At 52.5% G+C, this 141,982-nt stretch overlaps 2 protein-coding genes and 4 long non-coding RNA genes across 12 annotated transcripts; 1 reads left to right on the forward strand and 5 right to left on the reverse strand.

Annotated features, from left to right (window-relative positions):
* Positions 1-9,803: 9,803 nt before the first annotated feature.
* Positions 9,804-10,391, reverse strand: LOC135577848 (olfactory receptor 14J1-like). The gene has a single exon (XM_065047966.1). It carries the CDS (start codon positions 10,389-10,391, stop codon positions 9,804-9,806), a length of 588 nt encoding a protein of 195 aa, XP_064904038.1.
* Positions 10,392-22,241: 11,850 nt separating this feature from the next.
* On the forward strand, positions 22,242-23,183 carry LOC135577849 (olfactory receptor 14A16-like). The gene has a single exon (XM_065047967.1). The coding sequence runs from the start codon at positions 22,242-22,244 to the stop codon at positions 23,181-23,183; it is 942 nt and encodes a 313-aa protein (XP_064904039.1).
* A 45,966-nt stretch (positions 23,184-69,149) lies between these two features.
* On the reverse strand, positions 69,150-79,042 carry LOC135577852 (uncharacterized). The gene is made up of 4 exons (XR_010469378.1): positions 78,566-79,042; positions 73,683-73,815; positions 69,556-69,677; positions 69,150-69,286 (listed from the first exon to the last, which is right to left on the reverse strand). It is a non-coding gene; the product is annotated as an uncharacterized LOC135577852 (long non-coding RNA).
* A 2,943-nt stretch (positions 79,043-81,985) lies between these two features.
* Positions 81,986-87,965, reverse strand: LOC135577835 (uncharacterized). 7 transcript variants are annotated; one of them, XR_010469377.1, is made up of 3 exons: positions 87,810-87,965; positions 84,230-84,302; positions 81,986-83,465 (listed from the first exon to the last, which is right to left on the reverse strand). It is a non-coding gene; the product is annotated as an uncharacterized LOC135577835 (long non-coding RNA). The 7 variants fall into 7 exon arrangements; XR_010469372.1 differs by having other exon boundaries at positions 84,230-85,686; positions 87,810-87,952; XR_010469375.1 differs by lacking the exon at positions 87,810-87,965 and adding an exon at positions 84,966-87,803 and having other exon boundaries at positions 84,230-84,493.
* A 2,026-nt stretch (positions 87,966-89,991) lies between these two features.
* LOC135577855 (uncharacterized) lies at positions 89,992-91,315 on the reverse strand. The gene is made up of 3 exons (XR_010469380.1): positions 91,064-91,315; positions 90,746-90,808; positions 89,992-90,658 (listed from the first exon to the last, which is right to left on the reverse strand). It is a non-coding gene; the product is annotated as an uncharacterized LOC135577855 (long non-coding RNA).
* A 10,920-nt stretch (positions 91,316-102,235) lies between these two features.
* Positions 102,236-104,697, reverse strand: LOC135577834 (uncharacterized). The gene is made up of 3 exons (XR_010469370.1): positions 104,564-104,697; positions 102,737-104,101; positions 102,236-102,565 (listed from the first exon to the last, which is right to left on the reverse strand). It is a non-coding gene; the product is annotated as an uncharacterized LOC135577834 (long non-coding RNA).
* Positions 104,698-141,982: the final 37,285 nt, after the last annotated feature.

The raw sequence follows: 141,982 nt of genomic DNA on the forward strand, positions 1-141,982 counted from the left end.
AGTGCTGGGTGCATGGGCAGTGGGTGGGGTGGGACACTGGGGGCCCATGTCACCTCCATGTCACAATGCGACCACGGGGCAATGCTGATGTCACAATGCCCCGGGGCAGTATAAAAGGGAGCAGCATCCCGTGTCTGCTGCCAGAGCTGGCCTGGAGGCAGCCTGAAGACATCGGAGAGGAAGTCCTTGAGGAGCCGGTGGAATCCCTTGACAGGGGCTGAAGGAGGAAGACCTGGACAAGGCAGCTGGAGTTTCTCCGCTGCAAGGCCATCTCCCAGCAGGGCAACCTTCCAGGTTCATCAGATGGATGATCATCCTTTTCAGCTGGATAGCAGTAGCCAAATGAAGGGAATGCCTTCTTGAGGAGCACTGCAGAGCTCACCGTCCTGATGGAGTGGGGAGCTAGGGTCAGCAGCTGTAGGAAGTGGAATGCAGAGTGGTTTGAATGGGGCCCGATGCCCTCCCGGCCACCAGAAGGTACATGCGTCGGTGGCACAAGGTGATGGAGAGAATGGGTAAGCAGGGCAAGGTTATTAGTGTTTGTCAGCAATTTCTTTAGCATGTACTGCTAGTGAAAGGAGGGAGAAGGAAAAGAAGGAGAGAGAAGAGGGAGAGGGAAGAGGTGAAGAAAGGAGGAGAGGAGAGGAGAGGAGAGGAGAGGAGAGGAGAGGAGAGGAGAGGAGAGGAGAGGAGAGGAGAGGAGAGGAGAGGAGAGGAGAGGAGAGGAGAGGAGAGGAGAGGAGAGGAGAGGAGAGGAGAGGAGAGGAGAGGAGAGGAGAGGAGAGGAGAGGAGAGGAGAGGAGAGGGGAAGGCGAAGGGGAAGGTAAGTGAAGGGGAGGGGAGGGGAGGGGAGGGGAGGGGAGGGGAGGGGAGGGGAGGGAAGGGAAGGGAAGGGAAGGGAAGGGAAGGGAAGGGAAGGGAAGGGAAGGGAAGGGAAGGGAAGGGAAGGGAAGGGAAGGGAAGGGAAGGGAAGGGGAGGGGAGGGGAGGGGAGGGGAGGGGAGGGGAGGGGAGGGAAGGGAAGGGAAGGGAAGGGAAGGGAAGGGAAGGGAAGGGAAGGGAAGGGAAGGGAAGGGAAGGGAAGGGAAGGGAAGGGGAAGGGGAAGGGGAAGGGGAAGGGGATGGGGAGGGAAAAGGAAGGGGAAGGGAGGGAAAAGGAAGGGGAAGGGAGGGAAGGGGAAGGGGAAGGGGAAGGGGAAGGGGAAGGGGAAGGGGAAGGGGAAGGGAGGGAAGGGGAAAGGAAGGGGAAGGGGAAGGGGAAGGGGAAGGGGAAGGGGAAGGGGAAGGGGAAGGGGAAGGGGAAGGGGAAGGGGAAGGGAAGGGAAGGGAAGGGAAGGGAAGGGAAGGGAAGGGAAGGGAAGGGAAGGGAAGGGAAGGGAAGGGAAGGGAAGGGAAGGGAAGGGAAGGGAAGGGAAGGGAAGGGAAGGGAAGGGAAGGGAAGGGAAGGGAAGGGAAGGGAAGGGAAGGGAAGGGAAGGGAAGGGAAGGGAAGGGAAGGGAAGGGAAGGGGAAGGGGAAGGGGATGTGAAGGGGAAGGGAAGGGAAGGGAAGGGAAGGGAAGGGAAGGGAAGGGAAGGGAAGGGAAGGGAAGGGAAGGGAAGGGGGAAGACATCATCATCCTATCATTCTATTATTCTGTGGTCTTCTGGGAGGCATGACCAGCCTGTGGGCCGAGGAGCCAGGTCTTGCTCAAATGCTCAGGGAACAGCCGATCGCCAGTGTTGGGGTCAGGAAGGAATTTTCCCCCGTGCAGACTGGCCCTGGTCCCCGGGGTTTTTTTTGCCTTCCTCTGCAGCATTGAGCATGACCACCTGTCAGAGCTCCTCTGGGCCCTTTTGGCTCGGTTCATGCCCACTGCTCTTGCCCTCCAAGGCACCACTCGTGCCCTGGCTTTCTCGGGTTCTTTCTCCCAGGGCAAGTTTGCAGCAGGAGCCAGCTCTCCTCCTTCTCCTTCTTCTATTAAAATTTGTAATATTAATAAAATAAATATAAATGTAAATTAAAAAATAAAATAAAATTCTGTTTCCAGTTGTATCCTTTGTGTATGTGTCCCTGAAATATTATTTGGATCTAAAACCTCTCTGGTATTTCAGTCACTGGTGGCTTCCATGAAGAATTTTTTCCTCATATACAATCTAAACCTCTCCATGTGCAACTTGAGGCCATTTCCTCTTGTCCTATCACTTGCTACTTGGGACAAGAGACCAACACCCACCATGATAAAACCTCCTTTCAGGCAGCTATAGAGAGTAATAAGGTCTCTCCTCAGCCTCCTGTTCTCAAGGCTGAACAGCCCCAGCTCCCTCAACCGCTCCTCGTCAGACTGGTGCTCCAGACCCTTCACCAGCCTTGTCACCCTCCTCTGAACTGTCTCCAGCACCTCAATGTCTTCCTTGCCATGAGGGGCCTAAAACTGACCCCAGGATTCAAGGTGCAGCCTCACCAGTGCCCAGTACAAAGGGATGATCACTTCTCTAGTCCTGCTAAAGCTCTGATTGAATCAAGGCTTGAACACCTTGGTGTGACCCAGTTGGTGACAGGTTGGACTGCAGACTCCTGAGGCCCCTTCAACCTCAGTTCTCTCATGATCCCATTGTGATGTTGGGCTCTGTTTCAGACTGGAGCAGAGCAGGCGATGGTGGGGCAGGATCCACCTGTGCTGTAGGTGACCATCTAAACCAACATCTCAGCCAGGGAACCAGCCAACCCCTCAGTGTGACTCGCTCTGGGCAACGTGTGAGGAGTCCTGGGCAGGGAAGGTTCAGAGGGCATGGGGCACTGTGCAAGACACAACATGATCTTGGCTTCATGCCTGCAGGCCCATCAGATGTCAGTTAATGTCAATGGATATTAAAATAAGAAGAATTGAAGACAAAGATCCAAAGCAAAGGAAGGTGTCTTTCTTTCTTCCTTTCTTTCTTTCTTTCTTTCTTTTTATTTCTTTCTTTCTTTCTATTTATTCATGTATGTATTTATGTATTTATGTATTTATTTACTTATTTACTTACTTATTGACATACTTATTAACATACTTATTTATTTACTTATTTATTTATTTACTTATTTACTTATTTATTTACTGATTTACTTATTTACTTATTTATTTATTTATGTACATATTTATTTATGTATTTATATATTTGCTTATTTATTTATTTATCTATCTATCTATCTATTTATTTATTTATTCATTTTAACGTCTTTGTAGGGGAGTTTCTTTTCTTTGGAAAGGAAAGAGTTCTCCAGAACTGGGCATGGGTTTAAGACACAAATGTCTTCAGCTCCAGGGACACAAACACCTGGTGCCAGTGTAGATGCCCCGGGAACCCCTGCCCAGGCTCCACCTGCACTGCAAGGTGCTCTGGTCTCCCCAGGTCCTGTGTGATAGATGCCAATCCCAGGCCAGCACCTCAGGTACACTGGGCCCCTAAAATGGCCCTGGCTGTTTATGGTGAGACAGCTGATGACTGATGTCTGCCTGGAAATGTGCACTTTTTTGCTGTTGCTTTTTTGTTTGGGGATTTTTGTTTGTTTGGTTCATTGGTTGGTTTGGGTTTTGGTTGTTGTTCTTGGCTGGTTGGTTTGATTTTTATTTTGCTTTGGTTTTGTGGGTGGTTTTGTTTATTTTGTTTGGTTTGTTATTTTCTTTGTTTGGAGATTTTTGTTTAGTTGTTTTTTTAACATATTAAAATTTAAAAGAAAAAAGACAAAAAGTGAATTATGGGGAAGTTTAATAAGGGAAGGAGAAGAAATATTGGTCTTCCCCTGTACTTCTATTACCAACACTTCCCAGACCAGCGCCTCAGGTACACTGGGCCCCTAAAATAGCCCTGGCTGTTTATGGTGAGACAGCTGATGACTGATGTCTGTCTGGAAGTGTACTAAGGATTGGAGAAGAAATATTGGTCTTCCCCTGTACTTCTATTACCAACACTCTATTATTTCCTCTCCCTCGTCATTCCGGAGTTCCCACCTCTCCTGATTAAATGTCCCTGTCCAAGGACAACTTTCCAGCACTGTCTGGACGTTTGCCCTTCCCAGTGCTCTCAGGTTTCTCCTCCACTTGCTCTTTGGTCGTTCAGTGGCCTCTCAGCTGTCTGGTTTCTGCTTTGAGCTGAGCTTCAGGGAGTTACAAATTTGCCCCATTCTTCAGAGCTCTAATTAACATGGCAGTCAACACGTTCATTGTGTTTATTTCTATCCTCTCCTGTCTCTCTGTCTAAACCAGTTCTTGTGTGGGTGTCCCTTGTGGATGCTGGACCTCACCAGATCCAGCTTACACACACAGCTGAGGAAAGTGTTTTGCTGTTTATTAAACTGATGTAGGAAAAGTGATGCAATCTCTGGTGGCCAATGAGGGAACCGGCAGACTGGGGGTGGGGGTGAGGAGCCAGGTTGTCCATACAGTGTCCAGCCTCAAGGGACTGTTCTCCTGCCTGTCCAGATGTCTTCAGGAGACCCTCGGGATCAATGTCCAGTCTAGAATGCTGCTGTCACTTCTTGTATACACTGGAAAATGACAGAAAACACCCTGGAAAGAAAAAAGCCTCCTTTATGAAATCTTCTTTGAAATCTTCATCAGCAAGTGTCCCATTGAAACCTTTCCAATTAGTTCTACAAGTCTGGAAGATTTGAATAATATTACGGAAACAAACATCGCTCGTTAGGGCTTTCTGTGTTTTAATGAGCCCCGTGGCGTATTTGGTGCTGAGTCCATGAACCTCAGATACCAAGGACAGACTGAAGAATCTGCTCAAGAAGTCCAAGTCAGAACAAACTCCAAAGTACCTTGAAGCATTAATGGCCCCACTGAGGGCTGTTACTGACAAAGCCTCCCCAGGGACTCGTTAGAGCAGATAATTGGAGGCAGTGATTGCATCAGGCAAAGGCAAAGTGCAGCAGCTCTGATGCTGAGAAAGCCCTTGGTTTGTCTGATGAAGGACAACGGCCAAGCCTTGAGCCCCTGCCCCTGGGAAGGGAGATCCTGTCCCTCACAGGTGGCTCAGGTTCTTCCTGGGAATGTGGGGAGTGTGATGCCAAGTGAAGGACAATGGTGTCATACCTCCCTGTCTCCCTGGGGGGGTGCAAGGAGGCAAAGAAGCCCCATTGCCATGACGACTGTGCCTTTTCTTAGGCCTCATTGGCAGAGGCATCAGCCATAGCCAAGGGGACAAAGACCTTGGCTCTTTCAGGGACATCCAGCCTCACCCTTGGTCATGTCCACCACAGTCCATCCTACACTGTCCCAGGCCTGTCGTTGTTTCCCCACCTTGTTCTCAGCCCAGTGTGTCCCCACCTGTGCTGCTGTCTCTCCATCCTCACCAGCTGTTCCTGGAAACACAAAGCCATGGCTGATCCAGAGTCCTTCTGAATGACCACAGCACTGCGCTCAGAATGACATTTCTTGATCCTGAGCTCCACTCTGGACCTCCAGAGCTGCAGTTTCTGATGGTTTTCCTTTCTCATGCTGTTTCCCACTACCCAAAAAAAAAAAAAAAAAAAAAGAAAAAAAAAAAAGTGCCATGCTCTTGGAAAGTGATTTTCAAGATTTCTGAAGCTACTACTGCCCTTTCTTGTCATGGTTTTACCATAACCACCAACTAAGACCTTGAGACTTACTCACATCCTGCTCCCAGTCCCCGAGTGCGATGAGGGAGAGAATTGAAAGGGAAGGGGAAACTTGTGGGTTTTTAGAAAAAAATAATAAGACAATAAATATAATAAAAATAATATACTACTACTACTAATATGCTTATACTAAAATACACAAATATATGATAAAATATATGATACTCAGTGCAATGTCACATATAACTCCAGTTGTGCTGAACAGACAGCCCAAAAGAAGAGATCACCCTGGTCCTGAACAGCTGCTCCCAGCAAGAGAAAGTACAAGTGCCAAAGGCAGAGAGACCCAAAGGCCAACTGAAAAACAGCAAAACATCGTAAAACTGAACTAACACTGAACTCCCGATACAATGGAACTTCTGAACAGAGCTAACCAGTGTAGCCGGAAAACCAAAACTAACTGGCTGGAAAAGGCATCTCCAGCTTTATACTGAGCATGACACTAATGGTAGGGAATAGCTCATTGATTGACCTGCATGTCAATCAAGGTGCTGTCCTGTCTGTGCCCTCTCCTGCCAATTTGCACCTGCAGCTGGACTCCAAAGAAGTCCTTGGTTTCACTGACAATAGTCAAGGTTAATTAAATATCAACAGATAAATTAAATTAAGAAAATATACTCAGTGCAATGCCCCATGTAACTCCAGTCACACGGAGCAGCCAGTCCTGCAGAAGGAAGCACCTTGGTCCTGAACAGCTCATCCCAGCAAGAGAGAGCAAAAGGGCAACAGGCAGAAAGGCCCAAAGGCCAACGGCAAAATGGCAGAACGGCAAAAGGCCGAACTGACATCGAACTCCTGACAGAACGAAACTTCTGAATGGAACTGACCAAACCAGCTGGAAAACCCAAAGTAAAGAATGTAACAAACCTTAAAAGCCAGCTCCAGCTTTAGACTGAGCATGGCGCTAATCATAGGGAATATTTCATTGATCAGCATGCATGTCAATCCAGGTGCTGTCCTGTCTGTGTCTGCTCCTGCCAATCTGCATCTGCAGCTGGATGGCCAAAAAAAGTCCTTGGTTTCCCTGACAACAGCCAAGATCTCAGTGAGTTCTGACATTCCTTTCATAGCAAATGGCAAACACTATAAGCTGCTAAAAGACAAAATGAACTCTGTCCCAGGGAAGAAACAGCATTATCTTCTTATTCTCATAGTAAATCTAAACAAAAGACTGTACTGGCTGTGAAGGAGAGAGGTTCAAAATGTATGAAGAAAATTAACTCAATTTCGTTAAAAACAGCAAGTTTCCTCAGGCTCCACTTCACCAGGCTGCACACTGGGTGTAGTACACCAGTAGTACACAGTACTACTGCTACTCCACACATGACCCAGACTTTCTCTGGCCACATGGCAGTTCCTCCCGTTCCTCCAGAATGGGGAACCTCTCACTGGGCCACACGGCTCCAGATGTGACCACACCAGTGCCGAGCCACGATGGGCAATAACTGCCCTTGTCTGGGTGGCCACGCTCCTCCCAGTGCAGCCCAATGTGCTCATGGCCATGTTCCTGTTTAGCACCACTGAGAACTGACTGAACATCCAGGCTCAGAGAGGGTTGTGACCAGTTGCACAAAGCCCAGCAGGAGGTACCATGAGGAGCACTGAAGGACACCATATCCCCACCCAACATCTCTTCCCATTTTGTGTCCCCTGGAACCACCTCAGTGACAAGGGGAAGAGCACTGCCTGTATGGGTGGAGGAGATGGGGTCTGGAATGAGGGTCCATGGGCAGTTTCTCCTCGTTGTTCATGCAGCAGCAAGCTGGGTTGGATATTTGGAGAGAGGAACTCTTCCTAAGGGCCTCCAATGGGCATGGGGATGGTCTATAGTTTCCTGCTCGCTGCCTTTTCTGGTGGAGATCACAGAGGCTGCCAGCCCTTTAGAGGACCCAGGACAGCCCTTGTCCTTCCTGTAGTCACAGCTGGACCCCAGTTCTCCAGCTCAGCCCCAGCTCAGGAACCTTGTCTAGGGGTGACTTTTGGGGTAAGGTTTACAAGAGGAGTGCATAAGTTTGTCTTAAGGACATGTGATGAGCACCAGGACTGAAGTACCAGAGCAAAATGGTGTGGCTTCTGGGTGAATACTTTCTGCAGTGCAGGTCCGGACACAGGGTTCCAGACTTGCTTTCCATTACACCCTTTAGGAGGTAAAATGCACTAAGAGATGGCAAGTGGAGGACACCAATCCTTCTCCAGCTACTTCCCAGGCCTGGTGAAGCACCAGGACAGCAAGGACTTCTGGCCCTGCACCGTTAACTCTGGGTGTTATCTTGGGGCAGCTGAACAACAGCATTTTTCTCTCCAAGGCAATTTCCAGCCCAGGTCAGCTCCTGTCTCATCTCCCCCATCCCTCCTCTGATCTACTCTGGTGCTCCTGGCCCCATCCTGTGCTCCCCACAGGGCCCCAACCTGGCACTGATGCTCTGCAGAGCAGGTTGGCTGCAGGACCATGGGGTGACTGCACACTGGTTGTGCTGCTCAGTGAGGGACACAGATGCAACTGGCTGGGCTGCACTGTCACTGAGCTCTTTCCTGGGGGTCTAAAGCTCTGGAATGGGTTCAGAGCATTTCTTGTGACTCAATGGGCTTTCCACTCATTTGGGTTCAGCAATCCCTTCCTTGTCCTTCAGGTTCCCGGAAACTGGTGCAGGAAGACGCTGCCTATCCCCTTCCCAGGGACAGAGGTAGGCTGACCAGCCCTTAATTCTTCAAATCCTCCTTCAGGCCCTACTTGAAGATGGGCTTGACATCTTCCTTTCCCAAGGACCTCAGAACTTCTCTGATTTTGCTGTCACTTTTGAAAGCACAATCCAGAATCATGGGCAAGGGTGATGTAGCAGACTGGAGTACTTGCAATGAGCCGTCCCAGCAGCTGAGATGAATCTCACTGGGCCACTGGGGATTGTTCCTGGAGTCACACAGAGAAATGCCAGGGTTCCAACAAAGCTGGCCTCATGGACCTCTTTATGTACCCAGGGATGTTCAGAGACAGAGTCTGTCCCTTTTACTCACAGAGACAGGAATCACATTGTACCTCTGGCCTCCTGTTGCTACCCCAAAGGGATTGGAGGCACCTCAGCCCCACATCATGAGGAATGGCACGGGGACCTCAGTTCAAGGAAGAAGATCCCAGTGGGTGGTTTCCCGTGGGCTGTTACTCCCAATGTGAAGTGACCTCGAGACACTGTCTGTCCCACAGGCCTTCAGGGAACTCCCAGGAGTAGCTGATGGTGTTTCTGCTCACTCAGGTTCATGCCATCTCATGCACATGATGTGCATGCTCACATCTCATATGTACAATGCAAACATGGACTGCTGACCTGCTCATTCCGTGTCCCTCCATGGAGGGAAGAACAACCTCGGAGAGCTGGGGAGAGAGGTCAGTGCTGGAAATGGTGGTTGTGAGGGGCCAGTCCATGGTGATTGACCTGGGGCTCCTTCCATGGGGTGTCCAGTGCACAGGGGCACAGTCCAGCCCCTGCTCTGCTGCTCCTGCAGGTCTCTGGCAGGAGCCTGGCTGTGAGAGGACACTGCTGTGTGCCAGCCCTGCACACACACACTGTTCAGCTGTACCCTGGTGTCTGAATCTGTGGGACACTTTTGTACTCATATGCTTGAAGATATAAACCATCATGTACTGCCCATAGGAGATCACCTTTGTATCTGGAAAGGCTGTTGTGAGGCCAGCTGTGTCACAGCAGTGCCCATTGCCTGTCCCTGCCTGCGCCCACAGCACTGACACACAGCAGGACGGTGACCAAGCTGCCAGAGCACTCAGGCCTTGCACCAACACCAGGGATGAGAAGGAGAGTGTGGGAGTGGAACCAGAACAGCTCTGGAAGAACAAGCGCTGCTGCTCCCTGGCAGGGCTGCCAGGATGGACTCTTTTCCCTTCCACCCATCACGGGAACTGTCCCTGCAGCTCCAGAAAGGCCTTGGAGTTACGATGTCAGTAGAAAAAAAAAATGGTGGAAGGTCCCTTTATTTTACTTAAACACAGAGAGCACGAATTCGTCACTGACACAGCCACTCAGAGAGAAAAGAAAAGCAGGCAGTGAATTACAAAGGGAATTAAAATATTTTCATAATAAGCAAACACAAGGAGAAACAAAAAATACTGCATACAGGATGAACCTGCAATGAGTTGGACTCTTATGTAGAAGAAATTAGAGACAGTTTATAGCTTCAGAAGAAATCCAGTCATCTGTTTCCTCAGGGCATCCTTGAGCTCCTGGTTCCTCATGCTGTAGATGAGGGGGTTCACTGCTGGAGGCACCACTGAGTACAGAACAGACACCACCAGGTCCAGGGATGGGGAGGAGATGGAGGGAGGCTTCAAGTAGGCAAACATGGCAGTGCTGACAAACAGGGAGACCACGGCCAGGTGAGGGAGGCAGGTGGAAAAGGCTTTGTGCCGTCCCTGCTCAGAGGGGATCCTCAGCACAGCCCTCAAGATCTGCACGTAGGACACCACGATGAACACAAAACAGCCAAAAGCGAAAGAAAAGCCAACTAGAAGAAACCCAGCTTCCCTGAGGTAGGAGTGTGAGCAGGAGAGCTTGAGGATCTGGGGGATTTCACAGAAGAACTGGCCCAGGGCATTGCCCTTGCACAGGGGCAGTGAAAATGTATTGGCCGTGTGCAGCAGAGCATTGAGAAACCCAGTGGCCCAGGCAGCTGCTGCCATGTGGACACAAGCTCTGCTGCCCAGGAGGGTCCCGTAGTGCAGGGGTTTGCAGATGGCAACGTAGCGGTCATAGGACATGATGGTGAGGAGCCAATACTCTGCTGAAGCTAAAAAGACAACCAGAAACACTTGGGCAGCACATCCTGTGTAGGAGATGGCCCTGGTGTTCCAGAGGGAATTGCCCATGGACTTGGGGACAATGGTGGAGATGGAGCCCAGGTCGAGGAGGGCGAGGTTGAGCAGGAAGAAGTACATGGGGGTGTGGAGGTGCTGGTCCCAGGCTATGGTGGTGATGATGAGGCCGTTGCCCAGGAGGGCAGCCAGGTAGATGCCCAGGAAGAGCCAGAAGTGCAAGAGCTGCAGCTCCCGTGTGTCTGTGAACGGCAGGAGGAGGAACTGGGTGATGGAGCTGCTGTTGAACATTTGCTACCTCCAAGCATAGGGCACTGTTACAGAAGGAAAAGACAGTGAGACGTTAGGGGAGGCTTCTCTGAGCAGAGTCGAAATAATTTCTCATACACCCGCCCACTGTTCCACAGCCCCTTGTCCTTTTCCAGACCTTCCCTCAGCTCGGTGTCTGAGCCCTGTGTGGTGCTGGCTGGAGGTGCCGTGAGGAGCAGGGCCTGTGCCCGCTGATGCTGAGGAGTCAGCCCTGCTCTGCAGCAGTGGGGTCATGGGAACAGGGGGCGGGGGCCAGTCCTGGGGTTCAGCTTTGTCACATGAAGCTGCTCCTGGTCCAGAAACACCTGTGAGCATCTGCACTCCCAGGGATAAGGAAATGAGATGGCAGAAGGCAGCTTGAGAGGTTTGGGGTTTTTTACAGCTCCTTCTGCCCTCCCACCCTGGAGAATGTTCTTGGATGTCAGATACCATCAGCATTTCTGCTGCACTCAGGGGGAACAGAGCGAGTCCTGCGAGACCAGAGGGTGCCTGTGGGTCAGTGCAGAGTGAGGGCAGCTGCTCTGTCCCTCTGTCTTGCTCCAGCTGCCCTGGGCTGGCACCTTTCTGAGATGGAGCCTGATCACACTCCCATGTTACCCTGAAAAGCCACCAGGCACTGCTGAGAGCAGAGGGATCCACCTCAGACCATGACAGGTCTCACCCTTCCCTAAGGTCTCAGCACCCAACGTTTAGCCCAGGACACACACAGCTCATTCCCCAGCCCCACAGACTGCATTGCCCACAGCCCACAGGTCAGAGCAAAGCTGGGACACGTGTTGCCATGGACACACCTGCAGGAAAGGACCCACAAGATCAGGCTGTGACTCTGCAGCTGAAACTGCCATCCCCAGAGAGCCTGACAGCAAGAACAAGATCCCAACAGCAGTGACCCAGAGCAGGGGAGCAAGAAGGAGAATGCGGTGAGGGTGGGTGTGAGAGAGGCCAGGGCAGAGGCAGCCGGGCACTCAGACAGCGTCACCCTTCCCCAGCTGTGCAGCACCTCCCAGACACCAACACTGCTGGGCAGCTGCTCTCAGCCCCTGTGCTCTGCAGAGGAACTGGAGCTCTGGCTGCACAGGAGCTGCTTCATGCCTTGGAGCCCCCGGCCCTGAGGGCAGAGGCTTTGCTGGGTGGGAGAGGAGGCCAGGGGGCTGCTCACAGGAGGGATCTGCACTGCAGGGGATCACAGGGACTTTTCTCTCTTCTCCCTCCCATAACCATTCCGGGTTTGGTTTCCTCTCATTTCTGATCATTTCCCTGCTGCCTGGAGATTCTCCCCTGGGAGGTGTTTCCCTGTCCATGGCTCTTCCCTGTCAGTGCTCACAGACCATCCCACCCTCTGTGCCCTCCCCCTGGCCCTACAGATCCTGCCTGTTCACAGGGCACTGCCTGGGGGCATCTTCCTGTTTGCAGGCTGGAAAACAGGACAGGTCAGACTAAGGCTGATGGGTCCAGCCAAGGTGATGCAGGTGCAGTGCACAGGCAGAGGGGAGGTGAAGGGATGTCATGAGCCTTCTGGCAGATGGACTGATCACTCAGAGTTGCAGTTCAGGAGTCTCGGTGACTTGTTTAAGCATGAGAGCTCATTTTCATTTTATCCTTTCCTGCACCCCCCAGCCCTTGGGAGAGGAAACTGAAAAGACAGGCTCAGGAAAGCTCCTTATCTGTCTGGCAATCCTTGCATTGATCTTCTCCTTGAGGCATCCCCTTGGAAAAATACTGGGGATGATCTGGATGTGTGAGCAATCCTGACCCACACAGCACCCTCTCCACAGCAGAGGCCCCTTTCTTGCCCAATAGGGTTTGCTCCTCCACCACAGCTTCTCCCCTCAGTGTTGTTGGGATCTCCCAGGCAGGCTGAGTGCTGACCCTGGCAGACGGCAGAGTCCCTGCCTGGCACAGCCCTGGGGTGCAGGGACCCTGCTCTGCAGGACAGCCCTGGGCACCCCTGCCTGCACATTTACATTTACACCCCACAGCCACCCTGGGGAGAACGCAGCATTCACGTCTTGTCACTCTGACAGCGCAGAAGGCAATCCCTCCTCTGCAGCACATCCTCTCCTCTGATCAGAGAATCTCTGAGACCTGTACTTACGTCTCTCGCAGGCTCTGCAATGTGACAGCTTTCTGAGATCCTACCAAGATTTGCAGATGCAATGCCCTGTAGCCACAGGCTTCATATCTGAGAGGATTTCATTTCCAGTGAACTCTCAGCATCCTCCCACCCCAGACTGTGTTTCCCTCTCTGTGCCTGGCTCCTGTGCCCTCGGTGCTGCAGGCAGAGCCCTCAGCCCTGCTGCGTGTGCAGAGGAGCTGCTCCTGGGCAGAGCTGTCTCTCTGCAGCGCTGCCGCTGCCATGAGCTCCCTGTGTCCCAGGAGTCCAGCCCAGCTCAGCAGCACAGGAGCAGCCCATGATGTCCCTTTCTCTGTCCCCTCTGGGCTCCTTCCAGGTGTCCCTGGGGCTCCAATGGCACAGCTTTGAAGTTGAAGTAATCAGTGATGCTGGTTCTCTCTCCTCTTCAGAGACACTTCTTTCCAGCATTGTACTTTTCATTTTAAAAAATAAATCGGTTTGAGAATCGTATTTTCTTCTCCCATCATTAGACAGGACACCGGGAATATTACAGCAAAGGATCTAATTTCTGCAAACTGGGGAAGGAATATCCTCAGTTAAAGGAATTTAGGCATTTTATTCTGCTTTTACACTCCTAGGTCTAGAGAGACATTCATCATTCTCTGGCCATGTCATGTCTGTGCTCTGATTGAAAGCCTTTGCACACATGGGCTCTTGGACACTTGGTACCAGGTTTCTTGTGGCAGGTCAGAGCTGGGCTGGTGCCACATCTGGGGTGGCTCTGCCCAGATGTGAGGCAATGTCCTCAGCCAGGGACCTGACTGGGGAGCTGGAGCTGTCAGTGCTGCAGACAGAGCTGTGACACGGATGGAATGAACTGCCAGGCAGGGTGGCAGGAGTGAGTTCATCTGGTCTCAAGGACAGCAGCCTCCAAGCACAGCAACAGTCCAGATCAAAGCTCAGTCCAGACCTGTAAGGCAATTGAAGGGCCCCATAATGAGCTGTTCCTACTGCAGGAACAGTTAAAGGATAAACAAAGACACTGTGTGGACACTGATGAATATAATAAGGGGTGAGAATCCCTGTGTCCTCTCGTTCTCCCTCTTCACCAGCAAGGTCTCTGAGATCTCTGTGGCTGGAGTCAGAACATACAGCAGTGCATGGGGATCAAGTCAGGGGTCACTGGAACTAACACAATCCTCTCCAGTCTATGGGACAGCAGGGGCAGCATCCCAGGAGCTGGGACAGCAGGACGACGTCACAGTGAGGCCACTCTCCACCATCTGTGAAAGCTCATGGAGACTGGGGGGACTCCCTGACCACTGGCAGCTCTCACACAGCGTGTGCACTTTTCAAAATGGCCAATGGGTGAGCAGGGGAACTAAGGGCTGTGCCCCAGAGCATGTCCGCTGGGACCCCATTTCTGGGTGTCTGGAAGAGAAGGTGACGGGCTTTACCCAGGGCAGGTTGTGTCTGTCCATCCTCTTTGCTTTCTGTGAGGAAAGGACAGGGTGGTGGACGTGGGGTAACAACAATGGTCTGATACGTGAATGTCAGCAAGGCATTCAGTGTCATCTCCTGTAGTATTCTTGTGTCCAAGGTAGGATATTATGGTCTGTGTTAGTGTGTAAGTAGATGGGTAAAAAGCCAAGTGACCAAGATGTGTCTGGATCAAGCCTGAGCAATCTGGTCTGAACCTGCTGTGAGCAGGAGCTTGGTCAAGACACCTCCCGAGGTCCCTTTGAGCCTGAATGATGCTGTCCATTCATCCCCTTCATGTTTTCAAATTAGGGAGAACTCTCAAGTTCTCCCAGACCACAGAAGTCATTCACATGAGGTGCAGGGCTGCTTTACAGGTGCCCTCAAAGAGTCCTGACCACATCTTTTCCATCCTTTTTCTTTTGCCCTGAGCCAAGATCTTATTTTTTGTTGTCCTAATGCCTCTCCAGAAAGAACAGCCTCTGTTGTTAACCCTTTCAGAGCAGGTTGTTCAAGAGGTGTCAGCATCCATGTACAGAGTCTGCACATCAGCCAGACACAAATCCATCATTATAGAAATGGAGATGAAGCACTTGACCAGCTCCTTGCAGCGAGCAATTGGCACAACTTGTCTGCTGAGATTCCAGGGAACACCGGAACTTTAAGAACTGAGAAGTTTTAGTCCTCGCTGAGCATCCTGGTTCATCTCCTGACCCATGTGGTTCTTCAGGCTGTGAAGAGAATCAAAACCAGCCATTGGACTGGGCTAGTTCCATTTTACACATGTCACACAGGGCAGATGAAAGGAGCTCAGAACTCCAGACTCTACTGCACGGTTGGGACTGCAGAGACTGGAAATGCAGGTGACAGTGTGTGTCAGTGCACACACATAAAGATTTGGGCTTCCTTTGATCCTTTTCACTGACCTGGGATCTGTTCCTTGCCTTTCTTTGTCTCAAAAATAAATTATTCTCCTATGCAACCTCCACATCACACCACATAAGAAATAATTAAAAGGTAGAAAAATAACAAAAGAAGCACAATTTGGGGGTAATTCTGTCCGAGAGGTGTACTCTTTAAATGATTAAATAAAAAAACAAGTGAGAGAAAAAGCATTGTTCTAAAAACTTATTCCAAGACACAACTGCTGAGGTGTAGTAGATGCTTGGAAAAGCAAGAATGTCTGTTAGGACTGAAATTAAAGAGATTTAAATCATCATCATCATCAGTGAGAATAAGGAGTTCCCTGTTACTGATACTAGTGACAGCACCACTGTTCACAAACATCCTTCAGAGCATTTCCATTTTCCTGAGCTCCAAAGCTCATCCTGCTCAGAGTTTGACAGGATTGCTGCAAACCCCTGTGACCCAAATCTCTACAACTGTCTCTGCTCAACAGCCTTTTACCCCAGGAAGGGGAAAACTGCCAATGCAGACACCAACCCAGTGCCCAACCTGCCTGGAGAGCCAGGACAGTTGTGCCACACAACAGCAGCCTCTGAGGGAAGCTGGAGGTGATGGGATTGAAATGGTTTCAACCCAAATCAGAGATTCATAGGATCATTTAGGCTGGAAAAGACCCTTAAGAACAAGGAGGCCAACCGTAAATCAAACATTGCCAAGTCCACCACTAAACCACATCCCTATTCGCCACACCTCCACGTCTTTTAAACACCTCCCGCGATAGAAGCTCCAATCCTGAGCTGGCAGGACACCACTGGCTGCAGTTGGACATAAGATACTGGTCATGGCTGTGAGTTCAGCCCTCGCTGGCAGAATGTCTCACACCCTCACTGAGGAGGGCTGGGGCTGGGAGATGGGAGCACGTTTCAGTTTCCAGATCCCAGCACAGAGCCCAAACCATCCTGCCCTTGGACTCTGGATCCCATTTCCTGAGATGTAAAGCTGGTGGCCTTCTGGGGATAATCATGTTAAAAGGCATGAATAATTCTTCAGGTGTTTGTGTAACATGTCTAGGAATGTCAGTCGTATATGCTTACATTTACATATCTGTAAAATAGTACTCTGCATCTGTGGTCGCCCCTCTGGCAATGACAATTAAATAGGTATTTGCACTATAAGGCTCCATACCTCATCCACAAGCACACATCTAAGTGGTTCAGATGAAGGGTGGTTGGCAAACGTCACCCTTTGTGTCCCCAGGTGATGGACACTGCTCATGTGCCTCTGCAGAGAGTGGCAGGAGCTGGATCCCCTTCTCGGGACAGACTCCTTCCAGGACAGACACAGACACGGGGGAACTCATCAGGGCTTTACGGCATTTCACTCGGCATCAGTTTGACATATTGGGTGCTGTCCTGTGACTGCCCTTTCTGCACAAATGATCATACAAACACAACCATTTAGTGAGACATGGTCATAAAGGGGCTGTTATGGACAAGAAAGCTCACCATGAACTCTGGAGAGAGCGAGGAAGTTCATAATAAGCACCAGGAAGAACCAAGAAGCTCGAGGCCTCTTCTGAAGAGCGGGAGGCCTGAGCAGCCGTGATTGGCCATTGTAGGTGTGGGAGAGGGTCAGGGCATGTCAGGGAGAAGCAATGAGATGGCTGATGGCTTCAGTGAACCCTTCCAGCCATGTCTGAGCCCAGAAATGGAAAGCAGTTGATGTCTGCAGGTGGAGGAGGAACAGGAGGAAGATTTTCCTGGGAATATGGAAGGAAGAAAGGCCTCTCTTGGGCTAATCCTGTATGGCAGTGCCATTTGCATGCTGTGGGCATGGCTGTGCCTGGGAGATGGGGAACGGCTGCTGCTGGGGTGGCTGTGCTCAGTCATGGCCCGTGAGCTGACCCTGCTCTGCTCCTCTCTTACACTGCCCACACTTGGATGGTCCTCAGGAATCATCCATGAACCTGGTGGATCCATGAACTTCCTGGAGTGATGGGTAAGGATCCAAATGGAGGATTCAAGCAAGTGTGAGATAGGCACATTGTGGTGACTGATGACCATTGCCAGGTGTATGAAAGAAGCTGGATGAGTTGTAAGGAGCTCACAGGCATTTCCAACTCAACAGAAAACCAGAACCTTGCAGTTAAAGCAACAGCACTTGACATAAAACCCACCCCAAAACACAAAACACTCACACTGACCACAGGAAAAGCCTTGAAAAACATTTGAGAAAAATCTACCAGGTCCCAGGGGTCAGGGCTCAGCCATTCTGGTGATGAACAAGCATCAAGGACTGACATGGCACCAGAGCCACCTCCACATGGCCCTCACCACCTGGAACCAGTGTCTCCAAGTCTTTCCTTCAGCAGCCTCCAGGGACAGGGACCTGCACTGGTTGTTTCCTTCACAGCTGTGTCAGTGATGGCCCTTCATGGGGTCCCAAACACCCTCAGAAACTTGGGGTTTGCTTCTGCTTTTCACTTCATCAGAGGTTTGTTCATTCTTTCAGTATCTGCAGTTCAGGATCATGGCACCAGAGGGCTCACTAACATCTAAAATGCTCTCACAAGCCAAGGCCTTGTGCAGCATTTTCCTAGAGGCTTCAAGTCTGGTGTGGATGATTAGGGAGATTTCAGGAACAGCCAAACAGAGAGCATTTCCATCATAAATAGCAATAAAGCCAAATTTCTTCTATTCCCTTCCCTGCTCGCCCTTCCCTCCATTTCCAGAACAGGTGGTAACAGCAGATTCCAGTTCATATCCGTATGGAGCGTCTCCTGATAAAGACTGAATATGCCAGAAAAGTGGGTGCCTAAATCACCATGTGAATCAGGAGATAGTCCAGGACACCTTAAGAGGAGTCAGACACCTCTGGACCAATAGGTGGGTGTTCCTGGCAGTCTCAGGTGCCACAGCACAGACATACTTGTGTTCAGGGAGCTGGTAAAGTGACCCATCTCCTGTTCTGTAATGCTACCTCTCTGAGAAGACAACAGGAGATTGACTGATGTCAGAGCCGATTTCAGCTACTCCAAGATGGACCCAGTCCTTGCCAAATCTGAGCCACTCGGTAATACTGGCAGCACCTCTGGGATACTGTATTTGAGAAAGGGTAAAAAACGCTGCACAACAGCAGGTGGGAGAGACGAGGGAGGAGATGGGAGAGAAAAGCACTGCAGACACCAAGGTCATATCCCATAGGACCCAAGCAGGTCCCTCAGCAGGCCAAATCCTGCTCTCCTGAAATCCTGCTCTTGGCCTTGTTCTCGCCTCCCAGGAGCCTCAGCTCCACTTTCCATCCCTGACTGTTCCATCCTGACCAACTCTTTCTGGTTTGTAAGTGTGAAGTCCCACAGGGCACCTCACCCCACTGACTCCTCAGTCACCTGTGTCAGGAAGATGTTGTCAATGAGCTCCAAACCCTCCTGGATGGCCGGTACCTTGCAGATATTGGGATATCTCAGGTCTGCCATAAGGACACGGCCCTGGAAACATGAGGCTTCTTTCATGTGTCTGGAGGAGGCCTCATCTCATTCCTCTTCCTCATCAGTGAGTCAGTAGCTGGTGTCCAGTCACCACAACGTTGCCCATGTTGTTCTGCCCTCTCATGCTGACTCCTCAACCTTCAGCTGACATTGTCTGTCCCCAGACAGAGCTCCACGCATTCCTGCTGCTCTCCCACATGAAAGGAATCAACCCCTGTGACTCCAGAGCTCTGACATTATGAGTATCAGACACCCAAGACCCCGAATTTCCTCCAGGAGGTGGTATTTGTAGTGTCCTGTAACTCCTCACGCTGTTCTCTTGGGAGACACACCCTCATCAGGATAAACCATCTGCATGCAAACATTAACAGCTGAGCAAATTGAGCTTCAGCCAGGGGAGAGTCCAGACCTTCTGAATATCTGGTATTCGCCCATCAGGAAGCTCTGAAGTTTGACAAGTTGAAGTCTCCAGTTCTGTATCAGGGCAGGACAATAACCTCATCCATCAGGACAGAGCAGGACCTGACATGCTGAGCAGTGGCCCTGAGGAGAAGGGCCTTGGCACTACAAGGGCTGCCACATGAGCCCCTGGAGAGGCAGATCCTTTGCCTCACTCATTGCTCGGGGCCCTTGCTGGTGCACGGTGATGTGGGGTGTGTGATGCTGCGTGAAGGACAATGGTGTGACAGTTCCCACCCTTACTGGGGGTGTGCAAGGAGGCCTTGAGCTGCCCCCGGTGTCTGAGGACAACATGTTTCTCACAGGCCTTGTTGGCAGAGATGATCACCATAGCCAAGGAGACAAAGACTTGGGTTCTCTTGGCAACATCAAGGACCACCACACCAGCCGGTGGTGCACGCTCACCGTGAACAAGGCAGCTGCACACGGGGCTGCATGAGGAGGAGCGTGGGGACCCAGACACCTGCAGTTCTCATCCCATTCGGTTCAGCACTGGTGTGACCCACACACACGCGTGTGTGCCAGTGTGCGGCTTCCCAGTTTGGAGCAGCAGGGAGGAACTGGAGAGTGCAGGGCTGTGCCAAGGCAGGTTCAGCACCTTGTGCACATGGTGTGGGGTGCTGAGGGACCTGGGCTGCTTTGGCCCAGCAGCGCTGGGGAGGCTGCAGCAGTGCAGGAGTAGCCTGAGAGTGCTTGAAGGGTGGTTTTAGAGATGGTGGAGGTTTCTTCATGGTGGGAAAGAGCATGAGAAAGAAAGAATGGCCCAAAGTGCAGCTGGGGAGGTCCAGGCTGGACATGAGCAGAAAGGAATGTGATGGAAGGGCAGTGATGTGTGGGAGCAGGTCAGCAGAGGGAGTCTGCATCAGCCCAAGGCTTTGTGCTTCAAGGACCAGCTGGGGAGGATGGAGAGACCTCAGCAAAGGAAGGAAGATGCTCAGACAAGAGCAAGGTGGGGCAGCAGGGGGGATGTCTCCAGCCTGCAGGGACAGAGGTGCAGGGGATGCCACAGCACAGGACAGGCTGTCGTGGAGATGATCACGGGATGTAAAGAGGCTGAAAGCCCCACCAGACATGAGCTCCTTCTGCCCTTGGCTATGGCTGTTGTCTGCACCTCTGATGCCTGTGAGGAGACACCTTGTCCTTCCAGCACAGGAGCCTCATGGCTCCTTGTCCCCAGGCAGGAACCTGGGAGGTGTGGGACCATAGTCCTGCCCTTGGCCTTGCACAGCCCCACATCACACTGTCCCAGGAAGGGCCCTGGGCAACGTGGGAGGGACAGGATCTGACTTCCCAGGACTGGGGGTCAAGGCCTGGCCCTTTGTCTAATGAAACACATCCAGGTTTACTGATCATGAGAGAGACCTTTACTTTGCTTTTCATGACCTGTCATCTCTTCCTCCAGTTTTCTTCTCTGACCAGACCCCTGGGAAGGTTTCTCAGTTGTGTCCCTCAGTGGGACCCATTAACATTACAAGAAACTTTGGACTTGAATCTAACTTTGACTTCTTGAGAGGTTTGTTTAACTTCCTCCAGGGTCTGAGGTCCATGGACTCAGCACCAAAGCCACCAGAGGGGTCATTAGAGCACCTTGGGCTGCTCCTGTGCTGCTGAGCTGGGCTGGGCTCCTGGGACACAGGGAGCTCATGGCAGCGGCAGCGCTGCAGAGAGACAGCTCTGCCCGGGAGCAGCTCCTCTGCACACGCAGCAGGGCTGAGGGCTCTGCCTGGGGATCTCAGGAGATGAGCAAGGCAGAGAGAGATTAAAGGTGGTCAGGACTGGGAGGATGACTGAGAGCTCACTGGAGGAGAAACCTTTGCAGCCCTTGCCATGGTAAGTCTCCGGGTGCAGGGCAGTGCAGCTGTAGCTCCTGGAGACATCTCCTGAAACTGGCACAGGCACAGCTTGTGGGGTATGTAAGGACAGGGCTCTTGTCAGGCCATGTTGAACAGCTGTGAAGCCGGGTGAGCACCCAGGTGTGCCCAGGGCTGTCCTGCAGAGCAGGGTCCCTGCACCCCAGGGCTGTGCCGGGCAGGGACTCTGCCGCCTGCCAGGGTCAGCGCTCAGCCTGCCCGGGAGATCCCATGGCAGCAGCTGTGGGTGGAAGGAGCGACCCCCGGCAGGGCAGGCAGGGAGCTTGTGGGGTTGAAGGGGGCTGTGTGGGTCAGGGCTGCTCAGAGCTCCAGATATAGCAGAGGGTCCTTCTGAACAACGACTTCAATACAGGAACAGCTGCAAGGGAAGGAGTCTGTGCTGTCAGTTTTCCACTCTTGGTTGGCTGGGTGTGCAGTGGGAGGTGGGGATTTATTTCTCTCTTTGGAGCAGACACTGAGAGGGAGAGGGAGAGGGAGAGGGAGAGGGAGAGGGAGAGGGAGAGGGAGAGGGAGAGGGAGAGGGAGAGGGAGAGGGAGAGGGAGAGGGAGAGGGAGCTCCTACCAGATATGCCAGGGATGGGATTTAGGAACCCCCCTGCAATCCCCTGCAGCGCAGACACATTTCCCAGTGCAACCCCTGGTCTCCTCTCCTCCCCAGCAGACCCTCTGCCCCAAAGCCATGGGGTCCAGGTCACGAGTCTCCACCTCAGCAGCTGGACCTCCAGGTGAAGGGTTCCTGGAACGTGGTACACAAATAAGGTGCTAAAAGTACTTGCTCTCCAGTGTCATTATGTGAGTGGCAGCAGCACAGCCGGGTCAGGAGAAGGTTCCACAGCATGCCCGTCTGCCTTTCTGTCCTTGCTTCATTTTCTGGCAGCACTGCAGTGTCCTTCCCTGTTTCTCCACCTGTCCCTGGTGCTCTTGCTCTCTGGGGTTGGGGTGCAAGTGTCAGTCTCTTCTTGTTCTGGCATCAACTCAGGGGGTTTTGCCCCAGAGGTGTGTTCATGAAAACCAGATGCCCAAGCTGCATTTTAAACTGTGGTGAACTGTTTTTTCTCAGCTGGTAGAAAGAGAGAATGAGCGGAAACATCCCTCCATCAGGGAGGGCATTTTCCATGAGAAACAGCATGTTTATTTTCCTCAGAGAAGTCTCCCCTAACTTGTCACTGCCGTTTTCTCCTCGCACAGGTCCTCATGCCCACAGGTAGCAAATGTCCAACAGCAGCTCCATCACCCAGTTCCTCCTCCTGCCGTTCACAGACACACGGGAGCTGCAGCTCTTGCACTTCTGGCTCTTCCTGGGCATCTACCTGGCTGCCCTCCTGGGCAACGGCCTCATCATCACCACCATAGCCTGGGACCAGCACCTCCACACCCCCATGTACTTCTTCCTGATCAACCTCGCCCTCCTCGACCTGGGCTGCATCTCCACCATTCTCCCCAAGTCCATGGCCAATTCCCTCTGGGATTCCAGGGCCATCTCATACTTGGGATGTGCGACACAGCTCTTTTTGTTTCTCTTCTTGATCACAGCAGAGTATTGTCTTCTCATCGTCATGTCCTACGACCGCTACGTTGCCATCTGCAAACCCCTGCACTACGGGACCCTCCTGGGCAGCAGAGCTTGTGTCCACATGGCAGCAGCTGCCTGGGCCACTGGGTTTCTCACTGCTCTGCTGCACACGGCCAATACATTTTCACTGCCCCTGTGCAAGGGCAATGCCCTGGGCCAGTTCTTCTGTGAAATCCCCCAGATCCTCAAGCTCTCCTGCTCACACTCCTACCTCAGGGAACTTGGGCTTATTGTGGTCAGTGTCTGCTTAGGATTTGGGTGTTTTGTGTTCATTGTGGTGTCCTATGTGCAGATCTTCAGGTCCGTGCTGAGGATCCCCTCTGAGCAGGGACGGCACAAAGCCTTTTCCACCTGCCTCCCTCACCTGGCCGTGGTCTCCCTGTTTGTCAGCACTGTCCTGTTTGCCTACCTGAAGCCCCCCTCCATCTCCTCCCCATCCCTGGACCTGGTGGTGTCTGTTCTGTACTCGGTGGTGCCTCCAGCAGTGAACCCCCTCATCTACAGCATGAGGAACCAGGAGCTCAAGAATGCCATAAGGAAACCGATGACTGTTTGCTTTCCAAAAGCAGTCATGAGCTGAACTCTTTCTTCTGCATGTTACTTGTAATATAACTCATAAACAGCTCAGCCTGAGTTCTGTAGGGTTTTTTGTTTTCTTTGGTTTTAGCTTTTCATGGTTTTATTAATGCTCTCCACAAGCAAAATCATTTATCATCTTATGTCTATGTATATATCTACCTGTCTCATGTGACCCATAATCTTTGTGTAAATGCAGAGCTGTACTCTCTGTGTGTTTAAATGAAATGAAGGACCCTGCACAGCCTTGTTTGCCCAGAATCCTCTCTCTAACATCTCTGGGGCTGCAGGAGCCATGTCTGTGTGCTGTGGGGGAGTGGGCAGGAGCCGCCCTGAGCTGGGTCTTCCTTCCATCCTGACCAATGTGAATCTGTGGACTCACCCCATGGCCCTGGGCACCACAGCCCACTTGCTCTGCAGAGCAGCACCGCCAGGTCGGAGCTGTATGGAGCATGGGAGGGGGGGCAGGAACAGCTGGCCAGGTCTGCACAGATCAGCTCTCTTGAGAAAGGGCTCTGTGGGGAGATGGGATGCTCCAGGAGAAGAGCGGGGCCAAATGTCTCATGCTGTCCTGGGGAGCCAGTCTGGACCTGGGTCTGGAGCTGCCTGTGCTGGAGACCCACTCAGCTTGCTGGCTGGATGAACATTCTCACTGTCCCTCATTCTCACTGGTCCCCACTGCTGTGGGACCAGTTCCAGTTCCAGTGTGGCTGCTCTGCCGGCTCGGCTGGGGAGAGGGCAGGGGGGTGGCACAATTCAGGAGGGGGTGGGAGGGCTGAACTGGCAAACGCCCCAGAGAAGAAAATACCAGTGAACAGCTGAAGTGTGTGAGTGTGCAGGGCTGGCACACAGCAGTGTCCTCTCCTAGCCAGGCCTCCTGGGAGAGCCCTGAAACACCAGCAGAGCAGGGGCTGGTGTGTGCCCATGTTCATGGGACAACCTGGGGAAACTGGCCCAGGACACTCACCACAGACCAGCCCCTCATAACCACCTTTTCCTGTACTGCCCCTTCACCCCAGCTGAGGGATATTGTTCATCCCTCAACACAATGACACTGAATGAGTAAGTCAGAAGCCAATGTTTCCACCGCATGGATGAGATATGAGCATGCATTCCATGTACATAAGAAGAACCTGACTCAGTACAACTGAGTACAACATCAACTATTCCTGCATGTTCCATGAAGGCCTGAATGCAGCACTAGGATGTGCTGCCTTGAACTGAGGTCCCCATGTCCATTCCTCATGACGTGGGACATGAGGATGGCCATGCCTAAGGATCTGGACATGCTGGATCATGGGGCTGAGGCCTATTGTCTGAGGCTTAACAAAGCCAAGTGCTGGGTCCTGCACTTGGGTCACAACAACCCCAGGCAGCGCTAGAGGCTCAGGGAGGAGTGGCTGTAAAGCTGCCTGGTGGAAAGGGATGTGCGGGTGTTGAGCAATAGCTGGCTGAATATGAGCCAGAATGTTTCCAGGTGGCCAAAAAGGCCACCAGCATCCTGGCTTGTATCAAGAATAGTGTGGCCAGCAGGACTAGAGAAGTGATTGTGCCACTGCTCTCGGCACTGGTGAGGCCGCACCTTGAATCCTGTGTTCAGGTTTGGGCTCCTCATCTCAAGAAGGACATTGAGGTACTAGAGAGAGTGCAGAGGAGGCGACAAAGCTGCTGAGTTGCTGGAGCACAAGTGTGATGAGGAGCGGCTGAGGGAACTGGTGGGTTCAGCCTGGAGAACAGGAGGCTGATGGGAGACCTTCTCACTGTCCACAACTGCCTGACTGGAGGTTGCAATATGGCGAGTCTTGGCCTCTTCTCATAAGTAGCAAGTGATAGGACAGGAGGAATTGGCCGCAATTTGCACCAGGGGAGGTTTAGCTTGGTTATCAGGAAAAAAGTATTTCCCGGAAAGGGTTGTCAGGCATTGGAACAGGCTGCCCAGGGCAGTGGGGGAGTCACCACCCCTGGAGGGGTTTAAAGGTGTTTAGACGAGGTTCTCAGGGACATGGTTTGATGCGAGAGCTGGGCTATGGTTGGACTCAATGATCCCAAGGCTCTCTTCCTATCAGAGTATTCTGTGATTCTATGATTCTGCCTCAGATGAGAGTCCACAAAGCCAACTCAGTTATGGACACCTGGCACAACCCTGACATTTCTGTGTGTGACTCTGGGAACAAACCCCACTGACCCAGTGAGATTCACCTCAGTTGCCCTGTGATTCTGGATTGTGTTTTCAAAATGACAGTGCAATCCAGGAGGTCCTGGCATCCGTCAAACCCATCTTCAAGAAAGGCAGGAAGGAGAATGGGGAGAATCACAGGCTGGTCAGCCTGTCTCTGTCCCTGGGAAGGTGATGGGACAAGTCCTCCTGCAGCCATCTGCAGACACTTGAAGGACAAGAAAGAGACTTGTGAACCAAAATGGGCAGGGGAAAGACAGGCACGCTGTGTGTATGCAATTGTGCCAGGCCTTGGACATGGTCTCCTGTGGTGTCCTTATATCCCGATTGATGGTGTTTGGGCTGAAGAAGTGGGAAGTTCACTTGGTGGGAAGTTCACTGAAACATCAAGCCCAAATATCATCTGCGACGCAGTGTCCTCTGTGCAGTTAGTGTGTCATCCCCCAGTGACCAGCATTTGGGCCAAAACTGCTGAAGGTCTTTATTCTCCCTTCTGTGCTGTGATGGAGATGATGCAAAGCTGAGCGAAGACCTTGAAGAACCTCACCTGGTCACCCTGCTTTGGGAAGGATAGCGAAGCAAAAAGATGTTCAGGTTCACGAATATCTGCAGAGAAGAAAAAAAAAAAAAAAGAGGCAGAAGAGGGGATAGAAATGATGTCAACATAAAAACAACAGTTACTGCAAATAAAGTTTCTCCACTCAAACATTTAGAGGAAAATACATTTGTTTAATTTGATACAACAAGCATACTATTATGTGGTCAGGCACTGGGCTATGGGTGGGGGGATGGATGGGTTTGGTATTATGAGGTTAGCTGAGTCTCAGACACTCATAATCCAGGCGGAATCATGTGGCTGTGAAGGGGACAGTGGGGTCAGTTCTTTCTCTGGAGGTGACAGCCCAGCAGCAGGGACATGGCTGGGAAAGGGAAAGAACCTCTGCCCAAGTGCCCACAGGTCTTACCCAGAAAGAGAGACGGGTTGTCACGTCCATCCCACCTGAGAACATGACGGGACATCGGCAGGGACATGGTCGTGTCTGTCAGAGATGCTGAAAGGCCAGCAGCACTCATGGGATTTAGAAGATCATGGCGAGGTGACTTCTCTCTGGTCAGGTAAAAGACCACAAGAAGCCTAACGGGTTGGGTTCCCTGCATGAAGGGCAGTTTATGAGATGGTTGAGCTTGTCTGGATAGTGGGAAGGAGCAGGAAAGAGAAAAAAGAAGTCTACTTGGAAGGTGAGGAATGGATATGAGGAGGAAGAAATGTGACTGGAAGGGCAGTGCTGTGGGGCAAGAGGTGACCCAGAGGGAGCTGGATCAGCCCATGGTTTGTGTTCCAAAGAGCAGCCAGGGAGGGTGCAGACACAGCAGTGAAGGTGCAGAAATGCTGGGCTGAGAGCAGGTGGGGAAGCGAGATTGATGTTTGCAGCCTGCAGGGAAAGAGGCTGGAGGTCATGGCTTCTCTTTTCTGCTTCAGAAAGCAAACCAAGGCGTTTCTAACCATCAGAGCTGAAGAAAAGACTCAAAGGAGACCTCATGGTGGCTACAGCTTCCTCACAAGGGGAGAAGGAAGGGTAGGTACTGATCTCTTCTCTGTGGTGACTAGTGAAGGAGCCCAATGTAATGGCAGGAATATGTGTCAGGGGAGGTTTAGGTTGGACATGAGGAAAAGGTTCTTCACCCAGAGGTGCTGGACACTGAACAGGCTCCCCAGGGAGGTGTCACAGCCCCAAACTGACAGTGTTCAATAAGAGACTGGACAATGTCCTCAGACACACGGGGTGACCTGTGGGGTGTCCTGTGCAGGGATAGGAGTTGGACTCCGTGATCCTTTGGGTCCTTCCAACTCAGGACATTCCAATATTCTATGAAATACTAGGTGAAAAGTCCTTGTTTTCATGGTACAAATGGGTTGCAAACATACACATCATGTGCATATCCAGTGTGTGCATGTGGTGAGATGAACCCAAGGGAGCACAAATGCCATCAGCTACTCCTTGGCGTGCCATAAAGGTCAGTGGGACAGAGATGGTGTTCAGGGGTCTCTTCCAACCTGTGTTATTGTAGGATTCCATGAATCTTTTCCTTGGAGAGCTCTTTCAAGTCAGAATAGACAGAGGAAGAAGAAAAAAGGCAGAAGCAGAGATATAAAATGTCCCAGAGTAAATACAGCAGCTCCTCTGAGGAACGTTTCTCCACTCAAACCCTTGATAGGAAATCTATTGGATAAATTTGATGAAAGCAGCTTAGTTTGATCTGCTCACACACTGGACCACAAGGAGGGTGATGGTGGGTACGATGCCATGTGGTCGCTTGTGTCTCAGGAACTCATAGTCCAGTAGGAACCAATGGCTGTGGAGGGGACTGTGAGGTCACTTCTGCCTCTGCAGGGGATTGGCCAACAGCAGGAACATGGCTGGGAAAGGACTGTGAGGTCACACAGACAAGACGAGCAATCGGGCCCAATCAGCATGGCTGGATGAAAGGCAGGTCCTGCTTGACCACCCTGATCTCCTTCTATGACAAGGTGACCGGCTGAGCAGATGAGGGAAAGTCTGTCGTGGGGAGTGAATCCGCCACACGGGCTGTGGGTGTTGTGTCCTTAGACTGCAGTAAAGCCTTTGACACCGTGTCCCACAGCATCTCCTGGAGAAGCTGCAGCTCGTGGCCTGGATGGGTGTATGTGCGATGGAGGGCTGGACGAAAAGAACAGTGGTGAACAGAGCCAAATCCAGTTGGCGTCCGGTCACAAGTGGTGTCCCCACGGCTCAGTATTTGACTCAGTTCTATTTAACCTCAGGCTCAGGGAAGAGTGGTTGGAAAATTGCCTGGTGGAAAGGGATCAGGGGGTGTTGATCGACAGCAGCTGAACATGAGCCTGTGTGTAGCCAGATGGCCAAAAAGACCACCAGCATCCTGGCTTGTATCAGGAATGGTGTAGCCAGCAGGACTAGCATGATTGTGCCACTGTTCTCAGTGCTGATGAGGTCGCATCTTGAATCCTGTGTTCAGGTTTGGGCCCTTCATGATAAGAAGGACATTGAGGCACTAGAGAGAGTGCAGAGGAGGCGACAAAGCTGCTGAGGGGCTGGAGCACAAGTGTGATGAGGAGCGGCTGAGGGAACTGGTGGGTTCAGCTGGAGGAGGCTGAGGGGAGACCTTCTCGCTGTCCACAACTGCCTGAAAGGAGGTTGAACATGGAGGGGGTTGGTCTCTTCTCCCAAGTAGCAAGTGATAGGACAAGAGGAAATGGCCTCAAATTGTGCCAGGGAAGGTTCAGAATGGATATTAGGAAAAAATTCTTCCTGGAAAGGGTTGTCAGGCATTGGAACAGGCTGCCCAGGGCAGTGGGGGAGTCACCATTCCTGCAGGGGTTTATAAGATGTTTAGACGAGGTTCTTAGGGACACGGTTTTGTTCTAGATTTAGGTGGTGGTTGGACTCAATGCTCCTGATGGTCTCTTCCAACTGAAATAATTCTATGATTCTCTTTTATCAACTGGAATATTCTTCTATCACATCTTCTAAGTGCTCTTCACATATCTGCCTCTTCACCTACAGTCCTGAAACTTATCTAATTAGATGCACAAGTGTTGAATATTAATTGTAAATGAGGAAAGCACCATCGCTCTATCAGTCTGGTCTGATACCCGCCAGTCCCAGGCAAACATCTCAGGTACACGGGGCCTCTCGAGGTTTGCACTGGGTGCTTATAGTGAGACCATGGAGCTCAGCCCAAAATCCTGAGAATTCCCCTCAAAACTTAAAAACCAAACCAACAACAACAAAAAGAACAAAAAAACCCACTACTCTTTTTTTCATCAGATGAAATAATTCAAAATTTCCAATAAAATATCTGTGGAATTTCTATCCTGCCAAAATATGAATTTTCAGAATGTGTATGGACTGTGGGAGATGAAACGTTGGCCTTTCCCTGTGCTTGCAGTGCCAGAACTCTGTCTATCATTACGTGTATTTAATCCCCTGCACATCCAGGAGTTTCCACCTGTCCTTACCCAGCTCCCCGTGTCTGAACTCATCTCTTCAGAAGCCTGTCTGGACATTTGCACTTTCCATCGCTCCCCAGAGGTTCTTCACCTCTCACTCTTGGCTCATTCAGAGCCTCTCAGCTCTCACTCTGCTTTGAGCTTCAGGCAGGTCAAGTCTTTCAGCAGTTGCTCTCCTACTCCCTACAGGCAACTCTTCAATTATGGCAATGGACCTCGCTGGAAACTGCTTAATTTAACCACAGAACTGAGAAGCATCATTAAGTTCTATTGTGTTTTCTTTTTTCTTTTTCCTTTTTGTTTCCTCTAATTAAAATTTTCCCGGTGCCTGTTTACATCCAGTTCTCTAAGGAAACATGAAGCAATCCTGCGAAGAAGCTGTAACAATCAGTGCAAACTTCAGTGCAGAATCTGATGTAAAGAAATGTGCTGTAAATCCCAGGGGCCAATGAGCAGAACAGGGAGTTTGGGGAGCTGGTTATAGATTTCCTGCTAACAGTTTGAGCAGAGAAACATTCTTCACAGAACTGCTCTGTTTATTTGACACCTTTGAGGTCTCCTCCTCTGCCTGTATTTTTATTTTCTTGTTCCTCCACCTCTTCCTTCTTCCAAAACGTTTCCAAGGGAAAGATTCCTGGAATCACAGAGCAACTCAGGTGTGAACATCATCTTGTCTCACTGTCCTGCTCAGGGCAGGGTGACCCAGGTGAGGTTGTCCAAGGCCTCTGCCCAGTTTTGCACCATCCACTAAGGAGCTGAAGGTTCACTGCGTCACATCATACAGGGGGAGAATAGAGACATTCAACAGTGTTGGCCCAAGTGCTGGTCCCTGAGGGATCCCACTGGTAACTGGCTATGTGGGCAATTTGTACCACTGGTGACATTTGGGCTCTACGGGGGACTATAGATGCTATATAAAGTGCTATAGAAAAAGATGTGCTCATATTTTTGTGACACCAGTGTATTGAAAAATTAAAATGTCATGAGTTTGCCCGTTTAAAAGTTGGGGTATTCAGCTGGAGATGAGAGGCTCCTGGGAGACCTTATTGCAGCCTTTCTGGACCGAAAAGGGGCCGATAAGAACAATGGGGACAGACTTTAGAGCAGGGGCTGTTGCGACAGGACAAGGGTGATGGTTTAAACTAGAAGAGGGGAGAGTCAAGGAATGAAATGAGGAAGAGATTTTCTACACTGAGTGTGGTAAAACACTGGGACAGGCTTCCCAGAGAGGGGGTGGATGAACCATCCTGGAGACATCCCAGGCCAGGCTGGACGGGGCTCTGAGCAACCTGAGCTGCTGAAGATGTCCCTGATGGCCGAGAGGAGTTGGACCAGATGGGCTGTGAATGTCACTTCCAACTCCAACTACTTTGTGATTCTAGGAGTCAGTGACAGGAAAGACTGGATGCATCGATGCTGATAACCAGCAAAGGTCTTGTCTGGCTCGTGCGAGCCAGGCCGGCAGATTCACCCAGCAGCTCTCCCCACCCGAGTGGAGAGCTGTCCCACTTGTGTACAACCGACCCTGCCCCTGCCCCACAGTGCCCAGAGGATGCTGCCCAGGGCCCCAGGATGGACATTTGTGGGGGAGTATTGGGAGCACTGGGAGGTTTACTGGGAGCACTGGGGGTTTACTGGGACTTCTTGGAGGTTTCCTGGGAACAATGGGGGTTGCTGGGATCACTGGACAGGATAGTGGGGGTTACTACGTACTCATGCTGGGAGTACTACGTACTCATGCACTGGGAGTTAACTGGGAGTTCTTGGAGGATTACTGGGAACAATGGGGGCTGCTGGGAGCACTGGAAAGGTTAGTTGGGGGCTACTGGGAGTACTGGGAATACTGGGAGGGTTACTGGGAGCATGTGGGGTTGCCTGAGTGTTACTGGGAATACTAGGTGGTTACTGGGAGCACTGGGAGGGCTACTGGGAACACTGGGGGTTTACTGGGAGTCCTTGCAGGATTACTGGGAACAATGGGGGTTGCTGTGAGCACTGGAGGGGTTAGTGGGGGCCACTGGGTGCTCTGGGGAGGTGTCTGGGAACACTGGGGGTTGCTGGGGAGTTACTGGGAGCACTAGGTGGTTACTGGGAGCACTGGGAAGGTTACTGGGAACAGTAGGTTTATTAGTGGGGGGTTTCTGGGAACACTGGGAGGGTTCCTGGGAACACTGGGAGGGTTCCTGGGAGTTCTTGCAGGTTTACTGGGAACATTGGAGGTTGCTGGGGCTTTACTGGGAGGGTTATTGGGACTGTAACTGGGCACATTAGAAGGATTAGTGCGGGGTTATTGGGAGCATTGTGGGGGTTACTGGGAACATTCCAGTTGGTGGGGGTTTACTGGGAGCACGAGGTGGTTGCTGGGAGCACTGGGAGGGTTATTGGGAGCACTGAGGGTTTATGGGGAATTTTTGGAGGATTACTGGGAACAACGGGGGTTGCTGGGAGCACTGGAGGGGTTAGTGGGGGTTACTGGGAGCACTGGAGGGGTTACTGGGAGCACTGGAGGGGTTAGTGGGAGGGTTACTGGGAGCACTGGAGGGGTTAGTGGGGGTTACTGGGAGCACTGGAGGGGTTACTGGGAGCACTGGAGGGGTTAGTGGGAGGGTTACTGGGAGCACTGGAGTGGTTAGTGGGGGTTAGTGGGAGCACTGGAGGGGTTAGTGGGAGGGTTATTGGGAGCACTGGCGGGTTAGTGGGGGTTACTGGGAGCACTGGAGGGTTACTGGGAGCACTGGAGGAGTTAGTGGGGGTTACTGGGAGCACTGGAGGGGTCAGTGGGAGAATTACTGGGAGCACTGGAGGGGTTAGTGGGAGGGTTACTGGGAGCACTGGGAGCGGTCAGTGGAAGGGTCAGTGGGAGGTTTACTGAGAGCACTGGAAGTGTCAGTGGGAGGTTTACTGGGAGCACTGGAAGTGTCAGTGGGAGGGTTACTGGGAGCACTGGAGGGGTTAGTGGGGGTTAGTGGGAGCACTGGAGGTGTTAGTGGGAGCACTGGAGGGGTCAGTGGGAGGATTACTGGGAGCACTGGGAGCATTAGGGTGACACTGCTGTGGGTGTCCATCACAACCCACCAGCTCAGGGCGAGGACGTTGCCGAGGCCTCTCCAGCACCTGAGAGCGGCCTCAGTCACAGGCCCTGCCTGTCGTGGGGGTTTGAACTCCCCTGATGTTTCTGGAAGGACAACTCAGCCAGACACAGCCCAGGAGGTTCAGCAAGTGCATCCATGGGAACTTCCTGATGCAAAGGGTGGAGGAGCCGACCAGGAGAGGAGCTGCTGGACCTCATCCTCACTAACAAGGAGGGGCTGGTTGAGGCGGTAAAGGTTGAGGGCTGCCTTGGTTGCAGTGACCATGAGATGGTGGAGTTCAGGATCTGGTGTGGCAGGAGCAGGATAGCAAGCAGAATTGCAATCCTGGATTTCAGCAAGGCAAACTTTGGCCTGTTCAGGCAATTGCTGGGGGAAATCCCGTGGGCAAGGCTGCTTGAAGGAAAATCCATAAATCCACGGGTCCGGATGGGATGCACCCGCGGGTGCTGAGGGAGCTGGCTGAGGTCATTGCTGGGCCGCTCTCCATCATCTTTGCTAAGTTGTGGCAAATGGGAGAAGTGCCTGAGGACTGGAGGGAAGCAAATGTCACTGCAGTCTTCAAAAAGGGCAAGAAGGAGGACCCGGGGAACTCTAGACCGGTCAGCCTCACCTCCATCCCTGGGAAACTGATGGAATGACTTCGCCTTGGTGCCGTCTCAAGGTATATCAGGGATAAGGGAGTCATTAGGGGCAGTCAGCATGGCTTCATCAAGGGGAAGTCGTGCTTGACCAACCTCATTGACCATTATGAAGGCATAACGAGGTGGATACATGATGACACAACAGTGGATGTGGTCTACCTTGACTTCAGTAAAGCCTTTGACACAGTCTCCCACAGCATCCTTGCTGCTAAAATCAGGAAGTGTGGGCTGGATGAGCGGGTAGTGAGGTGGACTGTGAACTGGCTGAAGGGAAGAAGCCAGAGGGTCGTGGTCAATGGGGCAGAGTCCAGTTGAGGCCTGGATCCAGTGCAGTGCCTCAGGGGGCAGTGCTGGGGCCGGTACTATTCAATAAATTCATCAGTGACTTGGATGAGGAAATACAGTGACTGTCAGCAAGTTTGCTGGTGACACCAAGCTGGGAGGAGTGGGTGACACTGGAAGCTGTGCTGCCATCAGAGACCTGGACAGGCTGGAGAGTTGGGCAGGGAAAATGTAATGAAATAGAACAAGGGCAAGTGTAGAGTCTTACATCTGGGCAAGAAGAACCCCAGGTTCCAGTATAAATTGGGAAAGGATCTGTTGGAGAGCAGTGTAGGGGAAAGGGACCTGGGGGTCCTGGGGACAGCAGGGTGACCATGAGCCAGCCAGTTCTGTACTCAGTGGTGCCTCCAGCAATGAACCCCCTCATCTACAGCATGAGGAACAGGGAACTCAAGGAGTCTATAAGGAAAGTGATGAGTGTTTGCTTTTCAAAAGCAGTAATGAACTGACCTCCTGCTTCTGCATGTCACTTGTAATATAACTCATACCAGTTCAACCTGAGTTTTGTACGTTTTGTTTTTTTTTTCTTTGGTTTTAGGTATTCTTTCTTGTATTAATGCTACCCACAACCAAAATTATTTTTCATCTTATATCTATGTCCATATCTACCTGTCTGGTGTGTCCCATAGTCTTTGTATAAATAAGGAGCTGTACTCTCTGTGTGTATAAATGAAATAAAGGACCCCGCAGTGACTTTTTTGCCCAGAATCCTCTCTCTGGGATCTCTGGGGCTGCAGGAGCCATGTCTGTGTGCTATGGGGGAGTGAGCAGGACCCACCCTGAGCTGGGTCTTCTTCCCACCCTGACCAATGTGAATCTGCGGACTCACCCCATGGCCCTGGGCACCACAGTCCACTTGCTCTGCAGAGCAGCACCGCCAGGTCGGAGCTGTATGGAGCGTGGGAAGGGGGGCAGGAACAGCTGGCCAGGTCAGCATAGCTCAGGTCTCTTGGGAAAGGGCTCTGTGGGGAGACGGGATGTTCCAAGAGAAGAGTGGGGCACTGTATGTGTGCAGGAAAGACATGGAAAGAGAAACCCTTTGCTGCAGGTGGCAGCTTGGGGCAGGCGGCCCTGGCACTGTGGCAGAAGCTTCTCATGTTTAGTGTTTGTTTTTTTTTTTTTTGAGGGATGTTTTGTGTTCATTGTGGTGTCCTATGTGCAGATCTTGAGGGCCGTGCTGAGGATCCCCTCTGAGCAGGGACGGCACAAAGCCTTTTCCACCTGCCTCCCTCACCTGGCCGTGGTCTCCCTGTTTGTCAGCACTGCCTTGTTTGCCTACATGAAGCCCCCCTCCATGTCCTCCCCATCCCTGGATCTGGTGGTGTCAGTTCTGTACTCGGTGGTGCCTCCAGCAGTGAACCCCCTCATCTACAGCATGAGGAACCAGGAGCTGAAAGTGGCCCTGAAGAAGCTGATTCAGTCATTTTTCTGTCGGCAACAATAAGTTACCCGTGTCTCTTCAGAAGTGATTTCCAGTTCATCTCAGGAACCTCCTGTGCATTGCGCATTTTATCTGTGATAACCATGTTTGTCACGGAATTTCTTCACCCACGGCACTTCTCCAGAGCAGTGACTCAGAGGCCTCTCTACCTGTTTCTGGGACCCTGGTACAGCTGATGTCCTGTGTCACTTCTCTGTAATACAGGTGTGGACCCATTTTGAAATCACTGTATTTTTGAAATTGGGGCCATCTTTTTGAAACAGCCCACAAAAGGGGATTTCCTCAGTCTCAGTATTTGGAGCTTGGGCTCTTCTTCCAAAGCTGTGGTCAGCCTGAATAAATTTCCCCCACAAGGCCATGCTGCCGTACTTGTGTTTTTCATGGCTCAGGGGAGGACATGGGGCACCATGTTATGTCATGGTGCTGGTTTGAGTGTCCATCTGTGGGTGCCCAGTGCCACCAGTGCTCACCAGTGCCAAGAACAGAGGCACGATCACTTGCCTGGTCCTGCTGGCCACACTATTCCTGATGCATGCTGGGATGCTCGTAGCCTTCTTGGCCACCTGGGCACACGCTGGCTCATGTTCAGTCACTGTCCATCAACACCCCCAGGGCCTTTTCCATCGGGCAGATATCCAGCCACTCTTCCATGAGCCTGTAGTGCTGCCTGGGGTTGTTGTGACCCAAGGGCAGGACCCAGCACTTGGCATGAAATTGAACAAGTCCAAGTGTTGGATTGTTCAGCTGGGATGGAGTAACACTGAGTGCAAGTGTAGATTGGGAGAGAGCGGCTGGAGAGCAGCCCTGCAGAAAGGGATCTGGCGTGATGGTTGGCCACAGGGTCAATAGGAGCCAACATTGTCCCCCAGCAGTCAAGATGGTAAACGGCATCCTGGGTGCATCAAACACAGCACGGCCATGTGATCAAAAGAGGTGACTGCTGCTGTATTCAGCATTGGTGCAGCCTCACCTTGAGTTCTGTGTGCAGTTCTGGGCCCCACATATTTTTACAACAAGGACGTAAAGGACCCTGAATGCATCTAGACCATCCCCAAGCCCATTGGAGGCCCTTAGAAAGAGTTCCTCTCTCCAAATATCCAGCCCAGCTTGTTGCTGCATGAACAACCAGGAGAAACTGCCCCAGGACCCTCATTCCAGACCCCATCTCCTCCACCCCATACAGGCAGTGCTCTCCCCCTTGTCACTGAGGTGGTTCCAAGGGCCCAAGAGACACCTCTAGGAGATGATGTTGGGTGGGGATATGGTGTCCTTCAGTGTTCCTCATGGTACCTCCTGCTGGGCTTTGTGCAACTGGTCACAACCCTCTGAGCCTGGATGTTCAGTCAGTTCTCAGTGGTGCTAAACAGGAACATGCCCATGAGCACATTGGGCTGCACTGGGAGGAGCGTGGCCACCCAGACAAGGGCAGTTATTGTCCACCATGACTCAGCACGGGTGTGGTCACATCTGGAGCCGTGTGTCCCAGTGTGAGGTTCCCCATTCTGGAGGAACGGGAGGAGCTGTCGTATGGCCAGAGAAAGTCTGGGTCATGTGTGGAGATGTTGAGAGACCCAAACTTCTTTAGTCTGGTGAAGGGGAGCCTGAGGAAACGTGCTGTTTTTACTGAAATTGAGTTAATTTTCTTCATGCATTTTGAACGTCTCTCCTTCACAGCCAGTACAGTCTTTTGTTTAGATTTACAATGAGAATAATGAGATAACGCTGCTTCTTCCCTGGGATAGAGTTCATTTTGTCTTTTAGCAGCTTTACAGTGTTTGCCATTTGCTATGAAAGGAATGTCAGAACTCACTGATATCTTGGCTGTTGTCAGGGGAACCAAGGACTTTTTTTGGCCATCCAGCTGCAGATGCAGATTGGCAGGAGAAGACACAGACAGGACAGCACCTGGATTGACATGCAGGCTGATCAATGAAATATTCCCTATGATTAGCGTCATGCTCAGTCTAAAGCTGGAGCCGGCTTTTAGGGCTTGTTACATCCGTTACTTTGGGTTTTCCAGCTGGTTTGGTCAGTTCCATTCAGAAGTTTCATTCTGTCAGGAGTTCGATGTCCGTTTGGCCTTTTGCCGTTCTGCCATTTTGCCGTTGGCCTTTGGGCCTTTCTGCCTGTTGCCCTTTTGCTCTCTCTTGCGTGCATGGGCTGTTCAGGACCAAGGTGCTCCCTTCTGCAGGACTGGCTGCTCCGTGTGACTGGAGTTACATGGGGATTGCACTGAGTATATTTTCTTAATTTAATTTATCTATTGATATTTAATTAACCTGGACTATTGTCAGTGAAACCAAAGACTTCTTTGGAGTCCAGCTGCAGGATCAAATTGTCAGGAGAGGGCACAGACAGGACAGCACCTTGATTGACATGCAGGTCAATCAATGAGCTATTCCCTACCATTAGTGTCATGCTCAGTGTAAAGCTGGAGATGCCTTTTCCAGCCAGTTAGTTTTGGTTTTCCGGCTACACTGGTTAGCTCTGTTCAGAAGTTCCATTGTATCGGGAGTTCAGTGTTAGTTCAGTTTTACGATGTTTTGCTGTTTTTCAGTTGGCCTTTGGGTCTCCCTTTAGGTCTGCCTTTTGCACTTGTACTTTCTCTTGCTGGGATCAGCTGTTCAGGACCAGGGTTCTCTCTTCTTTTGGGCTGTCTGTTCAGCACAACTGGAGTTCTGTGGGATACGGCACTGAGTGTCATATATTTTACTTTATGTATATCTTAGTATAAGTATATTAGTAGTAGTAGTGTATTATTTTTATTGTCTTTTTAATTTTTTGTGTAAACCCACAAGTTTCTCCCCTCCTATTCACTTCTCTCCCTTATCCCACCTGGGGACTGGGATCAGGATGTGAGCAGCTCTCATGGTCTTGGTTGGTGGCTGTGGTAAAACCATGACAAGAAAGGGCAGTTGTAGCTTCAGAAATCTTGAAAATCACTTTCCAAGATGACACCTTTTATTTTATTTTATTCTACTATTTTTGGTAGAGGTAACAGCATGAGAAAGGAAAATGATCAGAAACTGCAGGTCTGGAGGTCCAGAGTGGAGCTCAGGATAAAGAATTGTCATTCTGAGCGCAGTGCTGTGGTCATTCAGAGGGACTCTGGATCAGCTATGGCTTTGTGTTTCCAGGAAGAGCTGGTGCGGATGGAGAGACAGCAGCACAGGTGGGGACACACTGGGCTGAGAACAAGGTGGGGAAGTGCATGGGGTGTCTGCAGCCTGTGGGGAAACAGCCACAGGCATGGGACAGTGTAGGATGGACTGTGGTGGAGATGGCCAAGGGTGACACTGGATGTCCCTGCAAGAGCCAAGGTCTTTGTCCCCTTGGCATGGCTGATGTCCCTGCCACCGAGGCCTAAGAAGAGACACATCATTGTCATGGCCATGGCTCCCCATTGCCTCCTTGCACCCCCATACAGGCCAGGAGGTGTCACACCATTGTCCTGCACTGGGCATCGCACTCCCCACAGCCCCAGGAAGAGCCCTGAGCCACCTGTGAGGGACAGGATCTCCCTTCCCAGGGGCAGGGGCTCAAGGTTTGGCCATTGTCCTTCATCAGACAAACCAAGGGCTTTCTCAGCATCAGAGCTGCTGCACTTTGCCTTTGCCTGATGCAATCACTGCCTCCAATTATCTGCTCTAACAAGTCCCTGGGGAGGCTTTGTCAGTAACAGCCCTCAGTGGGGCCATTAATGCTTCAAGGTACTTTGGAGTTTGTTCTGACTTGGACTTCTTGAGCAGATTCTTCAGTCTGTCTTTGGTATCTGAGGTTCATGGACTCAGCACCAAATACGCCACGGGGCTCATTAAAACACTGAGAGCCATAATGAGCGATGTTTCTTTCCCTAATTTCCTTCAAATCTTCAAGACTTGTAGAACTATCTGGAGAGGTTTCAATGGGACACTTGCTGATGAAGGTTTCAAAGAAGATTTCATAAAGGAGGGTTTTTTCTTTCCAGGGTGTTTTCTGTCATTTTTCAGTGTATACAAGAAGTGACAGCAGCATTCTAGACTGGACATTGATCCCGAGGGTCTCCTGAAGACATCTGGACAGGCAGGAGAACAGTCCTTGAGGCTGGACACTGTATGGACAACCTGGCTCCTCACCCCCACCCCCAGTCTGCCGGTTCCCTCATTGGCCACCAGAGATTGCATCACTTTTCCTCCATCAGTTTAATAAACAGCAAAACACTTTCCTCAGCTGTGTGTGTAAGCTGGATCTGATGAGGTCCAGCATCCACAAGGGACACCCACACAAGAACTGGTTTAGACAGAGAGACAGGAGAGGATAGAAATAAACACAATGAACGTGTTGACTGCCATGTTAATTAGAGCTCTGAAGAATGGGGCAAGTTTGTAACTCCCTGAAGCTCAAAGCAGAAACCAGACAGCTGAGAGGCCACTGAATGACCAAAGAGCAAGTGGAGGAGAAACCTGAGAGCACTGGGAAGGGCAAACGTCCAGACAGTGCTGGAAAGTTGTCCTTGGACAGGGACATTTAATCAGGAGAGGTGGGAACTCCTGATTGACGAGGGGGATGAAATAATAGAGTGTTGGTAATAGAAGTACAGGGGAAGACGAACGTGTCTTCTCCTTCCCTTATTAAACTTCCCCATAATTCCCTTTTTGGATTTTTTCTTTTAAATTTTAATATGTTAAAAAAACAACTAAACAAAAATCTCCAATCAAAGAAAATAACAAACCAAACAAAATAAACAAAACCACCCACAAAACCAAAGCAAAACAAAAACCAAACCAACCAACCAAGAACAACAACCAAAAACAAACCCCAAACCCCAAACCAACCAATGAAACAAACAAACAAAAATCCCAAAACAAAAAAGCAACAGCAAAAAAGTGGACGTTTCCAGGCAGACATCAGTCATCAGCTGTCTCACCATAAACAGCCAGGGCCATTTTAGGGCCCCAGTGTACCTGAGGTGCTGGCCTGGGATTGGCATCTATCACACAGGACCTGGGGAGACCAGAGCACCTTGCAGTGCAGGTGGAGCCTGGGCAGGGGTTCCCGGGGCATCTACACTGGCACCAGGTGTTTGTGTCCCTGGAGCTGAAGACATTTGTGTGCTAAATCCATGCCCAGTTCTGGAGAACTCTTTCCTTTTCAAAGAAAAGAAACTCCCCTAAAAGGATCTTAAAATAAATAGAAAAATAAATAAATAAATAAATAAATAGAAATATGTTGACACCATCCTCTGCTTTGGATCTTTGTCTTCAGTTCCTCTTATTTTAATTTTCATTGACATCAACTGACATCTGATGGGCCTGCAGGCATGAAGCCAAGATCATGTTGTGTCTTGCACAGCGCCCCATGCCCTCTGAACCTTCCCTGCCCAGGACTCCACACACGTTGCCCAGAGCGAGTCACACTGAGGTGTTGGCTGGTTCACGGGCTGAGATGTTGGTTTAGATGGTCACCTACAGCACAGGTGCATCCTGCCCCATCATCGCCTGCTCTGCTCCAGTCTGAAACAGAGCCAAACATCACAATGGGATCATGAGAGAACTGAGGTTGAAGGGACCTCAGGAGTCTGCAGTCCAACCTGTCACCAACTGGGTCACACCAAGGTGTTCAAGCCTTGATTCAGTCAGAGCTTTAGCAGGACTAGAGAAGTGATCACCCCTTTTTACTGGGCACTGGTGAGGCTGCACCTTGAATCCTGGGGTCAGTTTTAGGCCCCTCATGGCAAGGAAGACATTGAGGTGCTGGAGAGAGTTCAGAGGAGGGTGACAAGGCTGGTGAAGGGTCTGGAGCACCAGTCAGACGAGGAGCGGTTGAGGGAGCTGGGGCTGTTCAGCCTCGAGAACAGGAGGCTGAGGACAGACCTTATTACTCTCTATAGCTGCCTGAAAGGAAGTTTTATCATGGAGGGTGTTGGTCTCTTGTCCCAAGTAGCAAGTGATAGGACAAGAGGAAATGGCCTCAAGTTGCACACGGAGAGGTTTAGATTGTATATGAGGAAAAAATTCTTCATGGAAGCCACCAGTGACTGAAATGCCAGAGAGGTTTTAGATCCAAATAATATTTCAGGGACACATACAGAAAGGATACAACTGGAAACAGAATTTTATTTTATTTTTTTTATTTACATTTATATTTATTTTATTAATATTACAAATGTTAATAGAAGAAGGAGAAGGAGGAGAGCTGGCTCCTGCTGCAAACTTGCCCTGGGAGAAAGAACCCGAGAAGACCAGGGCACGAGTGGTGCCTTGGAGGGCAAGAGCAGTGGGCATGAACCGAGCCAAAAGGGCCCAGAGGAGCTCTGACAGGTGGTCATGCTCAATGCTGCAGAGGAAGGCAAAAAAACCCCGGGGACCAGGGCCAGTCTGCCCCAGGGGAAAATTCCTTCCTGACCCCAACACTGGCGATCGGCTGTTCCCTGAGCATTTGAGCGAGACCTGGCTCCTCGGCCCACAGGCTGGTCACGCCTCCCAGAAGACCACAGAATAATAGAAGGATAGAATGATAGGATGATGATGTCTTCCCCCTTCCCTTCCCTTCCCTTCCCTTCCCTTCCCTTCCCTTCCCTTCCCTTCCCTTCCCTTCCCTTCCCTTCCCTTCCCTTCCCTTCCCTTCCCTTCCCTTCCCTTCCCTTCCCTTCCCTTCCCTTCTCCTTCCTCTTCTCCCTCCTCTTCTCCCTCCTCTTCTCCCTCCTCTTCTCCTTCCTCTTCCTCTTCCTCTTCTCCTTCCTCTTCCTCTTCCTCTTCCTCTTCCTCTTCCTCTTCCTCTTCCTCTTCCTCTTCCTCTTCTCCTTCCTCTTCCTCTTCCTCTTCCTCTTCCTCCTCCTCCTCCTCCTGTTCCTGTTCCTGTTCCTGTTCCTGTTCCTGTTCCTGTTCCTGTTCCTGTTCCTCCTCCTGTTCCTCCTCCTGTTCCTGTTCCTCCTCCTCCTCCTCCTCCTCCTCCTCCTCCTGTTCCTCCTCCTGTTCCTCCTCCTGTTCCTCCTGTTCCTCCTGTTCCTCCTCCTCCTGTTCCTCCTCCTCCTGTTCCTCCTCCTGTTCCTCCTCCTGTTCCTCCTCCTGTTCCTGTTCCTGTTCCTGTTCCTGTTCCTGTTCCTGTTCCTGTTCCTCCTCCTCCTCCTGTTCCTCCTCTTCCTCTCTTCTGTCTTCTCCTCTTGCTTCACCTCTTCCCTCTCTCTCTCTCTCCCTCTCCCTCTTCTTCTTCTCTCTCCCTCTTTTCCTTCCCCCTCCTTTCACTACCAGTACATGCTGGGAAAATCCCTGACAAACACTTGGAACCTTGCCCAGCTTAGCCATTCGCTCCAACCCCTTGTGCCAAAGACGCATCTACCTTCTGGTGGCCGGGAGAGCACCGGGCCCCCTTCAAACCACTCTGCATTCCACTTCCTACAGCTGCTGACCCTAGCTCCCCACTCCATCAGGACGGTGAGCTCTGCAGTGCTCCTCAAGAAGGCATTCCCTTCATTTGGCTACTGCTATCCAGCTGAAAAGGATGATCATCCATCAGATGAACCTGGAAGGTTGCCCTGCTGGGAGATGGCCTTGCAGCGGAGAAACTCCAGCTGCCTCGTCCAGGTCTTCCTCCTTCAGCCCCTGCCAAGGGATTCCACCGGCTCCTCAAGGACTTCCTCTCCGATGTCTTCAGGCTGCCTCCAGGCCAGCTCTGGCAGCAGACATGGGAGCCTGCTCCCTTTTATACTGTCCCGGGGCATTGTGACATCAGCATTGCCCCATGGTCGCATTGTGACATGGAGGTGACATGGGCCCCCAGTGTCCCACCCCACCCACTGCCCATGCACCCAGCACTCCTTGGAGGAAGGACTTCGGGGTGCTGCTGGCCCTGAGGCTGTCCTTGTGCCCAGGAGGCCCAGGGGGCTGTCCCTGCTCTTGGTGGTCACGCACTGGGCATGGCTGAAACCACCTGGGAATGGCGGTGGCATGAAATTACTGAGGAGGTTATTCACATACAAAGGAACTTCTTCTCTTTGCCTTTAAAGTTACTAAAAGAAACTATGAAAAACAATCCTCTACTACATGATGGTAATGAATTGCTCTGTGAAAGTGCTGCCATGGGTGCAGGAACCTGCCAGCCTACGTCTATTCCATTAAAGAATCTCAACCTTTTGGTGCCGGCTCCATGTGTTTGGCATGTGGCCTCTCTCACCTCCTAGATGTCCAGGTAGGAAAACAGGTGGGGGAGCAGGTCTCAGCTAAACCCCAGGGCACCTGCTATGGAAAGCATAGGTGTGAAAGCATAGGCATAGCCTCTGGGCTCAGGCACCAGGTTCTGTGGGCTGGCAAATGGCTGCCTGACAGCACAGATATGGTAATTATCCCTAATTCAAGCACTCGGGGTAATGCAAGGTGGTACCATGTTGGAAGCGCTTCATTAACTGCAGAAGAGTAAAGACATGCCCACGGGCAGATCCTCTGCTGCAAAGGGTCTTCACATCCTTTGGTCTCACCGTGAACCCGTGCCCTCACGTTCTGGATTTAAGTGACTCTAATTAGACTTAGCTTAATTCTCCCTAGAAACAAAGTAAGAACCTACCCAGTCTACTCAGTCAGTTCCACTGTCCTAAAAGTCCCCAGGTAGATGAATCTCCAAATCCAGAACATAGGCGGCTGCTCATCCTGTTGGTTATTTTTCTATCACATGCCATTTATTGAGTGTTATTGACAACAAGGACATTTTTGCCCCCAGCAGTGGGAACAGAAGCAGGAGAACAGTGTGAACCTTACAAATCCTCTTCCCAAATTCCTGCCAAACTGATTCCCAATTTACATTCTCACTTAGTTATGTCCAGAGTTGCCTAATTCTTAAAGAAAATTGAGATGGTGTGGTCAGTTCTTGCAATGCTATCATGCATCGTGACATAACTTGTGATTTCCCTCCGGTTCGTATCGTTACAAAACCAAGCATCTCTGTTTTCCTTACAAATGTGTTGCTTCCATGCTCACTGAGAGAACTTGCAAGTGTAACACTTTAATTTTTTTAAGTGAGTGGGAAAATGAAAACCAACTGCGTTTCTTATATGTCTTATTTTTAACTTCAGGGGCATGATTTTTTAAGCTCCTCCTTTAGTGCATTCACTAATGACAGATATGGACTCACCTTGATGTGCTGATCAGGTGCTGGAAAAATTTTCAGCAATAGCACAAAACTTGGGGTTACACCCTCTGCTGTGTCTGCCTGCAAAGTGTCCTTTTTTTCCAATGAAAACTGCCCTGTGCTTGCACTAGATCTGACTTTTAATAGACCTATTTTCCCCTCCCCAGGCCAAAGGAGGACATTAACCCACTTCCCCCTGAGCAGGCTGGTTTAGAGCGTCAACAGCCCCTCAGCTGGTCTGTTTAGGAGACGCCCCAGCCGCGATTCACCACCCTCTATGAGGAGGAGATTTGCACTTGCTGAGATAAGTGCCTCTCACAAGCAAGCAAATCACTTTCTCTAGGAACTTTCTATAGATCAAAACACTTGAGGTGAGTCCTGAGAACATAAGACACAAAGCAAGACAAAGCACCTGGGCTAATCCTGACGAGCAAGAGTTGCTCTCCACTGAGTAGTCTCTTCTGTCTTCGAGCAAAGAAAAACCCTACATAATATCAGCCTCATCCTAGACACTGGCAAACACTTTGCCAATCGAAAGCATGCTTCTGTAGATCCTTTCAGCATTTCTTCTTCCACCAACTATGCAACTTCCGTCAGGTAACTTGCTTATGCAGACTGTGCACAGGGTTGCCTGGGGCTTTCCATACTGAGCAAACAAAAGGACATTCCTATTTCCATTTCCAGCAGCTGTACAGACAATGATCAAAATGTTCACAAGTTAAATTGTCCATTTTGAGATGTGAAAGACCTGCCTGCTTTAGATTTTTGTGGAGTTTTTGAGGGCGTATCGTATTTTCATAAAACCCCCCCTGCCCCAACTGACCCAGTTGCGGGTGGAAATGGATCTGTGAATCTGATCCTAGGTGTAACACACTGGATCTCCAGAAAACAAGGCACTGGCAACCAGAAATCACAGGGAGGACTGAGTCCCTCCCTGCTGTCAAGGTCACCACGGCAGACACGAGGTTGGATGCTCCTGTGGGGAGCCGGGCTGCCTTGGTTGCAAAGCCCTGTCTGTCTGTCTGTCTCTCTGTCTGACTTGGTATTTTGAGAAAGACATATTTGACCTTTTTAATGATGCTGATATCTGCGGATTACTAAACACTTATTTTAGATGGACTAGATCTTCCTTTGGGGGTAGAATGTGGTTTTCTAGATGGGATGCACTGTCATTTTCTCGAATTCTGAAAGAAGTACTTAGCCATGTACTTCATGGACTTGAAAGAATGTATTTAGACTTCTCCATTTTAAACTGTATCAGACCATCCTAGATAAACATATACTTTAATAACTTTATTTATCAAAATGTTTGGCAGGGCCAAACCTGATTTCTAGGAAGCAGGATTATGTGTTTCATTCAGCAAATTAAGTTGGTACGCATGATATGATCAGTGCTTTTGCAGAAGAGATGGGTATTGTGGTAATGGTAAATGACACTTGTGACAGCAGAAACTGTGATTTCACACGGGTAGCCAGCAGCAACCAGCAACTCAGCTGAGTCAGTTTAAAGGATCACAGATGTGTCGTTAGTGAAATGTTCTCTAATTTAACTGTATCTGCTAAAAATCTCTTCTTACTTTGAAATCTTTAGCAATCGCATTAGAAAAAAAACCATGTAGATTGTCTCTGTGCCTCACTGTGTTAAACTGAAGTCAGGAGGAGTGGGAAGAAAGTACACCACAAATATACTAATGTGCATTCTTTTCTCAGAATTCTTGTTGAATATTTCCCTCTTAAGTGTTTTGACTTTTCAGCAAGTTTATAAGGTTTGGAATTTCAGCTGCCTAGTGCATGAAGGGAAGGCAGTAGATGTAGTTTGTCTGGATTTTAGTAAAGCCTTTGATACTGTCCCTCCCAGCACACTTCTGGACAAGTTGTCCAGCTGTGAGATGAGCAGATACGCAGTGTGCTGGGTGGAGAGCTGGGTGAATGGCAGGGCTCAAACTGTTGCAGTGGTTGGTGCTACATCTGGCTAGAGACAAGTGACCAGGGATGTTCCTCAGGACTCAGTCCTAGGGCCAGGTCTGTCCAATATTTTTATCAATAATCTGGATGCAGGAATTTAATGCACCAGTAGCAAATTTTCTGATAATGCCATCCTCAGAGGTGCTGATGACTATCCTGAGGGATAAGGAGCCTTGCAGAACGATCTAGATAGATTGGAGCATTAGGCAATGATCAACGGCTCTCCCTGCCCTTGGTAGCCACGTGCTGGGCACAGCTGCTGGCTGTCCCTGATGCCTTCTCTGCCGTTTGGCTCTCCAGGACAAAGCTCCTGCTCTTCTCTCCAGTCATGGCAGAAACCAGCCCTGCAACCAAGAGAAGAGCCCTGGTAGCTGTCCCCTCTCTGCACCAGAGCTGATGTCCATGAGACCCCACAGCGAGGAGGACCAGGGTCACAAAGCCTTTTCTGAGGGGATAACAGGATGGTTTCAACCACTGCAGCGTGGAGAAAATCCCAAGTGTGACCAGAGCCATAGGCTGCGCTGGACAGTGCCAACAGACCGCCATGGAAATAAGACTCGCTTTGAATCCATTCCCAAAGCACAGCCAGGCAAATGATGACTCTTCCCAAATGAGCAAAAAGAGTCCATTGCTGCTACTGCAGTCATGTTTCCTTTTCTACCCAAACCAAGATCCACAGTTGGCCATCTGTACAGGGGATGCAAAATGCACTTCAGCCGCAGGGTAAACCTTCCACACCTCCTGTGTGACTTGCACCTTTCTCGGAGTTATTTGCCTACCTTGATTGGTGGGAAGAGGTTCAGAACTTATGGAAAGCCTTTAAGAGATACTCTTTTGAGTACTGAAAGAGTAAGGAAGCTACTGCCATTTTGGACATTTGCGTCAAAACTCATACACACATGGGATAGTGTGTGGTGTGTGACATGGATTTCTTTTTCTCCTTGTTCTCGTTTTTATTAATGCCGAGATCTTCACGTTGGAAAAAACATACCTAAACAAAAGAATCTGAGAACAAAAGTCCTGATCAGAGAGAAGGTCCATCTGGGCCAAGACTCAGTCTCCAAAGCTGCCAGCCATCCGTGTCTACAGGGTCTTGGGGTGCTCAAAGGCCTCAGTGGCTGGGACCGGCCTCCCTGGGGACCATCTCCTGCAGGGGCCCAGGGGCCGTGTCTCAGCTCAGCCTGGGACCTCTGGTGCCTGCCTGAGCCATGTTGTAGGTGTGTGCCTGTCTCTGCCCCATCTCCTGGACGGGCCTGGGCCCTGCCCTGCAGAGAGCGGCTCTCCTGGATGGAGTCCTCAGGCCTGGCTCAGAGCTCATCGTGCTCCAGGCACAGCTACTGAGCACAACCATGCTGTGCTGTGCTGTGCTGCTCTATTCTGTATGCTCACAAGGAGTCCAATAAAGATGTGACTGTTCGACTGAAATGCCAGAGAGGTTTTAGATCCAAAAACAGTTTCAGGGACACATACACAAAGGATACAACTGGAAACAGAATTTTTTTTTTTTTTTAATATTTATTTTATTAAAATTACAAATTTTAATAGAAGAAGGAGAAGGAGGAGAGCTGGCTCCTGCTGCAAGCTTGCCCTTGGAGAAATATCCCGATAAAGCCAGGGCACGAGTGGTGCCTTGGAGGGCAAGAGCAGTGGGCATGAACCGAGCCAAAAGGGCCCAGAGGAGCTCTGACAGGTGGTCATGCTCAATGCTGCAGAGGAAGGCAAAAAAACCCCGTGGACCAGGGCCAGTCTGCCCCGGGGGAAAATTCCTTCCTGACCCCAACACTGGCGATCGGCTGTTCCCTGAGCATTTGAGCAAGACCTGGCTCCTCGGCCCACAGGCTGGTCATGCCTCCCAGAAGACCACAGAATAATAGAAGGATAGAATGATAGGATGATGATGATGTCTTCTCTTCTCTTCTCTTCTCTTCTCTTCTCTTCTCTTCTCTTCTCTTCTCTTCTCTTCTCTTCTCTTCTCTTCTCTTCTCTTCTCTTTTCTCTTCCCTTCCCTTCCCTTCCCTTCCCTTCCCTTCCCTTCCCTTCCCTTCCCTTCCCTTCCCTTCCCTTCCCTTCCCTTCCCTTCCCTTCCCTTCCCTTCCCTTCCCTTCCCTTCCCTTCCCTTCCCTTCCCTTCCCTTCCCTTCCCTTCTCTTCTCCTATCTCCTCTTCTCTTCTCCTATCTCCTCTCCTCTCCTCTCCTCTCCTCTCCTCTCCTCTCCTCCTTTCTTCACCTCTTCCCTCTCCCTCTTCTCTCTCCTTCTTCTCCTTCTCCCTCCTTTCACTACCAGTACATGCTGAGGAAATTGCTGACAAACACTTGTAACCTTGCCCAGATTAGCCAATCGCTCCATCACCTTGTGCAAAGGACGCATGTACCTTCTGGTGCCCGGGAGAGCACCGTGCCCCCTTAAACCACTCTGCATTCCACTTCCTACAGCTGCTGACCCTAGCTCCCCACTCCATCAGAACGGTGAGCTCTGCAGTGCTCCTCAAGAAGTTATTCCCTTCATTTTGCTGCTGCTATTCAGCTGAAAAGGATGTTCCTCTTCCTCCTCCTCTTCCTCTTCCTCTTCCTCTTCCTCTTCCTCTTCCTCTTCCTCTTCCTCTTCCTCTTCCTCCTCCTCCTCCTCCTCCTCTTCATCTTCCTCCTCTTCCTCTCTTCTCTCTTCTCTCTTCTCTCTTCTCTCTCTTCTCCTCTTGCTTCACCTCTTCCCTCTCTCTCTCCCTCTCCCTCTTCTTCTCTCTCCCTCTTTTCCTTCCCCCTCCTTTCACTACCAGTGCATGCTGGGGAAATCCCTGACAAACACTTGGAACCTTGCCCAGCTTACCCATTCGCTCCATCACCTTATGCCAACCACGCATCTACCTTCTGGTGGCCGGGAGAGCACCGCACGCCCTTCAAACCACTCTGCATTCCACTTCCTACAGCTGCTGACCCTAGCTCCCCACTCCATCAGGACGGTGAGCTCTGCAGTGCTCCTCAAGAAGGCATTCCCTTCATTTGGCTACTGCTATCCAGCTGAAAAGGATGATCATCCATCAGATGAACCTGGAAGGTTGCCCTGCTGGGAGATGGCCTTGCAGCGGAGAAACTCCACCTGCCTCGTCCAGCTCTTCCTCCTTCAGCCCCTGTCAAGGGATTCCACCGGCTCCTCAAAGACTTCCTCTCCGATGTCTTCAGGCTGCCTCCAGGCCAGCTCTGGCAGCAGACACGGGACGCTGCTCCCTTTTATACTGCCCCGGGGCATTGTGACATCAGCATTGCCCCGTGGTCGCATTGTGACATGGAGGTGACATGGGCCCCCAGTGTCCCACCCCACCCACTGCCCATGCACCCAGCACTCCTTGGAGGAAGGACTTCGGGGTGCTGCTGGCCCTGAGGCTGTCCTTGTGCCCAGGAGGCCCAGGGCGCTGTCCCTGCTCTTGGTGGTCACGCACTGGGCATGGCTGAAACCACCTGGGAATGACGGTGGCATGAAATTACTGAGGAGGTTATTCAGATAAAAAGGAACTTCTTCTCTTTGCCTTTAAAGTTACTAAAAGGAACTATGAAAAACAATCCTCTAGTACGTGATGGTAATGAATTGCTCTGCGAAAGTGCTGCCATGGGTGCAGGAACCTGCCAGCCTACGTCTATTCCATTAAAGAATCTCAACCTTTTGGTGCCGGCTCCATGTGTTTGGCATGTGGCCTCTCTCACCTCCTAGATGTCCAGGTAGGAAAACAGGCGGGGGAGCAGGTCTCAGCTAAACCCCAGGGCACCTGCTATGGAAAGCATAGGTGTGAAAGCATAGGCATAGCCTCTGGGCTCAGGCACCAGGTTCTGTGGGCTGGCAAATGGCTGCCTGACAGCTCAGACATGGTAATTATCCCTAATTCAAGCACTTGGGGTAATGCAAGGTGGTGCCGTGTTGGAAGCGCTTCATTAACTGCAGAAGAGTAAAGACAGGCCCACGGGCAGATCCTCTGCTGCAAAGGGGCATTGTTCCTGTTGTAGCAAAAACAAGCCCAGCCATAATCTTTAGCCCATATCGGCATCAGTAGCTGGTTGTAAGAAGCGGCTAAGAAGAGTAATCGGGCTGCAGATGATGGCAAGGGGCCGCATTCATCCCCAGGGGCATCATCAGGGGAGGAAGTGACTGTTACCCGGTCTTTTTCTCCAAGTGATCTGAGAGAGTTGCGAAAAGACTATACTCGTAAAGATGGTGAGAATGTGTTAACCTGGATGCTCCGATGCTGGGATAACGGGGCTGACACAAGAGAACTGGAGGGCGGAGAAGCCAAGCAGTTGGGATCTCTGTCAAGGGATTCCACCCTTGATGGGGCAATTGCCAGTGAGCCCAACCCCACGGCCCTCTGGACCCGACTCTTGACAGCCATGAAAACAAGATTTCGTAACAAGGATGACTGTCAATGCACATCAAGGAAATGGAATGCTATGGAGCGAGGTATCCAGTTCCTGAGAGAGTTAGCTGTGCGAGAGATTATCTATTTTGGGCCAGATAGCCAGGAGGGGATGAATCCAGATAGAGTTGAGTGTACACGGTCTATGTGGCGCAGATTCTCACAGAGTGCACCAGCTCCATATGCTAAGATATTGGCAGGAACGTTCGTGTCAACTGGCGGTAGACAAAGTGTTAATGACATGACTGAGCGGCTCCGGGAATTTGAGGAAAACCTTTCTGATCCCCTAGGGGCTTATGTCTCTAGGGTGGAGAAACTGAGTGAAAGGACTGTTGACTGTTTTGAAAAGCTGTTGAGAGAAATGAAAGCACTCAGGAACACACACATGGCTCTCGATTTGTACGAACCAATGCTTCAGCTATTAGGAGAAAGCATTTCCAATATCCAGAGAGAGAGAGAAAGCGTTTCCAGTCCCCAGAGAGAGATAGAAGGCGTTCCCAATCTCCAGAGAGAGAACACAGGCAGGCCACCAGCAGAGGTTTGCTGTGGTCCTTCCTACGTGAGCAGGGAGAAGATGTGAGTAAGTGGCACAGTAAACCTACTGGGGAACTTCAAGAACGAGTGCATGAGTTAACAGGGCAGGCTTCTAGGAAAAGGGCTGCCCCGGTTTACAAAAGAGATTCTGGTGCTCGTGAAGGAACCTCTAATTCACACCGAGTGATGGTGGAAGACCGAGATTAGAGGTGCCCTGCCTCCAGCCAGGCGGAGGAAAGGGATAACAGAGTTTACTGGACGGTACAGATAGGATGGCCTGGTACAACACACCCCCAGGAGTACAAGGCTTTGGTGGACACTGCTGCTCAGTGCACAATAATTCCTTCAGACTGTAAGGGGACACAACTCACCAGTATTTTTGGAGTGACTTGGGGGATCCCAAGAGCTGACTGTTGTAGAGGCTGAAATGAGCCTAACTGGAAAAACCTGGCAAAAGCATCCCATTGTGACTGGCCCAGATGCTCCGTGCATCCTTGGCATAGACTACCTCAGGAGAGGGTATTTTAAGGACCCAAAAGGTTATAGGTGGGCATTTGGTACAGCATCTGTGGACACTGAGAGAATTGAACAGCTGTCTGATTTGCCTGGTCTTTCAGATGAGCCTTCTGTTCGTAGGACTGCTGATGGTTGATGATCAGCAGGTGCCAGTTGCTACCACAACGGTGCATCATCGACAGTATCGCACCAATCGGGACTCTTGGATTCCTATTCAGAAATTGATTCGTCAACTGGAAAGCCAGGGTGTGATCAGTAAGACTCGCTCACCTTTCAATAGCCCAATTTGGCCAGTGCGTAAGTCTAGCGATGAGTGGAGATTAACTGTAGACTACTGTGGCCTGAAGGGGGAAGGGGTAAAAGGGTGAAGGGAAACCTTTTCCCATGGTTTTGATTGTCTCCCCACGATCAAACCACAACAAAAACAAAGAATCAGTGTGGTGAGGCTGTCGAATGGCCCTTGGTTTGTCCTGCAAACAACCTCTGAATGTGGATTCCTGCAGGTGCAGCGGAGCAGGCAGCAGCATCTGAGTGAAGCTCTGGGGGACAGGGTCCTGTGTGCTGGGGACAGCTTCCCTCGCCATTCTCTGCTCCCTCCTCCTCCAAGCAGGGGCTGCCCCACGCCGCGCACAGCCAGTCCCAGCCGGGCCCGGAGGTGGGTGTCTCCGTGACGACCGCCCGGGCTCTGTGACGTCATAACCAGAGGCCATTGTGACATGGGGTCGACATCACCAGAGGCCATTGTGACACGGGGGTCCCCGCCCTGACCGTGGAGGTATTTAAGGAGCGAGAGCCCTGGGGTGCTCACTCCCAGGAGAGCAGCTTCTCAGGAGCAGCAGCTTCTCAGGAGCAGCAGCTTCTCAGGAGGCAGCATCTCACCTGGGTGCCCGTTGCGGCTCTTTGATAGAGGAGACCCAAGATGCCAACTGACAAGGAGGTGTCCTGCTCCTCCTCCTGCCCGCAGATCGGCCACAGCCTGGGCCAGCACACCCTCCAGAGCACCTGGGTCACCCCCTCGGTCCAGGAGCGCTTGCAGGACCACCATAAAGGTCCCCAGGAGGGGTCTGGCTGGCCTCGCAGCACCAACAGCGAGGCAGCAGCAGAGGCAGAGTGCCCGGCACCTGCCCCACAGGGCGCCACAGCCGACGACGCAGCTCTGTGGGACACAGCCCAGCGCATCGTCAGTGAGGCCGTGCGCAGGGCTGTGGCTCAGATCGTGGCAGCTGGCCAGGAACCAGAGGAACAGCAGGACCTGGCCCAGCACATGGACTTGCAAGATGAGAACAGCAAAGAGGGGTGCCAGGGCGGAGACACCATCCACAGCACCTGGATCAACCCCTCGGTCCAGGAGGACCTGCAGGATGCCCCTGCAGGTCCCCAGGAGGGGTCTGGCTTGGCCAGCACAGACACGGAGGCGGCAGCAGAGGCAGAGCGCCCGGCACCTGCCCAGGACAGCCCCACAGAGGACGATGTGGACCTGTCAGACATTGTGGAGTACATCATCAGTGAGGCGGTGCGCAGGGCTGAGGCTGAGATCCAGGGACCTGGCCAGCAACCGGTAGAACAGCAGGACCTGGCCCAATGCACGGATGTTCCAGTGGCAGCACCAGCACCTGCAGGACTTGAAGCCATTGAGGCTGATTTGGCAGGAGAGGATGAGGGACAGGCCAGCACAGCCCCTCTCGTCCCAGCTGCAAAGGAGGAAGAAGAGAACACGGTTTCTCCAGTGTCTGCAGAGCATGGGGGAGAGACCAGCGCAGACATCGCCTGCCCAGCGCAGGGCCCAGCTCCACGGCGACGGCCTTCCCGGTTCAGGAGGGCGCTCCGGGCTCTGCGCAGGGCTTTCCGCTGCAGCTGCACCGCGGCACAGCAAGAGGAGTAGAGCCGCGACCGCGGCGTTCACCTGTCCTGAGGACATGGTGCTGCCAGCCTCTGCTCGGCCTTGGATTGTTTTCAAAATCAATAAAGCCAAAAAAAAAAAATGACAAGTTTTCCCTCTGTGCTTCTCTGTTCCTGCTCCACCTCGGGACAAAGAAGGGTGCAGGAAATCTCTGTCCTCGGGGTGTCCCGGCCTTGGTTGCCGGAAGCCCTGGGCTGGTGCTGCCGCAAGCCGGCAGTCTGGCTGGATCCCCCTCAAGCTCCCTTCCCACCCGCCTGTCTCCAGTTCCAGTCCAGGACTTGGAACATTTGAGATCTATTGCCGACTTGGCCTGGTTGACCTGCACCGTACGGCATCCCCTTCGTCTCACAAGGAACCTGCCCATTGCGGGGGTGTTTCGGAGCACCTGCATGAGCTGATACAGGCGAGACCCTCCAAACCCGCATGTGGTCCCTCTCCTCCACCGAGGGTCTTCCAAGTCAGGAAGAGCCGGCTGCTCGCTCCCTTGCTGGAAATCTGAGCCATGACCCATCTCTGCACAAGGCTCTGATGCACAAGGCTGCCAGCGTCACGAGAGCACGTTCAGGCCTGAGACACCGGGGAGAAGCGCCGCAAACAGTGCTGGTCTTGACAAGAAATCCACCTGCTCAGAGCTTCGTCTCAGATGCGAGTTACTCTGCCCTGGGTTTCTGGGGCCCAGAAATGGAGGGGGGCTCAGGTATAAACCCAGTCAGCCAAGAGCCGCAGCAGCTGCTGATCCCTGTGTGGCGCATTGCAAACCAGCCATGGCTGTCTGTGGCTGCTGCATGCCCCGGGCTGCAGCCTTCGCAGCATCCTCCTCTTCCCCAGCACCCCCATGCACTGCACAGAACCAGAGCTGATTGCAATGGCTGGGGCAGCACCGGGCAGCAGCAGCATCTCTCTCCCCAGCCTCCAGCTGCCCAGTTGCCCTGCAGGGAATTTCTGCCGGGGAAGGGCAGAGTTGTATTGCGATCGGCCGGGGGCTCAGGACAAAGCACAGCACCGCCACGTCCCCGGAGCAGAGCCCTTCTTTTCCTGGCTTGGACTGGTGTATTCCTCCTGCTCACAGCGCGGTCCTTCTCTGGGATAAGGTGACGCCAGCACTTTCAGGGAAATTGGAACGTCATGATGGAGTGGACGTGAAACAGCCTCACTTCCCGAAAAGCCAAAGGAGTAAAACTGACATGGAACAAAGCAAGTAACTTGCCACAGCTGTCCAACCTGCGCTCCTCAGGCGGGAGGTGACCGGCGACATGTTCTGGTGCTGCGGGGCTGTGCCGCAACGAGTCAGTTGGGGCCATGGCCAGAAAGGTAGTGATGTACATCTAGAGATACCCACATCGTTCTGTGGGAAGCATCTGTTTCCTTGGCACGATTTGGAACACTTTTGACACACGGGACTTGCTGGGCCCTAAATCACAGCTGCATTGACTCCTCTAAGCCTCCCAGTTCCAATTCAGCAGGTGCCCAGTTCAAGGTGTTGACTCAGCAATGTGTACTTCACTTTAATCTGTATTATGTATTATGTATTATGTATTATGTATTATGTATCATGTATCATGTATCATGTATCATGTATTATGTATTATGTATTACCAACAGTAATTTGCCAACAGGAGGAGTTCTTGCTAAATTAACAGCAAAAGCCATGCTGAAAAATGCAAGGGAGCAATGAGGGAGGGCTGGAGTCGTGCTCGGGAGCTGTGTCTGTGCGGGAAGGTTCATGTGTCTCTCTGGGTAGTGCCCAGAGAGTTGGTCTGATCGCACCGCAGAGCTCCCGGAGACATCAATCTGTTTGCTTCTTTCCTACACCAAGCTTTAAAGGCTGGTTTGGATAGTCAAATGGGATTCAAACGTAACGTTCCTCCAAGAAGGCCTTGGGTGAGTCATTTCCCAAAATTCCAACCTCTTTTCCCAGGGAGGCTGAATTTCCTCCATAGCAATCAAATGATCAGGTTTTGCACAGAAGAGTTGCTGTGGTTCTAAGCGTCTTTATTTTGTCTATGCTGCCTTAAAGAAGCAGCTGATCTGCCTTTTGCTTTTGGTGATGGAAGTCGGGAATGGCCAGCGCTGTGCTTCATGTCAGGATGGTTTCATTCTCGAATTATTGAATCGTTTGCTGGATGCAACTAAAAGAACAACACCTCCATCTCTTCCAGGGCCCTGCTCTTTAGTCCGCTCTCAACATCACCAGCAAAGAGCTGCTGCTTCTCTTCTGCACGGGATGTTTGGACATCTCTTTGCTAGAGGGACAAGGTCCCTTTGATCAAGAGACTGAAGCAGAAGCATCAGAAATTGACATTCCTCCAAGTTTTCCCCCAGTGCCTCAAGTTCCAAAGCAAAGAGAAGGGCACTCACCCTTTATATATTTATAAACATTAATGAGGTCCCCCCTTAGTCTCCTCTTCTCCAAACTAAAGAGCCCCAGCTCCCTCAGCCTTTCTTTATAAGGGAGGTGCTCCACTCCCTTAATCATCTTCGTTGCCCTACGCTGGACCCTCTCCAGCAGTTCCCTGTCCTTCTGGAACTGAGGGGCCAGAACTGGACACAGTATTCCAGATGTGGTCTCACCAGGGTGGAGTACAGGGGAAGGAGGACCTCTCTCGATCTACTAGCCACCCCCCTTGTAATACACCCCAGGATGCCATTGGCCTTCCTGGCCACAAGGGCACAGAGCTGGCTCATGGTCATCCTGTTGTCCACCAGGACCCCCAGGTCCCTTTCCCCTACACTGCTCTCTAATATGTAATTTCCCAACCTATACTGGAACCTGGGCTTGTTCCTGCCCAGGTGCAGGACTCTACACTTGTCCTTGTTAAATTTCATCAGGTTATTCCGCGCCCAACTCTCCAGCCTGTCCAATTCCCGCTGGATGGCAGCACAGCCTTCTGATGTGTCACCACTCCTCCCAGCTTGGTGTCATCAGCAAACTTGCTGGCAGTCACTCAATTCCCTCGTCTAAATCGTTAATGAATATATTGAATAATATTGGCCCCAGTACTGACCCCTGAGGCACTCCACTAGATACTGGCCTCCAGCTAGACTCCGCACCATTGACTACCACTCTCTGGCTTCTCTCCTCAAGCCAGTTTGCAACCCACCTCACTACTCTATTGTCTAGACCACACCTCCTCAACTGAGCTGTGAGGATGCTGTGGGAGACTGTGTCAAAGGCTTTACTGAAGTCAAGGTAGACCACATCCACCGCTCTGCCATCATCCATCCACCTTGTTACATTCTCATAAAAGGCTATGAGGTTGGTCAAGCACGACTTACTCTTGGTAAAGCCATGCTGACTGCCCCTAATAACCCTCTTATCCTTGGTATGCCTTGAGATGGCACCAAGGAGAAGCTGTTCCATTACTTTCCCAGGGACATCAGCCATCAGATGTCATCAGAAAAGCAAGGTTGGTCTCTTCTCTACCCAACAGTTCCAGGCATTGCATGGACAAGCAGCACATCACACAGGGATCTTCACTCAGTCTCTTGATGATACAATCAACAAAAAGACCAAATACTTTCACAATATGCCTGGATACATTTAGTTTTCAAGGACAGCGTCCTCCAGGCACAGCAATGGTTCACATCAAAACACAATTAAAACTACAAAAGGAATTGAAGGTCATCGAGATAAGCTGTTGCTACTTCAGAAACAGCTAAAGGAGAATCCTAAATACTGTGAGACTACTACTGAACTTAGTAAGACAAGGTGTAGGTAGACCTGAGATGTCTCCGTGTCTTTGCATCAGATGTCACCCGCAAAGTCTTCCAGGCCTTTGTGCTTTCAGGCAGGACTCTGGAGGGCAACAACTGTGGTGGATGGGGATCAGTCCAGGGGTTTCATGAGCAAACTGCAGCCTTACCAGCCCTTGGGACCAGAGGGTTTGCATCCAAGGGTGCTGGGAGAGTGTTTTTCCCAGTTGATGCTGGTCTGGTATGAACCCAGAAAGAAATGCACTCAGACTCTGAGGTATTGTTTAAAGTGCTGTTCATTAGGTCTGGCTCTACAAGAGGGCTATCACAGAGGCAATCTGTGTCCCTCTGGATGGTGGAAACCCAGGTGGTGTAGCACTGAACAAGCTTCCGAACATCCACTGCCAGGAGGCACCCCATGTCTTGTCAAAGCACTGTGACATTTTTGGATGATATGAGGAGAGGTGGGACAGCTTGCTGAGCTGTGGTGTTTCAGCTGAAGGATACAGGGACTGCTGGAGAGAGTCTCAGGGAGGGTAGGACAGGGGGATCCCCCTGTGTGAAGGATTAGCTCAGATATATGGAGCTGCCCAATGACATGGGTTGATTTATCTTGTGTGAGGATGACAGAGAAGTTGGTGAGGATGACACTGTTTCGGCAGTGAGCACTTTGAAGATGTGATAGCAGAATTCCCCCATGGATACCGATGCAGAGTGTCTCCTGAGGAGGTGTGGACAGACAGGAAAAGCAGATTCAGCTCCAGCAGATCCCCACCACAGATGAGCTGTGTCCATCAGTGCCAGCCCCTCTCCTCAGACCAGAACAAGAGTCCTGCTCCAGCAACAGAGCAGCCTGACCCAAAGGAGTGTCTGCAGAAAGAGGTTTCTCTTCCTCCTGGATTCCTCCCTGCAGGCACAGAAATGCTCCCTTGCTCTTCTCCAGGGACATCCCTTTCCCCAGGTGAGGGTGTCCAGCCTGGCCCGGCCGGCTGGTCCTGGTTCCCTCCCTGTGCTCCCCACAGGGCCCTGAGCTGGCGATGCTGCTCTGCAGAGCGGGGGGCTGTGGTGCCCTGGGGCCATGGGCTGACTCTGCTCTGGCCACGCTGGTTGGGCTGGGAAACAGAGCCAGCTGGATGAGGATCACTGCTGCTGAGCCCTTGCCATCTTCCCAGCTGGCTCAGGAGCCCAGGACAAGGCTGGGCAGGACCATGGGGTGTCTCTCATGGCACCAAGGGCAGGGGAGGGCTGAACCAAGACGGTGTCCTGAAACATCCTCCAGTCTGACATCTTTTGGCATCCTGGCTCCTCACAGCCTGTCCTGGCATTGAAGGGCCCTTGTTACCCTGTGCCCTCCTCAGGTTCACCTCTTCCTCTGGGACACCTTGCATGATCACTCCTTTTACCAGGACTGTTTTGTTGAACCCAGCAGGCAGCTGAACATCACACACAGCCCTTCTCTTACTCCCTCCAGCCCAGTGGGGTGGGAGAGGGAATCAGGCAAGAAAGAAACATCTTGGGTTAAAATGAAGACAGTTTAATGAGACAGAAAGGCAAAACAATAACAACAGCAACAATAGCTACAATAGCTACAACAGCTACAACAAATATAATATAATAATGATAATAAATAATTATAGTAATAGTAATTATAATAATAACAATATTAGTAGTAATAGTAGTAATTGCAAAAATGGTAATAATAAGAGGAGATATAAACCAAGTCATGCACAATGCAATTGCTCACAACCCATCGAGCGACACCCAGCCAGATCCCAAACAGCGGTCCCCCAGATAACTTTTCTCTAGTTTACACACCAAGCATGACATCATATGGTGTGGAACAGCCCTTTGGCCACTTGGGCCAGCTGTCCTGCCTGTGCCCCTCCCAGCTTCTTGTGCATCTCCAGCCTCCGTGCTGAAAAGTCCTTGGTTTGGGATAAACATGGCTTAGCAACAACCCAAACATCCCTGTGCTAGCAACATTCTTCTCAGATTAAATCCAACACACCGCACTCTACCAGCTACTAGGAAGAAAATGAACTCTCTCCCAGCTGAAACCAGGACAGTGCCCCCCCTTATTCTGTACCATCTGTGTTGTGCCCGGGTCCCACACTCTCCAATACATTCCAGTTAATCAACAGCACTTTCCTATCTCTGGATATACACACAGATCTCACTCCTCAGTCTATAGGCCACACCTCTAAAATGTCCAATGAGTTCATGGGGTCCACGGCTTTGGGCTCCAGGGGTCATAAGAGTCTTTCAGGACAGGAGAGATGGTCTCTGCTGTTGGACTGTTGTGTCCTGTGTCCAGAGCTCGTAGCTGCTGTATCTGTCACAGCCAGGGACAGGGTGTGAGTCTGGGTGGGCAGCGAGTGGCACCTCAGGGAGATCCTCTGACAGTGCCTGGCAGCTCCACTCCTCTCCAGGACGCATCTGCCACTGCTGGTGGGACAGCGCCAGGCAGATCAGGCACAGACGTGTCCCTGTCTTTTGGGATGTGTGCGACCAAGAAGGGAGCTCTTCATCCAGGCCTTGGTACCTCACAAATCCCCCTGGGACCCTGAGCTAAACCCCAACCCCAACCACTTCCACTGACACCACTCCCTAAGACCTAACCCTAACACTTATCCATCCCTTACCCTGACCCTAATCCTAACCCCTGCACTTAAAACTTACCCTACACCTAGCATTCACCTAAAACTAACCATAACATTAACCCAACCACCACCCTAACCCTACCTCTTGCCCAAAATCTAACCTAAACCAAACCCCCCCTAACCCTAAAACTAACCCTAGTATAACCCAAAACCTAATCCTAACCCTAAACCTATACCTTCCCCTTACCTTAAACACTTACACTAAAACTAACCCTAACCCTAGCCTTACCCTAACTCTTACCTGAAATATCACCCTAATGTGACCTAACCCTAAACCATAACCCTAGCCTAACCCTAAAACTAACCCTAACCCATCATATTAACACTAGGCCTAAACCAAACACTAAACAAAACCAAGCCCTAACCCTAAATCCTAACCTGCAACTCTTACGACTGACTCTAACCCTAAACTAACCCTAATTCAAACCCTAACCCGTTATCCTAACCCTAAAGCTATCCCGACCCCTAACCCCTAAACCTAACCCCTTACGCTAATCCTAATGACTTACACTAACACTACCCCCTAACCACTCACCAGAACTGCAACCCGTAATGCCAACCCCAACCTCCATCTCCAATAGAAATCTAAAACCTAACTCTGACCATTCCACTATCACTACTGCCTAACGCTAACCCTAACCCTAATGCTAACCCCATCCCTAACTCTAACTAAATCTAAAGCTAAAACGTAATCCTAACTCTAACCCAAAACATAAAACTAACCTCTAACACTAACTACAACCCTACATTCTAACCTTCTTCTAAACCTAACCTAACTCTAATACTTACCCATAAGCCTAACTCTAACCCTAACCCTAGTCCTACCCTTCAACCCTAATATTAAAACCTAACCCTAACGGCTTACACTAACACTATTCCCTAACTCTGAAACCTAATCCTTAGCCCTAACACTAACTACATCCTAACACTAATCTAATCCTAACTGTAAACCTCATCCAAACCCCTAACCATAAGTCTAACTGGAAACACCATCCCCTAACTCTAATCTAACCCTAACCCTAAATCTAATCTGAAACTTAACCCTAATTCAAACCCTGAAACCTAAAACTAACCCCTTACCTTAACCACTTCCACTGACCCAACACTTACCGAAAACCTAATCCTTATCCTAAACCCTAACCCTGAATCTAATCTGAACCCCAAACCCCTGTCCCGAAACCTAACTCTACCCCCAATCCCAAACCCTAACTGCAACCCTAACCCATCATTCTAACCTTAACCCTATCCCCACCCCTAACCCTAGCCCCTTACAGTAATCCTAACCACTTAGAATAACGCTACTCCCTAACCCCTAACCCTAAATAAACCCCTACCACCAACCCTAACACTAACCTAAAACTAATCTAACTGTAACCCCAAGCGCTTACCCCAATTCTAACCCTAACTCCTAACCCTAAACCTAACCCTAAATGTAAATCTAACACTAACCACTAACCCTAACTCTAACCTGAACACTAACCAAACCCAAATGTAAATCCAAACCCTAACCCTAGTACCTAAACCTACTCCCAACCACTTTCACTACTCCGTATCCCCAACCCGTAACACTAACCCAACACTATTCCCTAACCCCTAACCTTAATCCTTACCTCTAACACTAACCCTAATACTAACCTTTACCACTAACCACATCCCTACCCATAAACTCTAAACCTAATCCTAATTAAACCCTAATAATAACCCTAACACCACCTCTAACACCTATCCCTAAATCTAAACCTCTAATGTTAGTCCAATCACTTACTGTAATCCTAAAGCAAAGGCTAAATCTAAGACCAAACTCTAACCCTAACTCTAAAACTAACTCAATGCCCTAACCCTGATTCTAACCCTAAACCTTAATCTAACCCTACCCCTAAATCTAACCCAAAAACTTAACTCTACCTGTAAGACAGCTCCGGAACCCCTAACACTAACCCTAATCCAACCATTACCCTAAACCAAATCCTAAAACTTAAGCCTAAATTTAAACTTAAATACTAATCCTAAACCTAATCCTAAAATTTAAGACAAAGCCCTAACTCTAACCCTAAGACTAACATCACATAAATAGAAATCCAAACCCTAACCTAACAATACGCCCAACCCATAATCTAATGCTAACATCAAACGCTAACTCTAACCTTTCTCCCTAACTGGTAACGCTACCCAATCACTGACTCTAATCTAACCCTAAAAGGAACTATAACCCTAAACCTAAGTCCTAACCACTTATCCTAGCCATAATTTTATCCTTCAATCTAACCCTAATTCTTCTCCCTAATACCTAAGCCTAAAACCAATCCCCTAAAGCTGACTCTAAAGATCAAACCTAAACCTTAACCCTAACCCTAGCCAGTAACCATCATTCTAAACCTCACCCTTACTCTAGCAACAACCCCTAAACCCTGAAACTAACCTAACTCTAGCCTCACCGCTAAACCTAATCTCCTATGCTAATCTTAACCATTTACAATAACATTACTCCCTAACCATGAACCCAAACCCCTATCTCCAACAGAATTCTAAAACCTAACCCTAACCACCTTTTCTAACACTACTGTCTAACCCCTAAACTTTAAACTAATCTAACCCTTACCCTAATCTTAATTATAATTCCTACCCCTAACTCTAAGCCCAACCCCTAACTCTAACCCCAAACCCCAACCCTTACACCTAATCTTAATTATAATTCCTACCCCTAACTCTAAGCCCAACCCCTAACTCTAACCCCAAACCCCAACCCTTACACCTCAGCTACTCCTAACTATGTCCACTAATGCTACTCCCTCAACCCTAAGCCTAACCCTAAATTCTACCCAATTATCTTCACCCTAATGGAACGCTAATGCAAACCCCCAACCCTAACTCCAACTCTAAACTTTATGCTTAGCCTTCTTACTGTAATCACAAATCTAAGCCTCAACCTAAAACCAAACTCTACCCCAACCCAAACCCAAAAGCCCTAACCTTAATTCTAACCCTAATCCTAATCAAACCCTGACCCTACCCCTAACTCTAACCCTAACCCTGACTCTAAACATAACCCTAACCCTAGCCCTGCCTCCTGAAATTAACCCCTAACCCTAACCACTTCCACTGACATGATTCTAATCTAACCCTAAAAGGAAGTATAACCCTAAACCTAAGTCCTAACCACTTATCCTAAACATAATCTTATCCTTCAATGTAACCCTAATTCTTCTCCCTAATACCTAAGCCTATCATCAACCCCCTAAAGCTAACTCTAACCCTAAACCTGACCCTAAACATAACCCTAACCCTAGCCCTACCTCCTAAAAACCCCTAACCACTTCCACTGACACTACTCTCGAACTCTAACACCAATCAAATCCTACCCCTAATACTTGAACACCTAACCCAAACCCCAATGCAAACACATACCCGAACCTCAAACCCTACCTCTCAGACTAATCCCTAGCTCCTAACTCTAGCACTAACCATAACTCCTCACCCTAAAGCCTAACTCTAACACATACCCCTAATCCTAAACCTCATCTAACTCAAACACAGTAATTCTAACCCTAACTCTGACCAGTTCCCCTACGTTTAACCCTATTTCTAACCCTAAATGTAACCCTTCCCCCTAACCCTAGCTCAAACCCCTAACCCCAAAATCTAACCCAACTCCCTAATTCCTAAGCCTAACCCTAACTGTAACTCCTAACACTTACCTTCACCCTAAATCTAACCCTAGACCTTAACCCTACCACGTAACCCTAACCTAAACCTCATATAACCCAAACACAAACTCCTAACCCTAACCCTTAATGCTATACTCTAACCTCTTGCCCAAAGTTTAATCCCAACTCTAAGACTAACTCTAACCCGAAACCTGACCCATAACCCTCACTCAAAACCCTAACCCCAAACACTAACCCTAACCATGCTCCCTAAGCCTATCCCAAACCCTAACCCTAACTCTAGCCCCTAACCCAAAACCTTATCTAACACTAACCCTCAACCTTATCTAAAACCTAACCCTTATCTAAATGCTAAACCTAAACAAAATTCTAACCCTAACTCTCAATCTAACTCTAACTTAACCCTTAAATTAAGCCCTAATTTTTACCCTAACTCTAACCTTTACTGTAAATCCTAACCCTAAGACTAAACCTGAAACCTAATGCTAACTCTAGCCCTAACCAAAGCCCTAACACCAAACCCGAACAAAAACCCTAATTTAACCCTAAGCCTAACTATAACCATAACCCTAAGTCCTAACTGCTTACTATAACCCTGTCCTTAACTCTACTTCTAACTCTAACCACAAAAACAAAGCCCTAACACTTATTCTAAACCTAACTCCTAAACCTTAACCCCAACCCTAGCCTGCAAGGCTCATTCTAAACCTCATACTTATTTCAACAATAACCCCTACACCTTAACACTAACCCAAATCCTATCCCTAAAACTAAAATTAATTCTTTTCCCTAAGGCTAAGTCTAACCCTACCTCTAATTAGAACTCGAGAACTAACAACTACCCCCAACCACAAACCCTAATCCTAACTATAACCCTAACCCCTAAACCAACCTGTAATCAAAACGTAACCTGAAACCTTACCTAATGCTAACTCTAACTCTACACCCAAACCCCTAACCCGTATCTAAGCCTCACCATACACCTTATCTCAACCTAACACTACTCCTAATCCCTAACTGGTAACTCTAATCCTGACCCTGTGCTTTACCCAAAGCCCTATCCCTACATCTGATGAAACACTAGCCCCCTCTGACGCTAATATAAACCTAAGCCTAACTCTAACCTGTAACACTAATTCTCAGCCTAACATATCCTCTAACCCTAGCCTCTAATCCTAACACTGAAACCTAAGCTTAAACACTAATCCTAACTCTAAACCTAACTAATACACGCTAGCCAAGAAACAATAACCAATAAATGATAACCCTAAGGAAAACTCTGATCCTGGTCCTAACTGCAGCTCTACCCCAAATTCCAACCCTTACTCTAACCATCTCTCTAACACTAACTCTTAACCCTAACCACTATCCCAAAGACTACCAGACCCCTAATCCTAACCCCAAACCCAAAATCTAACCATTTCCCTTATCCCCAAACCCTATCACTAACTACAATGCCAATTCCTCATCCCTAACCGTACCCTAATCCTAACCACTAACACTAACTCTAAACCTAAACTATAAACCTACCTCTAACCAAAACCCAACCTTAACTCTGTCCCTACCCCTAACCCTAACTACTTACCATAATACTCTTCACTAACCCCAAGTCTAACCCTAGCACCTAACAGCAAACTGTAACTCTAATCCTAATCCTAACTTTAACCCTATCACTAACTCAAACCCTAAACACTAAACCCTAAACCCAAGCCTTCATTCTAACCCTTACCCACAATCTGTAACCCTAATGCTAAACCTAATTCTAACCCTGAGCAGCACTCTTCTGTCTCCTCCATCTCTTCCTTTTCTTCCTCTTGAGGGGGCAGATGGGCTCCGTGTCCAGACAGGTCCTGGAGCCTGACACTTGCACCACGGGCCTGATCTTTTGGAGCTGACAGCCGGGTGCCTCCCTGCCACCGCTGGGACCCTTGCCTGCCACCTCCTTCCCCGCAGGGGACACTGAGCCCTCCTGTGAGATTCTTCTTCTTCTTCCCTGGGGTTGGAGACTTGGTCCTTGTCCTTCACAGCCAGAGCACAGGGGCTGCTGTCTGCTCCACGGTGCTGCTTACACTGACACTTTCTGGAGGAACCAGGGGTGACCTGGCTGGGCTACTTCTCGCTGCTGCAGGAGGAAGGTGGTGTGAAGGGTGGGCAGTGGAACAGCTGGTCACGGGGAGGCTGGGAGCCAAAGGGCTGAGCTGAGGATGAAGCTGAAGGTCGGCTTTTCATGATTTGGCCAATGGAGAGCAGATGAGGACAGCCTGCAGAACAGGAAAAGAGGCTGACATGGTCTGAAGGCCAGGTCAGGAGCAGGAGCCCCCTCTTCCTCCACACTCCACGGTGCACAAGCACAGCACCCAACTGCTACCACCTTAGCCAATCCAAGAGAACAGGAGAGGTGGCTGCTGAAATCACTGCCCCGGGCCACCTGCCATGTCAGACAGTTGCCTCGTGGACTACTGGCCTTGCTGCCGTGCAGGAGCCTGGGAGCGACTGGCACCACTTACCTCGACTTGCCAACAGGCCAAGGAGTTGGGGTGGGTGGTGTCCATGGGGTAGGTGTGGTTGGCAAATTGTGAGTGAGGTGGTGTGCAATGGTCACTTCTGCTCGCCTTCCACAGGATGCTGCGCTGCAGTTATTAATATGAAAAAAAACAACAAACTTGGTGATCTAAAGAAAAGAGGTTTCCATGAGCCGAGAGAAGAAAATAAGAAGGCGAGCCCAGAGAAAAAGGAAGGGTAAAGACACAGAAGGGGAGAGGAAAGTGGGGGGTGGTCAACAAATCAGAAGTGTTTTCTCTTAGAAGCAGAAACGAAAAAAGGAAGGAAGGACATTTAAACAGAAACGCCAGCGCACTGTCCTGAGCCCTGGTTGCACAGCGGCGCCCAGAGGGCCGGTCCCAGCCCCTGCCTGGGGAGGAGGAGACTCTGCAGCCTCCAGCTGGGGAGTCACCTGCTCCCATCGCCCCAGGGGACAAGACACTCCGAGAAGATTGGGGAGGCCACCCCGCTCCAGGGACTGGAACAGCTGCCCCTCTGTCCTGAGCAAGAAGACAGGAGGCGTCTCTCCAGCCTTAATCAGGGATGGGAACAACAGCGGGGACCTGGCCCTGTACCCCAAACCAGAGCAACTGCTGCAGCCCTGGGGCTGAGGGGCTCTCCCTGTCTGCCTCCAGCTTAGCAAGACACCCAGCATCCAGTCTACACTCTCCTCAACACAATCTCCAGCTCAGAAGACACAAGGCACCTGTCGAAGACTCCAGGCAGAAGCTCAGACTCACTTTTTGGCAGAAAGCACCAGCCTCATGGCTGGTGGTGGTGACATGGTGATGTTCAGCTCCAGAGCAGCACTGGCCAACAGGGAGGATTTCAATGTTGCCAGTTTGGAGTCTTTGGGTGCAGCCACCTTGGTGCTGGAGCCAGTAGGGAGGTCCATGCCACAGCCTGATTCCTGAGAGGTGCAGAAGCTGCTGGTTCCACCCTGGGCCTTCTGGGACGCTTTGGGCAGATTCCCGCTGTGCCGTGCACTGGGCTGGCAGCACCGCTGCTGCAGGAGTCCCTCTCCAGGGTCTCAGCATTCTCCCCACTGCCCCTGGGCTCCTGGCTGGGGATGGGCTCCAGCAGCAGCTTGGGTGAGGTGGGTGGCTGCTTGCTCTCCCAGGAGCTCTGCCACGACAGCTCTGCTGTGGCCCCACTTGTGTTGCTGGTGTTGCAGGAGCTCTGAACTGTTCTGGGCACAGGAGGCAGCTGCAGGAGGGTGAGCAGCTTTTTGGGCCTCCAGGCTGAATCACTGTGCCAAGGACACAGGGTGATACTGCAATCCCATCCCCTCCAAGCTCACACAGCAACTCTTAACTGAGCAGGATCCTTCCTGCAAGCCATCCTCCCTCACACCTGTCCATTGGGTGCAGTGCCTGCCTCCCTGCCAAGCTGCAGCCCACCTGCCCTCGCAGAGCAGGCAGAGGGGCAGCAGCTCCCTGCAGCTCTGGCCCAGAACAGCCTTCAGGACTCACCTGGCCTGTCACTGGTGAACACACGGGTCTGCTGGTCTCAGCTTTTTTCACCTGATCAGAGACGCTGGCCCCGAGAGATAAAACAGAGCATGAGCACAGGGCCACAGACTGCACCAAAGCCCTGAGCCTGCCCCCAGCCAGGCACTGGCCAGCATGCCATGAGGGACGGCTGGACTGTCCCCAATCCCACGGAGCCTCAATGGAGGAGTCGTGGCTCATGCTCAGGCAACAGGCTCTGCTCTGCCAGACAGAGGCAGCACAACAGAAGCTGCTTCCCTCTTGCCTGCACCCTGCCTGACACTGGCAGTTAAGCAGCCTGGAGAGCAGTAACGGTGCAGCTGCAGGAACATCCCCTGTGAGAGCAGAGCTCCCCCACCCACACCCTGCCCCACTACCTGATCTCCAGCACCAGGCCCAGGAAAGGGTCAGAGGTCTCCCAGATGCTCTTGCACGCTGAGAACTTCACTGCAAAAGCAAGAGCAGTAAGCAGACCCTGGCACAACACCTGCACCCAACACCACCCCAGCACAGCACAGGCAGCTGCCGTGTTCCCCCTCTCCAGCTTTGGGCTCTGGGATGTCGGCACCAGGATTCACAGCGTGCAATTCCACTGTGTGCTGGGACAGCAAGTGCTGGTACATAACTGCCAACATGGGTTCCTCAGGGGGTGGCAAAGAGCTGGGGGCCCCAGCCAACAGCTTTTTCCATCACTACAACACACTCCACAACCCACAGGAACCACAAGACTGACCAGCTGCACCTCTGGGTAAGTTACACACACTCAGCAGTTTTCCCAAAAGATTTTTACTGCAAGGCTCTCAGGGAAACCGCTGCCCTGAGAGTCACAGGCCCAGGACCTGGCAGCCAGCGCTCACCATGGACCACAGGGATCTGCCAAGGACTTGGTGAACCAGCATGGTGGCCTGGGCCTGGTGATCCAGCCTGGAGACAGCAGCACCAGAGCTCACACTGCCCCTCCGCAATGGCCACCCCTGTCACCCACCGCTGTGTCCTCAGCATCCAAATCCATCCCAGCGGCAGCTCCTCTCTCCCTTCCCATCAGGAGCAGCTTGCCAACATTTATCCAGCACTTGCAGTGGCCACTAAGCAGGCCTGGAGCTGTCGGGAGAAAGGACTCCCTGGAGCTCACCCAGCTCTAAACTCAGCCCCAACCTGCCGCTGGCTCGGCAGCCGGCACTGCGAGCAGCGCAGAGATGGAGCAGTTGGCAAAGAGCTTTAATCCTCCCTTTCTATGGTCTCTATGGGGCTCTATGGGTCTCCATGGGGCTCCTTAGGGCTCCTTGGGCCCCTACAGGTCCCTTCGGGTCCCTATAGGGCTCTATGAATCTCTATGGAACCCCCAGGGTCCTAAAACCTTCTCTGGGAACCCCCAGGGTCCTAAAAACCTCCCAGGGAACACCCAGGGTCCTAAAACCCTCCCGGGGAACACCCAGGGTCCTAAAACCCTCCCGGGGAACACCCAGGGTCCTAGAAACCACCCACTCTATGCAGATCCCTTGAATGGGACCTGGCAGCTTCCAAACTACTGTGACCAGGCCACATGCAACACCCCTCAAGGACCAGATGGACAAACATGGGGCTCTCAGGGCCTTCTGACCAGGACACCTCTCACACACACAAAAGAAAACCCACACTAAGGTGGGAGCATGGAGCACCAGGGCAAAACATGATCAGCCAAGTTTCTTCTAGCAAAGAGCCTGCTGGCTACTGCAAGGACAACTATTGCAGGAAAATGTTAACAAATAATAAACCAAATATTAACAAATGCAAAAGGCCAGTGACCAATGAAGACTGAACACTTACCCTGGGATTGCCCCCAGGCTCAGGAACAGGATTACACCAAGAGGCTTGATCACCATGGACTGCAGGAACCAAACAGGGAGTCCAACACGGGTGAGGAGCTTCCTTGGCATGTTGTGATCTCCTTCTTCCTCAGTCACCTGCAGTGACGGGAGGGGGTGAGGTAAAGACACAGGACACATACAAAGGTGTACGTTCCCACAGCTAGAAATGGAACATGGGTGACCTTTGTGCTGAGACCTATCAGGTTTTCAGGCAAATGAATATTCATTACTTGTCTGTGTAACACCACCAAGGCACAAAAAGCTTTTGAAAAGCCTCTGAGATGATCCTGGGTACAATCACACGTGAATAACCTATTAAAACACGAGTGTTTATTCCCTCAAGCAGACAGACAGCGCCAACGTACCTCTGGGACAGCCCAAGGCTCAGAACCAGGATCCAGCTGAGAAGCTCGATCAGCTCTGCCAATGCCATGGCCTGGAGTCAAGCACAGAGCAGAGAGGTTTCCAGGCTCACAGCGCAATACTCCTGCATTTCGGGTGAAAGAGGCCATAAAGAACAGAGAAAAACAAAACAAAACACAGCACAACATAGTTAGGACAACAATGCCCATATATTGCAGAGATATAGCCGTATTTGGGGAAAAAACTGGCAAAATGACAAAATATTCCAAATATTTGGGGGCTAAATTGGCCAATACAGGCAAAAGTATCTGAGTATTTGGGCAAAAAGTGGCCAAAAGAGGCAAAACCATCCACATTTGGGTGCAAAACTGTCAGCAAAGGTGAAAACATCCCATATTTGGGATCACAGCGCCTCCATTAGGGGAAAAAATGGGCAAAAGCACCTGAGTATATCTGGTAAAAAGAGCCAGAAATAATAAAGCACCACTAGATTTGGATCAAAAATGGCCAAATAGGGATATAACATCCCCAGATTTGTGGTGAAATTGGACAAAAAAGTCAAAGTATGCCCAGATTTGGGTAAAAAATGGCCTAAAATGGCCGAAACACCCCCAGATTTGGGTAGAAACTGGAGTGCAAAGCCAAAGAACTCCCAGATCTGGGCAGAAACGACCCCAAAGGGCACAAATGTGCCCAGATTGAACTCAAAACTGGCCCAAAGTGCCAAAGCAATCCCAGCTTGGATTTGAAACAGGCCCAAAGGCTCCAAGCGTGCCCTGGGACGGGGCCGTGTGGCACGAGGCTGGGGGGCAGCGAGGGCCCCACAGGGACTCAGTGCTGGTTTCTGCCCCTGGGCCACCACCCCCACAGAATCACAGAATCACAGAATGGACTGGGTTGGAAAAGCCCTCAGAGATCATCGAGTCCAACCCTTGGTCCAACTTTAGTCCGTTTACTAGATCATGGCACTAAGTGCCATGTCCAATCTCAGTTTAAAAACCTCCAGGGACGGCGAGTCCAGCACCTCCCTGGGCAGCCATTCCAATGCCTGACCACTCTCTCTGCAAAGAATTGCTTTCTAATATCCAGCCTAAATTTCCCCTGGCAGAGTTTAAGCCCATGGCCCCTTGTCCTATTGCTGATGCCTGGGAGAAGAGCCCAGTCCCCACCTGGCTAGAACTGCCCTTCAGGTAGTTCTAGAGAGTGCTGAGCTCAGCTCTAAGCCTCCTCTTCTCCAGACTAAACAAGCCCAGCTCCCTCAGCCTCTCCCCATGGGTCTTGTGTTCAAGTCCCTTCCCCAGTCTTGTTGCTCTTCTCTGGACCCGCTCCAGCACTTCAATCTCTTTCCTGAGCTGAGGGGCCCAGAACTGAACACAATACTCCAGGTGTGGCCTCCCCAATGCAGAGCACAGGGGAAGGGTCACTGCCCTTGTCCTGCTGACCACGCTGGTTTGGATACAGGACAGGATACCGTTGGCCTTCTTGGCCACCGGGGCACACTGTTGGCTCATGTTGAGCTTCCTGTCAATGAGTACCCCCAGGTCCCTTTCTGTCTGACTGCTCTGTCAGACATTCATCTTCAGACGAGGAGGAAAGCCATAAGACCTTATGGATTAGGCCCAAGCAAAAACCCCAGCTACTTGAGACACTTAGACTAAGCCTAAAATACGAAGATCTCTCCATAGGGATTGTTTTTATACTGTACTTCCACAATCTGCTGGCAGTACAAAAAAATAAGCTGCAGATCTACTTAAGCTGAGTCATGGTGGTTTGGTGCAGGGATCATGCATCTCATGGGAATATTTCCCCATTTCTGCTCTGGTTTTCAGTGTATTACACCAAAACACCCACCTGATGACATCCTTTCAAGAGCAAAGGCAGCAATTTGCAGAATTCCGCTTCTTTGGGGAACTGAGAAATTGCTGAGCTGACACCAAGTCCTGCAGTGTCCCTGTCACCTGCAGAGCCACCACATCCTCGCCACGGTAGCGGCATTGTGACAAAGGTTCTATGTCAGCTGGGCGTGGCAGCCGAGCGCCCCCTAGGGGAGGGGGAGCCTGTCAGCCCCGGGCCTGTCACTGCCTGCTGTCCCTCCTGTCACCAGCCAGGCCTCTGAAAACTGGTCAAACCATGGCTAGACTTGGGGCCAAAGTGGAACAAAGTCTCCAAGAGACAAGTCGGGAAGAAAGATATGGGACAGAGGGAGAAAGCGAAGGGAGCAGGAGAAAGGGAAGGAAGAATAAAAAGTAGTGTTGGGCTGCAGGAGTGAGATGGAGCAATTGAAAGAAAAGAGGCAGGAAGCAGGAGAGTGAGAGAAAAGGAAAGAAGAGCGGAAAGAAGAGACATGCAGCCAGACGAGGGGTTAGTGAGAGAGGATGGGACAGAGAACAGGATGAGAAGGAAATAAGGCAAGGCAAGGACAGGCAAGGACAGGCAAGGACAGGCAAGGACAGGCAAGGACAGGCAAGGACAGGCAAGGACAGGCAAGGACAGGCTAGGCTGCAGGACATTTGTTTGGTTCATAGTTTCTAGGACATTCGTCTTCAGACAAAGAGGAAAGCCATAAGACCTTTTGGATTAGGCCCAAGCAAAAACCCCAGCTACTGGAGACACTTAGACTAAGCCTAAAATACAACAATCTCTCCATAAGGATGGGTTTTATATTGTACTTCCACAATCTGGTGGCAGTACCAAAAATATGGTCTCATTTTCTTTAGCACTGAGCACAGAGGTTGGAACATGATCTATGAAGAAATCCATCTACAGTCAGCCTGGTTTCATTCGAGGCCATCAGGACAAGTTGAGTTCACATTCACCAGGAGTCACAGCAGGTCCCACCCGTCCCTGCAGACCCCAACAGCGCTCCTGTGCAGGGTGCCGAGGAGCAGTGAGCACAGAACAAGAAACCTCCCTTCCAAAGAAGCCCCCAGCTGGCTCTTGAACCAAGCTGCACAAGCAGCAGCTGAGAACAACCTCTGCCACAACTGCACCTGGCTCTGCCGTCTGCACAAGGACACCAGCTCCTGAATGATCCCCAGCCCTACAGACACAGATCTTCCCCAGGGCAGGGATGAGGAAACACCAGAGTGCACGGACACCTGGTCATTCAGTTGAAGCTGCTGGGGAGAAGGACAGAGGACTAGAGAGAGACAAATGAGACAAGAGAGAAGACAGAGGAGCCCAGAGAGAAAGAAACACACAGGGAAAAGGATGGAGAGATGGAGAGATCAAGGCAAAAAGGGACAAGGAGCCGTGATGAGACAGGGAGGAAGAAACAGCAGGGCTGAGGAGCAGGACAGAGGGATGGGGAGTGGGGAGGAGGAGAAGCAGGAAGGGGGTAGAGAAAGACAGGGAGGGGGATGGACAGATGGAGAGACAAAAAGAAAGGCAGGGAACAGAACAAAGGGACTGAGAAACAAAGCAAAGTTCAGATCAAAATGAAGAGACTGGAAAGGGCAAACATGCAGCAATGAGCTGGAGGAAGAGGAAAAGAGGGCTGAGGAGCAGGAAAGAGGAAGAGAAGACAAAGAAAAGGCAGAGCCAGCTGGACAGGGGAGATATAGTGAGAAGGGATGGGGCCGGGCACAGGCAAGGAAGACAGAAAGACAAACAGGACAGAAAGACATCAAGAAAGAAAAGGGGCAGTAATCTGGACAGAGATGGAGAAAGAAGCAGCAGGGAAAGGGAAGACAGGCAGAAAGACAGAGAGGGAGCAGGAGAGAGAAAGAACAATAAGGGTTGGGGGTACAACAGAGATTGGGAAAAAATCCTGGGGTGGGCAGCAAGATGGAGAGGGAGTGAAAAAGAAGAGGGGCAGGAATAGGCGCAGGGAGCAGGACAGAGGGATACAGTGAGAAATGATGGGGCACGGAGCAGGACAGAGCAACAGACAAGAATGACGACAAAGAGAAACCAGGGATGGTGAGAACACAGAGGGGTGGAGACGGAGAGGGAGACACGAGAAACCCTGCACAGAGATTCAGAAGGGTGGAGGAATAGGTGAGGAAGCAGCAGAGGGACAGAGGGAGAAGAGATGAAGAGGAAGAAGGGCACAGTGGGAAAGAGGAGGGAGCAGGGAGGGACTGGGACACAAAACAGGGGGAAATGTCCCCAAGGGCCCAGGACTCACCACACTTGCTGCTCTCTGCACTGCCAGGCAAGCTGTGCAGTTCAGGCACTTCTGTCGTGAGAAATGCAGTTGTGATTCGTGCTGAGATGTTTGATGTTTACAGATACAACCAAATGAGGCTCGGGCTCTGAACCTGCAAAAAGGAAAAGGTGGGTAAGTTCTATGTAAAAAGTTCTGAAACTTGTTTATGAGGTTATATTGATAGAGGGAGCTAACAGGGTTAACCAACCACATAATAAGGGCCTACTAACGAACTAACACTTGAAGGCACATAATGAGTATCTAGTTTAGAGCCACATGTAACCAGTTGTGTTAAGAAAAACCAGAACCTCATCAAATGCCGCGATGAGAAGTTTTACAGCACCAGCTGTAACCTTGAGGAGACAAGACAGCCAAGATGGACAGCAAAAGGGGGCCAGTCTGGTTTCAGTTGACTTGGCAACTTGGGACACCCATAGATACCATAGAGACCATAGTGACCCAGAGACACCCACAGGGACCATAGAGACCCATAGAGACCACAGAGACCATAGTGACCCAGAGACACCCACAGAGACCATAGAGACCCATAGAGACCACAGAGACCATAGTGACCCAGAGACACCCACAGAGACCATAGAGACCAGAGAGACCATAGTGACCCAGAGACACCCACAGAGACCATAGAGACCCATAGAGACCACAGAGCCCATAGTGACCCAGAGACACCCACAGAGACCACAGAGACCATAGTGACCCAGAGACACCCACAGAGACCCATAGAGACCACAGAGACCATAGTGACCCAGAGACACCCACAGGGACCATAGAGACCCATAGAGACCACAGAGACCATAGTGACCCAGAGACACCCACAGAGACCCATAGAGACCACAGAGACCATAGTGACCCAGAGACACCCACAGAGACCATAGAGACCCATAGAGACCCTGCGCAGGCGCAACAGGGGAGGGTCAAGGAGGAGACTATGGAAATGGTTCTCTGAGACTCATTTTAATAAGAAGCGGGAAAGGTTATGAATATGTACAGGCGTTCCTGGGGTCATTATGAATATGTAACACCTTACTGTATTTAAGCACACCTCTTATTGTTTCAAGGCGTGCGTGTTGGGCAGAGCGAAGCCCCCGCGCACCCAGCGCTGTTTTGCTTATGCTCTAATGAACACGTGTTACAGGAATACAATTAAGGAATTGGATTAAACGTTGTTTATCCATAGAAAAAGCCTAAGTTATTTATTTCGTTGCTTTACAACAAGTGATCGAATCTGCTATAGAACAGTTCAACCACCTCCTGTATAGCAAAGGATAAAAGAAAGTATGGATTTTTGTTGCATCTGATCCGTAACGCAAGTACCAATTAAAAATACATTAGCAGTGGGTTCCTTCAAATATTCCCTGTGCAGGCAGTTCCTGGCACGATTATATCAGCGTTCTTACTATTTTACAGGAGAAACACAGGGCACGGCTGATTTTGCCCACGTGCAGCGCAATGATCACACGAGTGTGGTGAACTGGGTAACAGGTCCTAGAGAAGGAAAATCAGGCTCCGTGTGCAGAGCCAAAACAGAAACCCTTTTCAAACTGCTTAATTTTAAAAACCTACAACGGCTATAAAGTAGAAAAAAGAGCAGTGAATGTGTATAATGACACAATTAGAGGGTTTTCCAGTTCCATGATGTGCTCTTTTACTACAACGTGTCTGCTGGAGTGGATATCCTGGACACAAACAGGCGGGTTCCTGGTGTTGTGCCCATGGTGACTCATCCACTGTGGCCGTGGGTGTCAGGCCTTGATACCACAGACACAAAACCTTGGGAGGGAGGAGATCACAGGAAAACACTTAAAGATAATGAGCCAGCAGACTTGGTTTAATCTTTAGTTAAAAATACACAGGGCTGCTGCCTTTTCTCCAGTTTAGCTAGGACGGGCTCCAATATCTCTATTAATTCTAATTACAACACCTGACAAAAATTAAGGGGGGAAAGCTTTGTTTTTACAACGGTAAATACAGTCTAAATCGTAATTAGGGAAACATATAAAGGGGTGTAGCAGATGAGGCACAGACTCTCTTTAAGATGCAGAGAGACGTTTAATACAAACTCAGGTTTGTATTTGACACATCAGGTACCTCTGTCCCTGATGTACCAATCCCGTATCAATCCCTCTGTCCCTGATGTACCAATCCCGTATCAATCCCTCTGTCCCTGATGCACCAATCCCGTATCAGTCCCTCTGTCCCTGATGCACCAATCCCGTATCAGTCCCTCTGTCCCTGATGCACCAATCCCGTATCAGTCCCTCTGTCCCTGATGCACCAATCCCGTATCAGTCCCTCTGTCCCTGATGCACCAATCCCATATCAGTCCCTCTGTCCCTGATGCACCAATCCCGTATCAATCCCTCTGTCCCTGATGTACCAATCCCGTATCAATCCCTCTGTCCCTGATGTACCAATCCCGTATCAATCCCTCTGTCCCTGATGGTTCATGTCCCACAGTCCTTGCTGCTTGTGTTATTCCACCAGCGCTTGTTCTCACGCTGTGACTCTTGCAGTTTCTCACAGGCCTGATGTCACAACCCCGCCACATCTCCCCCTTCTTTGTTCAACAATTGCAGCCATAGCAGCGTGTAACTGCACAGCCACTGCACCATTAAAGCTTTTGTCAACCATTCGTTGTGCACAAGAGAAGACACATGGCACACAATCAATAAGTACCAGACTCCACATACAAACATTCTAAGCAGCGGGTTAAAGGGCCGTGTTTTGCAATTTTTGTGGCACCCATAACTGTTACAGAATCGCTACTTAATATTCCCCGCATAGTGTTTAACACAGAATAATGAGCTCCCAGTCAACTATGAATTCTCATTCTCTGTTCTCCAAGTCAGGACCTATATTAACATATTTCTCAGCTGTCGGTTTAAGACGGTGTAAAAACTCAGTGGGAGACGCCTCACGATCCCTGTTTAATCTCAGAAGGTTTTGGCGTATTTACAGCTTTAGGCACAGCGTGTCTAATCCCGTATAAAATGCACTGTCCATAGCAATGCAGCCTGTCCCCCGATATAAGGACATCAGGATCCCACCCTGGACTGACCGGGGGACAATTTTGATCTCATGTTCTCTGTGTATTCTACACCAATAGCTGTTCTTCAACAAACCTTTGACTGGTTTCCATTTCTTTCCCTGATTATCCTTTTTCAAAACAAATGGATCTGAAGGGGATAAATACAATGCATATGTAACATTATGTATTGTGTAATATGCCTTATGTAATAGGCAATATAGGATTTAAAATACATACATTACTATATACTACATGTAGCATATCACTATACTACACATCTCAAAGTATACCCACCTAGACCTGTGCAGCATATTAATATTATTTACAGTGGCCACATTAATTACAATATTCAATCAGATTCTCCCTGGTTGACTCCCTGTTGAACAGCAAACGATCCTTTTCCAGTGTCAGAAAATACAGCCCGGGGGGATTTCTCCCGAATCCTCCTGTCGATTGTCCACTACCTACTTCACAATCACATTAACAGACAATTGGTGAACCGTAAGTACTGGACTATAAAATCACCCAAGGCACAAGTAACAACAACAACAAACCACTAAAGACACAAACAATTCTACAATTGCTAAGGCTCAAACAGCAAAATCACTAAAGGTACCTTCACCAAATTACTGTTCCCTCGTTTTTCTCTTTTCTTTATTGTTTTCTCATTTTTCTCTTTAATTTTCTCTTTCTTTCTTTTTTTAAGTTCCCCAGTTCACCAAAATGCACAGACGCGAATGCGCAGACCCAAGGCGCTGGTGTCGCCCACGTCTCGCGCAGGCAACGTGCCAACCCAACCAGACAATGAAAGTGCCTTATCTCATTGACGGGGTTTTACCTGCGTCCCGAGCTGGTCCCAGGATCTGTGGTCCCTTCCGGGAATTCCCCGGTGCCGGCACAAGGTCCCAGAGATCCTGGGGACCACGGCAGGTCAGGCAGATCATCCCATCCTCGTCGCCAGAAAACGATACCGAAAAGTCGGCAAAGAGACTCTTTAACACTGGCCGTACTTCACTGGCAGTAATCCCTCCTGGATTCACACCCTCTCTGGATGGCACGGGTGCCAACTGTTGGCAATCAGGGCAGGACATAAGAACGCTCCTGGCCTGATCCACTGTCATTTGAAATTGACGTTTTAACGCCTTTGCACTCTGGTGAAAGGATTCATGTGATCATTTAGCTTGCTGCAAGGCTTCAGGCACAGTGAGCAGCACAGCTTGTGCATCGGCCCTCCTATTGCCTTCCGCAAGAGGTCCTGGAAGGGCCGTGCGAGAGCGGGTGTGCATTGCATAAAAACCATGATGTCTGTGATTTATTAGAAACCATAGCATTCTCAATTCAGCCATCAAAAGAGGATTATCCTCTTCCTTAAGAAAAGAAGCTTCCAGGCGGTTAAGGATGCCAGCTGCACAATATGAGCCAGTTCCAACATTCCAAGGTTTGTTACAGAACACCTCACAGCGATCCCAACAGCTGTCAGCTCAAGAACTTGTTTGACCCTTGGTCTCTTTTTCTACCTTGTGTTTGCAGCACTGGGTATCTGAGTTCAGCCACGTCATTACAACTTTACGTGAGCGACCAGAGGCAGCAGTAAATACAGTCTCGTCACTTACTGGTCGTTGCTGACAGCAGCATTTATTGCGAATTCTCCTTCATTGCAGGAAGAAATATACCTTCAGGTCTATCTCACACATAGCATATAAACATTCTCTGCCTTTCATTATTGGTTTTGCATGCATTTCTTTTATTATCCAAACTGTTTTCATTGGTGTGTGAGCTAGAAAAACCCATACAGCCACAATCACCTTTCCCTGACCTGAGCTCTCCTGACCTGTGGTTCCACCACCGGTGTCTTCTCTCTTGATCCCTCTTGACTGGCAGGTGCGCTCCAACCCCCTTTATCCATCACTCTTCCTCACAGGTTCACCTCCTTCCTTGCTTTTCCTTTGCACGCTGCTCCCCTGAAGAGAAACACACGGAGGACTGAGCTACAGCAGCCCAAGGGCACTACAGTCAGACAGGGGCTGAGTCCGGGGCTGACACCTCCCCACACCCCACAGCGCGCCCACCTTGCCTTGGCACCAGCCCCTCGCACAGCCCTTCCCCTCAGCTCTGCCCTCCCTGCAGCACAGCTTCCGCACGTGCCCTGCTCAGGATGGACCCCAATGTCACGGGTCAGAGATGTCACAGCTCAGTACAAATGCCCACGGTCCTCACCTGCTCTTTGGTACTTGCTGGACCCCAATGTCACGGGTTAGAGATGTCACAGCTCAGTACAAATGCCCACGGTCCTCACCTGCTCTTTGGTAGTTGCTGGACCCCAATGTCACAGGGACACACCTGAGTGCCATCCCGTCCTGAGCTACCTCAGCATTGCCCACTGCAGCCTCCCCGACGCCATCTCCTCCCTGAGCTCCCTCAGCCTTTCCCGTCAAAGCCTCCCCGATGTCACCCCTCCCTGAGCTCCCTCAGCCTTTCCCGCCAAAGCCTCCCCGATGTCACCCCTCCCTGAGCTCCCTCAGCCTTTCCCGCCAAAGCCTCCCCGATGTCACCCCTCCCTGAGCTCCCTCAGCCTTTCCCGCCAAAGCCTCCCCGATGTCCCCCCCTCCCTGAGCTCCCTCAGCCTTTCCCGCCCAAGCTCCTTCCGCGCCGTCCCGCCCTCAGGCTCCTCCGCCGCTCCCGCCGCTCCCCCCGTTCCCGGCCCCTCCCCGCGGCAGCGCCGCCCCCGCCCCTCGCGCCCCCTGGCGCCCCCACGGCGGCCCCGGCCCCGCCTGCGCCGCTCCCGACCCGGCGCTGCCCCCTCCCGCTCGCTTTCCTCCCTCTGCCCTGCGGCACCGCGGGCTCCCCCCTCCGCCCCACGGCCCCGCCCGAGCCCCGCGCAGCGCTCAGCCCGGGGCTCCCTTCCCTCACAGCCGCCCGCGTGTTTCCCCCTCGCCCCTTGCCCGGCCCGGGGCCGCGCTCTTGCGGCTGGCTGCCCCTCGCCTTCCTCCTGCCGAACCCAGCCCGTCCCTCCCCCTCCAGCCTCCCCCCTCAGCCGGGACCGGGGCGGCCCCGTCCAGTCTCCCCGCTGTCCGCCCGCCCCTCGCTCACCGCCGGCCCCGCCGCTCCTCGCGCGCTGCTCCCGCCGCCGCACCGGCGGCACGCGCTCCTCGGCCCGCGCGCCTCTGCAGCGTGGCCCCGCCCATCCCGCGCAGGAGCCAATCCCGTCCGCGCCCGCCACCGGGCCCCGCCCCCCCTCCCGGCCCGGAGCCGCCGGCGGCCGCAGAGCGGCGCTGTCCGCCCGCAGCGCGGCCCCGGCCCCGGCGGGTCAGCGGCAGCGGGGCCGGGAGCGCTCGGGCTGCGCCCGCCCGGGACGGCCCGGGACCGAGGGCTCCGCCGCTGCAGCCCGTTTCGTGCCGTTTGCACCCCGGCTTACACGGCTGCAGCCTTCCTGCTGCTGCAGCTCACACATCTTTCTTCCTTCTAACTGCACAGCAGGTCACACTCACAAACGTTCCGTGCTCGTTGGCATAAGAACATCTGCAGAAGAATCTACAAACATTACACAGATATACCACCGACCACAGCTTTCTGAGCTTTCAGGTTAAAGTTCTGCAGATACCCATGTTTCAATCAAACAGACACCACCAGCAGAGCTGCTGCCTCTGCCGTCTTTGCTCAGAAAGCAGTGACAACACCAGAAAACACATTGGCAGCCGGTGCTTTGACCAGTGAAGGCGGGATCTGCAAAAGTCTGATTAAACCAAACAGCCTGAGGTCTTTAACAAGCTGCAGATCTGCCAGGAATGCTGAAATGCAAGAGTTTACTCCTGCACTATTCCACAGTGGAACAGCCGCTTCATATCAAAAATCATCTCAAAGTTCCAAACCGGTACATTAAAAAGCTGTCACTAGGTATTAGAAGACCACTGCAAGATCTTATTGCTTTTGAGTTAAATCATAATTTTTCAATAAACCAAAACCCAAACAGTTTCTGCAGTCTGTTGCTCATCCTCCTGTTCATTCATTAGCACTGCAGCAATCAGTTGTTATACGACGTGTCAACAGAGGCGATTGAAAAACCCCAAACAAAACTTACTGTATCTAGTGGTGTATCTAGGATGCTGTATCTGGGATGCTGTATCTAGGATGCTGTATCTGGGATGCTGTATCTGGGATGCTGTATCTAGGATGCTGTATCTAGGATGCTGTATCTAGGATGCTGTATCTATGATGCTGTATCTGGGATGCTGTATCTAGGATGCTGTATCTAGGATGCTGTATCTAGGATGTTGTATCTGGGATGCTGTATCTAGGATGCTGTATCTGGGATGCTGTATCTGGGATGCTGTATCTGAGATGCTGTATCTGGGATGCTGTATCTATGATGCTGTATCTAGGATGCTGTATCTATGATGCTGTGTCTAGGATGCTGTATCTAGGATGCTGTATCTATGATGCTGTATCTGGGATGCTGTATCTAGGATGCTGTATCTAGGATGCTGTATCTAGGATGTTGTATCTGGGATGCTGTATCTAGGATGCTGTATCTGGGATGCTGTATCTGGGATGCTGTATCTGAGATGCTGTATCTGGGATGCTGTATCTATGATGCTGTATCTAGGATGCTGTATCTATGATGCTGTATCTAGGATGCTGTATCTATGATGCTGTGTCTAGGATGCTGTATCTAGGATGCTGTATCTAGGATGCTGTATCTCTGATGCTGTATCTATGATGCTGTATCTGGGATGCTGTATCCTGTTCATTCATTAGCACTGCAGCAATCAGTTGTTACACGATGTGTCAACAGAGGCGATTGAAAAACCCCAAACAAAACTTATTGAAGCCCACGGACCCCCCGCCCTCCCTGCCCCCCCCACCCTGAGCCCACGATCAGCACCTGGTGCGGGAGAGGAGCACAACTGGACAGACAGAACCAGAAATGCGACTGCGGGGAGAAGGAAACACCAAGGGAGCTACAGCTTCCTTAACGTTCCAAATCTGGTGTCTTCCAAACCAAAGCACATCGTCCTCGTCATTTAAGAAGCAAAGTTGCTTTGTACGCGTCTGATCCTCACCCAGCTGCGTGGTTCCCAAGTCCGCTGAGTTCCGCTGTGCAGCCGCCCCCGCGGCTGTGCCCCCTTGTCTGGAGTCCCCAGTCGCGGGACAGTGAGTGGGGTTGGGCTCCAGTGACAACGGAAAACACAGAGAGTCAAAAGGGAAAAGTAATTAGAACAGAACACCTGAAACCAGCTTCATTTTAACAATTTATTTTTACTCTGTTATAAGCACATGAAGTACAGGGGCCACGGGCTCTGTTACTACCACGTATGTGCCTTATTACATAAGCACAGGAAACAAGGAAGTAGCATTCCTTCTATTTTTGATGCAATGACGAGCTAATCCATCTCCTGAGATGGCTTCCAGACCTGATTTAGTATCTACACCGTGTTGTGCTGCAGATAAATCCCTCAGGTCAGCATTAATCGAGGACAACGTGCAGAAGGAGCAACATGCAGGTCAGCACAAGATCCTGGATTCCTGACGAGAGTCGACTTCGAAAATTGTCTAAAAATGCTACAGAAATTGTAGCAGATAAACAACAGCAGCCACAATTTGTTCTACGGCGTTTCCATAGAATGTAACATCGAAACACTGTTGGAACGGCAGCCCTGCCGGGGTCACGGCATCCTCGTGCTTTCTGTACAAGTCACACGTGCGCAAGGTTCACATCTCGAGCCTGTGGCTGGAAACAAGACACAAGCACAAGAGCTGAGGTGATTCCCGTTTCTTGCAGCACTCTGGCTGGCAACTACTTCCCCACAGCACCCCCGAGTCTGTAAAACAGAGGTGGAAAAGGAAGGCACATTGAAACTCCTCCCAGCTTCCCCAGCCCTCTGCACATTCCTGCTCCAGGCAGGAAAAAACCCACTTTCTTACCGGCCCGGTTTAAAGCAACAGGACAGCACAGTGCTTGCAGGGCTGGGATTGCGGCTTCAGGCGACACAAACTCAGAGCAGCCCTGAGCAACCCTGCAGACTCCAAGGAACTTGCTCTCCTCCAGCAGTCACGACCTTGTCACCAGAACACGCAAGAACAGCCTGGCCAAGAGAGCGTGAACCGCCCAGCAACAGCCCCAGTGACCAGGGCCTGCGCCAACATCCTCGCTGGAGTCGATGGGCGGTTCTGGCTTGAAGGGCAGAAGATGAAGCGATGGCAGCCAGTGCCCATGGCGGGGAAGGGGGGCAGGTGGCGGCAGATCTCCTTACCCCACTGCATGTCGTTGCCTGGGATGTTCGTCCTGAACACACACAAGTTTACTGCACTATATATCCGTTCATTTCCCTCCCCCAGGGCCAGCAGATTCCCCCAGGATCACACATCACTCTGGGCTCCGTTGGGACGTAACCTACGCCCTGTTTGACAAGCAAACAGACAGCAGAGGCTGCTTTCACTGGGAAAAAACCTCACACTCAGCGTTTTGAAAGCCAAACAGCAGCAACACCTGATCTCCTGCGTCTTTAGCAGGACCCAGAACATGGGCGTGAAGCAGCACTGGCAGGAGCACCAGAGAACCACAGAAAATCTCAGCAAATCCGTATTCCCGAGCGCTGTTGAAGGAGTTTCTGCCCGCTCCGCCGGGGCTTTCCCCGAGCCCAGCAGCGCGGCTCTGCCGTGCGGTACTCACTCCAGCCAGCGCGGGTGCTCCGAGTGCGCGTCCCTTCAACGTCCTTCTGCAACAGAGAAAGGCGACTTCGTGACAGGATCACAGAGTCGTTTGGGTTGGAAGAGACCCTCAAGATCATCGAGCCCAACCATAACCCAGCTCAGGCACTAACCCCTGTCCACAAGAACCTCATCTACACGTCTGTTAAACTCCTCCCGGGATGGTGACTCCACCACTGCCCTGGGCAGCCTGTTCCAGTACTCTACAGCCCTTTCCAGGAAGAAATGTTTCCTGCTATCCAATCTGAACCTCCCCTGGCACAACTGAGGCCGGTGTTTGCACCAACCCCAAAGTGAGAACCCCCAGACCCGCTTTGAACCAACGGGGCAGCCCAAGACAACCCAGCAATCCTTTCCTAGCAGAAGAGTAACTCGTTCTTATAGGACTGAGCTTCAAATGAGAGCTCGACAGAGGTCATTCCAAGATTAAAGGGACTTCTCGGTCAGCTGCTTCACTGTGCCTCAGTTTCCCAGAGCGAGCAGTGGCAGCTAACGCACCTGCCAGGCAGACTGCTGAGGGAGAGGAGTCTGGGGGGAAACAGAAGACGGGAGCCAGGGAATTGCTTCCACTACACTGCGACACCGGTCCTGTCTCATCTCTCAACTGCTAGAGCTTTGGGGAGGCTACAATCTTTCCTGCGTATGTAACACATCCCTACTCAGATGATACGGCATCGTCTCTGCACGTGCAGCCAACGGAAACAGCAGCAAACAAGAGCAGAGGGAAACCATCCTGTTTAAACATGTTCTTTGTAAAGAACCCGCTACTCACCTGGGTTTGTGAGCAGCACAGTCCGCAGGGAGCCTTTATCTGCCTGGGATGACACCGCGGGAGGACTGGAAGCCTAAATGAGCCACAAAACAGAATGTCTGTCACTGCAACAACACGTTCCATTAAGATCAGGTCATGATTTCCAAGGCAAAGAACACGAACCGGGCACGGGCACGGCCAGGACCCAGCACAGACCAGGCATGGCCGCGACACCAAGTCATCCGGCTCCACCGGAGAGCGCCCAGAGCCTTCAGAAGCATCAGCCTGCTGACAGACAGCCGTCCTGCTGCAACGCTCTGTCTTTATCACGTCCAAGAAACAAGTTTGGATCATCACAGAGCAAATACCCTTCTAAACAAAACCCCCCGGGGCAGACAATGCCCATCGGGAGCGTCTGAGGAAACCACCGAGGCTTCCCGTGGGGCCAAGGCTGTGCCCCGCACCCCCCACTCCTCTGACGGAGTCACCATGTTCCCATAGCAGACCGGCACGGCGTGCTCGTCTGCCTGGCTGTACGCCACCCTCAAGGTGACCCGGGGGGAACGTGGCCCCTCGGAACAAGTCACCAAACACCGCGCAGTGCTCGGCCACGCGCTGCTTGTGGAACGGGCCGCTGCTCTGCTCCCGCTCAGCTCTGAGCTCGTCGAGGGGGATCAGCGCTGCGAGGAGAGGGAAACGCTGGAGGTGACACCGGGGGACCCAGCGCGGGGCAGGGAGGGGGTGGCGGGGCACACACCTGTCCGGAGCCACGCTGCTCTTTCCAGCTCGGCATTACAGAATCACAGAATGGACTGGGTTGGAAAAGCCCTCAGAGATCATCCAGTCCAGCCCTTGGTCCAACTCCAGTCCGTTCACTAGATCATGGCACTAAGCGCTTTGTCCAATCTCAGCTTAAAACCCTCCAGGGCCGGTGAGTCCAGCACCTCCCTGGGCAGCCATTCCAATGCCTGATCACTCTCTCTGCAAAGAATTGCTTCCTAATCTCCAGCCTCAATTTCCCCTGGCAGAGTTGAAGCCCATGGCCCCTTGTCCTATTGCTGATGCCAGGGAGAAGAGACCAATCCCCCCCTGGCTAGAACTGCCCTTCAGGTAGTTCTAGAGAGTGCTGAGCTCAGCTCTAAGCCTCCTCTTCTCCAGACTAAACAAGCCCAGCTCCCTCAGCCTCTCCCCATGGGTCTTGTGTTCAGTCCCTTCCCCAGTCTTGTTGCTCTTCTCTGGACCCGCTCCAGCACTTCAATCTCTTTCCTGAGCTGAGGGGCCCAGAACTGAACACAACACTCCAGGTGTGGCCTCCCCAATGCAGAGCACAGGGGAAGGGTCACTGCCCTTGTCCTGCTGACCACGCTCGTTTGGATACAGGAGGTTCTGGCGGTTCTCCCTCGGGGTCTTCTTTCTTGCCTTGATTTCCTTTGCCCGCAGCAGCTTCTCACGCAGCAGGCTGATGTTGTTCTTTGGCTCTTCAGACAGGGGAGAAAAAACCACATACCTGATAAATTCCAATACCCAAAATACCCAAACACAAAGCGCCTGCAGAGCGTTAGAGTGGCTGTGAAAGAGACACAAACTCCAAGCCAGCAGAGACTCGAATCTACCACCTCTGCCTCCCTCGGCACCTGCACGCGTCTGCCGCCTCCTCCCCCAGCTCATCGCACCCCAGGCCCAGCGGTTTCCCAGCCCAGGAGCAGCTCTGCTCTCTGCAGCCAAACTGGGTTATTTGCTGCAGGTGCTCTACAGCTCTGGTTCCTGCTCTGGTTCCTCTGACACTACTGGGTTTAGGACAAGATGAAACGGCCTCAAGTTGCGCCAGGGGAGGTTGAGGCTGGATGTGGGAACAATTTCTTCCCCAAAGGGCTGTGGGGCATTGAACAGGCTGCCCAGGGCAGTGCTGGAGTCACCAGCCCTGGAGGGCTGGACAGACGGACATGAGGTTCTCAGGACACGGGCCAGTGCTGGGGGTGGGTTATGGTTGGACTCAATGGTCTTGAGGGTCTTTTCCAATCAAATGATCCTATGGTTCCACGGAATCACTCCTCTACTCTGCTCCAGGTCTCTTGGCAGGTCCTGGCCAGCCTCCCTCCTCCCAGAACTGCCATCCGGTTCCCTGAAACATTTGCACTCTGCAAACTTCTCCATCAGAAAAGGGCCAACCTTGTGCCAAAGCCCCTCATCAGCTCTCTCCAGAGCACAGTTTGGGGCAAAACGCAGCCCCAGCAACAGCTGCCTTGACCTCCAAACCCCGCACGGCGCAGCCCCTTGGGCGAGGACCCGGCTGGGGCTGCTGTGCTGCCGGGCCGTCTGCCCCCAGCGCGGCTCCCTGCTCCTTCTCCGCCAGCCTCAGGGACCCACTGACACTGCGGGATTTTTCCAGCGCTTCTAAGTTGCCGACATCAGGATCCTCACTGGGCATCGGCCCCAGCGGGGCTGCCCGCCTGAGAGCACAGCTGGGGATGGAGAGTGGAGAGAAGCAGCTCAGTTCATATACACTGTGATTCACTTACAACAGACGCACCCATCGTTAACCAAGGACATGGTAAATGCTTTCTGAGCACCTGCAAAACGAGGGGAGGATGATTCACAGAATCACAGAATGCCAGCGATCCTGAGGGCCCTGGAAAGCTCATCCAGTGCAATCCCCCCATGGAGCAGGAACACCCAGATGAGGTTACACAGGAAGGTGTCCAGGGGGTTGGAATGTCTGCACAGAAGGAGACTCCACAACCCCCTGGGCAGCCTGGGCCAGGCTCTGCCACCCTCACCAGGAACAAGTTGCTTCTCCTCTTTCAGTGGAACCTCCTGTGTTCCAGTTTGCACCCATTGCCCCTTGTCCTGTCCCTGGTTGTCACCAGAAGAGCCTGGCTCCATCCTCCTGACACTGCCCCTTTCCATCTTGATCCCCAGGAATGAGTCCCCCCTCAGTCTCCTCTTGTCCAGCTCCAGAGCCCCAGCTCCCTCAGCCTTTCCTCACACGGGAGATGCTCCACTCCCTCCAGCATCTTGGTGGCTGCGCTGGACTCTCTCCAGCAGTTCCCTGTCCTGCTGGAACTGAGGGGCCACAGCTGGACACAATATTCCAGGTGTGGTCTCCCCAGGGCAGAGCAGAGGGGCAGGAGAACCTCTCTGGCCTACTGACCACCCCCTTCTAGCCCCCCCAGGTCCCATTGGCTTCCTGGCCACAAGGGCCAGTGCTGGCTCATGGTCACCCTGCTGTCCTCAGCACCCCCAGGTCCCTTTCCCTACACTGCTCTCCAACAGGTCCTTCCCCAGCTCAGACTGGAACCTGGGCTTGTTCCTGCCCAGATGTAAGTCTCTACCAGTGCTGCCCAGCGCTGATGAAATAAAGAATGCCGCCCAACAGCAGCACTGCCTCTGCTGCTCAGTCGGTCTCCTCGTTTCCAGAGAGTTCCCGCTTTCTCCAGAGCGCAAGAGACGGGGCCGAGAGAGCCCGCGAAGAGCCGGAGCCGCCCCCGCCCCCCCGAGCCGGCCACGCCAGCAATTCCGCCGCCCGAGCGCTCTCCCCGCACGCCCCAAGCGGCTCCCGCTGCCCGCCCGGGGGAACCGGGGCTCCCGGCCCGGGACTCACCGGCCGTGCCGATCGCCGCCCGCTCCGGAAGGGCCCGTTCCCATGGCGACAGGGGCCGCGCCGCGCGGGGTCCGGCCTGGAAGGCCCCGCAGCCGTAGCAACGGGGCTGTTGAGCGCGGAGCCTGCCTAGAAACGTCCCCGCAGCCCCGCGGGACGGGCTCTGCCCTCCGGGAACCCCTCCCCACCGCCGGCCTTGCTGCTCCGAGCGGGCAGAGCCCGCGGGAGGGACCGGAGCGGCCCCGCTGTCAGCCCGGGGTGCCCGGACGGGAGGTGCAGCCCAGCACAAGAGCCAGGGGTTTTCAGAAACCGGCCCGAAAAGGACAAGCTGCAGTTCCTGTGGGCTGTGGAACATCCTGGGGGTGCTGGGACCCGCAGTGCAGGGTCACAGAGTCACCCAATCCCAGCCTGGTGGGGCTGAAGGGACCTCTGCAGAGCCCCAGTGCAACCCCTGCTCCTGCAGGGTCACAGAGCAGATCACCCAGGGCACGCACGGGGAGGAACCAGCCTGGACACCGCCCTGGGGACCGTTGTGTGCTGGACATGGCCTTTGAGAACCAGAAGAACATCCCGGAACAGCCTCCAGACCCAAGGACCTGGGGCAACTCATTTCTGCCCTCAGTTCTGGCTTCGTCCTTCCAGGTCAAACTGGCCGTTTCTCCAGCCGCCGCCTGTGGCTTTTCGGCTCCAGAGGACGAGTATTTCCCTCCCAGCTCCATCAGCAAAGTAGCGCCACACGCGGATTCATGGGCACAACTGTCACAGAAATGTTCTTGACCCCAGGTTCCATGTATCGGAGACTCAGGCATTTGCGCTTTAAAAATAGACTTTAATTATAGGATGAAATACAGCTTAAAAGGTACAGCAAAGAAACAGCCCAGGCTGGGGGCCTCTCAGGGGAGGGAACACAAGGCGAAAGAGACTTGGGCTTTTAAACCCATTTCTCTAAGAAAGCCTCTAAGAAATGCTGGTCAGGGTAGGGAGGACGGCCGGGACGCTGGGACAGGTGAAGTGCAGTAGGGCCCTTTCCTCGGCATCTCCAGAAATAACTGCGTAACCTCAAAGGAATCGTGGTCCAGAGAAGGGCAGAAGGACGGACGGGATGCTGACAGACGTGAAGTGTTGTATGGCGCTTTCTTCAGGGACTCCAAGAAGATCTTCTCCTTTTCTAAGTAATCATCCCCCTGAGAAGAGGGGAAGGATGCGTGGGAATGATCCCAGAAAGTGCCGCAGAAACAGGGCCACAGTCCAGGGTGTTGCTCACCAGCGAGAGAAGCATCCCAAAGCCTCCCCCGTGCCCTGTCCCCATGAAGGGGACCCCTCCCCGTGCTCCTGCAGAGCCCAGAGCCTCGCAGTCTGAGCAAGACCCGCAGGGGAAGCCTCCAAGGGCGTCCCTGCCTGGGGAAAGACCCAGCGGGGACCTGGCGGCACAGGACGGGGACACCGCAAAGCCAGGGCAAACGGGCTTTAGCCCACCGGCCTCTCCCCTCCTGCCCCCTGCGGGCACTGCCCTGGCTCAGAGAGCTCCGCTGAGCCCCTGCGCAGGACGCGGAGGCCAATTCACACCTGAGGTTTACACACAGGGGCACTAAACCAGCCCCAGGAGCATCCCGAGTCTCCGGAGACACTGGTACAAGCGCAGCTTCCCCCGGCAAGTCCCTTCCCACCCGCAGCGCGTGGAAGCCTCACCCGGGGTGCTGGAGAGACCCTCGGTCGGGGCGCCGAGGTCCTGGGCTGCGGTCAGCGGTGTCACGGGGGGGTTGTGCGCAGAGAGCCGAAAGCAAAACGACCATTGATGGTTCCAACCGTCTGCCCTGCTAGGACATCAATACCCAGGATGTATTCTTGAACTGGGGCAACCAACACTGTTCCAGTAAATGGCTTGGGATTTGCAATTGTGAGGGGAACAGCAGCTTGGAGAGCAGGGCTCAGATGTCCCCCCAACCACAAATCTGTGATGTAGCATCTTTGTTCTTAATGTCACCATGTAAAACTGTGACCTCAGCCCCCGTATCCACCAGAGCTAATGCATTCAAAATCCCCCAGACTGCCACTCTAGAGTTAAAGGAACGTAAGGGCGTCGGTTCTTCCGCAGTTCCCACACAGCGGGGGGGCACTGGATGAGCTTTGACGGTCCCTTCCAACCCAAACCGTCCTGTGACTCTGTGAACCCGCACTGCCCCGGCTCAGCCCGGCAGTGCCGCTGGGAAAGCGGCTCCAGGACAGGGTGAAAGCGCCGGGCGGCAGCTGCTGGCGAGGAGGGGAGGGCAGCGTGAGAGACGAGGCCGGGCAGCCCGGAGCAGAGGGTCTCGCTCGCTGAGACGGCGCTGTGGAAACCCTCTGGGGATGGCGGGAGCTGAGGGCAAACCAGTGGGAAACAGCTCCTGGGGCGCTGGGACCAGCCCTGCTGTAAAACTGCGTGTCTTTGCTGCCCCCGTGCCTGCCGTGCCGCACGGCCATCTGCCTCCCCTGCGTACCCCTGCAGGGCAGGGCCTGGGGCCCGCGAGCGCCCGCCCGCCGGCACCGTAACTGCGCCTGGAACCGGGCTGTGCTGAGGGACAGACGTCCTGCGGCAGCGGGAGAGCCCAGGAACGACACCGTCTGCTCAGCACGCTCAGGGCGCTGCACAGCTGAAGGACACCAGGGCTTTGGCATTCTCCTCCAGCTTTATTAAATCCAGCCCTCCTCCCGAGAAGAGCTGCACCTCCGCCGGGCTTAGCGGGGCCAGCAGCACAGGGCTCGCAGGGTCCATCGCGATCGTGGCTGCTCCCTTGGGTTGCCCAGGATGCGGATGGTCTGGGCTGCCAGGGAGCAGATGGAGGGTTCGCTGTCCCACTCCAAGGGCTGAAGGGCTGCAAGGGAAAGAAGCAGAACCCAGATGAGCTCCCATGTCTGCAGAGACCCCCGGGCATCCCCTCCCGACCACGCTCCCTACTCACCGCTGCAGATCTCAGCCAGCTCCTCCTCCTCCCTTCGGTCCCTCAGGGGCCGCGCAGCCAGCCCTGGGCACAGAGTTCCGTCAGCCCCTGCTCCCTCCCCTCACCAGGGCTGAGCCCAGGGGAGAGCAGGAGCCGAGATGGTGGCACCGGGCAAGGCGGCCACCAAGGCCACCTGCGTGGGCAGGGCTGGGAGGGGAGACCAAGGCCCTGCCCGGGGCAGCCGGGGCTCTGGCAGCCACAGGGCTGCTCCTTGTGCCAGGGCAGCGGCGGGGACTGGGGCCAGGCTGCCGAAAGAGGGACCCGGGGGCTGTGACTCACCGATGAACCTCACGGCCGCCTCTCGCAAGCTGGCCTGAGCGTCCCTCAGGTACGGCAGGCTCTGACTCAAGAGCTCTTGAGCTCTGCTCCTGTCCCGCTCCAGCTGGAGAGAGCACAAGGGTGTGAGCACGTCACTGTCCCTCCCCACTTGGCTGGATCAGTCTCTCCTCCCATGAACCCACGCTCCCCTTCCCCTCCGGCCATTCCCGTGTTCCAGCCAGGAGCCCCGTGGGGCTGAGAGAGAGACACAGGCCGAGGGGTCCCAGGGGTGCTGAGAGCCCTCCCTCCCGCTGGCTGCGGGGCAGAGGGAAGAGCCCTGGGGGCTCTGTTCTTGAGCACAGGGAACAAGGATGCAGCTCGGGGCTGCAGCAGGACAGGGGAGGCACATCTGCAGAGCCCACAGCACAGACATGTGGGGCAGCCCCATCCAGCCTGGGCCCTGGGCCTTGGGGGTTGTCCTCACCAAGCACTCTCCAATCCTCCATGCCTGCTGTGTCTGCACCAGGTGTTGGAGCTGTTTCCACTTGAGGAGCTCTGCTGCACCGAGGAGGGCTTCCCTGGCGACCTACGGAACAGCAGAAGCGGGGAGATGGCACCACGGTTGGGGCAGGAGACCTGGTGTCCCCCTGCTCTGGGCTTTGTTCCTGGGGCGATTCTGCCCTTAGGGAGCGGGGACATGCCCTGGCCCAAAAGCCCAGGGGTCTCTTCCCTGCATCGCTGCTCGGCTTTGAAATCTGTACCTTGGCCACGCTCTGCACTTGGTCACTCATGCGGAAGAAGAGAGGGAGCAGGCCATGTCGCACCGTGTTCTTCATCTCCCTCTTGTCGTTCCCCACCACCATCTTCATCAGGTCTCTGAAGAGGCTGATGGAGCTCTCTCTCAGCTGGCTCAGCTCCTGGGAGGGAGCAGCACAGTAGGACCTGAGCACCAGCAGCTCTCTGCCCACGGGGAGCAGAAGCTCCTGCATGGCTGATGGGAGGGGAGACGCTCCAGGGCGGCATTGTGCACACTGCAGTTGTGGCCAGATCTGCGGCCCTGGGTCCATGAAAGGCCACTCGTGAGACTTGCTCAGGCAGTGCCTGTGCCTCAAAGTGCTCTCCCAGCCAGCCAGCACCCCCAGCAGCCTCAGCAGCCATGGTGGGGAGGAGCTGTGGGAGCAGCGGGCAGGGAGAAGCTGGGCTGGGCTGCAGAACACAGAAACCATCCCACAAGAGCCCCGGGGAGAAAGCAGAGGAGAAGCCCCTGCTTTGAGTGGCTGGGCTGAAGGGCAGCTGTCATTGTCCAGTGCCCACCCGCGGGGCTCAGGCTTATACATCAGGCTTATACATCAGCCTTATACATCAGCCTTATACATCAGCCTTACGTCATCAAAGAAGGGCAGGAGAAATTCTGCCAGCTGCACAGCGGTGGGACTGGCCTTCTCCCTCTCCAGCTGAGCCATCACGTTTCTGAAGACCACCAGAGCCTTGATCTTGATGGCCTTATTGCCGTACTGCAGGACCCACATCAGGTCTGGCAGCATGACCGTCATTTTTCTGGCCTATATGAAGAAGAGAGTTTCCGTCTTGGGACCAGGTCGATGCCTGGAGAGCTCTCCAGGCAGCCCCCAGGCTTCGTTGCCTCAGAAACCTCATGACTAGGTACATTGGAGCAAACTCCTCATCTTGCAGGTCACTGCTGGCCAGTATCTGAAAGCAAGCCAGCAGTGAGCAGAGCTGCTCAGAGTGGCAGAGCTGCTGGGGCTCCTGGCACCGTGCAGCTCCTGGGGCACCAGGAGCTTCTTCCAGTAACTCACAGCCAAGCGAAGGATGGCGGTGTCCACCCAGTGTGTATATAAGACCCTATAGTGCCGGTCCTGCAGTTGGATGAGCAGCTCCTTCAGCACGTTCTGCAGGGTGTGGGGCACGGAGAACATCACCTCCCACAGTGCCAGGGCAGTGCTGCAAGAGAGCGCTCTGTCAGCAGGGCAGCCTGGGCCACAGCAGCGTGTCTGGCTCCGCGCTGCAGGACGCTTGGGATGCCCTGGGCAGCAGCAGAGGCTGAGCTGGTGCTCCCGTGGGGCTGGCAGGAGCGCAGTGGGGGGCTCTGGGCTGGCTTGCTCAGCTGTGGCTGCTGCGGGCCTGGCTGACCCCCAGCGCTGGAAAGCGTGGTGGGATGGAGGGTCCTGCTCCTCGGGGGTGTCCTGCAGGATCCCTTGGTGCTGGCAGCCAGAGCATCTCTGGGCCCCTCTCCCCACAGGGAACAAGCCGTCATGGCTTTTGGGGCCTGTACCTGTCTCCTGGTGGTGCGATTGTCAGCAGCGTCGACACCACCTCCCCAGGGCACTTGTCAGCCAAGGGGACAATTAGGGACTCCACACTCTGCCGGGCTGGTGCCGTGTTGATGCGCTCCAGGGTTTTATAGATGCTGCTCGTGATCTTTGGCACCTGGAGGGGACACAGGTGAGGATGGCGCTGCCACTGGAGTGCAGCCATTTCCTCAGCTGTCCTTCCCATCCCTCTCTGCCGCCTTCAGGTGGCTTCACTTTACTGGGATTTGAGAGGAAGAGATGGATGGAGGGAGGAACAAGGCCTGACAGGGCCGAAGGGCAGGACAATCCAGCCAAAGGCCACTTACATCCACCAGCCAGAAATCGCAGTTTCCCATGACCATGTCCAGCATGTTTCTGGCCACCTCCTTGTCAAAGGTGCTGGAGTCGCTCATCGCCTCGATGAACACCAGGACCATGTCTGTCCTCTCGGAAGGCTGGAGGTATTCTTCAAAGAGCTAAGGGAGGAAGGGAGGCAGCGAAGACAAGTCACACCGAGTGCCCCGGTGCTGCTGCGTAGCCGGGCAGTGCCAGCAGCCCTGCAGAGACGCCCGGCGGTGCTGCGGCAGTGCCCGCAGCAAAGCTGGCAGCAGGGGGGCAGTGACTGCATGGGAAGATGAGAAGAGAGGCCCGGGGAGAGGGGGGAGGGTTGGGGTCCTGGGCACAGGGTGCTGGTCCTGCCGTGAACCAGGGCTTGCTGGTGGCCAGCAGGGCTGGGGCTGCTGCTGGGACACTGGAGAGCAGCCCTCGCATCGTCCCTGCTCGGGGACAGCAGGAACCCTCTCAGCAGGGACATGCCAGCCCCCTGGTTGTGGAGGCCTTTGCTCACACGAGTCCCCTGCTGGTGCCACCAACAAGAGTGCCAGCAGGAGCTCTTTACCATGATGTCGGGTTTTAGCCAGTCCTCAGAGGAGCTGTCGGGATCTTCCAAGTGGGGCTGTTGTGCTTGATTCCTCCTGTCTAAACAGCGGGGAAACAGAGAGAACTCAGCAAAGCACAGCAGCTTTGTCAGCAAGCTTCCCAAAGCACCCCGAGATCTGCCCTCACAATGGCAGGGCATAAGTGGTCAAGGAGAATTCTGGAGGGCATCAGGAACAGCTTCTTGCTCCAAGCACTGGAAGCTCTAGCCAGGAGGACTCAGAGATAGACCTGCTCTTCACTGGCAGGAAAACCATGGCTATGCGTCATGGCAATCAGCTGTATGTTTGGGTCTGGGAACCACAGAACAGCGGGCTTCAGGATCCCGAAAGGAGGGAGGAAGGAGAGCAGCAGAGAACAGATCCCAGACTTTGGGAGAGCGCTCAGCTGCTGCAGCAAAATGGCAGCTGGGATGCTACGGGAAGCAGCTGGAAAGGACAAAGGAGGTGAGGAACAGGAGCAGACCCATCGGGAGATGTCTGTGTGTAGAGGGATCGAGCCCAGCACAACTTCTCTTACTGTTTTGTCCAGCCAAGAAGACAGCGAGGTGCTGCACTGCATCTCGAGCCAGAGTTCTTTCCTCTCCCCAGGAATGTTGGGAAAGGAGGAGATGCCCCAGCAGCTGTCCCAGCTCTGGGATCTGGATGTCTCTATAGCTGACAGGGCCGTGTATGTCTGTCCTAGAGCGGCACCAGGCCTGGGCGAGGGAGACAGAACAGCAGGAGGGTTGAGGGCAGGCAGATGGTGCCAGAGCCCTGAAGCCAAGCGCGTGTCCAGGGCTCCGTGGGCAGGCAGGACTGTCCAGGGCCGTGCCGCTCACAGCTCCCAAAGCAGCTGGGTGGGCAACAGCCCCGCGTGGGGAGAGCTGCAGGCTGCTCTGGGGTGCAGGGATGGGCAGACGCTCTGGCCGGAGGGTGCCTGGCTCCTTACCCCCAGTGTGGGATTCTCAGCCAACACGAAGCTCAGCCCCTCAATCCTCCCCACGGCCCTCTGCCGCACATGTTCTCTCTCGGAGCTGCTCAGAGTCAAGAGCATCTGGGGAGAGAGAAGCTGCTGGTGAGCCCTGGGAGCAGCCACCGCTCCAGCAGAAGCAGCACCGCTCAACTCCTGGGCTGGACTGGCCCGCTCCATTGAGGGTTCCCCAGGACTCGACCAAAGCCTGTAGCGAGGCTCTTGCCCTGGGGTCCCTGGCAGGCTTGGGGCACATGCCCCAGGCCAGCCCTGTGGCCAGGCAGGAAGGCAGATGCCACCCTCTGCGGCCACTGTGCTGCGGAAAAGCCTGGCGGGCAGCCCCTGGCTCCCCGGGGAGGTGGGCACCCTCCCGGCAGCGCTCTCTGCACGGCACGGGGTGGGACTGTCACCTCCAGCGTGGACACCCCATCCCCAGGGTGAGGAACAGCCCTTGCGAAGCCCAAACTTCGCACACCCAGACCTGGAAGATATTCTGCAGCAGCTCGCTGACTCTGGAGGCACGAGAGTTGAGGAGCAACGCCTGCAGCATGTTGTCCATGGACCGCATGGTCTGCAAGAACACAACGGGTTGTGGTCGTGTTTTCTGCCACCCCTCTCACTCCCAGGAGACTGATGTGAACTCCCAGCACCGAGGGACGACTCCCGCGCTGCTGCGCTGTGCCTGGGAGAGACCCAGGGGCAAATAACCTGCTCTGGGCAGAGCAACCTGCGAAACTGGACGTGGCCGGGCCCACAGGCAGGGGACGAAGGGATGAGGGTGGGACAGCAGAGCTGAGACCCTGCCCTGCCTTGGATCTCTGGTTATATCACGGCACGGGGTGGTTGGGGAGCAGACAGAGGGACCGGGGGCTCCTGTAGCTCACGCAGCACTTACTTCTAAGTAGAGGTAACGGTCCATGTCCTCCACTTCTGGTGGAAGCGAGAAGACACTGGAGAAGCAGGCTTGGAGCAGCCTTGTCTCCTTGCCCTCCAGCACCCTCTCCACTGCGCTGCAAAGAGAGAGAGCAGCCAGCCGCACGCTGGTACCTGGAGCAGCGCCTCGAGGCCTCGTGCAGGCATCCCCGGGAGGGATGGGCAGGTACCTCAGTTCGGCAATGGCACGCATGGCGATCTGCCGCAGCGCCGTGCGCAGTTGGTCCCTGGGCTCCTCTTCCAGCAGCACCTGCAGAGCACAGCCGGGATGGGACCTGCAGCTGCCAGCACCCAGCGCCGCCAGCCCCCGGCCCTGCCCAGCGCTGTCCTCACAGGGTGCCGGTGCCGGAGTCCTCGACCCCTTCCCCAGAGCCGCCGGGTATCCCCTCACCTTGATATTCTCTGCCAGCTCGTATCTCTGGCAGAAGACATCTAGGCCCCTTGGGGAGCGCTGGCGCCTGCTGGTGTCGCACAGGTCACGGATGTCCATGAGAAACCCGATCTTGTGGCTCTCCTCCTGGCAGCCAGGGAGCAGAGAGGCCAACAGGGAGCGTGAGATGGGGACACGCGGCCAGCGGCACCGCAGCATGGGGGTGCAGTGCCCATTAGAGACCTGGGAGCAGCAGCTCTGCCCAGCCAGCATCCTCCAGCACCCGCAGCAGAGCCCCTGTCAGCAGACACCGGCTCAGCCACCTTCCAAACGACCATGGTTACCTTTTCTGGGCTGCCAAGAAAGGACACAATGGAGTCCATGTATCCGCTTAGAAATGCGTTCACAGGTAACGCATCGGCATCTAATAAAGGAGGAGAGCAGGGAGGGCTGCAGAGAGGGTTTGCAGGCAGGACAGAGCAGAGGAAGGAGCTCTGCCCCATGTCCATCCCAGTGCCCGCTGCCCCGGCACAGTCTCCCCGTGCGTGTCAGGGCTGCAGGGTGCCCGGCAGACGGGCTGCGATGCTGGAGCCAGGCAGGACGGGGAAAGCGCCCAGTGCAGCGGGTGAGGAACTCGCTTCAGACGGGCAGGAAAGGTCCCCGTCCCGCAGCACGGCTGCCTCCTGCCCGCCCAGCTGCCTCTCGCTGCCCGTGCCCTGCAGCAGGAGCTGGGTCCCCTCTGCCCGCAGAGGCTGTGCTGGGGCCGGCTCCCAGCTCCGAGCAGCCCTGGGCTTCAGGCAGCATAATCCCCACCCATGGAATCCCCTGCCAGCGTGTGGGGAACCGTGACCCTGGTGTCGAGCGGGGAGCGATCGCTGGGCCCCACCCTGCCCAACAACCAGGGCCCCTCACTCACCGATCTGTGGTGGCTGCGCCACATCCAGCTGGTTGGGCTGCGGTGGAGATGTGACCTCCTGGGGAGCCCCAACCTCCTCCTGCCAGGCCACCCGGGGGCGGCTGGGGGGTCCCTCCTGCCAGGCCAGCCTAGGGCGGATGGGGGGTCTTCCTGCCATTTTTCAGTCAAAGGGAAGGACGAAAAATGGGGAAGGCGGACGCTTTGTCAAAATGCCTCGGTATTGCAGCTCTGCCAGAGGCAGCGGTGAAGGGTGTGGGATGCGCCCGTGTGCTCCTCGTCGGGGAAAGACGTGAGCTCAGGAGCCTCTTGCTCCAAGTCTGCCGGGGGCAGCTAGAGCTGGGCTGTGGATGGACTCTGTGATCTTAAGGGTCACTTCCAACCAAGAAGATTCTCTGGTTCTCTGACAGACGTGGGCTACGCTCGGGGCTCTCGCCAGCTCCGTGCTCGCACCCTGTCCTGTCACCGTCCTGTCGGACAGTGTGGGCTGGGGCTGCAGCTGCACCGATCACATGCGGGGCAGTGGGTGTCACCAAGTGAGGTCACAAAGGGCCCCACTGTGACCCTGTGCCTGGGCGGGGAGGGTCAGGAGGTCCCCTTGGGAGGCTCAGGCCAGCTCAGCCCTGGGCACATGGCTGCTAAATTTCCATCCCAGTTTCTAGAAGTTCACCACCCATTGCTCTGAGCACAGTCTTGAACAGCCTGCTGCACCGCTCCATTTCCCCAGCGGCTGGTGCATGGTGGGGATGTCACAGACACACTCAGTGCCATCTCCTTGCTCCAGGAGCATCCATCTATGGGGATGTTGCGGAAAGGAGTCCCGTTGTCTGGCTCAGTTCTCTCTGGGCTGCCAGGGGTGGCAGATGCACTCAATCCCCCAATCACCCCCGGCCAAACCCGCAGCAGTTTGGTCCAGGCTCTGGAGGAGGGAAGGGCCTGAGCCGTACCCAGGCCAAGAACTCCTGCCAGGAGACCCGCAGGGAAGCAGAAGAGCAGATGAACGCCGGGAACTTGTGGGCGTACAAGTCTCAGACACTTTTCTTACCGTGTGCAATGTGACTACGAGTCTATCACTTCATTCCATAAATACGACAGCGTGGATGAGCCACTGCGAGCTCTCCCTGCTAAATAAGTGAGCTGTGTGGCAATGGTTTTACTACTCACAGGTCAGTGGATGAGACCAATTTAAGTTTAATATTAATCATTTACCTTAAGGAGATGCACACTAAATATAATAAATTCTTCAGGGACTTAAGGTGGTATGATTTTTAATATACTCTTTGCTTCGTGTTACTTGTAAGCTGGATTTGCTGAAATTTTAAGCTGTGAAGTTCTGCTCATATCTACCAAAAGCAACTACAAACTACACTGATCACTTACAAGATAAGGCCGATATTGCACTTCGCTGAGAAGAAAGAAATTTGCGTCCAGGCAAAACAGTACCTGCAAGGTTATGGACAATAACCAATGTCTACAGCTGAACACAACAAAGCCCACCTGGAATCAGAGAAGTTTGCCACTGGAACTTTAAACAAGGACTCCAGAGCCAACGGTTATCAGGGAGAGAAGAATCCTGACCGTGTGCACCGTGACGGGTACGGCCTCACCTGAGAGTTTGTCCTCGGAGCTCCAGGACACAGAGTCCAGCGTGAACGGTTATCAGGGAGGCAAGAATCCCGACAGTTTGCTTCCTGTTCCTGCAAGACAAGTGACAACCAGTCAGTGTCCCCTCTGTGGCACCTGGACCTTCCAGAGCGGGACGGCTGGTGGGAACTGTCACCATCAGCCAAGGCTCTGTGGGAAGTCTTCTCCTGGCACAGGAGCAGCTCTGGCTGTGCCTGCTGAGCACCACGCTGCCCCATGGAGAACAGCAGCACTGGCAGTGACTCCTGGGCCATGTCCGGCTGGGCAGAGATGATCTGAGGGCAGGTTGGCAGCAGACCCTGAGGCTGTGCCGGGGGTGGCCACATCTGGCTCCTCCCAGCAGGAGTTTGGACAGTCCCTTCCCAGCTGTGAGCGCCAGGCCAAGGGCACGGGGCAGAAAGAGCCCTCACCCCCAAGGGTCCCAGCCCCACATTGGCCTCTGTCCCCAAACTACCAAATCTTCTAAATAGGCTCTGCCTCTACCTGAATTATCTTCAGTTTTAACAAAGAAAACCCAAACTAAAGTGTACTTCTGGGTGAGGATGGACCAGGTTCGGGATCAGGACCAGGGGTGCTGCAGGAGCAGGTGTCTCCCAGCACAGACAGGCCATGGGGACCTGTCGACCTCAGCACCCCTGGGCCCCAGCATGGCCCAGTTCAGCAGCCCTGGGCCCGAGGCTCAGCCCAGGGACAGCCCCACAACCAGGGTCAGAGCGGTTCCTGCTGCTGCCCCGAGGGTCACCAGCCCCAGGCAGCCCTGAGCCAGAGTGCAGGTGTCTGAGCTGGGCTGAGCTGGAAGGGGCTGCAAAACAGCTCATCGGAGGAGGCGATGGAAGAAGGTGCCGTGTGTGTGGCATCGGGGGTGAACCGACACCCTCAGTTTGGTATCTGGACCCGTGCTGGGCTTGCATATGGACTAAGCCCCAGCTCAGAGCACAAATTGCTGTTCCCAGCCCCGGCTGCCAAGCGCTGGTCCTGCTCTCTCCTCTCTGGTGCGGCCCGAGCGCACGACTGCCCTGCCTGCTCCTGCCTTGGGGCTTGGGGAGCTCGGGTCAAAAGGAAGGACAGACTGGTGTGGGTATGGGATCTCTTAAGTGTCTTGAGATTGCTTTGCTCTGTAACGTTCTCGGACTATTAACTCAATATGTGCCCAGAGAGGCAAATAAGTCCATGAACCCACTTTCCAGTTAAGGTTTCCTTCTCACAAAAACCCACACTTCCATTTTCTCATCGGCAACAGACTGAAAGATGGAAGCTGAAGCATCACATGCCTCTTGTGAAAACAGGTAACAACAGATGGTTCCATTCAGTGGATCCTTAGTTGCTTCTTGCATAGGAAAACTGTCCGTTAATTTAATCTCTGGTGTCCAGGCAGGGCCTTGCTGATGTTCCTGTGTCGCAGCAAGTGTGTGCATGTCAGGCTTTCTGCAGGTTTGTGGCTGAGTTTTCCATTTCCCCTAACAAGGACAATCTTGCTGTGTGCTCCTGAAGTCTCCCATAAGCTGGTGGTTGAGAGAAGGACGGGGAGCTCCAGTGAGCTCAGGGAGGACCAGGCAGCATCACAGGCAAAGCAGACGGGAACTCGACTGGGTGAACATTAATGGAATTTATTGACAGAAGAAACAGGAACGTCTCCCCCATCTCTGGGCGGATCACCGTGCACCCTGAAGCGATACAGGCAGGTGTAGTCCGGGTGGCCCCAGTTGCTCAGCACTTGCAGCCTGATGTAATTCACGACCCCAGGGAGCTCATTCTGCAAGGACAAGAAGAAATGAGTCGCCTTTTCCTCTCTGGCCCATGAGCACTGACAGAAGTGCCGCAGCGACGGCCTCGATCAGCAGCTTCCTTCCTGCTGCCCCGCAGGGGCTTTTGAGCTGTGGTGGTGCAGACGTTCTTATCCTGCTCTACCCCATTGGGCCACGAGAACAGCAAAGGAAGAAGCAGCGACCAGGTGCCCCAGCAAATACACTGGAAAGCTCTCACCTGCTTTGGGGCACAGGCTTCCACAGTCAGAAGACCCAGTGCTGCTGTACAATTTCACCTCAAAACTGACAGATTTTGCTCTGGGGAGACTCAAAACTGACAAATTTCACCTTAAATTTGACAATTTTTGCTCTGGGGAGACTCAAAACCAACAAATTTCACCTCAAAACTGACAGATTTTGCTCTGGGAAGACTCAAAACCAACAAATTTCTCAATGGGGTCAATGGGGTTCCCTGGTAGTCAATGGGGGTCAATGGGAGTCAATGAGGATCAATGGGGGTCAATGCGATTCAGTGGGATCAGTGGGAGTCAGTGGGGGTCAATAGCAGTGAATGGCAGCCAATGGGGACAAACGGGAGTCAATGGGAGTCAATTGGAGTCAATGGGGCTCAATGGGGATCAATGAGGAACCTTAAAACTGCCTTTAATCCCAATGGGGAGCCCCAAAATGCCTTTTATCCCAATGGGGAGCTCCAAAAAATGGCTTTTATCCCAATGGGCAGCCCCAACATGTCTCGTTGCCTTCTCTAGAAAGAAGAGCAGCAGTCCATCCATCCACCACCAGGAAGTTAAAGCAGAAGAAAGGCAGCGTGGCACAGGCTCAAGGACAGGGCTGCCTGTACCCTTTGGCAGGGAAGCCTCTCCCCATCCAGCCGCATTTCTCCTCCTCTCCTGCAGTTCTCCTCCCTCTGTGTCCCCATACCTTCAGCTGGAAGGTCTGACTGGGATTCAGCGCCGCCAGGAAAGTGAACTGTCCCAGGAACGTTCCCTGCTCCTCGTGTTCTTCCTTGAAGCCCTACAGAAAGATGGGTGGAGAAAACAAGAGCATCTGGTGCACCATGGGAGACTGAAGTTCAGCCGGTGAAGTACGGGGTTATTTCAGCTACGGAGTCCAAGGACCATGAGCACAAGGACAAGACGAGAAGCTGCAGGTGGGCAGCACGTCACACTTGCCCACTCAGCGAGTCCAGGCTGCCTGTCAGAAAAGGAGCAGATGCTCCCAGTGAGAGGGAGGTGACCTGAGGATCACAAATGCCACTGGGACTGGAAGACAAGAAGGTTTAGGACCATGTACTGTCCAGCTCCTTTTCCCTGTGGCTCCTGGAGTAGCATCTTGCCCCAGGAGATTTTTTTTTTTTTGAGTGGTACATTGAATAAAAGAGGAATACAATGGGAAGGAAGCAACTCCAAGGAGCCTGTTTGTTCTGAGACAGGAGGAAGCTTCAGGCCACCAGAATCTTTGACCCAACTTCATTGCCTGCTCAGAAATGCTCCGGAACCCTGAGCCCCCAACTCTAGAGAAATCACTTACATAGACAGCAAAGTCCTTGGGAGCTCCGGAGATGCTTTCTCCATGGAACGCTGTCCCTGAGACATGGGCCATGGTGACGGCTCTGGGAACGACTGGCATGGACAGCTTGATGAAGACGTGTCCCTGACTCCCTGGGAAGGGCCAGCAGTTGCCAGGATGATTGTCCGGCTGAAAGGACAAGAAACACTCAGCAGGGAGACACAGGAGGAGAGCAGGTCCATGCGGGACGGGGGCAGGAGAAGAAGCTTCAAGGAGCGAAGACAGGTGGGAAGGACACTCAGAGTAGCATGTGTGGTTCATTCTCCCAGCCTTTGTGTTACTACTTTTTGGTGCTCCTACCTCCAGAATCAGCTCAGGAGACCTCATGTAATCCATCACCGGCAGGGAGTACAAGAACACCTTGGCTTTGGCAGTCCGGAGGGATGGAGAAGTCTTGGAAAGAATAATGGCTGCCCCTGGAAATTCAAACACGAGCATGATCATCAGGCAGGGTCAGGAGGAATATTGCACTGTTGACTTGAAAAAGGCTTCTCAGTTGTCATCCATGTCCTACAGTGGGTTCCCCTCTGTCTTGCTGGCACGACCCCTCTAGAACACACAGCAGGGAGTCATCGAACTGTCACATTTGGCCGTGGAAATAGGCAAGAATGTGAACCAGCCTTTCTGTGCTTCCCATGGGGTCTGTCCCGTTACAGGCTCTGTCACTGGGGGCACTTTTAGGGCACGAGGTGACCCGTGACTTCTCGCCCCTTCTCTCCTACCCCTGGGCATGTTCCAATGCCCATCTTGTCAGTCTGGACAGGAGGTGCTTTGAAACTCGTTTGATTGTACAATGTCACGGCACCTGCTGATTTCAGGGCGTAATCCGGCATCGGGACCTGCATTTCTTCCAGCTTCTCCAAAGCTTGATTGATGATCTCGTGAACAGCCTGGGAACACAAAGGAGAGCGCCTGTTGGAAGGAGAAGGACCGGGGCAAGCAGCTCCCCTGCAAGGCCAGCCAAGGTGAGCGGGTACAAGGCCCGTTTCAGATGGAGGGAACGCCCACATTGCCTGGAAGCCTCCCAGGTTTGCTCTGCTCTGATTGTTGGGATCAGAAAGGGGGGGCTGCTCACTCCAGTGCTCTGAATGCTGGAGCTGTGGGACGGGGCTGTTCCTTCGGAGAGGCCCCAGGCCAGGCAGCACGGACAGACAAGCCTTCTGGGCATGAGATAGGCCTGGCTTAACTCTGGACCTCTGAGACCATTCTTTCTTTCCAGCCCTCCCTTGAGGAGGACCCGAGATCTGGGCGCAGAGGAAGGTCCGACTCAGACAGCTGGCATTCCCATCACGCTATCTCTCCCCCATAAGGACGTGTGGAGCAACAGGAAAAGGAAGCGTGGCCATGGCAGCACTTGTTCCAGCAGCACCAGCCTGTTGGCTGTGAGAGGAATGGAGTAGGATACGTGCCGGAGGGAGGATAAAACCCCTGAGCAGATCCTTCTGCCTTGTGCCCTTACCCGTCCGGTAACGCCTGGGAGCTTTGCCTGCTTCAGCCCTTCCTGCAGAGCCCGCTCAGTGACATCCTTTGCGCTCCAGCGCAGATTATAAAGCTGTTCCTGGAGGTTTCGGAGCTGGACGGGCAGGGACAGGGTTTTGCTCAGCTCTCCTAACTCTTTTGCAGTGCTCCAGGTTAAAGTGCTGAGTTGTCCCACACGGTAAGCACCTGTCAGACACAAACAAGAGCTTAGAACTTGGTCTAAGGCTGGGCTATGCCTCGGGCTGCCCGCTCCCCTTTCTGTGTCTCTCCCAAGTGCCATAGTTGTCTCTCCTCTTGTTGCCTTTGACAGTGGCCATCATGGCGTACGGGCTCCGCAATAGATGGACGTTCCCTGCCCTGGACTGTGCTCCTTGTCCTGCAGAAGATTCTCAGCCCCTGGGGCGGGAGAGCTCAGCCACGGCCTCTCCCTGGCTGAAGAGAACTGGCTCAGCCCTCCTGGGGAAGGCAACTCAGCCCTTCCTCACCCACACCCGTCCCGCTGGAGCAGGGACTGGCACAGCTCTGTGGGGACTTTCTGCTCTTGGCTGAGCTCCTCTGCTCACAGCGGGGGAAGCGGAACAGGGCAGGATGGAGCCCCGAGTACCTCCTAAAGCACCGTCCTCAGGTCGGAGATCTGCAGAGACTCACCGAAAGAGAACAGACCAAGGAGAAGCACCAGGGTTGATGCCTTGAGAGTCCTCATCTTCCTGCAGAGCAGATAAAGAAAAGGCTGGTGAAGCTGGCGGTTCCCGTGCAGATCAGCAGCAGACTGGAGAGCAGCAGCAGGGACTGCAGCCCTTGAGCCTGGCGTTCCTGCCGTGTGCATTGGCTTGGTCCTGCACCAGCTCCAGTCACTGCTGGAGGTGTCACCAGCTGCACCAGTGGGGGATTTGTCACGGCAAAGATTGTTTCCTTAGGGACAAAGGGCTCAAGGTTGACTCTGGACTAAGAGCAGGAGTTGCAAAAGGACTTGTGTCCACATTTCACATCTGTGGGGCTGGAGAGGGATTCTCTGGAAATGGAAGGACATAACAAATGCCTGTTTCTCCTGCCCAGCACCCGATGGACACTTGTGCTGCTCCTGTTCTCCACCCTCTCAAGAGAAGGTTCAGCCTGTGCCCCTACAGTCCAACAGCTGCCAGGGGGGTGTGTGTCTCCCCTCTCGCAGCGTTTCTTTAGCCGCCGGGTTATCTCCGGCCCTTCTCTTGGCAGAACGGCAGACAAATGCAGACTGGAAAGAGGGTGGGAGGGCTGAATGTCAATGCGTGCTGGCAAGCAACGGGCAACCAAGGAAGTGCCAAAGAAACCCTCTGGTGTCTGGGCCCTGCTGCCCTGAGCCTGATCTGCCAAGACACAGCACACACCGCTCTGCAGGGGGGAAATTCCTCCTGCCTCTTCCAGGAGGCTCTCAACAGGCTCACAGCGACACTCATCAGGAATAAACAATCCCTTCTGTTCTCCTAGAGAACTCCTTGCACCCCTCAAAGGATCTCGAGCCCCTTTCCTGAGGCAGAGCCCTGCTGGGGTGCTGACCAGGTCTCCCAAGGAAACCTCCTCTGTCAGGAACACAATTCAGACCCACGGCCAACAGAGGACACGCTGGTGTCCTTCTGGTCCCAGTGGAGAGGAAAACCAAGCAGGCTCAGGGACAGAACCCACCCTGCAGAGCACAACACAGGACGGAGCTGAGCTCTCACAATTACTGCGGCAGGCTGTGTCTGGGCCACCCCTGGGACTCTCTCTGTCCCATCTAAAATGGACCTGTCCCTCATTCCGCAGAGATCAAAGGCTTCTGGGCCCAGCCCTCACGTTCATGAAGAGACTGAAAGGTGGCTGCTGCCTTCCAGCAGCTCCAGACCCAGCTCTCAGGCTGCCCTCGTGTTCCTCTCCTGCCCACCCTCCACCCACCCCAGCTGATGAGGTGGAAAACACACCTGGGGAAAGGGGAGGAGGAGTTTTCAAACATACCCATTCAGACCTTGAACCTTCTCTGGTTGTCCCTTGGTACCTGCTGAGGTGCAGGTAACAAGCATCTCACTCGCTCAGCAGTGAGCCAGAAACTCTGCGATCTCGGTTCCCTCAAGATCGAGAGTGACCGAGGCGCAGGGAGACCCCTGGTCTTATACCCTGCTGTGCCGACCTCAGCGCTGATGCTGCTTTGTGACACAACGGCAGTGGCTGATGTCACAATGGAAGAGGCTGCACCTCGTTTGGAGGCAAAGTCCCACCTGACAGGAGCGGGTCTCGCAGTCCTCTCTGCAAGGGAAGGAATCCTTCACCACAGAACGACGGGAAAGGTACAGGAACACGTTACTCTCAGATAACAGACTCTGTCACCACTCTTCCTCTTGCTGACCAAAGTTCAGACGGTGTTGGAAAACAACAACAAAAAAGCAAGATGTGCTCGTCAGGGAGCACATTGTATCAGCCGTTCAACAGTAAGTCCAACTCCCGTCTGAACCTCAGAATAAGAAATGCTGGATTAAATTTCCAGGAGAAGGAAGGGCTGTGAAATGGCAAGACCAGAAAACGTTCATGAAAGCACGGACATTCAAGTCCACAGCCCTGATCACAGATCACCTGCCCGTTACCTAAGGCAGTGATGTTCTCAGCTGATCCGCAGCCACTGACGTCCGAAAAACAGCACAAAGTCTCATGTTCTTCAGTGCCAAATGTGTAGTTTGGAACTGAAACAGGGAAGAAAAGCACCTACAGTCAGTCTGGTTTCATTCGAGGCCATCAGGACAAGTTGAGTTCACATTCACCAGGAGTCACAGCAGGTCCCACCCGTCCCTGCAGACCCCAACAGCGCTCCTGTGCAGGGTCCCGAGGAGCAGTGAGCACAGAACAAGAAACCTCCCTTCCAAAGAAGCCCCCAGCTGGCTCTTGAACCAAGCTGCACAGAGCAGCAGCTGAGAACAACCTCTGCCAACAACCTTTTAAAATTCTCACTAAAATTTCCCTAATCCCTGTCAAAATTTTTACAATTTCACGCCAAAATTTCTAAAATTCCAGTTGAAATTTGTAAAATTAATGTTGAAATTTTTCAAATTCCCTTCAAAATTTTTCAATTCCCATCCAAATTGTTCATATTCCCATTGAAATTTTTCAAATTCCTCTCAAAATTTTTCAAATCCTGTTGAAACTTTTAAAATTCTCACTAAAATTTTTCAATTCCCATCCAAATTCTTCAAATTCCCTTTGAAATTTTTAAATTCTCAACAAAAATATTAAAATCCTGTTGAAACTTTTAAAATTCTCACTAAAATTTTCCTAAGCCCAGTCAAAATTTTTACAATTTCATGTCAAAATTTCTAAAATTCCAGTTGAAATTCTTAAAATTAACGTTCCAATTTTTAAAGTTCCCATCAAAATTTTTAAAATCCCCGTCAAAATTCTTCAAATTTTGGTCAAAATTTTTACAATTTAACATCAAAATTTCTAAAATTCCAGTGGAAATTTTTAAAATTAATGTTGAAAGTTTTAAAGTTTCCTTCAAAATTTTCAAAATCCCCAAAAAAATTTTTCATATTCCCCTCAAACTTTTTACAGTTTCACGTCAAAATTTCTAAAATTCGAGTTGAAATTCCTAAAATTAATGTTGAAATTTTTAAAGTTTCCTTCCTCCCAGGGCCCTGGAAGAGGCTGAGGCCTTTTCTTGGAGTCGCATCCAGCAAAAGTTCAGTTTCAATAATTCGAGAATGAAACCATCCTGACATGAAGCACAGCGCTGGCCATTCCCGACTTCCATCACCAAAAGCAAAAGGCAGACCAGCTGCTTCTTTAAGGCAGCATAGACAAAATAAAGACGCTTAGAACCACAGCAACTCTTCTGTGCAAAACCTGATCATTTGATTGCTATGGAGGAAATTCAGCCTCCCTGGGAAAAGAAGTTGGAATTTTGGGAAATGACTCACCCAAGGCCTTCTTGGAGGAACATTACGTTTGAATCCCATTTGACTATCCAAACCAGCCTTTAAAGCTTGGTGTAGGAAAGAAGAAAACAGATTGATGTCTCCGGGAGCTCTGCGGTGCGATCAGACCAACTCTCTGGGCACTACCCAGCGAGACACATGAACCTTCCCGCACGGACACAGCTCCCGAGCACGACTCCAGCCCTCCCTCATTGCTCCCTTGCATTTGTCAGCATGGCTTTTGCTGTTAATTTAGCAAGAACTCCTCCTGTTGGCAAATTACTGTTGGTTAACTACTGTCAACAAGTCCAATGGCTTCGTAGCCTACACTGGGACCCAGATTGCTCCTAGGAAGGAAGTGTCGATTTCGGAGAGAACACATAATACAGATTAAAGAGAAGTACACATTGCTGAGTCAACACCTTGAACTGGGCACCTGCAGAATTGGAACTGGGAGGCTTAGAGGAGCCAACGCAGCTGTGATTTAGGGCCCAGCAAGTCCCGTGTGTCAAAAGTGTTCCAAATCGTGCCGAGGAAACAGATGCTTCCCACAGAACGATGTGGGTATCTCTAGATGTACATAACTACCTTTCTGGCCACGGCCCCAACTGACTCGTTGCGGCACAGCCCCGCAGCACCAGAACATGTCGCCGGTCACCTCCCGCCTGAGGAGCGCAGGTTGGACAGCTGTGGCAAGTTACTTGCTTTGTTCCATGTCAGTTTTACTCCTCTGGCTTTTCGGGAAGTGAGGCTGTTTCACGTCCACTCCATCATGACGTTCCAATTTCCCTGAAAGTGCTGGCGTCACCTTCTCCCAGAGAAGGACCGCGCTGTGAGCAGGAGGAATACACCAGTCCAAGCCAGGAAAAGAAGGGCTCTGCTCCGGGGACGTGGCGGTGCTGTGCTTTGTCCTGAGCGCCCGGCCGATCGCAATACAACTCTGCCCTTCCCAGGCAGAAATTCCCTGCAGGGCAACTGGGCAGCTGGAGGCTGGGGAGAGAGATGCTGCTGCTGCCCGGTGCTGCCCCAGCCATTGCAATCAGCTCTGGGTCTGTGCAGTGCACGGGGGTGCTGGGGAAGAGGAGGATGCTGCGAAGGCTGCAGCCCGGGCCATGCAGCAGCCACAGACAGCCATGGCTGGTTTGCAATGCGCCACACAGGGATCAGCAGCTGCTGCGGCTCTTGGCTGACTGGGTTTATACCTGAGCCTCCCTCCATTTCTGGGCCCCAGAAACCCAGGGCAGAGTAACTCGCATCTGAGACGAAGCTCTGAGCAGGTGGATTTCTTGTCAAGACCAGCACTGTTTGCGGCACTTCTCCCCAGTGTCTCAGGCCTGAACGTGCTCTCGTGACGCTGGCAGCCTTGTGCATCAGAGCCTTGTGCAGAGATGGGTGATGGCTCAGATTTCCAGCAAGGGAGCGAGCAGCCGGCTCTTCCTGACTTGGAAGACCCTCAGTGGAGGAGAGGGACCACATGCGGGTTTGGAGGGTCTCGCCTGTATCAGCTCATGCAGGTGCTCCGAAACACCCCCGCAATGGGGAGGTTCCTTGTGAGACGAAGGGGATGCCGTACGGTGCAGGTCAACCAGGCCAAGTCGGCAACAGATCTCAAATGTTCCAAGTCCTGGACTGGAACTGGAGACAGGCGGGTGGGAAGGGAGCTTGAGGGGGATCCAGCCAGACTGCCGGCTTGCGGCAGCACCAGCCCAGGGCTTCCGGCAACCAAGGCCGGGACACCCCGAGGACAGCGATTTCCTGCAGCCTTCTTTGTCCCGAGGTGGAGCAGGAACAGAGGAGCACAGGGGGAAAACTTGTCATTTTTTTTTAATTGGCTTTATTGATTTTGAAAACAATCCAAGGCCGAGCAGAGGCTGGCAGCACCATGTCCTCAGGGCAGGTGAACGCCGCGGTCGCGGCTCTACTCCTCTTGCTGTGCCGCGGTGCAGCTGCAGCGGAAAGCCCTGCGCAGAGCCCGGAGCGCCCTCCTGAACCGGGAAGGCCGTCGCCGTGGAGCTGGGCCCTGCGCTGGGCAGGCGATGTCTGCGCTGGTCTCTCCCCCATGCTCTGCAGACATTGGAGAAACTGTGTTCTCTTCTTCCTCCTTTGCAGCTGGGACGAGAGGGGCTGTGCTGGCCTGTCCCTCATCCTCTCCTGCCAAATGAGCCTCAATGGCTTCAAGTCCTGCAGGTGCTGCTGCTGCCACTGGGACATCCGTGCATTGGGCCAGGTCCTGCTGTTCTACCGGTTGCTGGCCAGGTCCCTGGATCTCAGCCTCAGCCCTGCGCACGGCCTCACTGACGATGTACTCCACAATGTCTGACAGGTCCACATCGTCCTCTGTGGGGCTGTGCTGGGCAGGTGCCGGGCGCTCTGCCTCTGCTGCCGCCTCCATGTCTGTGCAGCTGGGCAAGCCAGACCCCTCCTGGGGACCTGCAGGGGCATCCTGCAGGTGCTCCTGGACCGAGGGGTTGATCCAGGTGCTGTGGATGGTGTCTCCGCCCTGGCACCCCTCTTTGCTGTTCTCATCTTGCAAGTCCACGTGCTGGGCCAGGTCCTGCTGTTCCTCCGGTTCCTGGCCAGCTGCCACGATCTGAGCCACAGCCCTGCGCACGGCCTCACTGACGATGCGCTGGGCTGTGTCCCACAGAGCCGCGTCGTCGGCTGTGGGGCCCTGTGGGGCAGGTGCCGGGCACTCTGCCTCTGCTGCTGCCTCGCTGTTGGTGCTGCGAGGCCAGCCAGACCCCTCCTGGGGACCTTTATGGTGGTCCTGCAAGCGCTCCTGGACCGAGGGGGTGACCCAGGTGCTCTGGAGGGTGTGCTGGCCCAGGCTGTGGCCGATCTGCGGGCAGGAGGAGGAGCAGGACACCTCCTTGTCAGTTGGCATCTTGGGTCTCCTCTATCAAAGAGCCGCAACGGGCACCCAGGGGAGATGCTGCCTCGTGAGAAGCTGCTGCCTCCTGAGAAGCTGCTGCTCCTGAGAAGCTGCTCTCCTGGGAGTGAGCACCCCAGGGCTCTCGCTCCTTAAATACCCCCACGGTCAGGGCGGGGACCCCCGTGTCACAACGGCCTCTGGTGATGTCGACCCCGTGTCACAATGGCCTCTGGTTATGACATCACAGAGCCCGGGCGGTTGTCATGGAGACACCCACCTCTGGGCCCGGCTGGGACTGGCTGTGCGCGGCGTGGGGCAGCCCCTGCTTGAAGGAGGAGGGAGCAGAGAATGGCGAGGGAAGCTGTCCCCAGCACACAGGACCCCGTCCCCCAGAGCTTTACTCAGATGCTGCTGCCTGCTCCGTTGCACCTGCAAGAATCCGCATTCAGAGGTTGTTTGCAGGACAAACCAAGGGCCACTCGACAGCCTCACCACGCTGATTCTTTGTTTTTGTCGTGGTTTGATCACGGGGAGACAATCAAAACCGTGGGAGAAGGTTTCCCTTCACCCTTTTTCCCCCTTCCCCCTTCAGGCCACAGTAGTCTACAGTTAATCTCCACTCCGCTAGACTTACGCACTGGCCAAATTGGGCTATTGAAAGGTGAGCGAGTCTTACTGAGCACACCCTGGCTTTCCAGTTGACGAATCAATTTCTGAATAGGAATCCAAGAGTCCCGATTGGTGAGATACTGTCGGCGAAGCACCGTTGTGGTAGCAATTGGCACCTGCTGATCATCAACCATCAGCAGTCCTACAACAGAAGGGTCATCTGAAAGACCAGGCAAATCAGACAGCTGTTCAATTCTCTCAGTGTCCACAGATGCTGTACCAAATGCCCACCTATACCCTTTTGGGTCCTTAAAATACCCTCTATTGAGGTAGTCTATGCCAAGGATGCACGGAGCATCTGGGCCAGTCACAATGGGATGCTTTTGCCAGGTTTTTCCAGTTAGGCTCATTTCAGCCTCTACAACAGTCAGCTCTTGGGATCCCACAAGTCACTCCAAAAATACTGATGAGTTGTGTCCCCTTACAGTCTGAAGGAATTATGGTGCACTGAGCAGCAGTGTCCACCAAAGCCTTGTACTCCTGGGGGTGTGTTGTACCAGGCCATCCTATCTGTACCGTCCAGTAAACTCTGTTATCCCTTTCCTCCGCCTGGCTGGAGGCAGGGCACCTCTAATCTCGGTCTTCCACGGTCACTCGCTGTGAATTAGAGGTTCCTTCACGAGCACCAGAATCTCTTTGGTAAACCGGGGCAGCCCTTTTCCTAGAAGCCTGCCCTGTTAACTCATGCACTTGTTCTTGAAGTTCCCCAGCAGGTTTACTGTGCCACTTACTCATATCTTCTCCCTGCTCACGCAGGAAGGACCACAGCGAACCTCTGCTGGTGGCCTGCCTGTGTTCTCTCTCTGGAGATTGGGAACGCCTTCTCTCTCTCTCTGGGGACTGGAAACGCTTTCTCTCTCTCTCTGGATATTGGAAATGCTTTCTCCTAATAGCTGAAGCATTGGTTCGTACAAATCGAGAGCCATGTGTGTGTTCCCTGAGTGCTTTCATTTCTATCAACAGCTTTTCAAAACAGTCAACAGTCGTTTCACTCAGTTTCTCCACCCTAGAGACATAAGCCCCTAGGGGATCAGAAAGGTTTTCCTCAAATTCCCGGAGCCGCTCAGTCATGTCATTAACACTTTGTCTACCGCCAGTTGACACGAACGTTCCTGCCAATATCTTAGCATATGGAGCTGGTGCACTCTGTGAGAATCTGCGCCACATAGACCGTGTACACTCAACTCTATCTGGATTCACCCCCTCCTGGCTATCTGGCCCAAAACAGATAATCTCTCGCACAGCTAACTCTCTCAGGAACTGGATACCTCGCTCCATAGCATTCCATTTCCTTGATGTGCATTGATAGTCATCCTTGTTACGAAATCTTGTTTTCATGGCTGTCAAGAGTCGGGTCCAGAGGGCCGTGGGGTTGGGCTCACTGGCAATTGCCCCATCAAGGGTGGAATCCCTGGACAGAGATCCCAACTGCTTGGCTTCTCCGCCCTCCAGTTCTCTTGTGTCAGCCCCGTTATCCCAGCATCGGAGCATCCGGGTTAACACATTCTCACCATCTTTACGAGTATAGTCTTTTCGCAACTCTCTCAGCTCACTTGGATAAAAAGACCGGGTAATGGTCACTTCCTCCCCTGATGATGCCCCTGGGGATGAATGCGGCCCCTTGCCATCATCTGCAGCCCGATTAGTCTTCTTAGCCGCTTCTTACAACCAGCTACTGATGCCGATATGGGCTAAAGATTATTGCTGGGCTTGTTTTTGCTACAACAGGAATAATGCCCCTTTGCAGCAGAGGATCTGCCCATGGGCATGTCTTTACTCTTCTGCAGTTAATGAAGCGCTTCCAACACGGCACCACCTTGCATTACCCCGAGTGCTTGAATTAGGGATAATTACCATGTCTGAGCTTTCAGGCAGCCATCTGCCAGCCCACAGAACCTGGTGCCTGAGCCCAGAGGCTATGCCTATGCTTTCACACCTATGCTTTCCATAGCAGGTGCCCTGGGGTTTAGCTGAGACCTGCTCCCCCGCCTGTTTTCCTACCTGGACATCTAGGAGGTGAGAGAGGCCACATGCCAAACACATGGAGCCAGCACCAAAATGTTGAGATTCTTTAAAGGAATGGACGTAGGATGGCAGGTTCCTGCACCCATGGCAGCACTTTCGCAGAGCAATTCATTACCATCATGTAATAGAGGATTGTTTTTCATAGTTTCTTTTAGTAACTTTAAAGGAAAGAGAAGAAGTTCCTTTGTATCTGAATAACCTCCTCAGTAATTTCATGCCACCGCCATTCCCAGGTGGTTTCAGCCATGCCCAGTGCGTGACCACCAAGAGCAGGGACAGCGCCCTGGGCCTCCTGGGCACAAGGACAGCCTCGGGGCCAGTAGCACTCCGAAGTCCTTCCTCCACAGAGTGCTGGGTGCATGGGCAGTGGGTGGGGTGGGACACTGGGGGCCCATGTCACCTCCATGTCACAATGCGACCACAGGGCAATGCTGATGTCACAATGCCCCGGGGCAGTATAAAAGGGAGCAGCGTCCCGTGTCTGCTGCCAGAGCTGGCCTGGAGGCAGCCTGAAGACATCGGAGAGGAAGTCCTTGAGGAGCCGGTGGAATCCCTTGACAGGGGCTGATGGAGGAAGAGCTGGACGAGGCAGCTGGAGTTTCTCCGCTGCAAGGCCATCTCCCAGCAGGGCAACCTTCCAGGTTCATCTGATGGATGATCATCCTTTTCAGCTGGATAGCAGTAGCAAAATGAAGGGAATGCCTTCTTGAGGAGCACTGCAGAGCTCACGGTCCTGATGGAGTGGGGAGCTAGGGTCAGCAGCTGTAGGAAGTGGAATGCAGAGTGGTTTGAAGGGGGCGCGGTGCTCTCCCGGCCACCAGAAGGTAGATGCGTGGTTGGCACAAGGTGATGGAGCGAATGGGTAAGCTGGGCAAGGTTCCAAGTGTTTGTCAGGGATTTCCCCAGCATGTAGGGCTAGTGAAAAGAGGGGGAAGGAAAAGAGGGAGAGAGAAGAAGAGGGAGAGGGAGAGAGAGAGAGGGAAGAGGTGAAGCAAGAGGAGAAGAGAGAGAAGAGAGAAGAGAGGAAGAGGAGGAAGAGAGGAAGAGGAGGAAGATGAAGAGGAGGAGGAGGAGGAGGAGGAGGAGGAGGAAGAGGAAGAGGAGGAGGAAGAGGAACATCCTTTTCAGCTGAATAGCAGCAGCAAAATGAAGGGAATAACTTCTTGAGGAGCACTGCAGAGCTCACCATCCTGATGGAGTGGGGAGCTATGGTCAGCAGCTGTAGGAAGTGGAATGAAGAGTGTTTTAAGGGGGCACAGTGCTCTCCCGGCCACCAGAAGGTAGATGCGTCCTTTGCACAAGGTGATGGAGCGAATGGCTAATCTGGGCAAGGTTACAAGTGTTTGTCAGCAATTTCCTCAGCACGTACTGGTAGTGAAAGGAGGGAGAAGGAGAAGAAGGAGAGAGAAGAGGGAGAGGGAAGAGGTGAAGAAAGGAGGAGAGGAGAGGAGAGGAGAGGAGAGGAGAGGAGAGGAGAGGAGAGGAGAGGAGAGGAGAGGAGAGGAGAGGAGAGGAGAGGAGAGGAGAGGAGAGGAGATAGGAGAAGAGAAGAGTAGAGAAGAGAAGAGTAGAGAAGAGAAGAGAAGAGAAGAGAAGAGAAGAGAAGAGAAGAGAAGAGAAGAGAGAAGTCATCATCATCCTATCATTCTATCCTTCTATTATTCTGTGGTCTTCTGGGAGGCATGACCAGCCTGTGGGCCGAGGAGCCAGGTCTTGCTCAAATGCTCAGGGAACAGCCGATCGCCAGTGTTGGGGTCAGGAAGGAATTTTCCCCCGGGGCAGACTGGCCCTGGTCCCCGGGGTTTTTTTGCCTTCCTCTGCAGCATTGAGCATGACCACCTGTCAGAGCTCCTCTGGGCCCTTTTGGCTCAGTTCATGCCCACTGCTCTTGCCCTCCAAGGCACCACTCGTGCCCTGGCTTTATCGGGATATTTCTCCAAGGGCAAGCTTGCAGCAGGAGCCAGCTCTCCTCCTTCTCCTTCTTCTATTAAAATTTGTAATTTTAATAAAATAAATATTAAAAAAAAAAAAAAATTCTGTTTCCAGTTGTATCCTTTGTGTATGTGTCCCTGAAACTGTTTTTGGATCTAAAACCTCTCTGGCATTTCAGTCGAACAGTCCCATCTTTATTGGACTCCTTGTGAGCGTACAGAATAGGACAGCACAGCACAGCACAGCATGGTTGTGCTCAGTAGTTGTGCCTGGAGCACAATGAGCTCTGAGCCAGGCCTGAGGACTCCATCCAGGAGAGCCGCTCTCTGCAGGGCAGGGCCCAGGCCCGTCCAGGAGATGGGGCACAGACAGGTACACACACCTACAACATGGCTCAGGCAGGCACCAGAGGTCCCAGGCTGAGCTGAGACACGGCCCCTGGGCCCCTGCAGGAGATGGTCCCCAGGGAGGCCGGTCCCAGCCACTGAGGCCTTTGAGCACCCCAAGACCCTGTAGACACGGATGGCTGGCAGCTTTGGAGACTGAGTCTTGGCCCAGATGGACCTTCTCTCTGATCAGGACTTTTGTTCTCAGATTCTTTTGTTTAGGTATGTTTTTTCCAAAGCAAAGATCTCAGGCATTACTAAAAAGGAGAACAAGGAGAAAAAGAAATCCATGTCACACACCACACACCATCCCATGTGTGTATGAGTTTTGACACAAATGTCCAAAATGCCAGTAGCTTCCTTACTCTTTGAGTACTCAAAAGAGTATCTCTTAAAGGCTTTCCATAAGTTCTGAACCTCTTCCCACCAATCAAGGTAGGCAAACAACTCCGAGAAAGGTGCAAGTCACACAGGAGGTGTGGAAGGTTTACCCTGCGGCTGAGGTGCATTTTGCATCCCCTGTACAGATGGCCAACTGTGGATCTTGGTTTGGGTAGAAAAGGAAACATGACTGCAGTAGCAGCAATGGACTCTTTTTGCTCATTTGGGAAGAGTCATCATTTGCCTGGCTGTGCTTTGGGAATGGATTCAAAGCGAATCTTATTTCCATGGTGGTCTGTTGGCACTGTCCAGCGCAGCCTATGGCTCTGGTCACACTTGGGATTTTCTCCACGCTGCAGTGGTTGAAACCATCCTGTTATCCCCTCAGAAAAGGCTTTGTGAGCCTGGTCCTCCTCGCTGTGGGGCCTCATGGACATCAGCTCTGGTGCAGAGAGGGGACAGCTACCAGGGCTCTTCTCTTGGTTGCAGGGCTGGTTTCTGCCATGACTGGAGAGAAGAGCAGGAGCTTTGTCCTGGAGAGCCAAACGGCAGAGAAGGCATCAGGGACAGCCAGCAGCTGTGCCCAGCACGTGGCCACCAAGGGCAGGGACAGCCCCCTGGAACTCCTGGCCACCGGGACTGCCTTGCACCTCAAAGGCTTTCTGCAAAGGGTGCTGGGTGGGACTGTGGTGGGGGGGCTTTGCAGCTTCCCCCTGCTAGGGAAAGGAGAAAGGGAAGAAGGGAGGTGAGGTATAGTTCAGCTATAAGGGACCTAGAATGACCATCTAGTCCCACTGCATGACCAATTCAAGGCTGATCTAAAGTTAAAACAGGGTAGTAAGTGCATTGGCCAAATGCCTCTCGAATGCTGAGGCTTGGGGCATCAACCAGCTGTCACAGAATCACAGAATGGTTGGGCTTGAAAGGAACCTCTGGAGATCATCTAGCCCACCCACCTGCTAAAGCAGGTTCGCCCAGAGCAGATGGCACAGGAAGGTGTCCAGGCGGGTTTTGAATGTCTCCAGAGGAGGACACTCCACAACCTCTCTGGACAGCCTGTTCCAGTGATCAGGCACCCTCACAGTAAAGAGGTTTTTCCTCATATTCAGATGGGACCTCCTATGCTGTGCCCGTTGCCCCTCATCCTATCGTTCAGAAGGCTGTTCCAGTATCTGACCACACTCTCAGTAGAGGGTCAAGTCTGAACTTCCTCTGACCCAGGTTTGCACCATTCCCACATGTCCTGTCACTGGATACCAGGGACAAGAGACCAGCACTTCCCTATACACTTCCCTCCTCAGGAACTTTTAGAGGGCAATGAGCTTGCTCATCAGCTTCCTTCTCTCCAAACTAGAGAAATCCAGATTGCTCAGCCACTCCTCAGAGGACATGCCTTCCGGTCGGTCACCAGCTTTGTTGCTCTCTGGGCACATTGGAATACTTCACCATCCTTGTCAAATCGTGGGGCCCAGAACTGCACACAGCACTCAAGGTGAGGCCACAGCAACTCTGAATACAGCAGGATAATCACCTCCTTTGAGCGGTTGGTTCTGCTCTGTTTGATGTACCCCAGGATGGGATTTGCACTCTTGGCTGCCAGGGCACACACTGCTGACTCTTGTTGAGCCTCCTGTCAACCAGCGCCCCAAGGCTCCTTTCTGCAGGGCTGCTCTCCAGCCAATCCTCTCCCCATTTAGACTTGTGTTTGGCATTACTTACTTTATCCTGGGTGCAGAATCTGGAATGTGGACTTGTTAGATTTTATGCCATTGATCATTGCCTAATGCTCCAATCTATCTAGATCGTTCTGCAAGGCTCCTTGTCCCTCAGGATAGTCATCAGCACCTCCGAGGATGGTATGATCAGAAAATTTGCTGCTGGTGCATTAAATTCCTTCATCCAGATTATTGATAAAAATGTTGGACAGACCTGGCCCTAGGACTGAGTCCTGAGGAACATCCCTGGTGGCTTCCCTGAAGAATTTTTTCCTCATATCCAATCTAAACCTCTCCGTGTGCAACTTGAGGCCATTTCCTCTTGTCCTATCACTTGCTACTTGGGACAAGAGACCAACACCCTCCATGATAAAACCTCCTTTCAGGCAGCTGTAGAGAGTAATAAGGTCTCTCCTCAGCCTCCTGTTCTCAAGGCTGAACAGCCCCAGCTCCCTCAACCGCTCCTCGTCAGACTGGTGCTCCAGACCCTTCACCAGCCTTGTCACCCTCCTCTGAACTCCCTCCAGCACCTCAATGTCTTCCTTGCCATGAGCGGCCTAAAACTGCCCCCAGGATTCAAGGTGCAGCCTCACCAGTGCCCAGTACAAAGGGATGATCACTTCTCTAGACCTGCTGTGCAAGACACAGCATGATCTTGGCTTCATGCCTGCAGGCCCATCAGATGTCAGCTGATGTCAATGAATATTAAATTAAGAAGAACTGAAGACAAAGGTCCAAAGCAAAGGAAGGTGTCAACATACTGTTTGTTCGTTGTTTTGTTTATTTTTATTTATTTATTTATCTATTTATTTATTTATTTATTTATATATGTCTTTGTAGGGGAGTTTCTTTTCTTTAAAAATGAAAGAGTTCTCCAGAACTGGGCATGGGTTTAGGACACAAATGTCTTCAGCTCCAGGGACACAAACACCTGGTGCCAGTGTAGATGCCCCGGGAACCCCTGCCCAGGCTCCACCTGCACTGCAAGGTGCTCTGGTCTCCCCAGGTCCTGTGTGATAGATGCCAATCCCAGGCCAGCACATCAGGTACACTGGGCCCCTAAAATGGCCCTGGCTGTTTATGGTGAGACAGCTGATGACTGATGTCTGTCTGGAAACGTCAACTATTTTGCTGTTGCTTTTTTGTTTTGGGATTTTTGTTTGTTTGGTTCATTGGTTGGTTTGGGGTTTGGTTTTGGTTGTTGTTCTTGGTTGGTTGGTTTGGTTTTTGTTTTGCTTTGGTTTTGTGGGTGGTTTTGTTTATTTTGTTTGGTTTGGTATTTTCTTTGATTGGAGATTTTTGTTTAGTTGTTTTTTTAACATATGAAAATTTAAAAGAAAAAAGACAAAAAGTGAATTATGGGGAAGTTTAATAAGGGAAGGAGAAGAAATATTGGTCTTCCCCTGTACTTCTATTACCAACACTCTATTATTTCATCTCCCTCATCATTCAGGAGTTCCCACCTCTCCTGATTAAATGTCCCTGTCCAAGGACAACTTTCCAGCACTGTCTGGACGTTTGCCCTTCCCAGTGCTCTCAGGTTTCTCCTCCACTTGCTCTTTGGTCATTCAGTGGCCTCTCAGCTGTCTGGTTTCTGCTTTGAGCTTCAGGGAGTTACAAACTTGCCCCATTCTTCAGAGCTCTAATTAACATGGCAGTCAACACATTCATTGTGTTTATTTCTATCCTTTCCTGTCTCTCTGTCTAAACCAGTTCTTGTGTGGGTGTCCCTTGTGGATGCTGGACCTCATCAGATCCAGCTTACACACACAGCTGAGGAAAGTGTTTTGCTGTTTATTAAACTGATGTAGGAAAAGTGATGCAATCTGTGGTGGCCAATGAGGGAACCGGCAGACTGGGGGTGGGGGTGAGGAGCCAGGTTGTCCATACAGTGTCCAGCCTCAAGGGACTGTTCTCCTGCCTGTCCAGATGTCTTCAGGAGACCCTCGGGATCAATGTCCAGTCTAGAATGCTGCTGTCACTTCTTCTATACACTGGAAAATGACAGAAAACACCCTGGAAAGAAAAAAGCCTCCTTTATGAAATCTTCTTTGAAATCTTCATCAGCAAGTATCCCATTGGAACCTCTCCAGTTAGTTCTACAAGTCTGGAAGATTTGAATAATATTACGGAAAGAAACATCGCTCGTTAGGGCTTTCTGTGTTTTAATGAGCCCCGTGGCGTATTTGGTGCTGAGTCCATGAACCTCAGATACCAAGGACAGGCTGAAGAATCTGCTCAAGAAGTCCAAGTCAGAACACACTCCAAAGTACCTTGAAGCATTAATGGGCCCCACTGAGGGCTGTTACTGACAAAGCCTCCCCAGGGACTCGTTAGAGCAGATAATTGGAGGCAGTGATTGCATCAGGCAAAGGCAAAGTGCAGCAGCTCTGATGCTGAGAAAGCCCTTGGTTTGTCTGATGAAGGACAATGGCCAAGCCTTGAGCCCCTGCCCCTGGGAAGGGAGATCCTGTCCCTCACGTGTGGGTCAGGTTCTTCCTGGGGATGTGGGGAGTGCGATGCCCAGTGCAGGACAATGGTGTGACACTCCCTGGGGATGCAAGGAGGCAATGGGGTGCCATGGCCATGACAACCATGTGTCTCCTCTAAGACCTCACTGGCAGGGACATCAGCCATAGCCAAGGGGACAAAGACTTTGGCTCTTTCAGGGACATCCAGCCTTGCCAGTGCCCTTGGCCATCTCCACCACAGTCCATCCTGCACTGTCCCAGGCCTGTGGCTGTTTCCCCACAGGCTGCAGACACCCCATGTGCTTCCCCACCTTGTTCTCAGCCCAGTGTGTCCCCACCTGTGCTGCTGTCTCTCCATCCTCACCAGCTGTTCTTGAAACACAAAGTCATGGCTGATCCAGAGTCCTTCTGAATGACCACAGCACTGCGCTCAGAATGACGTTTCTTTATCCTGAGCTCCACTCTGGACCTCCAGAGCTGCAGTGTCTGATGGTTTTCCTTTCTCATGCTGTTTCCCACTACAAAAAAAAAAAAAGTGCCATCATCTTGGAAAGTGATTTTCAAGAGTTCTTGAGCCACTACTGTCCTTCCCTCTCAATGTTCTACCCCAGCCAGCAACTAAGACCACAATAGCTGCTCAGGTACTCCTCCAACCTATTAAGTGCGATATGGAAGATAACCGAAGGGAATGGAGAAACCTGTGGGTTCAGAAACAGCATTTTAATAAGACAATAAAAATAGTATAATATACTACTACTATGTATATAATTAAATGAAATTAAACTTAAAAATTAAAATGATTCTATGAAACACTAGGTCAAAAATCTATGTTTTCATTGTACAGATGAGATGTAAACACATGGCTCAGGGCTCTTCCTGGGACCGTGGGATGTGGGTGTGCAAGGCCCAGGGAAGGACAACACTGGGACAACATTTTCCAGCTTCCCCATGGGGCTGCAAGGAGGCACCGAGGCCCCAGTGCCATGAGGACAACATGTCTTCTCTTAGACTTTTTTGCAGAGACAACTGCCCTGGCCAAGGGGACAGAGACCTGGGTTCTGTGGGTCCCTTCCAGCCTTACAGCGCCCTTTGCCATCTCCACCTCAGGCTGTTCTACACGGTGCTACCCCTGCCCCTCTTTCCCTGCAGGCTGCAGACACCCATCTCGCTTCCCCACCTGCTCTCACCCAGCATTTCTGCACCTTCACTGCTGTGTCTGCACCCTCACTGGCTGCTCTTTGGAACACAAACCATGGGCTGATCCAGCTCCCTCTGGGTGACCTCTTGCAACACAGCACTGCTCTTACAGTGACATTTCTTCCTCCTGATAACCAGTCTCCACTTCCCCATCTGCACTTAGTGGCTTTGTTTTTTTTTCTCTGCTGCTTTTTCCCACTACTTTGGAAGCTTTACCACCTTAGAAACTGCCCATCAAGTAGAGATCCCAACCTGTTATTCTTCTAGTTGTCTTGCACTTGACCAAAGAGAAGTAATCTCACCATGATCTCTTAAATCCCATGAGTGCTGCTGGCCTTTCAGCTTCTCTGATACACACGACCATGTCCCTGCTGCTGTCCCGTCATGTTCTCAGGTGGGATGGATGTGACAACCTGTCTCCAAGGCCTCTTTCTGGGTAGGATCTGTCATACTTAGGCTAAGGGTCTTTCCCAGCCGTGTCCCTGCTGCTGGGTTGTCACCTCCAGAGACAGAACTGACCTCACTGTCCCCTTCACAGCCACAGGATTCTGACTGGATTATCAGTGTCTGAGACACAACTGACCTCATAATACCATAACTATCCATCACCTTTTTTATGGCCCAGGACCCAATCAGATAAAAGTATACTTGTTTTATCAAATTTATCAAATATATTCCCGACTAGAGATTTGAGTTGAAAAACACTCTTCAGAGGAACTGCTGTATTTTTGTTGACAAAATTTAGAACTCCTTTTCTGTCTTTTATTCTTTTTATTCTTCCTCTGCCTAATCTGCCTTCAAAATCCTCTCCAAGGGAAAGGTTCATTGAATCGCAGAATAACTTCAGGTTTGAAGAGAGCCCTTGTCTCACTTGTCTCACTGTCCTGCTCCAGGCAGGGTTAACCAGGTGAAGTTGTTCAAGGGTTCCTCACAACTATGCATCATCCACAGAGAAGCTGAAAGTGCACTCGTCACATCATACAGAGGGAGAATAAAGACGTTTAACAGTGTTGGTCCAAGTGCTGGTCACTAAGGGATGATACTAGTAACTGGCTGCACGGAGGGCTTTGTACCACTGATGACATTTGGCTTGATTGTCCAGCCAACTTCCCACCCAGCTTCCAATTCTCCAGCCCAGAGATCACTGATCTGGCTACTAGGACACCAAGGAACACCATATCTGTGACCCTGCAAAATTCCGGGTATGGCGGCAGGTTGACCAGCTGTTAATTCTCCTTCATGCTTTTCATGCAGACGGGTTCGATATCTGCCTTTTCCAAAGACCTCAGAAACCCTCTTACCACTTTGTCTTACTTTTGAGAGCACAACCCAGAATCACAGGCAAGGGTGACAGAGCAGACAGGAGCACTTGCAATGAGCCTGTCCCAGCAGCTGAGATGAGTCTCACTGGGCCACTGAGGCTTGCTCTTGGAGTCACACACAGAAATGCCAGGGTTCCATCAGGCATCCATATCTGAGTTGGTCTCAGGACTCCTTCTGCACCCAGGGATGCTCAGAGACAGTCTGTCCCTTTTACACACAGAGGTAGGAGTCACATTGTCCCTCTGGCCTCCCGTTGCCACTCCAAAGGGGTGGGAGACACCTCAGCGATGGTGAGTCACCCTGCTCTGCACTAATCTGAGATGTCCCACATCATGAGGAATGGACACGGGGAGCTCAATTAAGGAAGCACAAGCCAGTGCTGCATTCAGACAGTTTCCCATGGGGTGTTACTTCCAACAGGAAGTGACCTCAGGACCTTGTGTGCCACAGGTTTTCATGGAACCCCAAGGAACAGTTGATGGTGTTTGTGCTCACTCGTGCTCATGTCACCTCACATCCAAGATGTGCGTGCTCACATCTCATCTGTACAAAGCAACACAGACTGCTGAACTATTCATTGAGTGTCCATCCATGGATGGAAGAACAGATTCTCTGGGTGAAAGGCCAGTACTGAAAATGGTGGTTGTGAAGGGCCAGTCCAGGTGATTGACCTGAGGCTCCTTCCCTGGGGTGTCCAGTGCACAGGGGCACAGCCCAGCCCCTGCTCTGCTGGTCCTGCAGGTCTCTGGCAGGAGCCTGGCTGTGAGAGGACACTGTTGTGTGCCAGCCCTGCACACACACACTGTTCAGCTGTACTCTGGTGTTTAATCTGTGGGTGACTTTTCTAGGAATATGCTTGAGAGAAACTTTGCAAGAAGATATAAACCATCATGCACTGCCCTGAGGAGATCACGTTTCTATCTGGAAAGGCTGTTGTGAGGCCAGCTCTGTCACAGCAGTGCCCATTGCCTGTCCCTGCCTGCGCTCACAGCACTGACACACAGCAGGACGGTGACCAAGCTGCCAGAGCACTCAGGCCTTGCACCAACACCAGGGATGAGAAGGAGAGTGTGGGAGTGGAACCAGAACAGCTCTGGAAGAACAAGCGCTGCTGCTCCCCGGCAGGGCTGCCAGGATGGACTCTTTTCTTCTCCTTCCATCACAGAAACTGTCCCTGCAGATCCAAAAGGCCTTGCAGGAAGGATATAGTGAAGGACAGAGTGATATCGTGTCACTACAGAACCCTTTATTTTGTTTAAATACACACAGATCGTGGCTCCTCATTTACACAACCAGTGGTTATAAAATAAAAGCAGACAGTGATTCAGAAAGGGGATGACAACATTATCGCATCAAAACCAATGTCAATAACAACAGAAAATAGAGATGAGAGGCTGGACATGTAACTAGTTACATTAAACCTGCTAAGAAGAAGCAGATGGGCAATTTATTGCTTCAGAAAACACTAAGATATGAGTTTCCAGAGGGCATCCTTGAGCTCCTGGTTCCTCACGCTGTAGATGAGGGGATTCACTGCTGGAGGCACCACTGAGTAGAGAGCAGACACCACCAGGTCCAGGGAAGGAGAACAGATGGATGGGGGCTTCAGGTAGGCAAACATGGCAGTGCTGACAAACAGGGAGACCACGGCCAGGTGAGGGAGGCAGGTGGAAAAGGCTTTGTGCCGTCCCTGCTCAGAGGGGATCCTCAGCACGGCCCTCAAGATCTGAACATAGGAGAAAAGAATGAAAATAAAACACCCAAATAATATGAAGAGACTACCCACAATAAGCCCAAGTTCCCTGAGGTAGGAGTGTGAGCAGGAGAGCTTGAGGATCTGGGGGATTTCACAGAAGAACTGGCCCAGGGCATTGCCCTTGCACAGGGGCAGTGAAAATGTATTGGCTGTTTGCAGCAGAGCATTAAGAAAGCCAGAGGCCCAGGCAGCTGCTGCCATGTGGACACAAGCTCTGCTGCCCAGGAGAGTCCCGTAGTGCAGGGGTTTGCAGATGGCAACGTAGCGGTCGTAGGACATGGTAGTGAGAAGATAAAACTCTGCTGAAGCTAAAAAGACAAACAGAAAGAGTTGTGTAGCACACCCTGCATAGGAAATGACCCTGGTATCCCACAGAGAGCTGGCCATGGATTTGGGGACAGTGGTGGAGATGGAGCCCAGGTCGAGGAGGGCGAGGTTGAGCAGGAAGAAGTACATGGGGGTGTGGAGGTGCTGGTCCCAGGCTATGGTGGTGATGATGAGGCCGTTGCCCAGGAGGGCAGCCAGGTAGATGCCCAGGAAGAGCCAGAAGTGCAAGAGCTGCAGCTCCCGTGTGTCTGTGAACGGCAGGAGGAGGAACTGGGTGATGGAGCTGCTGTTGGACATTTGCTTTTCCTGAGCATGGGGCGCTGTCATGAGGAAAAAAAAGACAGTGAGAAGCCAGGGAAGAGTTCTGCGACAAAAACGAAACCAAGTCCCATAGACCCTCCCCTGTCACACACAGACAACCTTTTGTTTTTCTAGGAGAACTTTCTCCAGTACTGTGGCTGCAGCCCTGCTTGGTGCTGGAAAATGTGCAACCAAGAGCGGGGCCTCTGCCCATGGGCCGTCGATAAGTCAGCCCAGCTCTGCAGAAGTGGGGCCACAGGAACGGTGGGGACTGGCCTGGTTCTGCTAACACAGAAGGGCTGTCAGCACTTGCTTTCCCAGTGATAGGGAACACAGATGGTGAAGGTAGTTTAGGAGTTCCACATTTTTTACATATCTCCCCATATTCACTGCAGAGTGTTGTTGGGTGTCAGAAACCCTCAGCATTTCTGCTGCACTCAGGGAGAACAGAGCGAGTCCTGCGAGACCAGAGGATGCCTGTGGGTCAGTGCAGAGTGAGAGCAGCTGCTCTGTCCCTCTGTCTTGCTCCAGCTGCCCTGGGCTGGCACCTTTCTGAGATGGAGGCTGATCACACTCCCATGTTACCCTGAAAAGCCACCAGGCACTGCTGAGAGCAGACCATGACATGTCTTCCCCTTCCCTAAGGTCTCAGCACCCCACGTGTAGTCCAAGAAACACACGGCTCATTCCCCAGCCCCACAGACTGCATTGCACACAGCCCACAGGTCAGAGCAAAGCTGGGACACCTGTGCCCATGGACACACCTGCAGGAAAGGACCCACAAGCTCAGGCTGTGACTCTGCAGCTGAAACTGCCATCCCCAGAGAGCCTGACAGCAAGAACAAGATCCCAACAGCAGTGACCCAGAGCAGGGGAGCAAGAAGGAGAATGCGGTGAGGGTGGGTGTGAGAGAGGCCAGGGCAGAGGCAGCCGGGCACTCAGACAGCGTCACCCTTCCCCAGCTGTGCAGCCACCTCCCAGACACCAACACTGCCGGGCAGCTGCTCTCAGCCCCTGTGCTCTGCAGAGGAACTGGAGCTCTGGCTGCGCAGGAGCTGCTTCATGCCTTGGAGCCCCCGGCCCTGAGGGCAGAGGCTTTGCTGGGTGGGACAGGAGCCCAGGGGGCTGCTCACAGGAGGGATCTGCACTGCAGGGGATCACAGGCACTTTTCTCTCTTCTCCCTCCCATAACCATACCGGGTTTGGTTTCCTCTCATTTCTGATCATTTCCCTGCTGCCTGGAGATTCTCCCCTGGGAGGTGTTTCCCTGTCCATGTCTCTTCCCTGTCAGTGCTCACAGACCATCCCACCCTCTGTGCCCTCCCCCTGGCCCTACAGATCCTGCCTGTTCACAGGGCACTGCCTGGGGGCATCTTCCTGTTTGCAGGCTGGAAAACAGGACAGGTCAGATTAAGTGTAAGGTGTCCAGCAAATGTGATGCTGGTTCTGCATAGGCAGAGGAGAGGCAAGGCATGCCAGGATTCTCTTGAAGACCTACTGCAGTTCATGTGTCTCAAGTGTTTGTTTAAAATTAAGAACTGCCTTAATCACCACCCATTCCCCAGAGGAGGAGACTGAAAACACAGACTCAGGGAGGTCCCTTATCTTTGTAGTACTCTTTGTCTTCTTCTCCTTGAAACCTCCTCTTGTCAATATTCTGGAATGAGTTGGAGCTGTGAGCAGCCCCGACCCACGGAGAACCCAGCAGCAGAAGGACCCTGCCCTGCCGGGGGTCGCTCATCCCCCCACAGCTTCTCCCCTCAGTGTTGCTGGGATCTCCCGGGCAGGCTGAGCGCTGACCCTGGCAGGCGGCAGAGTCCCTGCCCGGCACAGCCCTGGGGTGCAGGGACCCTGCTCTGCAGGACAGCCCTGGGCACCCCTGCCTGCACATTTACATTTACACCCCACAGCCACCCTGGGGAGAACGCCGCATTCACGTCTTGTCACTCTGACAGTCCAGAAGACAATCCCTGCTCTGCAGCACATCCTCTCCTCTGATCAGATAATCTCTGGGAGCTGTACTTACATCTCTCGCAGGCTCTGCAATGTGACAGCTTTCTGAGATCCTACCAAGATTTGCAGATTCAATGCCCTGCAGCCACAGGCTTCATATCTGAGAGGATTTCATTTCCAGTGAACTCTCAGCATCCTCCCACCCCAGACTGCGTTTCCCTCTCTGTGCCCGGCTCCTGTGCCCTCGGTGCTGCAGGCAGAGCCCCCAGCCCTGCTGCGTGTGCAGAGGAGCTGCTCCTGGGCAGAGCTGTCTCTCTGCAGCGCTGCCGCTGCCATGAGCTCCCTGTGTCCCAGGAGCCCAGCCCAGCTCAGCAGCACAGGAGCAGCCCATGATGTCCCTTTCTCTGTCCCCTCTGGGCTCCTCCAGGTGTCCCTCAGGCTCCAGGGGCACATCCTTTGAGACAACCTCAAGTAATCAGTATTGTTAGTTGTGTCTGCTCTGCAGAGATACTTCTTGCCAGCATTGTATTCTTGCTAGTAAAAAATATATTGGTATGAGAATATTCCAGGTGTGGTCTCCCCAGGGCAGAGCAGAGGGGCAGGAGAACCCCTCTGAGCTACTGACCACCCCCTTCTAACCCCCCAGGTACCATTGGCTTCCTGGCCACAAGGGCCCAGTGCTGGCTCATGGTCATCCTGCTGTCCCCAGGACCCCCAGGTCCCTTTCCCCTACACTGCTCTCCAACAGATCCTTTCCCAATTTATACTGGAACCTGGGGTTCTTCTTGCCCAGATGTAAGACTCTACACTTGCCCTTCTTCTATTTCATTACATTTTCCCTGCCCAACTCTCCGGCCCGTCCAGGTGTCTGGATGGCAGCACAGCTTCCAGTGTCACCACTCCTCCCAGCTTGGTGTCACCAGCAAACTTGCTGACAGTCACTGTATTTCCTCATCCAAGTCACTGATGAATTTATTGAATAGTACTGGCCCCAGCACTGCCCCCTGAGGCACTGCACTAGATCCAGGCCTCAACTGGACTCTGCCCCGCTGACCACGACCCTCTGGCTTCTTCCCTTCAGCCAGTTCACAGTCCACCTCACTACCCGCTCATCCAGCCCACACTTCCTGATTTTAGCAGCAAGGATGTGTGGGAGACTGTCAAAGGCTTTACTGAAGTCAAGGTAGACCACATCCACTGTTGTGTCATCATGTATCCACCTCGTTATGCCTTCATAATGGTCAATGAAGTTGGTCAAGCACGACTTCCCCTTGATGAAGCCATGCTGACTGCCCCTAATGACTCCCTTATCCCTGATATGCCTTGAGACGGCACCAAGGCGAAGTCGTTCCATCAGTTTCCCAGGGATGGAGGTGAGGCTGAGTGGTCTAGAGTTCCCCGGGTCCTCCTTCTTGCCCTTTTTGAAGACTGCAGTGACATTTGCTTCCCTCCAGTCCTCAGGCACCTCTCCCATTTGCCACAACTTGGCAAAGATGATGGAGAGCGGCCCAGCAATGACCTCAGCCAGCTCCCTCAGCACCTGCGGGTGCATCCCATCCGGACCCATGGATTTATGGATTTTCCTTCAAGCAGCCTTGCCCACGGGATTTCCCCCAGCAATTGCTTGAACAGGCCAAAGTTTGCCTTGCTGAAATCCAGGATTGCAATTCTGCTTGCTATCCTGCTCCTGCCACACCAGATCCTGAACTCCACCATCTCATGGTCACTGCAACCAAGGCAGCCCTCGACCTTTACCGCCTCAACCAGCCCCTCCTTGTTAGTGAGGATGAGGTCCAGCAGCTCCTCTTCTGGTCGGCTCCTCCACCCTTTGCATCAGGAAGTTCCCATGGATGCACTTGCTGAACCTCCTGGGCTGTGTCTGGCTGAGTCGTCCTTCCAGAAACATCAGGGGAGTTCAAACCCCCACGACAGGCAGGGCCTGTGACTGAGGCCGCTCTCAGCTGCTGGAGAGGCCTCGGCAACGTCCTCGCCCTGAGCTGGTGGGTTGTGATGGACACCCACAGCAGTGTCACCCTAATGCTCCCAGTGCTCCCAGTAACCCTCCCATTGACCCCTCCAGTGCTCCCAGTAACCCTCCCACTGACCCCTCCAGTGCTCCCACTAACACCTCCAGTGCTCCCACTAACCCCCACTAACCCCTCCTGTGCTCCCAGTAACCCTCCCACTGACCCTTCCAGTGCTCCCAGTAAACCTCCCACTGACCCTTCCAGTGCTCCCAGTAAACCTCCCACTGACCCTTCCACTGACCGCTCCCAGTCCTCCCAGTAACCCTCCCACTAACCCCTCCAGTGCTCCCAGTAATTATCCCACTGACCCCTCCAGTGCTCCCAGTAACCCCCACTAACTCCTCCAGTGCTCCCAGTAACCCTCCAGTGCTCCCAGTAACCCCCACTAACCCGCCAGTGCTCCCAATAACCCTCCCACTAACCCCTCCAGTGCTCCCAGTAACCCCCACTAACCCCTCCAGTGCTCCCAGTAACCCCTCCAGTGCTCCCAGTAATTATCCCACTGACCCCTCCAGTGCTCCCAGTAACCCCCACTAACTCCTCCAGTGCTCCCAGTAACCCTCCAGTGCTCCCAGTAACCCCCACTAACCCGCCGGTGCTCCCAATAACCCTCCCACTAACCCCTCCAGTGCTCCCAGTAACCCCCAGTAACCCCTCCAGTGCTCCCAGCAACCCCCGTTGTTCCCAGTAATCCTCCAAAAATTCCCCATAAACCCTCAGTGCTCCCAATAACCCTCCCAGTGCTCCCAGCAACCACCTCGTGCTCCCAGTAAACCCCCACCAACTGGAATGTTCCCAGTAACCCCCACAATGCTCCCAATAACCCCGCACTAATCCTTCTAATGTTCCCAGTTACGCTCCCAATAACCCTCCCAGTAAAGCCCCAGCAACCCCCAATGTTCCCAGTAATCCTGCAAGAACTCCCAGGAACCCTCCCAGTGTTCCCAGAAACCCCCCACTAATAAACCTACTGTTCCCAGTAACCTTCCCAGTGCTCCCAGTAACCACCTAGTGCTCCCAGTAACTCCCCAGCAACCCCCAGTGTTCCCAGACACCTCCCCAGAGCAGCCAGTGGCCCCCACTAACCCCTCCAGTGCTCACAGCAACCCCCATTGTTCCCAGTAATCCTGCAAGGACTCCCAGTAAACCCCCAGTGTTCCCAGTAGCCCTCCCAGTGCTCCCAGTAACCACCTAGTACTCCCAGTAACACTCAGGCAACCCCACATGCTCCCAGTAACCCTCCCAGTATTCCCAGTACTCCCCCACTAATCTTTCTAGTGTACGTAGTAACCCCCACTATCCTCTCCAGTGATCCCAGCAACCCCCATTGTTCCCAGGAAACCTCCAAGAAGTCCCAGTAAACCCCCAGTGCTCCCAGTAAACCTCCCAGTGCTCCCAATACTCCCCCACAAATGTCCATCCTGGGGCCCTGGGCAGCATCCTCTGGGCACTGTGGGGCAGGGGCAGGGTCGGTTGTACACAAGTGGGTCAGCTCTCCACTCGGGTGGGAAGAGCTGCTGGGTGAAGCTGCCGGCCTGGCTCGCACAAGCCAGACAAGATCTTTTCTGGTTATCAGCATCAATGCATCCAGTCTTTCCTGTCACTGAATCCTAGAATCATAAAGTAGTTGGAGTTGGAAGTGACATTCACAGCCCGTCTGGTCCAACTACCCTCGGCCATCAGGGACATCTTCAGCAGCTCAGGTTGCTCAGAGCCCCGTCCAGCCTGGCCTGGGATGTCTCCGGGATGGTTCATCCACCCCCTCTCTAGGAAGCCTGTCCCAGTGTTTTACCACCCTCTTATCAGCCCCTTTTCGGTCCAGAAAGGCTGCAATAAGGTGTCCCAGGAGCCTCTCTTCTCCAGCTGAACACCCCAACTCTTCAACAGGCAAACTCATGACATTTTAATTTTTCAATAGACTAGTGTCACAAAAGCATGAGCACATCTTTTTCTATAGCATTTTATATAGCATCTATAGTCCCCCGTAGAGCCCAAATGTCACCAGTGGTACAAAGTGCCCACAGAGACAGTTACCAGTGGGATCCCTCAGGGACCAGCACTTGGGCCAACACTGTTGAACGTCTCTGTTCTCCCCCTGTATGATGTGATACAGTGAACCTTCAGCTCCTTAGTGGATGGTGCAAAGCTGGTCAGAGGCCTTGGACAACCTCACCTGGGTCACCCTGCCCTGAGCAGGACAGTGAGACAAGATGATGTTCACACCTGAGTTGCTCTGTGATTCCAGGAATCTTTCCCTTGAAAGGTTTTGGAAGAAGGAAGAGGTGGAGGAACAAGAAAATAAAAATACAGGCAGAGGAGGAGACCTCAAAGGTGTCAAATAAACAGAGCAGTTCTGTGAAGAATGTTTCTCTGCTCAAACTGTTAGCAGGAAATCTATAACCAGCTCCCCAAACTCCCTGTTCTGCTCATTGGCCCCTGGGATTTACAGCACATTTCTTTACATCAGATTCTGCACTGAAGTTTGCACTGATTGTTACAACTTCTTCGCAGGAATTGCTTCATGTTTCCTTAGAGAACTGGATGTAAACTGGCACCGGGGAATTTTTAATTAGAGGAAACAAAAAGGAGAAAGAAAAAAGAAAACACAATAGAACTTAATGATGTTTCTCAGTTCTGTGGTTAAATTAAGTAGTTTCCAGTGAGGTCCATTGCCATAATTGAAGAGTTGCCTATAGGGAGTAGGAGAGCAACTGCTGAAAGACTTGACCTGCCTGAAGCTCAAAGCAGAGTGAGAGCTGAGAGGCTCTGAATGAGCCAAGAGTGAGAGGTGAAGAACCTCTGGGGAGCGATGGAAAGTGCAAATGTCCAGACAGGCTTCTGAGGAGATGAGTTCAGACACGGGGAGCTGGGTAAGGACAGGTGGAAACTCCTGGATGTGCAGGGGATTAAATACACGTAGTGATAGACAGAGTCCTGGCACTGCAAGCACAGGGAAAGGCCAACGTTTCATCTCCCACAGTCCGCACACATTCTGAAAATTCATATTTTGGCAGAATAGAAATTCTGCAGACATTTTATTGGAAATACTGAATTATTTCATCTGATGAAAAAAAGAGTGTGGGGTTTTTTGTTCTTTTTTTTGTTGGTTTGGTTTTTAAGTTTTGAGGGGCATTCTCAGGTTTTCGCACTGAGCTCCATGGTCTCACTATAAGCACCCAGTGCAAACCTCGAGAGGCCCCGTGTACCTGAGGTGTTTGCCTGGGACTGGCGGGTATCAGACCAGACTGATAGAGCGATGGTGCTTTCCTCATTTACAATTAGTATTCAACACTTGTGCATCTAATTATATAAGTTTCAGGACTGTAGGTGAAGAGGCAGATATGTGACGAGCACTTAGAAGATGTGATAGAAGAATATTCCAGTTGATAATAGAGAATCATAGAATTATTTGAGTTGGAAGAGACCATCAGGAGCATTGAGTCCAACCACAACCAAATCTAGAACTAAACCGTGTCCCTAAGAACCTCGTCTAAACATCTTATAAACCCCTGCAGGAATGGTGACTCCACCACTGCCCTGGGCAGCCTGTTCCAATGCCTGACACCCTTTCCAGGAAGAATTTTTTCCTAATATCCATTCTGAACCTTCCCTGGCACAATTTGAGGCCATTTCCTCTTGTCCTATCACTTGCTACTTGGGAGAAGAGACCAACCCCCTCCATGTTCAACCTCCTTTCAGGCAGTTGTGGACAGCGAGAAGGTCTCCCCTCAGCCTCCTCCAGCTGAACCCACCAGTTCCCTCAGCCGTTCCTCATCACACTTGTGCTCCAGCCCCTCACCAGCTCCGTTCCCTCCTCTGCACTCTCTCTAGTGCCTCAATGTCCTTCTTATCATGAAGGGCCCAAACCTGAACACAGGATTCAAGATGCGACCTCATCAGCACTGAGAACAGTGGCACAATCATGCTAGTCCTGCTGGCTACACCATTCCTGATACAAGCCAAGATGCTGGTGGCCCTTTTGGCCATCTGGGCACACACAGGTTCATGTTCAGCTGCTGTCGATCAACACTCCCTGATCTCTTTCCACCAGGCAATTTTCCAGCCACTCTTCCCTGAGCCTGAGGTTAAATAGAACTGAGTCAAATACTGAGCCCTGGGGACACCACTTGTGTCCGGACGCCAACTGGATTTGGCTCTGTTCACCACAATTCTTTTCGTCCAGCCCTCCATTGCACATACACCATCCAGGCCACGAGCTGCAGCTTCTCCAGGAGATGCTGTGGGACACGGTGTCAAAGGCTTTACTGCAGTCTAAGGACACAACACCCACAGCCCGTGTGGCGGATTCACTCCCCACGACAGACTTTCCCTCACCTGCTCAGCCGGTCACCTTGTCACAGAAGAGATCAGGGTGGTCAAGCAGGACCTGCCTTTCATCCAGCCATGCTGATTGGGCCCGATTGCTCGTCTCGTGTGTGTGACCTCACAGTCCTTTCCCAGCCATGTTCCTGCTGTTGGCCAATCCCCTGCAGAGGCAGAAGTGACCTCACAATCCCCTCCACAGCCATTGGTTCCTACTGGACTATGAGTTCCTGAGACACAGTGACCCCACGGCATCGTACCCACCATCACCCTCCTTGTGGTCCAGTGTGTGAGCAGATCAAACTAAGCTGCTTTCATCAAATGTATCCGATAGATTTCCTATCAAGGGTTTGAGTGGAGAAACGTTCCTCAGAGGAGCTGCTGTATTTACTCTGGGGCATTTTACATCTCTGCTTCTGCCTTTTTTCTTCCTCTGTCTATTCTGACATGAAAGAGCTCTCCAAGGAAAAGATTCATGGAATCCTGCAATAACACAGGTTGGAAGAGACCCCTGAACACCATCTCTGTCCCACGGACCTTTATGGCAGCCCAAGGAATAGCTGACGGCATTTGTGCTCCCTTGGGTTCATCTCACCACACGCACACACTGGACATGCACATGATGTGTATGGTTGCAACTCATTTGTGCCATGAAAATAAGGACTTTTCACCTAGTATTTCATAGAATATTGGAATGTCCTGAGTTGGAAGGACCCAAAGGATCATGGAGTCCAACTCCTGTCCCTGCACAGGACACCCAACAGGTCACCCCGTGTGTCTGAGGACATTGTCCAGTCTCTTCTTGAACACTGTCAGGTTGGGGCTGTGACACCTCCCTGGGGAGCCTGTTCAGTGTCCAGCACCTCTGGGGGAAGAACCTTTTCCTCATGTCCAACCTAAACCTCCCCTGACACATATTCCTGCCATTACATTGGGCTCCTTCACTAGTCACCACAGAGAAGAGATCAGTACCTACCCTTCCTTCTCCCCTTGTGAGGAAGCTGTAGCCACCATGAGGTCTCCTTTGAGTCTTTTCTTCAGCTCTGATGCTCAGAAACCCCTTGGTTTGCTTTCTGAAGCAGAAAGGAGAAGCCCTGACCTCCAGGCGATGGGAAGGGGGATCCTGTCCCTCACACACGGCTCAGGGCTCTTCCTGGGACCGTGGGATGTGGGTGTGCAAGGCCCAGGGAAGGACAACACTGGGACAACAACTTCCAGCTTCCCCGTGGGGCTGCAAGGAGGCACCGAGGCCCCAGTGCCATGAGGACAACATGTCTTCTCCTGGGCCTCAGTGGCAGAGACAACTGCCATGGCCAAGGGGACAGAGACCTGGATTCTGTGGGTCCCTTCCAGCCTCACAGCGCCCTTTGCCATCTCCACCACAGGCTGTTCTACACGGTGCTACCCCTGCCCCTCTTTCCCTGCAGGCTGCAGACACCCATCTCGCTTCCCCACCTGCTCTCAGCCCAGCATTTCTGCACCTTCACTGCTGTGTCTGCACCCTCACTGGCTGCTCTTTGGAACACAAACCATGGGCTGATCCAGCTCCCTCTGGGTCAGCTCTTGCATCACAGCACTGCCCTTCCAGTGACACTTCTTCCTCCTCATATCCATTCCTCATCTTCCAAGTAGACTTCTTTTTTCTCTTTCCTGCTTCTTCCCACTATCAAGAAAAGCTCGACCATCTCATAAACTGCCCTTCATGCAGGGAACCCAAACCATTAGGCTTCTTGTGGTCTTTTACCTGACCAGAGAGAAGTCACCTCGCCATGATCTTCTAAATCCCATGAGTGCTGCTGGCCTTTCAGCTTCTCTGACAGACACGACCATGTCCCTGCTGCTGTCCCGTCATGTTCTCAGGTGGGATGGACATGACAACCCGTCTCTCCTCCTGGGTAAGACCTGTGGGCACTTGAGCAGAGGTTCTTTCCCAGCCATGTCCCTGCTGCTGGGCTGTCACCTCCAGAGACAGAACTGACCCCACTGTTCCCTTCACAGCCAAAGTCTTTCCACTCAATTATGAGTTTCGGAGACTCAACTGACATCATAATCCCACACCCATCCATCCCCCTCCTTATGGGTTGTGACCTGACTGTGCTTGTTTTAGCAAACTCATCAAATTTATTTCCTGCTAAAGATCTGAGGGGTGAAGCATTCTTGACAGGAATGAGAAATGTTGAAACCTTTTCTATGTCCTCTCCTACCTCTTCTATTCTTTATTGTTTTCCTCCTTCCTGGTTGCACATGGTGAATTCGCTACCTGAAGTGCAAAGCCAATCCCACACCCAGAGATGAGATCTTGTGTATTCCAGAGCTGTGCAAGTCTGGATGCTGGAATGAAACCAGCACAACAGATAGAGAAGGAACATCTATTATATACAAATCTTATCCCTACATTCACACTCTCCCGGCAGTCCTAAAGAGCCAAGTGTTCACACATTGGCATATTGGTTACATAATCATTTTACCACTACACATGCTTGTTGAGAGAGGGTCCCGGGCTGAGCCTGGGGCTCCCATCCTGGGGATGTGTGTTTTTGTATTAGAATGAGCGTAAAAGGAGCAAAGCTCACCTAAAGGACACTTTATGTAACCGTCTTGAGACAGATGTTAAAACAAGACTCAACTAATTGTGCAGGCTCCAGAGTGTCTGTGCTGCAAGGACAGTATTCTTTGCAGGTTCTGATTAGGTGTTTTAAAAGTCACTTTTATTTTGTTAGAACAGCAGACTGACCAAAACTGAGAGGATTTACATATTTTCGGTTAGGTTAGCAGAGGATTTACATATTTTAGGTGGAATGGTGTTTCTGCTGACTCAGGTTCATGTCACCTCACGCACATGATGTGCATGCTCGCATCTCATATGTACAATGCAAACATGGACTGCTGACCTGCTCATTCAGTGTCCCTCCATGGAGGGAAGAACAACCTCTGTGGGTGAGAAGCCGGTGCTAGAAATGGTGGTTGTCAGGGGGGAGTCCATGGTGATTGACCTGAGGCTCCTTCTGTGGGGTGTCCAGTGCACAGGGGCACAGCCCAGCCCCTGCTCTGCTGCTCCTGCAGGTCTCTGGCAGGAGCCTGGCTGTGAGAGGACACTGCTGTGTGCCAGCCCTGCACACACACACTGTTCAGCTGTACTCTGGTGTTTAATCTGTGGCCACTTCTGTAGGAATAAGCTTGAGAGAAACATTGCAAGAAGATATAAACCATCATGCACCACCCAAAGAAGATCACTTTTCCTTGTGCAAGTACTGCTACTGAGGCCAGCTCTGTCACAGCAGTGCCCATTGCCTGTCCCTGCCTGCGCCCACAGCACTGACACACAGCAGGACGGTGACCAAGCTGCCAGAGCACTCAGGCCTTGCACCAACACCAGGGATGAGAAGGAGAGTGTGGGAGTGGAACCAGAACAGCTCTGGAAGAACAAGCGCTGCTGCTCCCTGGCAGGGCTGCCATGCCAGAGCTGTTTTCCCCTCCACCCACACACAGGAACTGTCCCTGCAGCTCCAAAAAGCCCTTGCAGGAAAGATGTTGTGAAAAACAAGTCACTAAAAAGCCCTTTATTTTGTTTAAAGACAAGGAGAGCACTGCTGCTCCTTAAAGCAACCAACAGTTATAAAAGAAAAGCCAACAGTGAATTAGAAAGGGGTTGACAACATTATCACAATAAGAAAAAAACAACACCACCAGAAAATCCAGTTGACAGGCTGGGCTTGTAATTAGCTACATTAAAACTCCTGTTTAGAAGAAGATGGACAGTTTATTGCTTCAAAAAACAGCGGGTTATGAGTTTGCACAGGGCATCCTTGAGCTCCTGGTTCCTCATGCTGTAGATGAGGGGGTTCACTGCTGGAGGCACCACTGAGTACAGAACAGACACCACCAGGTCCAGGGATGGGGAGGACATGGAGGGGGGCTTCAGGTAGGCAAACAAGCCAGTGCTGACAAACAGGGATACCACGGCCAGGTGAGGGAGGCAGGTGGAAAAGGCTTTGTGCCGACCCTGCTCAGAGGGGATCCTCAGCACGGCCCTCAAGATCTGCACATAGGACACCACAATGAACACAAAACACACAAATGCTAAACAGACACTGACCGCAAGAAGCCCAAGTTCCCTGAGGTAGGAGTGTGAGCAGGAGAGCTTGAGGATCTGGGGGATTTCACAGAAGAACTGGTCCACAGCATTGCCCTTGCACAGGGGCAGTGAAAATGTATTGGCCGTGTGCAGCAGAGCAGTGAGAAACCCAGTGGCCCAGGCAGCTGCTGCCATGTGGACACAAGCTCTGCTGCCCAGGAGGGTCCCGTAGTGCAGGGGTTTGCAGATGGCAACGTAGCGGTCGTAGGACATGACGGTGAGGAGATAAAACTCTGCTGAAATGAAAAACAAAGACAGAAAGACCTGCGCAGCACAACCTAAATAGGAAATGGCTCTGGTGTCCCAGAGGGAATTGGCCATGGATTTGGGGACAATGGTGGAGATGGAGCCCAGGTCGAGGAGGGCGAGGTTGAGCAGGAAGAAGTACATGGGGGTGTGGAGGTGCTGGTCCCAGGCTATGGTGGTGATGATGAGGCCGTTGCCCAGGAGGGCAGCCAGGTAGATGCCCAGGAAGAGCCAGAAGTGCAAGAGCTGCAGCTCCTGTGTGTCTGTGAACGGCAGGAGGAGGAACTGGGTGATGGAGCTGCTGTTGGACATTTGCTTTTCCTGAGCATGGGGCGCTGTCATGAGAAAAAAAAAAAGACAGTGAGAGTCCAGAGCAGAGTTCTCTGACAAAAGTCAAACCAACTCCCATAGACCCTCCCCTGTCACACGCAGACACTCTTGTGTTTTTCTAGGAGTACCTTTTTCAGCACTGCGGGTGCAGCCCTGCTTGGGGCTGGAAAATGGGCAACCAAGAGCAGGACCTCTGCCCATGGGCCGTCGATAAGTCAGTCCAGCTCTGCAGAAGTGGGGCCACAGGAACGGTGGGGACTGTCCTGGTTCTGCTAACACAGAAGGGCTGTCAGCACTTGCTTTCCTATTCATAAGGAACAGAGATGGTGAAGGTAGTTTAGGAGTTCCACGTTTTTTTACATATCCCCCCATATTCACTGCAGAGTGTTGTTGGGAGTCAAAAACCCTCAGCATTTCTGCTGCACTTAGGGAGAACAGAGCGAGTCCTGCGAGACCAGAGGATGCCTGTGGGTCAGTGCAGAGTGAGGGCAGCTGCTCTGTCCCACTGTCTTGCTCCAGCTGCCCTGGGCTGGCACCTTTCTGAGATGGAGGCTGATCACACTCCCATGTTACCCTGAAAAACCACCAGGCACTGCTGAGAGCAGAGGGATCCACCTCAGACCGTAACAGGTCTCACCCTTTCCTAAGGTCTCAGCACCCCACGTTTTGCCCAGGACACACACAGCTCATTTCCCAAACCAAAAAGCATTTTATCTGTTGTAGAATCTTTGCTTTTCTGTGGGGCTTTCAGATACACACAGATGCTGTAGGACAGGTTTGCATTGTGGAGGGAAGCTCACAGCTTGGAAGGAAACCCCAGGGAGATATCCAAGTGTCCTGATGATGGCATTTGATTGAGGGAGACTCAGCTCAATCCCCAGCCCCACAGACTGCATTGCCCACAGCCCACAGGTCAGAGCAAAGCTGGGACACGTGTGCCCATGGACACACCTGCAGGAAAGGACCCACAAGATCAGGCTGTGACTCTGCAGCTGAAACTGCCATCCCCAGAGAGCCTGACAGCAAGAACAAGATCCCAACAGCAGTGACCCAGAGCAGGGGAGCGAGAAGGAAAATGCGGTGAGGGTGGGTGTGAGAGAGGCCAGGGCAGAGGCAGCCGGGCACTCAGACAGCGTCACCCTTCCCCAGCTGTGCAGCCACCTCCCAGACACCAACACTGCCGGGCAGCTGCTCTCAGCCCCTGTGCTCTGCAGAGGAACTGGAGCTCTGGCTGCACAGGAGCTGCTTCATGCCTTGGAGCCCCTGGCCCTGAGGGCAGAGGCTTTGCTGGGTGGGAGAGGAGCCCAGGGGGCTGCTCACAGGAGGGATCTGCACTGCAGGGGATCACAGGGACTTTTCTCTGTTCTCCCTCCCATAACAATTCCGGGTTCGGTTTCCTCTCATTTCTGATCATTTCCCTGCTGCCTGGAGATTCCCCCCCTGGGAGGTGTTTCCCTGTCCATGTCTCTTCCCTGTCAGTGCTCACAGACCATCCCACCCTCTGTGCCCTCCCCCTGGCCCTACAGATCCTGCCTGTTCACAGCGCACTGCCTGGGGGCATCTTCCTGTTTGCAGGCTGGAAAACAGGACAGGTCAGACTAAGGCTGACGGGTCCAGCCAAGGTGATGCAGGTGCTGTGCACAGGCAGAGGGGTGGGGAAGGGATGTCATGAGCCTTCTGGCAGATGGACTGATCACTCAAGTTGCAGTTCAGGAGTCTCAGTGACTTGTTGAAGCATGAGAGCTCATTTTCATTTTATCCTTTCCTGCACCCCCCACCCCTTGGGAGAGGAAACTGAAAAGACAGGCTCAGGAAAGCTCCTTACTTGTCTGGTAATCCTTGTATTGATCTTTTCATTGGGGCATCCACTTGGAAAAATTCTGGGGGTGATCTGCATCTGTGAGCACCACTGACTCGCACAGAACCCTCTCCACAGCAGAAGGACCCTGTCATTTTGGGGGTCACTCCGTCCACCCACATCTTCTGCCCTCAGTGTTGTTGGGATCTCCCCGGGCGGGCTGAGCGCTGACCCTGGCAGGCGGCAGAGTCCCTGCCCGGCACAGCCGTGGGGTGCAGGGACCCTGATCTGCAGGACAGCCCTGGGCACCCCTGGGTGCTCCCCCTGCAGTCACCCTCAGCAGAAGTTGTCATCATTCCCTGTCCCTCTGACAGTGCAGCAGGGAAGCCCTGCTCTGGAGTGTGTTCTTCTCCTCTACAACAGAGATACTGTGAGAGAGACCTGACAGATCCTGTACATCATGGAATGTACCAGCTTAGGGTCTCCCTCCAGGAAATGCAGCTGCATTGTCCTACAGCCAGAGACTTACCGTGTTAGAACTGTGATTTGTCTCATTGAATCCTCAGCAACCAACCACCCCACATTGCCTTTAACCTCTCTGTGCCTGTCTCCTGTGCCCTCGGTGCTGCAGGCAGAGCCCTCAGCCCTGCTGCGTGTGCAGAGGAGCTGCTCCTGGGCAGAGCTGTCTCTCTGCAGCGCTGCCGCTGCCATGAGCTCCCTGTGTCCCAGGAGCCCAGCCCAGCTCAGCAGAACAGGAGCAGCCCTTGATGTCCCTTTCTCTGTTCCCTCTGGGCACATCCAGGTCTCCCTGGGGCTCCAGTGGCACAACTTCGAAGTTGAAGTAATCAGTGATGTTGATTCTCTCTCCTCTTCAGAGACACTTCTTTCCAGCATTGTATTTTTCATTTTAAAAAATAAATCGGTATGACAATCATCTTTCTTGTCCCATCATTAGACAGGACACAAGGAATGTTACAGCAAAGGATCTAATTTCTCCGGGCTAGGGGAGGAATATCTTCAGTTGAATGAACTTAGGCATTTTGTTCTGGTTTTACACTCCTATATCTAGAGAGACATTCATCAGTCTCTGGCCATGTCATGTCTGTGCTCTGATTCAAAGCCTTTGCACAGATGGGCTCTTGGACACTTGGTACCAGGTTTCTTGTGCAGGTCAGAGCTGGGCTGGTGCCACAGCTGGGGTGGCTCAGCCCAGATGTGAGGCAATGTCCTCAGCCAGGGACCTGACTGGGGAGCTGGAGCTGTCAGTGCTGCAGACAGAGCTGTGACACGGATGGAATGAACTGCCAGGCAGGGTGGCAGGAGTGAGTTCATCTGGTCTGCAAGGACAGCAGCCTCCAAGCACAGCAACAGTCCAGATCAAAGCTCAGTCCAGACCTGTAAGGCAATTCAAGGGCCCCATAATGAGCTGTTACTACTGCAGGAACACTTAAAGGCAAAACAAAGACACTACTGTGTAGCTACTGATGAATTTAATAAGGGAAAGAGGTGAAAATCCCTGTGTCCTCTTGTCCTCCCTCTTCACCAGCCATGTGTCCCAGGCCTCTGTGGCTGGAGACAGAAAATACAGAGGTGGATGTGGATCAAGTCATGGGTCACTGGAACTAACACAATCCTTTCCAGTCTATGGGACAGCAGGGGCAGCATCCCAGGAGCTGGGACAGCAGGACGATGTCACAGTGAGGCCACTCTCCGCCATCTGTGAAAGCTCATGGAGACTGGGGGGACTCCCTGACCACTGGCAGCTCTCACACAGTGTGTGCACTTTTCAAAATGGCCAACGGGTGAGCAGGGGAACTAAGGGCTGTGCCCCAGAGCATGTCCACTGGGACCCCATTTCTGGGTGTCTGGAAGAGAAGGTGATGGGGTTTGCCCAGGGCAGGTTGTGCCTGTCCATCCTCTTTGCTTTCTGTGAGGAAAGGACAGGGGGGCTGGATGGGGGGAGGACAACAATGGCCCGTTACCTGGA

This window comes from Columba livia, unplaced genomic scaffold, assembly GCF_036013475.1.
Source record: "Columba livia isolate bColLiv1 breed racing homer unplaced genomic scaffold, bColLiv1.pat.W.v2 Scaffold_153, whole genome shotgun sequence".
In the NCBI taxonomy this organism is placed as follows: Eukaryota; Metazoa; Chordata; class Aves; order Columbiformes; family Columbidae; genus Columba; species Columba livia.

Bases quoted from the DNA above. Each gene is read 5' to 3' on its own strand.
- LOC135577848 (XM_065047966.1), bottom strand. From the start codon at position 10,391: ATGTCCTATGACCGCTACGTTGCCATCTGCAAACCCCTGCACTACGGG.
- LOC135577849 (XM_065047967.1), top strand. From the start codon at position 22,242: ATGTCCAACAGCAGCTCCATCACCCAGTTCCTCCTCCTGCCGTTCACA.